Source organism: Abramis brama (assembly GCF_963993115.1).
Source record: "Abramis brama genome assembly, chromosome: 19".
Classification (NCBI taxonomy): Eukaryota; Metazoa; Chordata; class Actinopteri; order Cypriniformes; family Leuciscidae; genus Abramis; species Abramis brama.
Window position 1 is genome coordinate 16482798 of NC_139981.1, and position 144179 is coordinate 16626976.

The following is a 144179-nucleotide window of genomic DNA, read 5'->3' on the forward strand; positions in this document are numbered from 1 at the left end:
GGTCGCTTTCCTTCAGTGACATTATTGCACAGATGAGTAATTTATTAAAATGTCATGCCATTTACAACTTGGCCCCCTTTTTGGGGAACCTAACCCTAAATCAACTCTAAAATCCTTCTGTAAGCAAAACTGTGCAAAGATCATGTCTGCCAGTATTGCTGCATGCATTGTTTAATGCCTTCAGCGAAGATTAATTGAGCCACTTTAAAGATTATGCTGTGTGCTTCTGAGAAAGAGAATGCTGCTGACATTTTGAGTGCAGATTTATACTGGTGAGGAAGCATGAAGAAAATAACACCTTGCAATGCAGAAGTGAGGATTAAAGCTTTAAAGGTGGAGCAAAAAAAATAAAAATAAAAATAAAAAAATAAAATCCAGAAAGAATGGATTATCAGATCTTATTATAACAGCTTTTTGGAATACTCAATTCTGATAGGTCAAAAGTGCCATCCAACGATTATTTTCTAATATTCACGTCATGCATGAAAACGCTGTATATAGCGCTAAAAGGGAAAGTTCACAGAACTTTAGATAACATTGTGGCAAATGTTAATGTTATCTATTCTCTCAAATTTATATGAACAAAATGTATCAGTAACATTAATAGAACATTCGTTCAAAGTTAACTGGTCTTTAATAATGTTCTCCAAACGTTTGCACAAAAATAATCTATAGCCTACATCACACACGTGTTTTTTTTTTCTCTGAAATGTTTTAGTTGATGTTCGTCTAACGTTTTTTTTTCTAACGTTTTTTCTAACGTTTCAGAATGCTTAGAGAACATTCAAAAGTAACAATCCCATAATGTTTGAAAAATGGATTGTTCCCTTTTTACCAAGAAAAAATGTTTTTAAAACATTTAAAAAACTGGAACTCGTTCAGTCTTGAATGTTTAGAGAACATTCAGAAATACATTTTCATAGCTTAATGGGAAGCTTTAAGCTTCTGGGCAACAATATACTTTAGTTTTTCTCTTGTGAAAATGACCTCAAAGAACATTATTGTAACATTGTTGCAGTCTTTTTTTTTTTCTTTATTGAAATAGGCTTTGCTTTCTATAACTTCATAAAAAAAATCAATATTCATATCAATATTTCATGTCAATTGTCCTGTCAGTCAGTGCTTTCTATGTCTTATGTCGTTTTGGTGTCAATATCAGGATGCACGTTTCTAGGCACTTCAAGTTTATTTGATTAGCAGACAGGATAGTGTATATATATATATATATATATATATATATATATATATACATATATATACATATATATATATACATATATATACATATATATATATATATATATATATATATATATATATATATATATATATATATATATATATACATATATATATATATATATATATACATATATATATATATATACATATATACATATATATATATATATATACATATATACACATACATACAGTATATATATATATATATATATATATTTGCATCTGAAAAAACTGCCACCTTGTATCAGCAAAGCCAAAATGAGACCAAAAGTGAAAAAAACATATCAGTATTATTAAAAATCACTAAAGGCAATCATAGAAGAGTGTGAGAAATCTGGGACTTTTCAGACTCATTGCAGATGAAAGACTGAAATGAGGCAGGGTAAGTGCAGGATTTGCCTTCACTGCAGCATATCAGTTGCAGAAGTGACACTGTGCTGCAGAGCTGCATGGGATATGCTGAGAGGGGGGAAAAACTGCACCCGTCCTGATCCGTGCCGTACAACATCACCTCTAAACATTGATGTTTCTTTCTTAGAGCATGTGAGAGGGGGAGTAATCCAGAGTCAATGTGTCTCTTATGTCTTTTCCTATCTAGCTCATAGAGTACAGTAATGTATTACAATTTGTATACAAAAAAAAAAAAATATATATATATATATATACCCCTGCATGTTGTATGTCAAGTATGTTGAGGTTTGCATTGCTTGCCTGCAGCATATGTTCTTTCATATAAATCAGGTGTCACATGTATGAATTGAAACTACAGCTAGTGACAACCATAGCCATGGTAAAAAATGAGCACTTGAAACCCCCTGTGGGGCTTTCAGGGTTGAGTTACGCTATATGCTGACATATTCACACAGATAAACAATGTCATGTGTGCTCTGTCAATTGTCCTGTCAGTCAGTGCTTTTTATGTCACATCGTTTTGGTGTCAATATCAGGGTGCATGTTTCTTGGCACGTCAAGTTTCTTTCCGATAAAACATTGGATTTGGTCTATAATGATGCACTATATCAAACCTAAGGTGTATTAAATATCACAATACACAATTATAAATGGTTTCAATCCAAGGTCCTTGTTAATGTGAACTGGTTGCTTGCATTTGGTTAACAGATTCCATTACTTAATATTCTGCCATTAGCAAGAAATAATACGATTTTCCCTAAAACTGAATCTCTGCTGCAAATGAAGGTGTAGCGAACCATTTTATATTTCAGGTGAAGCCAAAACAAGCTATATATATATTTTTTTCAGTCTATTTAAAACAAAATGCAATAAACAAAAAGTAGGAGGTATCTAAATAATTGTGTCTAAATAAAATGTAAATCAAAATATAATTGAAAAGTTTTCATAAATGTTTCATTTACAGCATTTTATGGTATATGCCAGGTCTACTTAAAGAAAAAAACATTATAGTGTTGGCTAGATATCACTTGTTACTGGGGAAGAGGCAATTTAGGTTTTTATAAAGAAATATTTATTAATTTTAACATTAAATTGGTTGTATGAATGATTCAATTATTCACTCATAAAGAGAGTGGCTAAATTTAAATTAGCATGCATAGGCTACTATTTCTGCAACATAATAAATATAATATAGTGTGCTGGTCCAAATTCAGCAAGTCACTTGTTTTGTTCATGAATGAATCGGCTTTTGAAACAAATCGGTTGAGTGAATGATTCAATAACTCAATCATAAAGACTTGGGCTGCGTCCGAAATCGCATAGTTTTCAACGTTCGTATTTACAAGTTGGGAAGTTCTAATTCATTGTTAAATTTAAATTGTAAATAAATTGTTTGAGATTTGCATCATTTTAACTAGATCCCATATGGAATAGATATAAAGAAGACTATGATATTATCTAGCCTATTTTTATAATTTCTTCAATGTTTTTTATTTTATTTTTTATTAATGTGATAAATATTCAAAGTCTTGAATTGTGGTCTGAGGATATTTGGTTTAAGGGATCATGTAAATTACAAGGGTAGCCTACCATTATTCCTTAGACACCATTAGTCCACCATAAGTTCTAGTTACATTCTTAACACAAATGTAGTGATTTAATGCCTTTTTAAAAAAAACAAATAATAAAATAAAAAAAACAAGATGAAACATAATGACCATATAGTAATCTTGCGTTAATTTTTAAAAGGAAGTATTTTTATTTTAATAACGATTGGCAGGGAAAAGTGTGGCATATTTTGTCTTATGGTTATTTTCACTTCTCAGTGGTTATGGGCTAACTGATATCCCGAATGAGTATTTAATGTGAAAATAACTGAATTTAATTAAATTCCGAACGTGCATTTACTGACAAGCTTGATAGCAGCAGCACTTCGCGTCTTCATCTCTCTCTCTCTCTCTCTCTCTCTCGCTCTCTCTCTCTCTATAGAGGGAAGACGCATCCTGTAATCAGGTCACACTTCACTGTAGTCTCAGCATCCGTCTCTCGTCCTTTAAAACAGAGGAATCGAGACATCAGACAAAATGGTGTGGATGAATGATCTGGGATGTGTTCTCGTCCCGTTGCTGATGCTCGTCCGGTTTTCCGTGCAGGTGGACGTTAAGAGCGGGAAAGAAGCTGAGAAAACGGGGAATTTCATGGAAGATGAACAGTGGCTGTCCACCATTTCCCAGTACAGTCGCAAGATCAAGCACTGGAACCGCTTCAGAGATGTGAGTTGTCTTTAAGACGATGAATGGTGACATTACATGCCTCTATCTGCTTTAGATGGTTTAGATTTGTTAGTAAGTGTTAGGAATGCGGGACAGTGTTTATCCTTAGACAACATTAGTCCTTCAACATTCCCTAAGAAATCGATCTTCTTTTGAAAGCAGTTGCATTTAAGATGATAAAAAGATCTTGGGAGACAATAGGTTGAACTGTTGGGTTCATGCTGTAAATGTAGTAAAATGCTTTAAATGAAGACTTTAGACAAATCTTTGGATGTATTTTGCATAGCCAGGTAAAATGCTCTGAAGATGCTCAAATCTTCAGTCAAACCCTAATTGGTAACAATGTACCATCTGTTGTTATTTGTTTAATTGACAATAGGTTTGATTACAGTATAAAGCAGATTGCATAGAGTGTCATTCATTGCCCAGCTGGTGGATGTGATGTAATAATAGGCAACTTTAATAATTGATTAGGACTTCACATGTATTCAGAGGGAGATTTATAGATTGCTCAATCTTGCAAAGGTTATGTTGTAGCATGTGTCACTGTACAGGTATGTTATTTGATCCTGTATTTAATGGTATTTCTTTATGAATATGCATAAAAATGGTCAAAAATCACTGATTATAATGAATGTGCTACACAAGCAGAATTAGGTAAAATGATGATTGATATTAGGACTTCATGTTTATTCAGTTATTTTCTGTTGAGTTCTGCTCCAAATGAAACATTAAACCGGCCAGCAAAAACTGTGATTTATCTCCATCAGTGTTTGGCTGGCAGCTATTTTTACCCTTCTAGAACTGGATTAAGTGTATAATTCCTTAAATGATTACGTAGAAAAACATCTAAGCGAACCAGGAATTTATCAAAATATGGAAATGAGAAGATTAAGTGTGAATTAGACCGAGATTATAAATAGATGGACACAGCATTTCTACATCAGTGGCTTACATTCAAACTAGGCCCTGCAGCAGACTCTGTATCCTCCAATCAATGGATATTGATCACACCATCTCACACATATGAATAGCAGCGGAGCGATGCTTGTCCGACACATGCCGCGGTTGTTTTGGTGGGAGAAAAGAAAACCAAAAGAGCTTTTAGGGGAGACAACTCTCAAGCCCTTTTACTGTCTCTGGCTTAACCATCAAATTGAAATCCAGGTTGTTCTTGAACTGTACTTGAGGTGACACTTCAGTTGCACTGAATAGAACTGGCCCATGACATGCTGTCAGCTGTTTTGTTTGGGTTGTCATGTCATTGCACAGATGGGGAGTCCCTTATAGTGAATGTTTAATACAAATGAGTATTTTTTCCCTTTAACTTTCAATGTGTGCAATATATGACAGAAACAGGACCCATTGAACAAGAAGATCAGAAGATGCACATAGCACTGGTGCTACAGAGGTTGAAGGTTTTGTAGCACAGGTCACACAATTGTAGCACAAGTATAAAACATTACAATCTCTGAAAACAACCACCCGTAGTGCAGTTACATCACTTAAACAGGCATGTGACTGACAAAGGACATTAGTGTTTCATAAAGGGCAAACAAAATACAAACCTTAACAAGAAATGCTTTCCAGACAAACATTTTATTTATGTGGAAATATTATGGCAGACTGCAGGGACATAACACCTCTGGATTAACATTAAAGGGATACTCCACTTTTTTTGTAAATAGGCTCATTTTACAACTCCCCCAGAGTTAAACAGTTGAGTTTTACTGTTTTCGAATCCATTCAGCCGAACTCCGGGTCTGGCGGTACCACTTTTAGCATAGCTTAGCATAGATCATTGAATCGGACAAGACCATTAGCATCTCTCTCAAAAAAATGACCAAAGAGTTTCGATATTTTTCCTATTTAAAACTTGACTAGTTACATCGTGTACTAAGACCGACGGAAAATGAAAAGTTGCGATTTTCTAGGCTGATATGGCTAGGAACTATACTCTCATTCCTGCGTAATAATCAATAAACTTTGCTGCCTGAAAAGAGTAACTTCGTCGGTAACTTCCAACGTGACCGGGACTAAGTTTGTCTAACTTATTAGACCTATTTTCAGGCGCTGCGTCATATCATTACGCCTGCTGCACTCATGGTACGGCAGCAAAGTTTATTGATTATTACGCAGGAATGAGAGTATAGTTCCTAGCCATATCAGCCTAGAAAATCGCAACTTTTCATTTTCCGTCGGTCTTAGTACAAGATGTAACTACAGAAGAGTCAAGTTTTAAATAGGAAAAATATCGAAACTCTTTGGTCATTTTTTTGAGAGAGATGCTAATGGTCCTGTCCGATTCAATGATCTATGCTAAGCTATGCTAAAAGTGGTACCGCCAGACCCGGAGATCGGCTGAATGGATTCGAAAACGGTAAAACTCAACTGTTAAACTCTGGGGGAGTTGTAAAATGAGCCTATTTCCAAAAAAAGTGGAGTATCCCTTTAAGTAAATTTTGTTAATATATACCAATATCACTAATCCAAATCACAATCCAAACAACATCCATCCGTTTTGGTTGAGCACTTGAAAATACTGCTTAATTTTCGCCGGAAGACGAAAATACGCAAATTTTACTACTTGCTAAGATGAGGAAATGGCAGAGGCAACTGCATAGGAATATATTTGTTGTGCTTGCTTGTTGGGCTGCACAATTCAGCCCAAAATTTTGTTTTTATATATCGATAATATGACTCATAATAATTATGATTTTTATTACTAAATACATTTTTTAAACAAAATAAGAAATATTACTACTGTAATAACACAGACAACAAACTATCACTTCACACAAACAAGCAGCTCTGTTTCACACATGCAAAAATGTATGGCACACATGCTACTGTGGTAACGATTTTTTTGTACCACGTTTGACATATCGAACTGTACAGCCCTGATTAGAATCAATATCAAAATGCATTTATGAATGGTTTTATATGATGGTAAACACATGCTAGTGCTTGAAAACATATATTTTTTTGAGATAGCAAGGATTCGCACCAGAGACAGCGACAGGCCCTCTGACACAGTTCAATACCTTTTTAACAGTCACCTGTTATCTTTGATCAGAGACAGAGATGGAACTGATGTAGATCCTGAAAGTTAATCTCTTTCTGAACTCGGCTTATTTCATTTTTAAAGTGTTGCTTGTGACAAAGGCAAATAATCCAAATTGATGTTGGCTTTCAAAGTCCTTTGAGGTTCTCACAGCAGAATAATGCTATAACTCATGCGAACACTGATGAAAGCAGCAGAACATGAAAAGCCCATGACATTAATATTTCATATACATTTTGCATTCCATTTTTGGTTGATTCTATCATTTGTATTTTTTAGATAAATGAGTTCTTTGTAATGAGATTTTATTGAGCGTTTCCTCCCCTTTAAAAAAATTTATACAATTTTGCATGCCATTGCAACCAACACAGGCCTATGGTGAGAAAGTACCAGACTATGATATAGCTGTATATTTAGTTCCCTTTCAGTCGTTCACGTTCGACGTAGTCCCAATCAGTCGACACGTCGACTACGTCTCCGTTCCCTCCTTCAGGGAACAAGGGTTACATACGTAACCGAGACGTTCCCTTTCAGTCGTTCACGTTCAACGTACTTGACGTGTTGACTGATTGGGACTACATCTCCGTTCCCTCCTTCAGGGAAGTAAAGCTAAAAGTATAAAGCCGAGTTAAACAGTTATTATTGACCTTAATTACCCTGTCAAAGTTCACTTGTCACAAATTAAATCACTCATTTGACTTATATTTGAGGGCTTGGGCTAGGGGTATAGGAAGTCTTATTTCATGATATGAGTAATTTTATTTCACGATTACAATAAATGTCATAATATAGTTATTTTTGTTATTGTTATTGATAAGAAGAACAAAGATGCAATTAACAAACAATAGGACAAATACAATAAAACAAAGATACAAATTAAATAAACCGTTTTTTAAGTTTTTAGGTAGAGTAGGTCTATTTAATGATAGCATTCAAGTAAGAAATAATACAGAAATTGTATTAGAAATTGTTACTAAAGTAATCAAAATTCAAATCAAAAGTCTTCACTGTATGAATTAAATACACACTGATTCTTATTAAAGCTACTAAAGTTATTCAGTCAAGAGCAGTGAGTGATTTTTTTTCTTTTGTTGTTTGGTTAACATTAATGGCAGCAACAGGTAATGCACAGATTGACACACATTGATCCTATTGACACACATCCGATTTCACTTACATTCAAGTTATAACTGACTGTGCTTACGTGAATATTCGCCAATACGGGCTTTTTGACATAATTGTGTGTGTATTTGACCGTTGAAGTCTAATAAGTTGCAAAAGAGATCTGAATTCGAGATCACATGCTGTCTGAGAGGCAGCTTTCTGTGCGCGCTCTTCGGGGTCGGGTGTGTGATAGCGCATGAGTACTGCATTGAGACATTGGTTGACATTGACATCTAATTTCCTCCCAGGGAATCTTAGTGAAGTATGTCAGATTCTCATTTTAGCAAACTGAGTGAGGTCCATTTGAAAAGTCATTCAAACATAAACGTTTTCATTTGGTTGATTGATTTATAATGCTTGGTACTTTTGAGACTTCCAAAGTATAATACTTCAAGTTCTTTTCACATTGAGTTATTCACTTTATTTTTTAATAACAGTAGCTGCATTAGATATGATTACATTACAATCTGATAAATTCTGACTGCTGACATAGACTAGAATCAGTACCACTTTTGTCATGCTCTCTTATCTATTTCCATACAAGTGGAAAATTAAATCTTATTTCATGCTTAGTGTTTAAGACCAAATATACTGCAAGAACGTCATAGACTGGGCAGTTTAAAATGACAAATCCCCGTTGGACACAATTATATTCACCATTGCCTTTGCCACATTAATTTTGAAGTGAGCTATATATCAGATTTCCCCAACATTATGGTCTTCATATAAATGAGATATGATAAAGAATAATTCAAGAGAGTAAAAAAATGATATAATGGATCAATTCAGTGCACATTTACTCGCTTGACTTTTTTTTGCTAATAAACATCTTGTGGAATGATATGTTCACATTCATTATCTGTAAAGACTATTCGAGTTGCTGAGAGTAAATGGCTCTGATTGCACCCCACACACACCAACAGTTAAAGAGAGAATCCAGGAGTGAGTCTGTTATCTATTCTACTGAAAGTAAACAACAAAATACAGTGGCTGGCAAACCCACTCTTACTCTCCCCCCCTTCACAATGTAGAAGAAGCTCATTAAAAATCAGTGCTTTCCCTCATTCCAGAACGCTGTGTCGGCTTGCACCTGTTATTCCGCCAATACATTTTTAATGAGGAAAAATGTTTCGAGCCTACACTGAAAATGGTTTTCCATTTAACCATTCATTGCCATTTCATTTAGAGTGCTTTTTTTAAATTCAGGGTGGGTGGAGGAAGCCTGTTCTTTGTGATTGCTTTAGATGTGTCTTTTTCTTAATTTATGAAATTTTCTCTGTGGATTAAATGTTGAATGCATTAGTCTCTTTTTTAGACAGAACTCTGTCGAAGGCTTCGTTTGGCACCGCTAAGCAAGTTTGTGTTTGTCGCTGATGAACGTAGTTTAAAATAGCCTGGCAGTATGCAGATGCATCGTTATTTGGCTGTCAAATTGTCAGTGAGTGATCTCAACTGACAAGCCGAATGGATGTGCATCTGCAGAGAACCTCAGCGCTGGCCCGTCACAGCTCCAGTCCATCAAGATTACTCTTGGAGGTGGGAATGTCCTCACAACTGCCAGAGATAGCATATGGTCCATAATTACGGATAATGCGGTTTAAGATGATACACCCAAATACCCCATTAAGCTCTCAGCCATGATAAATCAGCATTCAGTGCTCTCAAATGCAAAACATTACGCTTTTTTTTGGAACTCTGTAACCCTGGACCACAAAACCAGTCACATGGGTAAATTTTTTGAAATTGAGATTCATACATCATCTGAAAGCTGAATAAATACGCTTTCCATTGATGTATGATTTGTTATGGTATGACCGAGATACACCTATTTGAAAATCTGGAATCTGAGGGTGCAAAAGAATCGAAACATTGAGAAAATCGCCTTTAAAGTTGTCCATTTATGTACGTGATTGTGCTGCATTCACTCACAAAAATAAATGTTTTATATATTTACGGTAGGAAATTTACAAAATATCTTCATGGAACATGATCTTTACTTAATATCTTAGAAAAATCGATAATTTTGACCCATACAATGTATTGTTGGCTATTGCCACAAATGTACCCATGCGACATGTAACTGGTTTTGTGATCCAGGGTCACAGTTTGTCACTCTCAGCCCGAACTGTGACTCAACAGGCTGGATTGTCTGAGGAGGAGGTTGCGGGCGTGCGGGACAGGGGAAATTGAGTGCGGTAGAATGGCTGTTGAGAAAAGCGAGTGAGGGCATTGCAGCAGAGTGTCTTGGCTATAGGCCAGGAGTGTAGGTGGGCTTTAATTGAGTGGTGAGAAACTGGCCTTTCATCATTCTGCTCTTGGGTCTGGGCCTTTCTTGCTGAATTAGACTTTTTATCTGGAAAGTGCAGGTGCCGTGAGTGGCATACCCAGGCAAATTTTCGGAGGCTTTGGTCCAGTTTGAGGCATGAAATTGGTCTTACAGCTCTTAACATGTCTTTTTCCTTCCAATATGTGCAAAGGAATGAGTGCTATCTTACATTTCTGTCACCCTTTTGGCTGTTTCCTGCAGCCCCTGGGAGTTTGGGTACCAAACACTGTGTTCTCTGAAGATCAAGCTGACTTACTAAAACCACAGAATTATAAAAGGCTTTTGCTCTGGGCATCCAGTTACAAATACAGCAATGACAGTGTTATTTTTGCCCCCTAAGACTGCTCATCATTGATGAAGGTGGCATTTATTTGAAATGTACTTAAAATAAGTTTTAAACCCCATTTAAGTTAATTTTGCCTCCAGCGGTAATGAGGAAGGATTAAGGCTAAAGAGCTCCATAAATGTATGGAGGTAATATGAACTGTCAAGCCTGTATTCCCCTATAACCCCCAGCATTCGAGTCCTTCGTTTCTTCCGTTCTCAAGCAGAGGAAGCCTTATTGACTGCTTCTAGTGTCAGGTTTGCTCATTTAAAGGCAGCGCTTGCCTGCGCTGTTTTGTTCTCCCTCACTTTCAGAGCTGTCAGTTGGTTCCTTACAATCGGTTGGAGTGTTATTGACGCTGAAGAGGCCAGAAGATTGAACATTACTGACTGAAGCAGTTTTGCTGGGCACATTGGAGATAATTTGACACTCTAATTTGCATTGAGAAAAATCTAAATTTTCGTCTAATGTGTGTTATATCATTTCTGCACTGCCTATCTGCTATTGGTCTTACTACCATAGTTCTGCCCCAAACTATTAAAAAATGCAATTTAATATATACAACAGCTAGTTCCAGTCCTCAATTTTGATTTTCCGAGTGCCGTTACAAAAGTACTAATACAGACCAACATCTTATGAGTGAATCTATTCACAAAATAAGGTTAATAGATTCACTCATAGTGAACTAGCTGTTGTATATATTAAATTACATTCACCTCAATAGAACACCAAGGATGATAACTATAACTATATAACTATTCACCCTATTTTGCAAAGCGAAGTTAGCTGTTTGCTGTGAATGTGCAAGACTTTTGATTCATTAGCCGCTGTAAGTTAATAACTAGAAGAACAACAAAGTGAAGTAAATGGTAAAACTATTTATGCTATATTAATGTTATGTTAATACATTAAAATATTATGGAAAGAAATGCCATTTTGCAATATCAAGCAGTATAAAGAGCTGTTTTGTACAGCTAAAAATAACTGGAAGTGGATGACACCGGAAGTCTTGCACACACAAGTTATAATATTAATCTGATGTTAAAAATAAGGTGAATAGGGTCATGCGCTCAACTGATTTGTTCAAAATTACAGATAATTCATTTAGGAATGAAACAGGTGACTGTCCTTATTAAGTCAATGAATCATTCACTCAACCGATTCGTTCAAACACTCTGAAATGAATGTATGTTCACTCATAACTACAACAGTTAATTTGACTGTGGCTTAAATTGGAATTGTGTCTAAATTAAGGCCCGTTCACACCAAGGATGATCACTATAACTATATATTTTTAATAATCGTTCTAATCAGAATCCCCCCCATCTTTATAAGAGCTTAAGCTTTTAATGCGTCAGACAACATAACTGAAGAGTGTGTTTATATAATAAACAGAATGTTATCATAAGTCAATGTGAACACTAATATAGTTATCGTTGTAGTTATCTTAATAGCTACCGTTGCCTTTACTCCAGTAGTGTAGAGTACCTGAAAACCATACTTAAGTAAAAGTAGAGATACTTACAGCAAAAATGACTCAATTACAAGTTACCAATTCCAGTACCACATGATTAAAAGTCTGCACCGGCTAAACATTTCTAAAATATCTACACCAGATGCAAGTGGCGCGATGTGACAAAAGACAATAGAACCCATTATAATCAGTGGTGTTGTATATACTGGATGCAGCGCAGTGCGACGCGACACACCAACGCTCGCTTTGTCGGGCCAAGTGTAGACAGGTTCTAGCGTCAACGGTCGCGTACAGTGTAGACATAGGACCCTATTTTAACGGCGTAAATGCACTTAGGGCGTGTCCGAATCCACTTTTGCTAGTTTAACGACGGGACAAATGGTCGGCGCGCCCGGCGCATGGTCTAAAAGAGTTGTCCCTATTCTCTTAAAGCTGCAATATGTAATTTTTCAGCGCCACACATGAGTCCTACGGATATAAAGGAATGAGGACATTTCATTCTACTGAACTACCCGCAAGTGCTACTCAAACTGGTCAGTTTATGTAACAAATTAAAATTGTGAGGTAATGTTACGCTGTTTCACTTGGTCTACACTATCATACTAAACTGCATTTGAGTGTGTTGAAAATTATAATGTTATTCTATGTGTTAGTTTGTTGGCTGTATGAGATTAGCAGTAAGCTAGATCAACATTAGAAAAACATACTGATCAAATTCTAACATTTCATCATTTTGAGCTATATAAAATTCATTCATTTTATGTACATTTGCTCACCTGTCTAATAAGTATGCAAGAGCGGTGTCTCTGTCAAGTCGTGAAGCTCTGTCAATATCGAAGTTTGTCACGGACCTGGAGCTCTCGGCATCTCGAAAACGCCACACCGATATTGATCCTCGTTTTATTTCTCCTTTTGTCCCAAAGTCTGCTTGCCATGATCCATAATGTTTGAACGAATACATTACTCATTGAACTAATTGCATTACATTAATTGAAATACTCATTACAAATGTATATCTGAGTAAAGAGTACATATACTTATTTAAAAATGTAGTCAAGTAGAGACCAAAAATATTCTGTACAGCAGCTAATTACATTTTTTCAAATACTTTACACCACACTTTGCTCAATATTATCTTCTTGTTTATTGAACTGTTGTTTAATTCTTGAGCACTTCATTTTGTTCCAACCTTGGGCACAAGTTGGCAAACTATGATTTATCATGATAAGTAAATTGCTGAAATTGATCAAATTATAATGTGATCTCATTGTCCATCTGTGTGTTATCCATTATAGACTATTACAGTGCTGCAGATCTGCTGGGCATTTGTGCTAGATGGATCACTTCATCTGTTTACAATGAGTCAGGCGTCACAAAGTCAAATTGTTAAATGTCTCGTGCATCAAAGTGCACATGGTAACCTCTTATGTGTCTCAATAAAGATAACTGCAATAAAAGTCATCATGAAGCATTCACCCTCAGTTATATGTTTTCACTTAAATGCATGAGTCAATGACAAATACTCTTACGGCATTCTCACTGAGAAATCAGCACTCTCTTTGGAGTTCTTTCCTGGAGGATCTGCCTGCCGCTCTTGGCTCTACAAAAACCCTTGCAGAATGGCAGGCCAGAGTTTTTTCTACACGTGGAAAGCAAGGATGTTCACAGTCAAGGGAGGGGGGGGGCAGCGATGGGCTGTTAGTGAAGCTTTTGATGTTCCTGTGTGCGGTTAATCTGAAAAGCCCAGTCGGAAAAGGCCCTATGCATAAATCAAGTGGGAGGCTTGTACTTGCCTGTCAGCTATAGCCATGTTGTGACAGTGAAAACATAGTTTGGAAGCTTCCGATATAATACAGTATCTGTTTTTCCCTTGATTTTTTTAGCTTGTGGAACACGACCGATTAGATTCAGAGTCAAAGGAATAGATGTGTGGGCCCTCAGCTTCATGCACTGCCTGGGGTGTTTATGAACTGTAAGGAGCCTGCGTGATTGCCAGCAACACTGGGATGTGATGAATATGTGGGTGTGAGGCCATTGTGAGGTCCATCCGGCTTTAATCAATTAAGGAGGGCTGCTTCTCTGTGCGCCTCCAACAAGGAGTCGTTTTGAGCATTCCAAACTTGTCTAAGCAAATCTCTAGTATGTGTGGAAACAGAAAAGGCAAAATAGAGACAGCCAAACTTGAATCCCCTTAAGGTTACAAGGCATGACATGAAATTAAAGAGACAACAAGGTGAGAGGTCACACACTGAAAGCAGGTTGCCAGGCAAAATAATGACAAGGGCTGGCTCCTAAAATGAAATATAGTAGAATGACTTTTTTAATCACATGATGAAGATTGTTGTTCAGAAGTGCTTCAGCTCATTGAGTGTATAATTTATTACTTATTGTATCATGTAATATTTATTCTGTTTGCCATGGGACTCAAAAGACATTTTCTCAGGATAGTCCTATGCTATGACTAACAACAGAACCATAAAATACACCAAAAATGCAACATAAATTCACAAAAGTAATACATTTTATTTGTGCGCTGTAATCCAGATCTTTAGAATCCATACGATTGTGAGGAACAGACCCAAATTCGAGCCTTTATTCTGCGATCTTCATCTCTATTCTCAGCAGCGACATTAAACGCCAAATCCCACACTCCTTATAAATAAATAAAAAATGCTGCCTCAATAAGCTTTACGGTATGTTTTATGGCAGTTAAACGTTTATGGGCTCCCCTCTGCTTCGTCACAGATTGCAAAATGCCGTGTTTTGGAAGATATGTGTTTGAATATGAAATGTGCGCTTTTTCATAATGGATCGGGGTTTTCGGCGAATAATAACGCTATGTTAACATAGCTTAATGTATTAAGACAGCGTGATTAAAACATAAAATTCAGCAAACTTATTGATGATGCATAATTATTATTATTATTATATAGGCCTATAGACAATCAGATGAGCCCATAACATGAATGTAACCCACTAAATTGCATGCAAAGGGGTTTCTTTATAATAGTTTCTGTGGTAAAATACTTAACTTTAAACTGTTGCATTCAGATTCTGGGTTAATTTTCTTGCCATATAGCATGCTTCATTATAAGGTGTATACTGAATTTGGTCCTCCATTATCATTGTTTTAATAAATTACGCATTTATAATGGTTTCACTTAACGTGCATAATATCAAATGCATCATCAATAAGGTGCATACTGAATTTGGTCTTTTAACATCATCACTATATTAGTACTTAGTAAAAAGCTGATTAAAATAACAGTCGGACAGTGGAGGAAGGCATTGTTTTGCCTTCCAGGTGGGCGTTCATATAAGGTTGACATCACGTGAAAAATATGAATTGAAAGGTAAAAATGTTGGATTTGTGTTCCCTGATGCCTTTATGCCATGTTTCTGTCGCAGATGTTTTCATAGCAGCAGCAACAGAGGAGCACAATAGTGCATATGGCATGTAACTGTCAAGTATGAGTGAAAAAGACAGATCCAGTTCACCCGCCAACTGCTGCTTGAACACGCACGCCCACGCATGTGTGTATCACTTTTTATCCTCTTCTCATGTGCCAATCAAATGCTTGTATGTCATACAAACAAACAAGCACAGGTGTTATCAGGGCCTCCAAATCGAAGATGAATTTACAGAGTGCATTTTCAGACATGCCCGATAACATTTCAGACATATGAGGAATAAAAGAGCTGTCAGTCAACACAGGAGGGGTTGATGCGTTCAGTGGTGTTTTTGATGAGACCAAGATCCTCTGAGGGATGGTCCTGGCAGCCTTCACTCAAGGCAGGCCAAATATGAGCTGACTCGGATGCAGGAGAGGCTCATCTGTGGATGACTGCTTCCTAGATTGTCTCAAGTGCTGCTCACTCTAAAATGTATTTATGCTTTCAAAGACAACAAATTGTTGGGTTTACGCATCCACATGTAGTCAAATTTTGGATGACATATGAGCTGTTAATATAATGATTCATAATATTAACATGTCCTTCGTTAAGGAAAGTATGTAATTTCCCCCTCTGTATACTCTTCCCTTCTTCCATTCGATAGTGAGACAGATAGCCTCGCCCCAAGCGCAAACCATCGGTTGAGCCACTGTTACTTATTGTTTCTGCATATAGAATGCAAGAGTCGGGTTCTGGAATGAAAAATCCCATTCATTTTCTCTACAGGGGAATTCATTTTGAACAACAATTTATGTAAGGGATAATGTAGAGCGAGGCGGTTGTTATAGCGAATACAACCCCGACAGGCTGATCAGGACCCCGACGTGAAGCGGAGCCGCTTATTACATGGCTACCTACCAAATAAATCAATAATTTGACACAAAATATTGATTTAATAAGGAGTTTATTGATTTAAAAACGATTGTATTGCTTCCGCTAAAGAGAATAGTCCGTTCCGTCTCTACGGTTAGAATCCTGCGTCCATAGCAACGCTCTGTTTTTCATGGCAACGGTGTGTTATACTTAGCAGCGGTCTGTTATCAAGAAATAACAGACCACATTCTACTTTAGAATTCAACCAAGCCATGTAATAAAATCCTTTAAAGACAGACTTACTGTCAGCTACGAAGTTGGTATATGGTTTTGTTGAAGCTATCAGTCCTCAGTATTTCAACTTATTTTTTAAATAATCGCATTCAAGAGTGGAATTCCTGATGAAAAACTACATTATGACTCTACAGATAAATTAAAGTACTTAAATATTTGTATGCATATTGTTAGGAGAGATACAGTTAAAGACCCAAGGACCCAGCAAACACATTTACGTTGTGGCAACGTCTGTGGCACGTTGCATTTCTTCTGTGGCAACGTCGCTGTCTACGTGCTCGCAACATTGTAACAACGTAGAATTGTAAGACTCGACAGGGCTGTAGCAACGTTGTTGCGCGACATTCAGCAGCTGAGAGATGACGTTCTGACAATTTTTTTTTTATGCTAGATGTTTTGAGGTTAATTTTAATTAGTCAGATGTTAGATAATTATATCGTTTTTTAATCAACACCTGCAAGTGTACACTTCGAAGAGTAAAAATTACAGAAGGTTACGTTAATTCAACTTTATTAAAACTAACCGGTTCTGTACATGGCTGACAGTAGTCGAAAGCCGGACGATAATGTTCGGTAACGTTAAACGGAATCAGTCCAGGAAACATCCACAAATCCAGAGGAGCAAAGAAACGAATGAGACTAAATAGCAGACAAATTAAATGAAAAACTAAACAATGCAAGCGAGGCTACATTAGTCACATTAGAAAATGAAGTTGTAGGTTGTGTTTGAATAATTATGTATCTTATTTAGCTGAGGTAAATAAAACGCAATACTCACATATCCTTGCTCGATGAAGAACGAGACAACACAATGAGCCCAACGGGCGGTTGAAATTTAAAAGTCTGATTTTCGCGCTTCAGGGCAGTGACGAGTACAAATAGTCCAGTGGTTGTCAAGACACCGTTGGCACAACCTTAAGCAATGGCCCTGAACGGTGGTTTAATGTCAACATTGTGACAACGCTGTAACAACCTTTCACCACACAACGTATTTAGCAACCTTTTGGCCATGTTGATAAAACGTTGTTAGAAGGTTGGCTATGTTGTGCCAACGTTCTGTGTTTGCTGGGGACCAGATATGATTAATTAAGACCAGGAGTTAGAAGTGCAGTCAATTTAAGACAAGAGTCAGAATTATAATAAATTAAAGAATTGTTTTACTGAAGATAGTTTGCAGTTTCATCAGGCAGAAGTCAGCTTCAAGACTCACAAGGAGTTCGCAGGCCATGCTCTGCATTTACAAAGATCACAGCAGTTCTACCCTTCACCAAGGTCTAAGCTACGTCATTACTTCAGGTTTAATGATTCTGATTGGCTAAGAAATAGATAAACATAGTACATTTTCCACACATGGACTGATAGGCAGTAGCACATCTCCATAATCTGTATGGCTGTCACCAGGACCCTGAGTTAGGAACGAGTGGCCCTCCGAGGTCACAAATGTGTGTCTAGGCGCCAGCATGTCGAAGAAAACAAGTCAGTCAATCTCCAATAATGCCACTTGTTCCTTAACCTGTAACCAAGAATACTAACACACACACACAGCTTCTTCAAGGTTGGATTTGGTCGGGCTCTAACTATAAACAGGAGACTCTTCCCAAATCATCCAGATAACATGTTCTTTCTCTCAGTGAGAGGACACTCTAATATAGAACAGTAAAGTAAATCTTTTAACTAAGAAATGGCCACTTAAACTATTGGTTCCAATGACCCTTGTGACCTTTAGTTGTCATGGTGAGCTATAAGAACAGATATATGTTTAAACACATGTTGAAGACCTTTCTCAAACAAAACGTGTCCATTTTTTTTATCTCTGGAAGCCGGAAAAAAAACTTTTGGAACCAAGGCTGCTGAAAAGTGGCACACTGTTGCACTCTATAAGCTAAAAGAATTCTCAATTTTTTTAAGCTTTTAAGAAATTTCGATGATGGTGATGTGTTGTGATGATGGTTACATAAAATTAGATGACGATGATATGTTGTGGCAATATTTATGTTCGCCGTGGCAATATTTCTCTGCTCTGATTCATCCTTGCATCTTTTCAGCGAGGGGGAACACATTGATGTGACACAGAATTTTCCACATACTTCACGCTCACTGAGTGTACAACTCTCTTCTCTCAAAAGTGCATATCTAAAGAATTTAGGGTTGTGTTTGAATGGGTGGTGCCTTCAATTTGCATAAACTAAAGATAAAAAAAGAGGTTTTACCACTCTGTTCATTAGATGTTTATTGATTATGGACATCTAATGTCTCAGTACACCACACAGTATTTCCTTTGCCTAGGCAGCATAAACAGACTTAAATTATTAAATAGATTTAGCCATAATGTATTTCATCAAAAACCCTATTAAATAATTGTGTAACTTCTATTTAATGAAAATGCAATTTTTTTTAATAGTCTACACTTCAGGAGTGATAAATTGTATGTATTGCCACTTGACATATGAACATTTGCTACAGTACAGAAAAGTTATTTATTGCGATGTTTTAGCTGACAAAATCAAATTTCTCCTCCTGTTTACACCTACAACTGCAAAGATAAATGACTGCTGATGACACTAATAAGCTTGTGAGCTTTACAAAAAAGGTTGTTATTATTATTAGTCAGGGTGTTGAAAGTGTTATGAGCACCATGAGTATAATTATCTTAAAGCAACTGCCTCTTTTAAAAGGACACATGTGGGAATATCATGGAATATCACAGCAAAGATGTTTTTTTAGCAGTTGGATCCTGTCTTTTTTTCTTGATAGCTGCTCCTTAGAGATGCATCGCTCTCCTCTAACTGTCTCCTTCTCTTTTGTCTTTGATTCATCCTTCTCACATTTCACCAGGAAGTGGAGGTCAGTAGTGCTGTATCATGACTTTGCTTGTGTTTGATGTCTCTTTTAAATTGCTTAATCTAATATTCTCCATCAAAGCCGTAACCTACTTTTTATGCAGTCTAAGTTGCTTATGCTTATGTTGCTTGACAATTCATTCAAGCTTTCACCTTTTTTTTGTCTTGTTTATCTTCAAGTTCCATCCCTCCTTTTTCCATTAGTGCTTTTCCACTGCTTTTCACAATTAAACATCTTAGTATTGTACGTTTAAGTTTGGTTAATGATAGATACACAGTGATAGAAGTATTATTTTTGACTAAAGGCTTAAAGTTCATTCTATGCAGCATATTTGACTGTTTGATTTCTTTGTTTCTGTCAGGATGATTACATCAGATCATGGGATGAAAATCAAAGCTCAAATGAAAGTAAGTCATATTTAATATTACTAATAGCATCACATTATCACATTTTATGAAGCGGTCTTTTAGCCATTCAATTTAAGTGCCCAAATCACATGACGTGCCAAACAATGGCCTAGTTTATTTTTAAATGGAGCTTCATTTTACATTAGGTTTAATGTTCAGACTAGATTCATAGCATTTATTGAGGAATTAATGCTAGTTTTATGTTTTGTTTCTGTGTAAATAAAGTATGCATTTTCATGATGCTCTGCATTCAGAATGCGTATAATTTGAGGAGAGAAGAAAGAGTATTCAGTATGCAAATATTACATTGATGTCATCGCTGTTAGATTTTGACTAGATTAGAACACTTCGTAAATTTCAAACTTTAGATTTTCAAAGTTTATTTAACATTTGTTTTGTTTGAAAAAATCTAAATTGTCTCGAATTGTCTTGTTTGATTTCAGACTGCATTCTTTGGTCTGAATTAATTCAGTCAGAAATGTAATATTTAGTGTTTTAAAACAAATCCCTAACAGTTTCGTGCAACCATTGTAATTATTATTCAATGGTGCGGTTAGTCTTGACTGTAGTCTGCGTATGTTTGTCACAGCAGACAGCCCTACTTTTCTTCCCGGCTGCCAAACACTAATTGCTTACACAAGAGATGAGGTCATCTCCTCGTTGTGCTGGTGTAGAGAGACTGCCCGGACACATTTGAACATTATGTCTTGATTTTTCAGTTGAAGCGAAGTCCTCAGAATGAAGGAGTCCATTAGCAAATATCTCAGGATGTAATTAATGGATAATTGCTAGTTCCACAGAAGACCCAGTAAGAGCCCCGGAGGCTTGATTTAGCACTGACTGACACTGGCTTTGTTCCTTCAAAGCACAAATCCACTTAAGCTTCATATGTCCAAGAACAGAGGTCCATGAACCCGATGGTCCATTTTTTGAGTTGGAACTAAAGCTACTTGTGCAGCCGTCTCTAAACCCACTTCACATCTTTTGTTTGAAACTCATTAATTGTACTCATTCTCTGTGACAATTTGGGAATTATTGTCAGATTCATTTGTCAAAGGTTAGAGAGCAACATAAAATGCTAAATAATATTTAACAGTTTGTATTTGTGATAATATTGATTTGACACTTTCAAACCAAACCCAACTAAATGTATTAATCACATATATAAGGGTCCGTACGCTGTAATAATAAAAAAATTCTGTAGAAAAATGGAACTACGGTATTAATTATCCTATTAAGTTTACAGAGATTTCCTTTAAACTCTAAAAATTCAAAATACGGATAAAACCTGTGAAAAATCAATATGAAAAATAAATTTTTCAGACTTTTCTTAGAATGTACACACATTAAGTATATGCACTCATAATCATATTTTTTTTTAAATGGACTAAATAGAACCTATTCATCTTGCCGCATTGAACGCATTTTGTCTCCTTTATGAGATAATTAATGAGGCAGTGGTAAAAGAGATTTGTCCCAGCCCTCAACGCCCCAAGAAATATGATGTTTCCACTTAAAAAGCATTCAATGCATACACCAGTCCAATATAGAGAAAAACAAGGAACAGCTCACTCATCTTATAGTGTCACAATCACTTTTATTTAGTAAAGAACTGCTATTTGAAAGGGTTTTTAAAAGTAAAAAGAAATCCATTTAAAATATTTTAAAGAGATTTTTCTGGCCAACCAGTTTTAAGAGTGTTAAAATACACCCTTTTTGCGGAATGATAGGAATTATATTAGATAAATCTGCAGTGTAGAAGAAATGTCGAATAGTAACAATTATTTACTTTACGTTTGCATTTAATTGGCCTTGTAAGATTTTATTTATAGTCTGGTATTTCACGAGCATCTGCTCTCCATGTTTCGATTTTCAGGCAGCAGACAGCTAACAGATACCAAAGCAACCGAAATTCCCATAGAGCCTTATTTACACTGGCTTATTTGAAGGTGGCGGTGGTCCTTACCTTTTTAATGAGGAACAAATTTGCATTTTTCAACACAGCGGTTGTCACACAACTTTCAGGATAAATCTATGATATGTTTCTATTGTGATTGTTGTTTTTTCTCAAAACACCATGTGATGATGTCAGTCGTGTCTTTTTACTATGCAGATTGCAGACCAAAAAAAATTCAAATTATTGTGGGATAAAAAATAAAGTCATTGTGAGATATAAAGTCACATTGTGAGATAAACAAGCTCAGTTGGGAGATATATATTTAAAACTATCTTTTTTACATTCTTTTTTTTACTCCAATGTGGATACAGGCTTCCATATTTTACATACATAATACACTGCACATTCAAAAGTCTGGGGTCGGTAAGATTTTTTTAATGTTTTTGAAAGAAGTCTCTTATGCTCACCAAAACTACACTAAAACTGTAATATTGTGATGGCAAAGTTGAATCTTCAGCATCATTACTCCAATCTTCAGTGTCATATGATCTTTCAGAAATCATTCTAATATGCTGATTTGCTGCTCAAGAAACCTTTCTTATTATCTATGTTGTAAAACAGTTTTATATTTTCATGAAAACCATTTTCCCCCCCAGAATTATTTAGAAGTTTGAAAGAACAGCATTTATTTGAAATAGAAATCTTTTGTAACATCATAAATGCCGTTACTGTCCTTGCTAAATAAAGGTATTCATTTCTTGAGAAATTTTTTTTTTTACGAACCTCAAAATTTTGAACGGTAGGCTAGTTTACGTATTTCGTTTTGCATCCTGATTTTTATCTCAAGGTGAAACTTTCACAGCATCACATCTTATCTATGTCTGATACATAATGTTATGATCTCATATGAGCTGCCCACATCCTGTACAATGCATGTGCATTAATAGGTCAACAAAGTGTTGCCGGTATATGTGGACAGATTTATCACAAGCAGATGTTTTTTTTTTTAGTTCAGTTCATGTTCCCAGTGTGTGTGTACCTGTGAAAAGAGCATCTCAGCAGTCTGTTGAGTCATCCTGTATGTGAATTAATAGACCGTCGAGTGGATACAACGCTTTAGTTCATTAAAAAGAGATGGAGGTGTCTTTATTTAATCTGCGTGTGTGTTTTATTTATCAGCGTGATTGCATTTTCCCTTTCCTGTGTTCACTGTGTATCGCGTCCTTATCTCCGTGAACCTTTCCTCGCGAGTTGATCTGATATACTCAGCGTTAAGTGTCTCTGGCTGCTGATGTATATTAGCTGCATTAGCTCAGGCACTGGCTGGGCTTGATATTGAGTCACTAGCTCCTTACTTCTACTCTGCGATTGTAATGATCACATTAAATGCGGCCCAGTGTAATGACGGATGAGAGAGACGATGCGGCGGTGACTGGACTCTCTAAGCCGGATTTGGCATTGCTTACACATGGAGGCCTTCATAGTTTGTTTTAAAGGGACAAGCTCACTGGGCCACTGCTCATAAGAAATATTTACGAAGAGAGGGTTGATAATGGATAGACATAGAGAGTTCTTCGTTTTTTTTTTACTGATATGAGCAGCTAATAATCAGTCCTCGCTCTGGAGTTGGACTGTTGCTATAGCAACATTATCGTTCTTGTGTTCTCTTTAATCTGCTTGAGCCTTTTGAGATAAATTGAGGCTTACTGATCAACCTTGTGCCTTTGTGTATAGATTGCAATAATCTATCAGTCTTGAAATATTGTTTCTCAGGCAGTCGGGGTTTTATATGTAGTATGGTGAGATAAGGTATAGGATGTAATTATGATGGCTTACGGAAGAACATAAAATAAAATTCTCTGTCTAAGGTAATGCTGCTGTAGCGTAGAGAGTTATTGCTATTTTTTGATTCACTGTTTTTCTTTTGCATCATTCTCCATCATACATCAAAGGATGCTTGTCATGGTATGTTTCCTTTAGTGTAAATAAGGGCTTGACTAGGGATTCATGGTGGAATTGCAGAGGGTTTTTAGTTGCGATAGAGATGAAAATGACAAATTAAATTAATAAAATGAAATAAAAATAAGCATTTAAAAAAAATAATCTATCATCTTTTTCCTGCTGCTTATTTATGTTCAGGTTGTGGTGGCAGCATTTAATAAAATGTGTAAAATAATTTTTCAAAACACTAAACTTATATGCAAAAGTAAATTAAATAATTCTTAAATAGTATATGTATTATTGAAATTAAATATATAATTAATAATTGAAACAATTCAATATATAAATTCAATAATATTGAAACAATGCAATATTAAAATCTCAAGAAGGATTGGACTACATAGTAGATTATTGGGGTACATCTCTCGCCCTTGCAGATGTGGACACCACTAAAGATCCCTGCCAGAAGGTGAAATGCAGCCGACATAAGGTGTGTGTTGCCCAGGGCTACCAGCGTGCCGTGTGTGTCAACCGCAAGAAGCTGGAGCACAGGTGAGCCTTTCAGATATACAGGACTCTCTCTTCATGCGCATTAACTATAATACAGGATAGTGTTTGTTTTTTGAGGGTATGAATCAAAGAAGCTTGGTGCCATGCTAAGGCACTGTGCAGAATGCAACTATCCAGTCTAGCTTTTCATTACTCAGACTCAGAACTTCAAATCATGAAGAATCAAATTTTATCAAACCTTTAGGGTACATATGATTGGCTCAAAACAACCAGATCTGAGTGCTTATGAGCAAATATGGCTGTTCAGAAAGAAGTCTTAAAGGAACAGCAGCAAAGAAGGAGAAAGGGTTGAAAATGGTCATTTTAAGTGCCCCAAAAAACAAAACAAAATCCACAAAATTTCCACAACAAGTGTTCACACAAAATGTTCACTCGCTTGTTAGGAGAAAGTCATATTTTGACACAGGTGAAATAATAGCAATTTAATAAAGAATCCATGACTGTTTTGGTGCAAAAAAGAAAGAAAAAGAAAACTTGATTTTAACTTAACTTAACCCTAGGGAAAATTAAATAATTACAGATGCTTTAAAAAATATGTTCACTCATATTGAGAAAATCATATTCTGGTGGAGGTGAAATAAGAGCAGTTTAATAAAGCAGCCATGTGTTGTCTGATGGCACATGTGAGGTATACAGATTTAGTCCTTAGGTGTTTTTTTTATTTTTATTTTTACAAACTAAACATGTTCCTGAGGCCATTCCTTAGCGGTTGGTTCTCATTGTTCCATACATCTAACTACAGATAACATTCTTGTAACCTTAAATTAAAAACGTGCCACTGATGCAATGTCCCTCTGCGTTAAAGGGGTCATGACATGAAAAATGTAATTTGCCTTGTTCTTTTGACATATATGTGGTCTTTGTACCATTCAAACATCCTGCATCCAGCTTAAAAATCTTCCTCATTATAAACAAAGCATTTAACTAATCAAGCTCGTTTTGATATTGTTGCGGGATCTGTGACGTCACGGCAAATACATTTGCATAATAGTTACTAACATCAACAAATTATATATATCATCACACCATAGGGGGGCGCCCACTGGCATTCAGTCACTTAATGGCTGTCATTTGCTTACACTGGATGTGAGCGTCACATCAGTATCCCGTTGATACCGTTTCCTATGCAATGACGTCACGCCCATGGACAATGACAATGAGTGCTTATTAGGATCAACTAAATGCTGTATAATCAAAAGTCTCTTTAAAATACGTCTAATAATTTTACACACCAGTCTGTTATTGTAGGGACATCGACGTTACATTTTCATGCCCCTAAACAAGATGTGAAACAAAACGGACTGTTATTGGCTGTTTTACATGTCAGTCAGACGGCCTCTGGGCGGTCCTTGGCCAATGAAAGCTGCGATAGAGTCCAGACCTTCTGCCGTCAGTCTGGCTACGCGAGACTAGCCGTTTACTGACAATCCTTAAAGGATCCCTAAAAACGGATAAGGGTCAGTAGGGTCAGAATGAGGGTTGAAAATAAACTTTTTCCGCAAATTTGTTTTTTTGTGCAAAAAACTTTAACATTATAAGTGAACCTCAAGGAACATATTTAAATAATAAAAAAATCCATGTCATGACCCCTTTAAAGTGACAAATACCCAAGCCCAAGTTTCTATTTCATATTGATGATTGATGTTAATATTGATTCTATGTTCTTTTTGACCAATGTGTTATAGGTTGAAGCAGCAGGTCATAAGACAGGAGGAGAGTAACTGTAAGGCTTGCCCAGTGTCCTCCTCTAGTCCTGTTTGTGGCTCTGATGGACACAACTATGCCTCTCAGGTATTTCACACTACATTCAATTTCCTTTAATTGTATTCAAATAAACTGTACTGCAGAGAAATTGATCATATAGATATGATATATTTCTCTAGTTCAGCTTATTTTAATACAATTAGATTTGTTGCAGTTTTTTGCTTGTTCAGTCATTTCTAGCCAGGGATCAGTTTTGCTTTGTTAAATCTTTAAAAGAGAAACAAACTATTGTGGCTGACAATAGATTAAAACAATTAATCATGATTAATGTTTTTTAATTCCATTTAATTCCTTCCAATCCAGCATTTTCATAAATTATTATATATTTCTGTTACAGTTGATATTTCATACTTGTTGAGCTTGTAAATTTCATCACACAAGACCACATATATCTTTCTTTAATTTTGTTAAACGTTCCATCTGAATTCATTTATAAAGCAATATGCCGCTAGGTCTTTCCTGGAGAAAGTTTCCTCATGAATGCCCCAAAAGAGCACACAATAACTTTCCCGAGAGCACACAATAACTTGTGAAAGACAAACATTTTTAGTGAATCGTTGTAATAATGGGCTCTTTAATGTTTTTTAATTATAATGATAAATAATATCCAATATAAAATAATATCAATATAATGCAAAATATTGGTCACAAATATTTTTTCATTTGACTGAATTACTGCATTTTTACGATCACTTTGACACATTTCTCTGTACTTAGGTCACTTTTTCAACACTCTTTACACTTTTCAGCTTGGCACAGCATTAAATATCATATCCAAAATGCACTAATACTACCAAATCACTTCATACATGACCCAAATCAAGTCATTCTTCAATACCACTAGCTAAGTTGTCACCCATCATTATTTTTTAATTAATATGACCTCATAATCTTTACAGTTACAATCGCTAGGACACATTTCTAAATACCTAAGTCACTTTTTCAAAACTCTTCGAACAGTTCCCCTAACCAACTTTCATCTTGGCAGTCGGCACAGCAGTTAATTTCACATCCAAAATAAGTTTAACAGTGTTGAAAAGATGTGTTGCAAATTGGCCTGTATGTACATAGAGTTTTGATACAGAGTGGATACATTTATGTAGTTGTTGTGGAGTTACATTGATTCATCTCATCGATTTGCATGTACCTATGTCATGTTTAACTTTTACACAATTTGACACCGTTCCCTGAGGTCTTTAAGACAACTGTGACGTTTTTTGGTCAAATAGTGTTCTGTGCTCGTCTGTGCAGCCAATGACAGAACAGTTTGCATGCTTTGCTCTAACTTTTGCTATTGCGTCAGAACTTGTTACACTGTTGTCGCTTGCGAAAACCAAATGGTGGCGCCGTGGGTGGAAATTGTGCAGATTAAGGGGCGGTATTATAAGGGGCTTATTTTTTGACAGGGAAAGGCTTAGTTACTGGGTTGTCACTTGTCACGTTTTCTGGGTTGGTAGATGCACCAGGGACCCGATTATAGCACTTAAACACGGAAAAAGTCAGATTTTCATGATATGTTCCCTTTAAGTTTAACAGTTTTGAAAAACGTATGTAATTGGCAAATTGGCCTGTAGGTACAAAGAATTTTGGTGGTGGTTGTGTTTGAGTGAGAAAAGAATTTATGTAATTTGAAAGATGTAGTCAACGAATGCATTTTGTACCAAAGCAATGGAAAAATATCCACAGTTTAGTCCACTTAAATTGCTGTTGTGCTCACTATGTGAAGGGCTTTGAAAAAGTGACCTAAGTACTGATAAATGTGTGCTACCGATTGTTAAAAAAAAAGTTTTAATAAAGGGTTGTAATTCTATAATCCATTCATTACCCTGCATCTTATGTTTTCACGGTTTTAAACAATGAATGCCTATGACGTTATTTCTATTCTTGTTATTCTGTGCAAGTCAAAAATCATTTTTTTTTTTTTTCATATTATATTCTGTGTGACTCATAGATCAATCTGCTTGCACAATATGGATAATAGTCTCTATTATACATTGTACAGTGGCCCTTGGCATCCTTAAAAATCAAAGAAGAATTGTCAGAAGGGATTCTGGGTAGGCCTACTTGGGGATGAAAGAACCGTTCTGTTGAATTATGTATTATCTCTATTATCTATTTCTGACCTTGTGAGGGAATAAATGAAGGTTGACATCATCTTATTTTAATGGAGATGTCTAGCTGAACCAGCGATTTTTAGTCGTCTGTAGATAGAATTGTTCTCCATCTGGGCTTACGATTCATGCCACTGAACTTGAGCAAGTGTTTTGGTTATAATGCTTATTCTTTGTGTTTTGTGTGTGTGAATCAGTGCAAACTGGAGCAGCAGGCTTGTCTCACTGGAAAGGAGTTGAAAGTAAGATGTGCTGGTCTCTGCCCCTGCACCACCACCGTGGCTCCTGCTACAGACGTGGACAGCAAACACGGTATCTGCCCTCAACACACTTCCAAAAGCTGCAGTTTGTTCTTGCAAAAGGGATAATTCAGACAAAAATCATTTACCCAGCCTCATGTCGTTCCAATCCTGTATGACTTTACGTCTTCTGTGAAACATAAAAAAATACATTTTAAAAATGTATCAGTGTTTTAGTGCATACAATGAAAGTTAATGGGACCACTTTCAGTTTCACTAAAACAGTTGAAATATTCTTCAAAATATCTGTTTTTTGTGTGTTCCACAAAAGAAAATCACACAGGTTTGGATAAAATTGAGTAAATGATGCCATTATTTTTTGGATGAACTATCCCTTTAAGATGCTCTTATGAAGAAACACCTTCTGAAGTTCAATGAAGCACAATTTCAGTGTCAGCTTTTAAGTTTTTTATGATAATTTTTTTTTTGTTGTTGATAATAATGAATGATTTTATGCTGAGAGCGCTTCAGATGCTATTTGTCTCTTTCACATCCCTTGATTCTGCAGCTCTCGCTCTAACAAAGGCTTTATTGATTTATCAACAGACTATGCTGTTCTCTTTCTTTGCTGCTTGCTTTTGTGAATTTCTGCTGACTTTGATTATGTCGGATTTATGCCTGCAGTCTCCGGAGGCTTTTCTCGTCAAATTCAGAAGGGCAAAAGCAGGACGATTGGTTCTTTACTCTTCAATACCGGCGTCTGCCAACACTCCCTTATCTCCTTTCACTGTCTCAATCTCTCTTCTTCTCTGTCCACAGAGAGTTGCACAGGACAGGACCTGGCAGATCTGGGAGATCGCCTGCGGGACTGGTTCCAACTGCTCCAAGGCAACGGCAAGCAGAACAGCACAGGGAATCCTGTAGCCAGCTCTGCATCAAGTGAGGCTCTAACGTCCATTTATATCACAGAAAGCAGCTTCCTATGCACACACAATACCACAAATGCTGTACATTTACATTTATATATTATGTTTTCTCTAGTACTTTTAAACATGGACCTATGTGTCACATTCACCGTCTGTCATCGTTCTGTCTTCGTCTTCACTACAGTTCCCAGAATCCTCCTTGTTTCCACACCTGAACTCACTCCCTTCATTACCCACCTGTTCATCATCATTATCTGCATCACCTGTCTTGTGTTCATCTGTGTGTGTATTTAAGTTCCTGGTTTTCACTCTTCACTTGTCGGTCAATGTTTATATTAGTGTTATCGTCAGTATTCTGAGCACACGCTCCCTGTTTCTTGTAGTCGCTATATTTGAGAATTGATTCATCATCTTCGTGTTCGCCTCCTACATCATCCACCCAAAGCCTGACAGATTGACCGACCAAAGAATATTATGGAGGAGGACGCGTTTGATGTGTTTCTGTTTAATCAGAATGGGAGTTCATTGGAGGAATTTGTTGAAGTTTACCTGCATCTGCATCAGGATGTGTATATTGGGAGGAGGAATTTTTGAAGCAACGGTTCTGGAGAGGACTTGAAGATCCACTAGCCCAGGTACTGCTGCTCAAAGATTTAAATCTAACTTTTATTGAGTTTATGGACAGAGCTCTTTGGGTTTGTGGTTCCTCTCTCACCGTAACACCCGCTGATCCAGAGTCAGCCGATCCCGATCAAGCTGAGCCTGCACTTCACGCCAGTCCAGCCGAGCCCACACTTCACGCCAAATCTGCTGAGACCAAAGTAGTATGCGTCATGCCCGCCGCCCCTGAGACTGTGAGTGTCATGCCCGCCGCGTCTGGGACAGCAAGCGTCATGCCTGCCAGGTCTGGGTCTCTTCACATCAGGCCTGACACCAGATCGGTTTTTCACAGACTGCTATCGAGCCTGGCAGATCCTCCGCTGATGTCCGTGCGATCTGCCAAGATGGCAGCTCCTCCAGAGTTTCGTCCAGCCGTCGCCTGCCCGCCAGAGCCTTCACCGCTGTCCCGCCCAGCACCGAGCCCTCTTCACCGCTGGTCCCGCCCAGCACCGAGCCCTCTTCACCGCTGGTCCCGCCCAGCACCGAGCCCTCTTCACCGCTGGTCCCGCCCAGCACCGAGCCCTCACCGCTGCCCAGCACCGAGCCCTCTTCACGGTCCCTATCAGCCCAATCAGAGACTGTTTTTAGCCATCCTTCTCCTGTACCCAGGACTTTCCCCAAGTATTTTTTTGGGGGGGGCCATATGCCTCCGTCCTGGCCACTCGAGGGACCACGGCCACCCGAAGGGTCCTCACCGCCGTGGTCGCCTGAGGGGACATCACCGCCATGGCCACCCGAAGGGTCCGCACCGCCATGGCCACCCGAAGGGTCTGCACCGCCAGGGCCTTATCCTCAACCTGCACCGCCTTGGTCCTGTCTTCAACCTGCACCGTCGTGATTACCTCCTCTGTCTGTCCTGCCACCATCCTGGAGTCCGTCCTTCTGAACCTGTTCCACCTTCCCGTCACGGACTCCAGGATGCCCACCCCCCCTCCCGTATGCTGCCTCCTTCGGCGCGGGACGCGCCTTGCTGGAGGGGGGGAGTAATGTCACATTCACCGTCTGTCATCCTTCTGTCTTCGTCTTCACTACAGTTCCCAGAATCCTCCTTGTTTCCACACCTGAACTCACTCCCTTCATTACCCACCTGTTCATCATCATTATCTGCATCACCTGTCTTGTGTTCATCTGTGTGTATTTAAGTTCCTGGTTTTCACTCTTCACTTGTCGGTCAATGTTTATGTTAGTGTTATCGTCAGTACTCTGAGCACACGCTCCCTGTTTCTTGTATTCGCTATATTTGAGAATTAAAACCTTTTCATCTTCGTGTTCGCTTCCTACATCATCCACCCAAAGCCTGACACTATGATGATTGGCACTAACAAAACTGCTGCATTAAGTTTTCATAAGGACCAGCAGGTTCAGAGCTATTATGTGTTGAAATGTGTCCTATCCTGATGGCAAAATAACACCAGCAGCATTTTATCCTCTTGGAAAGCAGTTTTGCTGAATTGTGAAATGGTGACCATTTGCACCTACTTCACTTTAAAATGTACATTTAATGGCAGAAAAATGACCAGATCCACCATACGCCTCATCAGTTCTCCAACTAGCTATGCCTCTTTTGTTTGCAACATTTTTCATTTATTTGTGAGAAAAAAAAACAGTTTATGCCCATGGCTTCCATTAGAGTGATTTACAATCTTATCAGCAACATTTGAACAGCAATTTTGCTTTTAGAAGACGTTGATTGAATTTTTACAGCTAATCTGATGCAATCAGGTGTTCTGGGAGAGACGGCAAAGTGAGGAAGTATTACAGTCTATAAGCTAATATTTCTGTGTTCAAATATACTGTGTGATTGTTTGTGCACAGTTGTGGACCGGACTCTTGTTGCAACCTGTAAGGACTCTATTGGCTGGATGTTCTCTAAGCTGGACACGAATAATGACCTGTATTTGGACCAAGCTGAGCTGGCTGCCATTAATCTGGACAAGTATGAAGTGTGCATACGGCCCTTCTTCAACTCCTGTGATTCCTACCACGATGGCAAAGTCTCCACGGCTGAGTGGTGCCTCTGCTTTTGGAGAGAAAGTGAGTTTTCAGTATCTCTACATGATTGAACCTGGCCTCAATAACGTTTTTAAAAAACATAATGAAATATTCTATATGTATTTATATACACTATACACTACCAAAAAAATATTTGGGAATATTTTTTTATGTTTTTGAAGAACGTCTCTTATGCAAAAATACTGTACAGAGAGTAATATTCTGAAATATTATTACAATTTAAAATAAACATATTTTAAAACGTAACTTATTCCTGTGATGACAAAGCAGAATTTTCAGCATCATTACTCCAGTCTTCAGTCAGTGTCACATGATCCTTCAGAAATCATTTTACAGTTTTTACCAACTGCTTACACACAAAATCTTTTCATGTCACACGATTTTTGAAACCTCTCACTCAAAGTGCAAAACTACATGCCAAATCTTCAAAACCATAAGCTATTTCTCAGCCTTTGACTCAGTTTTCAATTGCATAAAACACTTTTTTCAAAACACTACACACAATTCTCTACCTAAAACACAAAGATCTATCAGGAAGTGACTTGCTTTCCTTTTCAAAACACAACCAATCAAAATGCTACACTTATTCACCAGGTCACACACACACACTCCTCATATGTGCAAACACTAATTGCTTAACTGATCACTAACCAATCACTGCTTTACTGTAGTATAGGCCTAAATAGGTCAAAGGTCAGATGATCTGTTTTGAACAATGGATTCCTGGGACCCCCCGGATATATATATATATATATATATATTATATATAATTTTTTTTTTTTTTTTTTTCCAAATGTCCTTACTTTCACTTTTGCATCCTTGCTGAATAAAAGTATTAATTTCTTTAAAAAAAAAAAAAATCTTACTTTTGAACACTAGTGTTTGTCCTTTTAAAAATATGCATTGTGGTGATAATCAAACAATTTAATTAAATCATATTGTTGATAAAAAGAAAAGAAAAAGATCACCATAAAATATTATCAGTGCAATAATTATAAAAAGTCAAAAAAAAAAAAAAATATTCAAATCCTAATCAACAGTGTCGACCCCAACTAAAATTAGATAACATTTTATAAAAACTTATATTAATGAATGTGATATGATAACTGTAAAACTATTTTCATCCAAAGGCAAGAACTCTTACTAAACCAAAACACTGTAAAAAGTAACACTGAAAAAAATATATATATATGTTTTGTAACTTACACATTACAGCATTACACATTCAACTTTTAAAATCAGCTCTAACTGGGATTGGAGCCTTGGCATTGCACATGTGTGACCTGCATCCCGCTGGTCAATGCCACGGTCCACAGTTTGCTCTGCTCGGTTATATCAGCGTGACAGAAGGGGGACACATGGCCGAACATCAGTGCCAGCACTAGTCAGTGTTTCAGCGTGTTCAACACTGCTTCAGAGAGTTGGGGTTTCAAATCTGTAATGGTGTTTAAATTGGATTTGAGGGCCATATTTGGTTTCCATTACAAAAGACCAGAAGAGATATTGCATACAAAGACTGGACTGGTCGCAGAGAGCGTTTATTTGACATCAGCACGCACTGGTCTGGCATTAAAGATAAAGAAAACACTAGTCGGTGGAGGCAGGGATTTGGGAAAATCCGTCTATCTGTTTGCCGAGAGTTTTGCAGACTCATGCCACTAACTCATTCAGTTTGCACTGGATTAAGTTTAATTGGTTTTCTAAATATAATCAAACATTAAAAGGGGGAGGGGTGACCATATGTTTGGATTATTGAAATCCAAATCTTTCATTTCCTCTACAAACAGCCCTTTTGGATAGAAAAGGAGAGAGCTGGAGAGGGCGAAAATTGACCTTTAGTTGTTTATGGCATGCGGGGAGAGTGATTTGGAGTATACATTTGATGAGATGCATAAGTCTGGAGGAATTGCTATTCAGTGTTTGTTGCTAGGGTGACTGACAGTCAGTGTGTGTGTGTGTGTGTATTAGCAGGGGAGAGTGTAGGTCTGTTTGCATGCGCATGTGTTTATCTGCAACATGTTCTACATATTAATGAGACTCGTCAGTGTGTGTGTTTGTGTGTTCTTTTGTTTTCGGAATGCGTGTGTGCGTGCGTGTGTGCGTGCGTGCGTGCGTGTGTGCGTGCGTGTGTGCGTGCGTATATGTGTGTGTGTGTGTGTGTGTGTGTGTGTGTGTGTGTGTGTGTGTGTGTTTGCTTAAGCCATGGAGCATGGCAAGCTTCTTGACACAAACAGACATATGCTCCACAATGCATCTCACTGGAGGGGCAGAGAGCTGTATCTTAGCAGTATCTTAACACACAAACACACTAGACCAACCTGGCTCTTATTTGATGTGATTCTGCTCACGATATGTGGCTGGGCACTCTCATCTCTCCTGGGGAGGGCATAGTTGCTTTTGGCCTGTCATACTTTGTCTTCCCCTTGTATTTCCCCCGGTGGATAGGGAATGGCTATTGCAGAGGGAAAAAACAACATCAGTGTTGGTTGTTGACAACCTGCTCAGCCTCAAACTCTCTGGGACTAAAATCAGACAGGCAGTCAGACGAAAACCCGCTGCATTTTTTAGACTTGACCGGCATGGCCTTCACATACAGCTGTGAAACATGATAGCTCTGAAGCATTGGGAAATATTCCAATATGTAATGCACTGATTTATTTATTAAAGGAAACGTTCTGTCATTGTTTAGTCACCCTCATGTCATTCCAGAACCTGTTTGACTTTTTTTCTTATGTGGAACACAAAAGAAGATGTTTGGCAGAATGTCTAAGCTGCATGCAATGGACGTGAATGGGGACTGGATCTGTCAGGCTCAAAAAATGATAAAAAAGCACCATAAAAGTGATTCGTACAACTCAATCGCTACTTTCCAAGTTTTCTGGATCGATACAATGCTCCATACAATGTAATATTGTAATTGTTGTTTTAAACAATACATTTGTTTTTTTTTTAAACACTCTAGTGTCTTATTATTCTATTTGGATTGGATTTAACTGAAAATCAATTTAGCGGGGCAAATATCACCTCTTGATGTAAAAGTTAATTTTAATAAAAGTATCTGCTGTGAACTAAACACCACAGAGAAAATGAAAATCTTCTAGAGTCGGCTGTTCACGACAGGCCTAAAGCATCTAATGTAACAGCACAAAACGCATTCAGCAAAATATCATCTAATTATCAGCAAAATCCCAGAAAATATCAAGATATGATTTTTTGTCAAATCGCATATCCCTACTTGATAACCGTGGTCATCATTTACTTTCATTGAATGGAATACAGCAGCTTGGACGTTATGCCAAATAACTCCTTTTGTGTTCCTCAGAAGAATGTAATTGTAGTTTTGAATGACCTGAAGGTGAGTAAATTATGGCAGAATTTTCAATTTTTAGGAAAACGTTTCTCTAATTTATTCTAAGAAGGTTGCACATTTCACCTCAAGGCATTAAGGAGAAAATTACAATATAGAAATATTCTATAACAAGAGTTCATTTTGTTCAGAACACACTCAAAGCAAGTTCTGTTACTCAAAAATTCAGATACTCTTTCTTTCATGAATTACATTGCCAAAACTACAGATTAGAACTATCTATTGTGCCACTTCTAAAATGCGGGTGTGTTTGGGTGCGATTTGATTGTGCGTCTGCATTGAGAACAGCCCTGGTGTGATGCCTCCTCATTTGGGAGTTGGTGAGGGAGCTTGTGTGAAGCGTTTGTCTGGAGGAGATTAGCGCCGGCTCTTCCCTAAAGGCACTGATTGTTTTTCTTCCACAGAGCCTCCCTGCCTGGCTGAGCTAGAGCGAATCCAAGTGCAAGAAGGAGCCAAGAAGAAACCGGGTAAGAATGAACGTTCCGCTGAGACTCTCTGTACTATCTTGGGAAGAACAAATTAAGGTGTGAAGGAAAGCAACAAAGGGAGAACCAGAGAACGAGGTTATATAGAATGTGTACAACTGGAAGAAAAAAGAATGGAAGAGAGAAGTAAAAAGCGAGGTAGTGGTGACTCTAGAGGAGTTTCATTTAACAGATGACAAGCACAAGGCTAGGATTAGCCCCTAATCAGGTGTGCGGATTAGAGCGGAGCTCATGGCTATGGGCAGTGCTGCATGTTTGGCTGCAGAGCTTTCAGGACTCTCCAAGGACGTGCTGCAGATGCTACAGCCAATCAGATGCAGTCAAAATGCAAATGTCCCCTGATGCCAGAGAACAAACAGCTATGTATACTATACGACCAAAGAGTTTCGACATTATTCTGAAAACTTAACACGTTTAACTCATTCATCATCATTACATTCATAATTAAATATGACCCTGGACCACAAAACCAGTCACGTGGGCAAATTTTTTGAGATTGAGATTCATACATCATCTGAAAGCTGAATAAATATGCTTTCCATTGATTTATGTTTTTTTATGATATGACAATATTTGGTTGAGATACAACTATTTGAAAATCTGGAATCTGAGGGTGCTAAAGAATCAAAACATTGAGAAAATCGCCTTTAAAGTTCTCCATTTATGTTCGTTATTGTGCTGCATTCACTCACAAAAATAAATGTTTTATATATTTACAGTAAGAAATGTACAAAATATCTTCATGGAACATGATCTTTACTTAATATCCTAATGATTTTTGGCATAAAAGAAAAATCAATCATTTTGACCCATACAATTTATTGTTGGCTATTGCCACAAATATACCCGTGCTACTGGTTTTGTCATCCAGGGTCACAAATAACAAAATGGACTTTTTAAGTCAAAACAAGACTATAATCAGTATGTATGCATCAACACTTTTTTTCATAAATTGAAAACACAATTGCATATAACGATGGCAGTCATAGAATTTACTTAATATGTTGGATTAATTAAAAAATCCTTTTGAAATCATTGGTGAATCATTTTCTTCCTCTTTAAATTGCATATTTTGAGAGAACTATACATGTGTCCATTGTGATGCAAGACATTGGTAAATATTCCAGAGGTTCATGGCACCACTTTCGCCAGCCTCGTTGTCATAAATATAAAACACAATGACATAAAAAGAGGGCAGTCATGCAGAATTATGGGTGAGCGTCAAAGGAAAAGCTTAACCTAGAAAGCTCAACCTCTGTTTAACCCTCTAATGCATTGATTATTACATCACAAAGAAAAATCCAATTAATGTTTTTAACTAAAACAATATATACACAATATATATACAATAAACTATATATACACATTCTGAAGTACATGGTCATGACTTTCTACAGCCAAATTTAATGTTCTCATAAATAAATATCACAAAGACATAAAAGAGGACAGTCAAGTTGAATTATGGGTAAGGGTCAGTCGAATCCCCCGTGGGGTTTAGGATGTAGCGTCACTCCCAGAATGGTTAAAACTGGCTTTTATAGATTTATCCCCTAGTACACACAGTGCATCAGAGGGATAAATCCTGCATTTGATTGCTAAATAGATCATGATGATTATGTGGACATAGTTGTTTATTACTCCATGCAGCTGGTTTTTATCGTGCATCATGATTCGAGACACTGCAGACAGAAACTCAGCCCTCAACCCTCGCCAAGGTTACAGTTTATGCATTACAATGAGCAGTGTCACTTGAGTCTGTCACATGATTTACAGCAATATGCAAACTAGTTTGCAATGTCACTCGTGATGCAACGCTTATTTTATACTCAATTCATGTAGGATATGAAAATGAATGTTAAACACGACCGTTGCTTCTCAAAATGTGCGTGTTTGTGTGTTTCTCTCCCTTTTTGTCATTTCAGATACATACATTCCCAGCTGTGACGAGGACGGCTTTTACAGGAGACTGCAGTGTGACAAGAGCAGAGGGGAGTGCTGGTGTGTGGACCAGCATGGAGGAGAGTTAATGGGCTCCAGAATCCATGGCAACCCCGACTGTGGTGAGCACGAGCACAACACACACACACACACACACACAAACACACAAACACACACACACACAAACACACAGAGGACAATGCTCCTTCTGTAGCTACAGGGCTTAGGACTTAGATCCACCAAAATCATCAGTCACCCATCTGACAGGAGACCAAGTGCTACATTCATTAGGCCAGGTTCATTTCCATTCCAAAAGAGCAGTTGTCTCGCCGAAATAAAGGTCCGTAAGATTAATTACTACTGGCTGCGACAGACCTGCAGGTGATAAGAACAAATCCCCTGACTGGACATAAAATAGCGATTAAAAAGCCCAACGTCAAAGTCACACCTCCTGTTTGTTTATTGTCCTCGCGCCAAGCCTGTATTGTTTAGCCTCTGTCGTGCATAAATCGCTCAGTTTGCCTCGCAATATGATATAGGCAGTTTTTTTATATAACATTTTCATTTTCCAGACGAGGTGGCCACGTACTCGGGCGATTTTGGCAGCGGGCTCGGATGGGAGGATGAAGAGGAAAAGGAGGCTGAGGAGAACGGCGAGGAGGCTGAGGAGGAGGAAGGGGAGGTGGGGGAGGTTGATGACGGCGGATACATTTGGTAGAACGAAACGCGATTCTCGCCTTGTTCGACATAGCTTTCTGTGGCCCATTTCTACAGAGGCAGCTCTATCTTCTGACATTAAATGGTGGACACTGGAGGGTCGGTCATCTTTATACTGCACTCCAAACAGCTTTGACTTGGGGAGGGAGGGGGAGGGGTGTCTTGGTTAGTGTTAGCTGTAGTGAGATTACGGTATTGGGAACGAGTTTTCAATTATTGGGCTTATGAATACTTGTGAAACATCATATTTTTGTTGTAAGTGCAAGAGTTTTCTCCTGAATCAGTCTCTAGCATCTGCAAACACGAGCTCAGAATTAGGCGCTTGATAGGTGTGATGTGATGCGTTCTTATGCAAGTCTAATAAATACATACTTTCATCACTATACGTTCGGAAATGATACCTGTTAAGTCTAAAGCGTTTAAGGTACGACTTTATAAAGTATGTATATAAAGATAAACAGGCTTCAGGGTCTAACCTGCTTCATTAGATCTTCTGTCGACCATCAGCAACTGCTTTCCTTGAACACTCCTTGAGATTGCTGCTAATGTTTTCGCTGTTAGAGTTTATGTAAATTGTTTCAAATATGTCCTCCAACTGGTTTAGAGCATATAAACACAGATTACCATAAAGACAAAGAGACGAAAACACCAAAAAACTCAGTTAGCTTAGCTCAAAAAGCTAAGACTGTTACTCTCTTCTGGCTCAAACAGTCTGTATTATTTTTATGCTACCTTGAAGTAGATAAATAGTCGTAATGTCTTTTAAAATAAAGTAGCATTCGTCAATGTATTTGAAGAGCTATTTCTCTACACTCACAAACTAAAACCGATTTTAGGCTACTTGCCAGAAATACACAATGCACTTCTACAAGACGATCCTTGTCCTAAAGGCACTTTTTTTTTCTCTCTGTCTTTTGTGTCATAATCCACCGAAACCAGAGATGGCAAAGCATTATATTTTCATATAAATTACATCTCAATGCAGTAGCTTTATCTCTCACCCCGACGTCAAATCATTGTTTTCTTTTAAATGGACAGTAATAAATCCTGAGATATGTGCGTTCTGGTTTCATATGTCTGTCATAATAGAATTTGCTTATACTCCACTAGGTCAGGCTGTAATACAGTACTTCTGATGCAACACGGCTATTATAACAAGGCAGTGTATGGATGAGCAGGAGAGGCAGGAATGAATTTTCAAAATTGCAATCTGACATATTCTCTCTCATACACCCAAAGGGACCAATCTGTCTTTGCAGATGTCTTCTAATCAGATCTTCCCGTCATTTGCAGTGAAAGATGTGTTGGCTGTAATGTTCCTAGGTGTAAATCTGGTGCTGCAGGGATTTATAATCAAGGTCTGAATCTTATAATATACGACTAAAGTTAAAATACATGAGTCTGGCAGTAAAAAATTCCTAAAGCATCAGTTTTTAGGGTGAAAATGCTGTGGAATCAAAGCAGCTAGCTGGAATTGCAAAATGTGTATGAATTACAGGCTTGATCTGGTATGATAATTCACCCAGATGTGATCTCTGAGCTCCGCATAGCCACAGAAAATGCATTTGATATGGTAACATCCCCGACGTAAACACATTCATCAGTGTACCGCGGCGTCTACAGAAGAATATAAATCCTCCGAATGTCATCGAGACGAATCTTGGCGATATTTAAATTACTTGTGGATTATCATAGCATAGGCAATACCACCTTGCTGGTGTGATGGAGTGGTGGACGGCCAGCTCATTAAAAGTCAATAGTGAATGTCCTGATGTCTTACTCAGCAGTGTACAGGAGTCTGCTAACAGTGATGTTATACCACTTGCACTAGTGTATGATTGTATTGTACTGTACATGCCATTATTATTGTAAATACTTGGATTTTACTGATTAGAAAACATATTTACGCTGAGTTGCAGTATATTTGCATTTAGTTGCATGTTTCTTTGTCCAAGTGTGTCATCTTTCTTGCCTGAATATGATTAAAGGCACTGGGCCCAAAGTGCTGTTCCTTTGTTCTCCTAATTACTCCCAAGACTCTGCAACGTGCTAATTTTCATGTGATACTGGAGACACAAGAAAACAAATCTTTTCAACCCACTTTTAAACACATTTTTTTGACAAGTACAATTTATTATAACTATCCCAAAAATACCCAACAAAAGCTGGTTCCCAAGACACCAGGGGGTTCAAAAAAGGAATATAAACTTTAATAGAAGGCATGGTGTAAACATGTCTAACAAATATTAATTAATTTGTCATTAAGAGAATCAAACCTCCTAATAACTTCTAATCTCTACTACAATAATTAATTTTTCTGTGTTGACACACATTTTATATATGATCCAGTGCAGCATCCTGCTTAAATCAGCCTAAAATGGTTAGAAAGCCCTGGTTTCTAACTATTTTACTGGGAAAAATGTGCATGATGAAACTCTAATTCTATAATAATTATTTTTAATAACTCATTGTTATTAGTGATCTAGTGCAGCACCCTTTTTGGTATCAACCTAAAATGGTTTAAAACCAGTTCTCATTTTATTTTTTGACAGTATTTCTTCTACTTCTATTGATCAGTCATTAAGTTCACTTGCAAGTATCTAAAAAAGGGATTAAAAAATAAATTAAGGGGTGCAGGAATTTTTGTGTGATCTTAAAGAAATCGATCGTTTTATAAATTGTTTCATATTAAAAGGTCAAATAAGAACCTGAGAAATACACCCTTTTAATGTGTCAATCAATACACAGGTTTGTCATATTATCGCTTTAGAAATTTTCCAATTTTCAGCAACTTTACAACACACAAAGGTTCATTTTAGTGATTCTCAAGCATCTTGTACATTTGCAAAAATCTGACTGATCAAAGCTTGCTTTGAATGCTCTGTAGTCTCCATATCTTTCTGACACCATCCTCTGCACTGTCCAAGACCTTAAAAACAGCAGCATCTCCAGTTTGATCAAAACGTCTCAGCAGAGGTTCTAGAACGGTCACTGGGATGCTGAAGTTCAGGTGGGGATACGTCACTTTCGCTGTGAAGTCTCTTGTGTTGCTGGACACGATACCTAATATTTAGAAGGGTACGATAAAATAAAACAAATGAGATTGAATCTGCCTGTGAAAGCTTGATTTAGTCAGACAGTGTCACGGTCAGCAGATGAAGAGATGGAATGCTCTGCCTCTGACTTTATGGTGAAAAAAATAAAGCTTAATTGGTCTTATGCTGCCCCCTTCTGGTTAGAGAAGGCATAGTATATTTAATATATATCCACTGAAGACTGGATTTGTTCTGAACAACAACTGGTTGATGTACTGAGATTTTCCATGAATTCCTAACCACTTAAAATTATATGTATGATATAAGTATTACCTAACAATTCCCCAGTGGCAGACCGAACCACGGCGCCACCACTGGCTCCAGACTGCACTGCGCATGTCGTCTGCAGCATCACAGGCTGTGACTTATGGGTAATGACTCTGGATAAGATCCCTGAGGTCAACGAGGGGCCACAGCAGCTCCCTAAAGCTCCATAACCCACGACAACGACATCCTCACCTGAATAAACACAGAACATGGAAATGTCAGGTGCTGCACTGGGACAAAGTATGCAAATGTAAACAATGTTTTTGTTGTAGTAGCTGTTATAAGATATATAACAAATGTATATTCATAATACTATAAACTTAATTGTAATATTATAATACATTTAAATGTATTTTACTTATGAGGACGACAAATTTATCTCAAACAATTTGAGATTTTAATTTATCTTAAAGTCATTTTAGTTCACCATGCAATAAATCATAATTATAACATAAAAAGGCATAATTTGTCACAATTTTGACTGTTTATGGTAACACTTTACAATAAGGTTTCATTAGTTAACGTATTAACTAACAATGAACAAAACATTTGTTACAGTATTTATTAATCTTTGTTAATGTTAGTTAATAAAAATATATTGATTCATTGTTTGATCATGTTGGTTCACAGTGCATTAACTAATATTAACAAACACAACTTTTGATTTTTATAATGTATTAGTAAATGTTGAAATTAACATTAATTTAGATTAATAAATGCTGTGGAAGTATTGCTCATTATTAATTCATCTTAACTAAAGTAGTTAACTAATGTTGTAAAAAATTGTAAAGTGTTACCATTGTTATTATGCCATACTTTATACTTTTTATGTCAAGTTCAATGTTTTATCTCTTGTATTCCATATGTATGTCACTTATGACTTAGTATGTCATAATTATGATTATCAAAGCATGATTTTTTTCTAGTGTGGTGGAAATTGGCTTCCATAGTTATGATTGTTGTTGCATGAAAAAGACTGGGATTAAATATAAAATGTACTTATAGTGTCAAATTTCACATTGATTGTTTTTGTATGTAAAATACTGGGGTTAAATATAAAATATACATGTACTGTCAAATCAAATCACATTGATACAAATGGAACACATTTTTTCTTACGTTGGTGGCATCCACAAAAAATAATAAAAAATAAACAAACTAATTCTGGCTAAATATGATTTTCAATAAAACGGGTATGCACAGCAGCATTACCTGGGTGAAAGTATGTGGTAAACTGTGGTTTTACTGAGTCAGCGAGGGATTCCTGAAGCTCCACTAGAGCGATATCATAGGGAGATAATGGTGCTGATGAATACAGCACCTTACCACTTACTGCATGAAATCTGAGGTGGAAAGTAAATCACTTGGTTATTACAAATATGACAATACCAATAACGTGTAGCTTATTTAACAAAGATCAACAAACAAAATATCACTTCTTTAGGCCTCATAACAATGAATATGCATGAATTCTAAGGCCATTACCTTCCTCCAAAGTTGACTCTGACTGTAAGAACAGACTTTTCATTCACCACATGTCTGCAGGTCAGAACCAGATTCTGGTTTAGCAGAACACCAGAACCCCACAGAAGGCCGGACTCAATCAGTGCCACTCCAGGGTAAAATTCAGAACCTGACCGCCGGGTTGCAGCTTGAATAGCTTGAATAGAGCCAGTTGTTAACTGTGATGACTTTTCTGTCAACGACTCCTGCATGGCACCAGCCTGTATGATGTTTTTCAGAATGAGGTGAACAGAGCACACAAGTGTCAGTCCAATCCATTCATCGGATTTCCAGCACAGTGGTGAAACGATCAAACCCATGAGGTAAGATCTGCCTCCTTTGCTAATAAACACACCGCCTCCTTCGGTGCCAGGCAAGCAGCGGGCATCGGTCAGGATCAGTGCATTCTCCTCTCCTGCCAGATTGCTAACTATACCTTTACTAATTGAGTTCATAAAGAGGTCTGGACAGAGACCACCAAATGGGGACCCACATGCGATAACATGACATCCCTTTTTAAGAGTGTCACTCTTCACCCATGGAATAATTTCTTTACAGGTGCATGTGGATGAACTGGGCACTTTTAGGAGTGCAAACCATGTTAAAAATCTGGAGTCTTCAAGGACTTCTTTATCTAGGCTACCGCTATAAAAGCCCCACTTTTCAGCCCCCTTGAAGATTTTGTTAAATGCATCTTGAAACTCCACGCAATTGATCATCATTAACAATTGGGCTTCTTGACGGCTCGTGTTGCGTCTCTCCATTGCACACGATTGGTTGGCGCAAAAGTGAATGTAATCTACATACACTTTTGTCTCTTTAGTGAAACTTTCAGAATGCAATATCTTCGTGTCTTTCTTCGTGGATTGTCTGTCGGTTATAAAGCGTGAAAACAGCATGCCACTACAGACTACAAATCCAGACTGGTAATTTAGAAATACTCCACTACAGCTCATTGCTTCATTCTGAGATCCAGATGTGAGGTCGAGGGGCGTCTCGGATACTGTGACAACACAACATGCCTCTTCCACAGTCTTCATTTTCAAAAGCTAGATATTTAAAACAGTATTAAACTGCCACAATATAAAAGGTCAGAGTTTTATGCTAATAGTAGATGGGTTTTTGCATCTTACAATGAGTTCAAGATACAATGACAACCACGGTGCTGGCAGTTAGATTACAAAAAAACAAAAACATTCTAACAAACACAGTTTGCAACAAAAGCAACTGGTTAGTGTTGCAACGTTAAAGTCTAGGGGGCTGATAATGTAATAATTGTTATATTATCTTATCGCCGACTTGATATTGTTGCATGAGCCCTCCATCTGCAACGCTTCCTGGTATGATTCACTGGCGTGATCACGTGGTGGATAGCGTGCCCTCCTATTGGTTTATCCACGTCCAACTCTTTCGAACAATTCGTTTCATAGAACCGGTTCAGTGGTTCTTTTACGTCGTCGTGTCCGAAAGAGACGTTTATGGTCAAGCCATTCGTTGAATGAATCGTTCAGTCCGACCTGTGAACCGGTTTATAAAATATTTTTTTATTTATTATAATAATTATAATGCATCAAACACTAAACAGAAAAGACAGGACAGATAGAACCTCTAGCCTACAGGATGAAATTACATCAAATCTTCATGTAAAGTTTCACAAACAAAAATATAACATACCTAACCCTAACCCTAACCCTAACCCTGTAACAGAGGAAAACATTAAGCATCAGTGGAATTACCAAAACAAGTATCAATATTTCAAGAATCTGTCACTTTTCTTGATTTGAATCAAACTAAGAGATTTAAGAAATGCGTCAATTTCAATTAAGAAATGTGAGAAACTAGGCTTCGAGTTAGATATTTTTTTCTTATGAATAAAAAATATTCCAAACAAAACAAACAAAAAATTAACAATGTCATTCATTGGAGTAGGCTACCTGTATAGTAACGGATTATATCTTTTAACTGAAAGGATTTGGAAGAATAAAAGTGCTTATATAAACTATAACTATTTTTTAATATTGAAACATTGGGATGAGGAAACAGCCATGCTTCTTTCCAGTCTATAAGCTAAATAAGAGACGCCCAGTAAAATTTGCCTTTAGAAACATTATATTTTTTATTCTGAAGAATTTGTTGTATATGCTTATTATTAATTTTTTGTTGTTAAATATACTGATTCCATCTAAGATCAAAACAGGTTATTTGGTGTCACTCTTACTAAAACTTAGATGTCATTTTCAGAGGTGGACAGTAACAAAGTACATTTACTTGAGAGGCTACTGTACTTAAGGACACTTTTTGAGTATCTGTACTTTACTTGAGTATTATTTTTTCTGGAAACGTTTTACTTTAACTTCACTACATTTGAAAGACAAATATCGTACTTTTTACTCCACTACATTTCTGTCAAGGTCCTTGAGTAGAAAGTAGTAACGTCAGTCAGGGGATGATTTCGGTTGCAGGGGTTGCATTTTGGTTGGAAATAAAAGTAGGGTTGACGTCATAACCCGATTGATGTTGGATTATGACATAAACCTGATTTTCATTTTCAGTGTTGGGTTTGGTCTTCTAAATGCGAATTTTGTCATTGTTTTGGAGCACACTAGCTTATAGATAACAGTAAGGCTAACATATTCATACTAAAAGCCAATACACTTTTCATAGAAACTTTAAATAGTGCACTATTTGAGGGAACAGCCATTTGGGTGTCCGAAACCATTGTGGACGTTATTGAGTGCACTTATTCAATCTCACATTCAATCCCACTACTGGAAATGTGTTCTAGAAATAAATTTGATATTGATATGAGGGTATAGGGGCGATTTCGGACACAAACAATATGTGATTAACGTGAATATTACTACTAGTCTTCTCAACTAGATGTCATCCTTTTTTTTTTTACCTCATAGGATGTTACAACGGGGTCCCTGTCTTTAGAGGTGGACCGTAACAAAGTACATTTACTTGAGTACTGTACTTAAGTACACTTTTGAGTATCTGTACTTTACTTTTACTTTAACTAACTACATTTGAAAGACAAATATCGTACTTTTTACTCCACTACATTTATGTCAAGGTCCTTGAGTAGAAAGTAGTAACGTCAGTCAGGGGATGATTTTTTTTTTCATCTCTAAAACGTGATTGAATTTTTGCAGGTGACAAACAGCCTATCAGTAATCACTCTTGTAGGGTCACGTGCCGTGAAGTTCAGCGATTTCCCATAATTTTCTTTGAACACTAATCAACTGCATGCAGTGCGTGCATCCATGGCAAATAAGTCTTTCTGTTTTGCTGTTTGTTAAAGCAGTATTGCTGTTGGGTAGTTATGCAGCTATGGTTGTGTAGCTGGATTTTAAACCAGGTTGGATTTTTATAGACCACTTGATTTAAATGTGCATGAATGGATACACATAGATGTGTACTTCTTTTGTTGGGGTGGTAGGAGTGTTAAAAATTTTTTTTTTAAAATAAGATGATTATGGCTGTGTTTTTTTGTCGATTCAGTTGTTTAATTTCTATAGGTTTTATAACATTCTAAAAGCTCTTAATTCCACAGATACTACTAACTGGTAGGTATATTCACTAGGTTGCTTCAGAGGCATAAGGTACCGTATTACATACAACAATGCAAAAATAATAAAACAATGCATTGACATTTACTTTTGATACTTAAGTACTTTTAAAAACGAGTAGGCTACTTCTGTACATTTACTTGAGTAAAAATCGGTCTTTACAACTTTTACTTGTAATGATTAACATTTGACCAGTAGTATCTGTACTTTCACTCAAGTAAGGAAGTTGTGTACTTTGTCCACCTTTACAAGTTGAGTTAGACAGAAAGTTTCATTGACAAATTTGTTGAGTTTACATTATGGATAATGTTTGTATGCATTCTGAGGCTCACACATCAACAAAGGTATAGATTCAGTATTGCTAAATAGCTTTTTTTGATTTGACTCGACTAGGATGTCACACATGTTTTATTCTTTAAAATGTTTATTCAAATTGCTTTCTACGATTTATATACATATCTATATGTTTTTGGAAAAGAGCAAAGTACAGATGGAAAATTCAAAATATTTTATTTGTGTTGCCTACTTTAGTGCATAAATGCTACAAGGTGATACAAGTGGCACGCACATAATTAGCCATTTCAAAAGATAAGCAGCATTGAAAATCCCAATCCTTTCACATAAGCCTATTTACAAATAGGGGTAAATGTGACCTAGTAATATGATAGATTTTTCTATTGCTCAGGCAATATGAACTTAAAAAGCCTTTGTACTCTCATGCCATAACTGCAAATAAATCACAGCTGACAGTCAACAAGTACTCATTGCACAATTATTCAGGTAGTTTAGTGTTGAAACAGGCTAATGTAGAACATCACTGAAAATGAAGAGTAATACATCAGCACGTACCAAAATGCTACATACAAATCAAACCTTTATATAAATATGTCATTGTAAATCTCTGCCAAATTTGATAAGCAAGCATGTATACATTGGCAGTCCACACCTTCAGAAGTATTTCCTTTGAACAGGTGGGAAATACAGCTCTAGGAAAAGCCACCAGCATTTTAAGGCACTGAGGTAATGTGACATGAAAACAAAAACACTGATTCTGTATCATCTAATGAACGTGGCATCAGAAATTCACAGCACAAATTATATTCACCTGATTATAAGTGATTCAAACGTACAAAGGTATGTTTAACTTTTTGGCAGGGTATAAAACTGACACCCATGTGAAAAACGTGTTTTGTTACAGGATGCCAATCCTTAAAATAACCCAGCTCAGTCAACTGTTTAAGGATTCTGTATGTCTAACCCTTTTAGAAAAGTAAACAGCATAAATTATGTCTTTAAGAAATAAAAGTGTAAGTAATTGCTACTGTAGCTTATTATTAAATGCATATCTCAGATACTGATCTGACCTATCACCACACTAGATTTCATAGGCTCAGATAATATTTATATATACTGTGCATAACACCCCTGGTTACTTAGTTTCATTACAAGATAAATAATCAATTAATAAATAAGGATACATGAGTTATGAATTAATAACCACATTAAATATGTTAATCAATATACTGAGATAGCCATCGAAAACCTTCACCATATCCTTGTCTCTTCAACACACTGCACATAAAGACTTCCATTGGCCTCAGGTTGAGTTCTTTCAGTGATGCATTCCCCTGTGTGGACACATAGACAAAATAAGACCTTGTATTGCTTCAGAAAACTTGAAACATTTGATTGAACATTACATACCAAACTGTGCAACACATGTTTTAAATATTATTCCCTCATTGACCTACCTTTCCAGTGGTGTGTCCATAAAGACCAAACATTCCTCTCAGCGCATCCTCACTAATTGCTTCTGGCCGGTCAATTTTATTCCCCAAAATAAGGATTGGCACATTGGAGATGGTTTCATCGGTTAAGAGGGCCTATGATATATAGAGCAATCATTATTATTCAAATATATGGCTGTTTTGAATGGTGTAATAGGGAAGAAATTTAAATAAGTGCTTTGAAGTCAGTGCTGTGACATTCCTTTTGATGTGTTCAGGGTTAAACTTTCATATGTAACAATGGCCCTGTTTACACCTGGTATTAAGACATGTTTTGGTCGATCGGATAAGTGGGCGACGCTAAATCAAGGTGTAAACGGGGTCTAAATGTTTTGAGCTTGTCCACTTTCGACCACTTCCAGAGGTAGTCGAAAACGCATTAGACCGGTTTGCTTTCATAGTGTAAATGCTCATGTGGTTGAATGTGTTCGAATCTACCTACTGACTTCATGCGTAAACATTATGGGAAGTCTGGTAGCTAGACAGACGGGATTTAAACTTTAAACCCAATTTGGTTTGAAAAACATACCAACCAGAATGTTCTTTCACCATCCCTGATTTCTAACACTCACTCACGGCATTCGGCCCGGTCTTGCGGCTGTCAGAGCAGAAACGAAAGCTTCTGCTTTCCGTATGTTTTTCCGTCATATCCTTTCGCATTCATATGTAAATTGCATGCTCTTATTTCATCCAGTAGATCAAAAGATCTGAAAAAGGCCATACATTTATCCGCTCATAGACCCTTCCCTCAAAGAAATCAGGACAGAAGTGGTTGAAAGTGAACAGAAGAGACGGATTAAAACAACAGGTGTAAACAGGACTGTGCCTCCCTTGTCTACTTGGGATCCGGTCGACCAAAACACACCCTAAATGTAAACAGGGCCTATCTTGTCTTAATAAAACCCTTGATTATATATATATATATATATATATATATATATATATATATATATATATATATATATATATATATAAAGGAAAAGTAGACTTACATCTAACTCAATTTTGGCTTCTAGTAGTCGTTCATGGTCAGCACAGTCAACAAGATACACTATCCCATTTATTGCTGGAAGATAATTCTTCCAAACTCTTCTTGCTGAGAATTAAGAATAGACAAGATCCATTTGCATTATGTTCGGTTGTTCTAAAATTTCAACAACAAAAAAAATCTATTTTGTTTTATAAATCTGCTTTTGTTTAATTATAGCATACATTTTTTAACTCTTAAATTTAAACTCCAGATGTATTAATCATTTATTATTAAATTCTATATTTACCTTGAGCATGACCACCCAGGTCAAATGTTGTGAAAGTCATCCCAGCAATAGACAGTTCTTCAGATGCTATAGCAGATAGGACAAGATACAGTACATTGTGCACAATGTTTGCTCCAACAAATGTAGAATTCAGCTTGTAAGAATAAGAAATCCTGTTTTTTTTTGTTTGTTTTTTTTCACTTTCCTTTCTAAATGTATACACCTCATATTAAAACAGTAAACTATGTGGCACTTTACTACTTACTAGGGTGAAGTGTTGGAACATGCTGCCCAAGTCGATCATCTTTAAGCATGTGCAATAATGTTGTTTTTCCGGCATTGTCTAATCCAAGAAAAACTAATTTCCCAGACTTTTTATAGAGTCCTAAAAGGAAATATGAGAATGAAAACACAAAAAACAGTTGCATGATGATTTGTGCTCATCTGTATTTCAATATCTGGCTAATACTTTACCTAATAATTGTAACACACTGTTGAATCCTCTGTACAGCCAATCAAATATGAAAGACATTTTCGTGGCCTGATCCCTGAAATGAAATAGCAACAAAATGAGAGATTTGTTTCAATGGACTAGCCTACTGCAAGATCCAAGACTTTTCAATGGGCTCTGCTAACTCCAAAATAAGCTCTTTACCTAAATCTACTGTAAGCATGTGAAAACCAACCGGTACTACGTTACTAAAATGACCTAAGTTAACATTTTGCCTTCAAGAGAGCATTTAAGAAAAGAGACACAAAACCCCTCGTATAACAACCAATATCCCGCACACAACTTGAGCAAGAAACTATTTCTAGTTGTGAGACCTTGTCACTTGACGCCATGGATATAGCACACAGACATAGCTGTCACTCAAGTGACGGCAACTAAAGCTCAACTCCAAGAACATTTCTATACATTCAAAATGTTGGTAATTAAGTTGAATACACATGCAACCAAATATTATTGTTCCCAAACTGTACCTTAACTGTAACCGCAGTATACACACAGCCCAAATGTTTAGCGCGTGTTTTCTAGAAAAGCGCCGTCAATACAGTGGAGGCGCTTTATAACACACCGAAAACAACAGCCAGAAAGGTTGATGCTGGTTAAATGAGCAAAACAGAGCACTGTGAAGGTAAACATGCTTAGGATGACGTTATAAATAAAACCTCAAAACCTGGCTTTTGGTGTTGAAATTTGTCTATTAAACATCCAGTCACAAATATTTTAACAATTGCGTCATTTGTAAATAAAACAGAAGACAGTGCATATTCGTGTCAGTACCTGAAAGGGTACGTCCGCTTGTAGACCAGTCAGTCCGGTCTGTGTTCTTCTGCTAAACACCAGCCCGAATTTGACGTTTAACCGGAACTGCGTAGCTGCACAGGGTGGTCTCAGATCGATTGTAGGTTAATGCGTTGTCATTTGCTTGCTAAATGTTGACTGACCCGCAGATGTGGGGTCTGACAGCTAAGGTTTACATTTAAAAGTTTGGGGTTGGTAAGAATTTTTGCAGTGTTTTTTTTTTTTTTTTTTTTTTTTTTTTAAAGGTCCTATGCTCATTGATCAGAAATACAGTAAAAACAGTAATATTGTGAAATATGATTACAATTTAAAAGAACTGAAACATGGCATATCCAGTCACCATTGACTTTCACTGTATGGAAAAAAAAGTGAATGATGACTGAGGCTGTCAGTCCCTAATAGTTTGACTAACATCTGTTGTTGCACAGAAAAAAGAAAGTCATATGGATTTGGAACAACATGAGTGATTTGACAGAAGTTTCACTTTTGGTGAACTATCCCTTTAAAAGTGATGCGTTTTGGATGTAGCAGCTCTAAAGGACCAGCATTTGTTTTGTTTTTTTTTGCCCACACTGGCATTATGGATCCGTATACATCAGCTCACTCTTATTTGTGACAATTATATTTAAATATCGCAATTATTACTGTTAAAATTCAATTTCTGTAAAGGCAATCTAATACAGAACAAAATCCATTAACAAAGAAGCAGCAGTGTCATATCTTCCTGGGACCCAGGAGGAATAGACTTTTGTCCACTGTAGTGGACATTATATTTTAGTGAATTTCTCTGACACCATACATGTCACATGTCACAACCTGGGTGTCCTGTAAAGAGCACATTCAGGGCTTTTCAGAGACACCAAATGTTTGGAGGCATTCATTTAGTGATCAAATGTAGCACTCTTATGGAAATCTGATAATATATTGTAATTATATATCTAATATATATTATATAATTTACTATATAAAGTAAAATGGTGCATCAGTTCATTCATAACATAGTTGAGAATCATCTTTATACAAATTTTGGTTAAAAAAAATCCTGAAACCTCAAAATGTATTGGTGATTAAAAAAAAAATCCCATTGTTTTTGCCAATACATATAATTTCATGTCATTTTATTTTTTAAACAACTGAGTCCTGGTGTCCACTACAGAGGACATGCCATTACATATGAATAAAATATAATTTATCAAAAATGTTTTGTTTTTTTTACCATTTGTTTCTTATGCTCTAAACAATGTGATGACATAAAAAAATAAATAATAATTCTGGGTCTCAGGAGGATATGAGAAAAAGGTTTATTAAGCATTTGTTCAACAGCATACAGTACCTGAGTTTGACCAGACTGTTAAATATCTTTAGACTGTTTAGTATTTCTACCTTTAGTATCATTAATACCATTATCAAGTTTAACATAATTTAGCAAGCAATTGGTTAGCTCCTCTAACTGTTAATTTGAGATTCAATCTCCAGATAAGGTGTTAAGTGCCCATGTTTTCATTTAATATCCATTATTCTAAACCGAAACTGACATACAAATTCTAAACATGATCAGACTGGTCCATTAACAGTGTTCTGTTCTTTAGTTCTTCGCATAGTAGAACCACTTGTCAACTGAAAAAGAAAATGAAACAATTTATATATATGATGGCATATCTTAAAAGAAAAACTGTTATTCATTTGTAAACTCAAATTGAATGGATACACAACAGTAAAAAAATAAATAAAATAATAATAATATAGAACTAAAATGACAGATTTTAAGAGATCTGATTTGTTAATAAAAAAAAATAAAAAAAATCAAACCTGAGCTTGGAACTTGACTGGCATCTCCACATGGGCATGACTGATAATAGAAAGAAAAATTTGTTTCAGTTACCACATTATTGTTTGACAAGGCACCACTATAAAAGTAATACATCTGTATATACAATTTATTCAATAGTGAATAAAGTCCTGTGAATTCAAATAAAAAAAAAATAGTTCATACTTCATTAACAACTGCTTTGGCTTCATCTGCCGAACAGCAGAATGGACTGTCTCCATCTGAGACACACGTGTTTTTGCTGCACAGTGAAAGAGAAAAAAGCAATGATTTGAGGTAAAAAGAATACAAAGCACAGAAAAATTCTCTTTATTTTTATATTACATTTATTTTTTTCCATGTCTACATCTTAATATGTTATCTGAATTGATTGTGAATGAAAGCGCAAACAGTCAGAGCTGAAATAAAATACTATGCAAATGAGCAAACAAATGCAGCCTGCTGAAGAAAGATTCCCATACCAGTTTAGTTCTCCAGCATTAGTTTGTTGTGAGATAAGTGCCTTCCAGAAGCCATGGGTGGTTTTGATTGTCTCAATGGCAAAGTCCTGGAATAAAATGTAGCATATTTTTAGTGCTGTAAAGGCTTATGACCAATCACAAATGAAAGCTTGTGCACAGCACTTTTTCTGAGCAACATACCTTGTCTTTGAACTCTCCGTTGAATGCAAACTTGTTTTCAGGTTTCCCATCAGGTACCTTGTACCTCCTGAACCAGTCAACTGTGGCCTCAAGGTAACCTGGCTTGAGTCTCCTCACATCACTAATGCCTATATTTCACATCAGATGAATGAAAACAATCACATGTCTGCCTCTCTCTCTTCTGAGTCAACAGGAAAGCAACGAGTGTTATTTACTGTTCAAGTCCTTTGCTTCAGGGTCATCAACGTTGATTGCAATGACTTTCCAGTCAGTTTCACCTTCATCAATCATTGCTAAGACACCCAGGGCTTTCACTTTGATAACATCGCCACGATTGCACACCTGCAGATCAAGCATTGTGGAGTTTGTTCATCTAATCCAACTTTAACTGAACAACGACAACTTGCTTCATTATAAATATGGCTTAATTTCATTCAATACTTCAAATGACAAACACCAATATCAATACCTTGCTACCAATTTCACAGACATCGATCGGGTCATTGTCACCACAACATCCTGTGTCATTGTCTTTGTGCCCGGGGTCTTCCCAAGTCTGTCAAAAAATATTTAAAGAAAGTTGTTGTAAAATCTACCAATAAAAAGTGTATCATGGTTTCCACAAAATTATTAAGCAGCACAACTGTTTTTAACATTGATAATAATAAGAAATGTTTCTTGAGCACCAAATCAGTATATTAGAATGATTTCGGAAGGATCATGTGACCCTGAAGACAGGAGTAATGATGCTGAAATTCAGCTTCACCATCACAGGAATAAATTACACTTTAAAATATTAAAATTAAAAGGTCTGTTTTATTCTATTTAATGTATGATCAGTGCTGATTTAAAAGGCTTACTTGAGGGATTGCTCCATAATTCCAAATATACCCTTTGTGTGGGAAAACATTGGCCACATAGCGCAAATTGCCCTTCTTCACATCTTGCTTTATGGGGTTCAGAGGGTCTTTTGTAGCAATCTGAAAAGTAAAGCATAATGTTGACTTGCACAATATTCATATTGCAGACACCAACTGGTTGATGATTTTGTCTGAATGTAATACACTTCAAATGTAGGTTACCACTTAGTCCTTGTAAATGTATTGTATCCATTAATGTTTTAGGTGTGTAAATATATGGCCTTACAAAATATAAGGCCTGTTGCAAAGTCCTCCATTCTATTGTTTTATTGTGTTATATTGCAAGTGGTGTAGTTTTGTACTGTTACTGTTGCTCATACCTCCATTTTTGCATTTGTCCATCTTGGTACTTCAACAACCACGTGGAAAATGTTCTACAGAGTAAATAAAAATGATTTATTAAGAAAAAAGAAGCAAGTAAGTAAAAATTCATATTAACAGTCATATTTCTAAAAAGAATACAAAAAATGTAAAGCCATGAGAATGATTAATCATAAAGTTTGACACACATAAGATATCAGAACAGTCCAAAGTATTGAACAATTTAAAATGACACTGTCAACAGGGTAAAGGTCACTCCTCTCACAGACTAAGTCCCTTCACCCGATAAAGAGCTGATATACACTGCGCTGTGCTGGATTGTGAAATGACCATACATTGCCAAAGGGCACCCCCAAGAGAGGTGGGTATCAACACTGTGACCCTGACAAGAGAAACTAGGAACATTAAAATTCTGTACCTGAGCTTCATCTGCACACATGGGTATGTCATGGAATGGTGAAATATACTTTCCATCTGAGTTCTCTGTTAAAAAAAGAAAGTTATATATGTTACATAATACTTCTATACAAATAAATATTTCAAAAGCATCTGTGTGCTTCAATTACTTGTACATCTGATCACTTAAAACCTTGCAGAGCAACAGTTTTCCATATTAAGGCACAAATAAAAATAATAATATTGCCTAGCTCTTATTCGCACACAATGTCCATCATGAATAACATGTAATGAGTTGAAATCTTTAAAGCCTTCACTCTTAAAGAGAAAGTTTACCCTTCCCCAAATCTGCATCGTTTACTTGAGTAGAATGTCAAAACTGCTCTTTTCCACTCACACAAAAGTGACCACAGCTGTCAAGCAAGAATTTCATGGCAATATTTTTAGTAATTATAAAGGTACACAGAAATAAACTCATTTTAAACAGATTATAGGCACTGTTATGCAGTACCTTTTGGCTACTGTAGGTAACCATTAAAAATGAATATGCCTGCGTGATAATTTAGGAAAATATTTCTATAAAAGTGTATACCAGACTTTAATAAATATGTTCTGGTCAAGCCCAGGCATTCAAACTTTATTAAATTAGTTTGTTTTATGCATTTTTTTAAGCAAGACAAGTCAGAACATCAAAGAACTGAAAACATAGGCTAGAATTGATCACACCACTATTTATGTTAATTGTATGAAAGCAAGAAGCTCAGATATTCTGAACTCGGTGTTCTACAGAAGAAGGAAATTAATATGGGGTTGACTTTGAAACTTAAATTAGTAAGTTAATGATAATGATGCTAATGGTTTTCCCCAGTGTGCATATAATCTGTCAATCATGTTACTTGTCAAGAGAGAGGTGATGATGTCATGCTGCTGCTAAGGATGAGATGTCTAATGCACAGGTGGCAACTTAATAAACAAAGCACGTCCAATTTTGAGGAGACTCATTCAGTATATCTGGTTAATATACTTGATATTTTATTTATCTGAGGTAATTTTTAAACAGAGCAGACAAAATAACAGGGCCAAAAATTATATTCTGTGATATGATGCAATAAGCGACCCTGTATTTTCCCGTCCTTCATTTACACATTTTAAATGGACGTAAGTTAAAAAAAAAGTTGGCGATGTTTCTCTGTTTGGTAATAATACTACATTGTCGTCCATTTGGTACTTTCAGCTTTTACTATGTAACCGGTAACGTTACACAGGTTTAGTTAATTTGAACGAAGAATAACTTAAACAAACCCACAAATAATTAGCCATTAAAATAAAGTTTTTGGGCTGAATATCAATTTAATATCGTAAATTCATCACATTTACTGTCAAGTTTAGGTCATAAATGACGCGAGGAAAAGCGACACGTGGGACTTGCGGCCCAACCCCTTTCATCTTAATTCAATTAACCTCCCAGACCGTACAAACTCATCATTAATCCCTCAAGAACAGAATTCATACTTACTAAAATAGAGCCTATAGCTCAAAGTGTTAGGGTTTCCTCTTTCTTCAACGGAGAAACTCATATTGTGCGCTATTGTGTATTGATTCCGGTAGGCTGTGTGTTAAAGGACAGCAGCTCAAGCTTAGGGAAACCGCGCATGCGCACTTGCGCAGAGGCTGAATTGCGCATAAGAGTGAAGTCTTTGTACATCTGATTTGTGAATCGATAATGATGGTCGGTGAAGAAAAGAAAAAAACCTTGTAAACAAATTTAAAATATAAACATTTTAACGCATTAAAGGGGCTGTTTTGTTGCTCTGGTTCACAGCCTGGTCAAGTTGATGTTCATCTGGTTTAGCTGGTCAGCAAAGTGATCTCCCAATCTGGCTCTATTATTTTTTATATTTTGCCGTTGGCGTTCATGCGATGTAATTCTCCCTTGACGTCATATCCTCCCAGCGCTCTTCGCTTCCTGCCTGGCGGAGGGAGGGGACGGTGCTGACGGCTGGGAGGACGAGCTGAACGTGAAGAAAGCCTTGGGAAAGCGATAAGAAACGAGGGGAAAGGGCCCGAGGTTTTTACCTTGCATCGGGAAAACTTATCGCTCGACTCTGATTAGCACCCGAAGCAAAGTGCAATGTCGTCCAGTCGTCAGTTTAGTGAGAGCAGGACCATCCCGACCAGGACGGTGCTCATCAACGACTCAACGCAGCTACCTCACGACTATTGCACCACTCCTGGAGGCACTTTATTCTCCACCACCCCTGGAGGTAATAACCCGCCTGAGACGTGTGCTTTATGTCCCGGCTGATATCTGCAGCCGTTTGCTTGTTGTTTACATGGAGACAGTCTAATGTTAGAGGGTGGCCTGTGTTGGCCAGGAAGCAGTAACCACATAAAAGGCTGTGACTCAAAACGTTCTGTTCTGCCTGCTGCTTAGACAGTAATTTTAAGGGCTCGTATGAAAGTTTAGTTATTTTGCATGTAGACAGTCTGGGAATGCTCAAAATGTTAAGACTTTTAAATCGGCGATGGCCAAAGATGTTGCCTAGGAAGGCAACTGACTGGGCTTTTGAGACACAGACATGTAGTTCAAAACAAAAACAGCGCCGCCTGTGATCGCTCTGATCAACCTGATTGGTTCGCAGTGACTGATGGACAGAATAGGACAGAACAAAGAAATGCATTCCATTAAATTAATTCAGAGAGCGCCACACATAGCATTATACATCCTACCAAGTGTGATCTTGATTGCTTTTGATCAAAAAAATATTGTTGTGCATCTGATTTGCATTGAGTTAATTATGCTCAAAGGACTATATTCTTATTTTTTGTGACCATTCATACTAAATTAGTCATATTAATCATCTTTGTGATTTCAAATGCACAACAATGTGTCATATAATTGTCTATCTCACCCTTTTTCAGGGATATGATCATCATTTATTCACCTTCATGTTTTCATTCCTATATGACTTGCTTACTTCTGAGTAACACAAAAGGAAAGATGTCATATTTCTTTAGGATTGTTGTGCCATGCTGGTAGTTATGCAATAAAACTTGATTATAACGGTATGTTTGTTGTGACAATGCAGGAACCCGAATAATCTATGATCGTAAGTTCCTATTAGACCGGCGCAACTCGCCCATCGCCCAGACCCCACCAGCACACCTGCCGGTTATCCCAGGAGTGACGGGCAAGAACATCCTCAATGAACTCAAGAGGAATGAAGCTAACAACATCAACAACCATGATGCCAAACCAGCGCAAGGTTTGTCTTTAAAACCGACCGAACTGGAACTGTTTTCACTGGAACCACCCTGCTTTGTGCTTGCTCATCTAATATATACACAAACAGTAATGTATCTGGTCGGAGGTTTAGACTATAGTGTTAACTCACACCCTTCTCTTTTACTTTACTAGTGGTCATGCATGATGCACATGAGTTTTTTCTTTTGTGTTGCAGCTGAAGATGCTCAGTTTGAGATGGACATCTAAAGAAGAGGAACCAACGTGAAGAACGATTAATTACCTGGTACCTGTGTGCCAGTGGCTTGGCTTGTAGAAACCAATGTTGTGAGCCCTCACCTTTAGCTCTCTCTAGCTGCTGGGTGCTGCATAATCATGGGGATAAATGACTTAAGTTTGCCCAGTGGAGCCCTGAAAGTTAACCTGTTAGCCTGATGAGCTCTTTTTGTTTAGGTTTCAGGGCTGCCATCAGCTGTGCTTGCTTAAGTCACAGAGCAAAGGAAAAATTCTTTATTGTAAGTGCCCGGATATATTACCAATTTACTGTAATAGACTCATAAACAAATCAGCCATCAGAGATTCACTGCTGATAGTTCAGAGTACACTGTTCCAGTTGATACCCTTAATGCAGTCTACTTTGTTCACATGTAAACTGATTTGCAGTCAAGTCAGGAAATGCAATTATCTGCATGTTCATGTCCTACCAAATGTAATATATATTTTTTTTCCATCCAAAAAAAGTTACTGGTTACAGTTACCATTTTAATTTTAAGGGACAGCAGGATTATCATAATAATTTTGATTAAAAAATGTTAAAACATTTAACTTTTTTTCAGTTCAAAACTATAGTTTTATAGAATTGTACAAAAGCATTGAAACCACAGTCCTTAATCACTCATTTAATTTTTACATGATTATGATCCCAAACAAATGTATACAGATTTTCAAATCTTATTTAGAACTACCCCAAAACGAGCATGAGCAAATTCTTCAGATTTCCTTAAGGTAAATAACATCTGATCACAATTTTGAAAGACCAAACTGTTACTTTATTTCAGAGAGAATGTCTCCGTTTAGATTTGTCCTGCTAACAGTATGGTTTGTACTCACCTTTGCATGGCGAGATATGTGTAGCGTCAACATCAGCTCTGTTGTAACGTCCTCTGGTAAAAGGTAGACAATACCCAGTACTGTTGGACTGGATGAAGGGTTTAATATACTTTATGAAATGACGACAAAAAGAGAGCTGGTCTCAGGAAGCACCTGCTTTATGTACCTTACAAGTACACATCATCTTATGGCTCCTTTCATGGGAGAAATCGCTCGGTGAATATTTAACATTAATATCAGCTGTGACATCTGCTGTCACTTTCCGATTACTACAAACCTTGATAATCAAATCAAAGGTAGGAAAGCACTGAAGTGTTGTTTTGGTCATTTTACTATTGTCTGTCTCACAGCCACACAATGTGAACGATTCTTCAAAAGATGGATAGTTTTGTAGTGACCAGACATTCATATTTTGATTCAGATCAAACATCTTGAAAACTTGAATTGAATCTTTCCAATGCTCTTCTATGCATGTTCTTTTGGTCTGCTTCTTGGTCTTTAGTTCACATGTCACATCATTTAATCTGTTTTTTTGGGTGGAGGGGGTGGGGACAAGAAGATTTGATTAATATTGAAAGAGAATTAAGCAAAGAGATTATCCAAACAAAGTGACTTAAAGAGGATAAGACTTATTCTCCTGACTTTAATTGTATCTTTCTGTGCTCCAGTCATTCTCTGAAGCACAATGTTTTTTTTTCTCTCTCTCACGGTGATCTTTTGTGCTTAGCCTCTGTATCCATGCCTTACTTTACTAAGCTGAGCAACTGTGTCAAATACAGTTCTCTTTCATACCTTAAAACAGGATCAGTTCCTTTGTTTAATTTCTTTCCAACTTTCAAGTTGAAGATACGATCAAGATATTGCTATGTTTTACTAGAAAACATTTATATTTTTGGAAACATGTTTGTTACCATTTACTTTCTTACAGAGAAGGGAATATTTGCACATACAGCAGTGTAATGTTTGTAATAGTAACGGATTGGTTAAAAAAAGAAATGTAGTTTAGGTTCCACTTTGATCAGTCGCAGTTAAACTTTCTATCATGTATTCAATACTGGTGAAATCCTTGACAATTCAATGCAGTTTTTACGGTTTAAATCATAGAGTTTTGTAAAAGTCACATTCAAGTAATGATTTACAGTTAAGAAAACGTATGCTATACTGTCTTTCTGTAATCTATTTGAGTTGTCAAATCCCAGCTTGTTTCAACTCTGCAATATGGAATTTAAGATTCTTTTTTTTTTTATAAGATCATTGCTTAATTTTCCCAGCTCTCAGAAACTATCAGGAATGCATTTAGCTCTGTATAAGGGGATTTTGGATGGAAGTGTTTAATGTGGCGGAAATTTTCTTTCTGTATTTTCTTTCTTCTTTGAGACCCTGTTCAGTTGAATTTTAATGAAATGCCAATGCCAGTGGACACTGTTACAGCAAAATCAATAAAAGTTCCTTGATATCAACTGTCTGTCTTCTCTCCCAAATGCGTGAATGTAATTTTAACTTTCCATTGGGTTTGAAATAGTAGGTTTGCCACTAGATGGAGTACTGGGGTAAGTGGACTGCAAAATCGAGAAAAGAAAGAAAAAAGATTCTGGTCCTGTCCAAGTTAGTCGTGAGTGGGAATGTTTTCTAAGTATAATAACCACAGTAATTGTCATTATCACCATATCTTCATGGCTTTTTACGAATAGCTTTGAAAGTGCTATACTGTTTACTCTAAAGGGAGTTTTCAACGTTTTTTCTTGTCTCTAGCTAGAAGCCCTTACATGAATGCCTCATGTGAAGAGAGCTTGGTTGCTTGGAAACTCGTGGCAACACAATGTGTCCACTCCACACCAGCAGTTTAAGCAGAGGCTGTTTTCAATGCAATGAAAGACATTAGTGTCAGGGAAATAAGAACTTGGCTAGATGTTTTTCCTGCAAACTGTGCACTTCTTAATTTACATACTGAATACATAGGCAACACTGTTTACAAAAAAAAACAAGTTTGGCTAATCCTGAATTTTGTTGAAACTGTACTGATTATGTTTATCAGTGTAAGCTTATATTAAATTAGTGTTGTCCCCCAAACCTCAGGCTTTTCTGCATTTCAGGCATGTGTGCAGCACCGTTGCTGGGAGATGGAGCTGTGCTGACTGGTGAAAAGATGAGAATCCACCCACCATCCTCCTCTCCCATAACATTTATTGCCAGTGAAAGAGGCGGCTGAAGGAGGTGGCCATTCTTTCCTCCCCCTGAGTTATTCATCCGCACTGCTGTAAGATGTTGAGACTCGCTCTGCTGGAATCACACCTATGACTGCATGTATTTGGACCTGTGAGGGGCATTAATTGACAGGACTCAAGATGAGTGTGACATGGACTTGGTCTTCTTCATTTAGGCTAATTGTCTCTGTCAAATACTGACAGGTGTCTGAGAAAACGGGTAGCCAGGTGAGGAAACTTTTAATGATATTTTTACTTTCCCTATTACCTTGTCTTGGCTTCTGGACAGTTGCTCTGTTAAGTGTATAATTATGTCTTTTTGAGTCGAATAAACTCTCAGAACAGTGTTAAACAAAAATATCTAGTGAGTGGGACATTGTTTTTACAGTCGAATAAACATTTTAGACACTATATTGGTATATATACTATATATTCAATTCAATTCAGTTTATTTGCCAGACTCATGTCCAAAAGCCACGCAAGACAGGACAGATAAAAACAAACAAAACAAACAAGCAAAGAAAAAGCAAATACAATAAGTAAAATACATACAGACATTTCAGCCAATGCACTCTCAGTCTGGATGTGTACCTGGAGCAACTCACTAATGGATTTGAGAGTGCCACTATGATACTGTTGGTAGACTCATCCAGACGTTGCATAAACTTAAACATCAAATTTCTTAAAAGTGCTTTCAGTGTGGTTACTCCTACAGATACAAACATCTGACTAGCACTCCCTCCTCTGGGAACCTTGAGTAAAATTCTCATTGCATCATTGTAGGCAACTTGTAACTTCTGCATGCTGGATTTTTTGTAAGAAGACCACAGATGGGCAGTATAGAGTGGTGTACAGTAAGCTTTAAACAGAGCCACTTTAATTTGAGTAGAACAGTAACTAAACTTACGTGCTATGGTGTTTGCCTGTGCATATAACTTATAACACTGTCTGTATATGTCATCATCATCATTCATATCATCTGCAATACAATGACCAAGGTATTTATATACTTCCTCCGAAACGAACAACAACAATAATTGCAAACGAAGCCACAGAAGAAGAATATTGGCGTGCCTGAACGAATCGGTTGAGTGAATGATTCCATGCATGACTCACCTTGTCACTTCTCGCCGTCTACTGGCGTATCGATGTAACATGCAGAAAAAGTGAACAAATAAAATACCTAAATATTCTTTATTTCCACATTTTCTATAGTTTATTTTATTTAGGGCTAAAAAGAAACAAATGAAGACATCATATTTACAGTTGCCGCAAAAACAAAAACAAAACCTTAAATATATCACTAGGCCTAAACAAACTAATCTCTCGCTGTAGTGGCAATACTTTGTAAAGGTAGTGAATTGAAAAATATACGATAAGTTAACTCTTAGTTAGCCTAATTAAATGAAAAATTCTTATTGTTATTATCGAAGGTTACTAAGCATTGGTTCAGAGAATATATTGTTTTTTTTATATTAGCGGGTCCCTTGACTCGCCTGGATTATAAAACCTTTTATTGTTACATACAGTGTCTAATTATTACACAGCCTGAAAATTCTGTCATCATTTACTTACCCTCAAGTTGTTCCAAAACTGTATGAAGTTCTTTCTTATGCCAAACTCAAAGAAAGAATTCTGTATTTGGTAACCAGACAGTCAATGGGGCCCTTCAACTGTTTGGTTACTGGCATTCTTCAAAACATCTTCGTTTGTGTAAAGCTGAAGAAATAATTTCATACAGTGTTGGAACAACTTGAGTTGAGGGTGAGTAAATTATAACAATTTAAATTTTTGGGTGAACTATCCCTTTAATGTTTGTACCTGCATTGTTTCAGTATTTTCAAATTCAGAATGTGGATTGAAAGCTTAAATGAACAAATGTTGTCGTTTTCAAGCTCCTCATTTCTCAGCGTGAATGAGGATGTGCCAATCACTAGTCACTCCCACTCACTGAATATCTGCACTGATCTGTGCAGCCTTGTACAAATTCATCCCGGGGCCTTTCCCATCCATATTTAGAGATTTTTTTTGTTGTTGTTGTTTTTTGTTCTGTGACCGTGATACTCGGGCACAACTGGAATTTAAATCAAGCCCTGCTCTTGGTGCCAGCGACTCAGTATCCCAAACATTCAATAGACCAGCCAGTTATATAAACATTAAGCAGGAATGTCCTAATGACATTCACAGAACTATCATACATTTCCCAGTGATATCTCTCTGGCACAAACTTGATCTTATGAAGGAGTAGGGGGGGAAAACAGGATTTGTTTAATTAACTGTATTATCGCTGAAATCCATGGAGGAGATTCGTTTTGCTTCATGACTGACATCAAACACGTTCAACTGATTTCAGTAGATGCAAAGGCATCAGACATGTTTGATCTGGCACTCTCTTCTCACTTTTGGCTTTCTGTAATGTCTCCGTCATGGCCTTTGAATGGGCTGTCCCTGTGAATGTCTGGAGCCGCCCACACTGTCGTCTGGTTGCCAGATGTACTGTATTTCTCTGTGGCCCCCAAAAGGGTTGGAACTGTTATCCTGTCACTGTGAGAAGAGAACCAGAGAGGCACTGAGCGAGAAAGAGAAGAAAAGACACTAGCAAAACTTCAGTGGTGGTTTGTTTTGAAACAAAAGTTTATGCTGATATTCTGATAGCAGCAGGAAACTGAGTTTGTTTTGTGGGATTTACACTTAAAGAGAGACCTGAACCCTTGCTGAAAAATAAGATGCAAAAACCAAAGGATGTGAACACACGCGGCACAGCTGTGAGACCGTAAGCCATTCCTTTAACAATCAAATAACATGACAGAGATGCTGTGCACATGCAATTTAATAGTCTGACTTACTTTTAGGTGTGTGGAACATATTCAAAGAGATTATAAAGCTTCAATAATGTGTTTTATTAGGGTTTTTTGTTGTGGACAATGGATCGTTATGGTCTCACTGCACAAAGTGCATCTGGCCCTTTAAAATGTGCCAATGTTAGAAATAACCCCATGTAAAATGACTAACATGTCTACCTGTTTACTTTATATTAGTCACAGTATAAATCCTCATTCCAGCTCTGTGCAGATTATGGGTACGAGCGCCAGTGCAACTTCCCAGGCGGCTCCGCTTGCACCTACACACCAGGCTGATCACCAAGGGAACAGCATGGCCGAGCACAGGCGCTCACTACAGTCGGTGAACATTCGCAACAGCAAGGCTAAGTCCATCATCACAAACAAGGTGGCCCCTGTTGTCATCACGTAAGTGACAAGTGCAACGTGATGCTTTTTAAAACTGACCGTAAGTGCCCACTTATGCACAAAATGTCACGCCTGTGTGTTACTCTTTGAGTGAAAACAGTTGTGGATGTCCTCAACAACTTCCCCTTGAATTAAAAGATAAGACCAACATGTATTATCAGTTGTATGCCATTTCAAAAACGTTGAGTTTTGTCTCTATACAGAAATAACTGCAGGGAAGAGTTTCAGATTCATGACAAGATCCAATCTTCCAACTACTCGATGGGAAGGATATCTGACCTGCTGCCCGAGCACTACCTAGTGTTGGTACGTTTGTCTTTTTGAGATTTAAACGAAATATTTAGTGCTTATTGTTTGAAAAGCCTCAAGCCAAAATGCAGTAATGACCAGGAGATGTAGATAAGTGCATGGAAAATTGTCGTTTACGATGAAATATGTTTTATGACTTGCTTTTATGTTTTCCAGGGGGAGTTTTTTATGATACAGGATGTATGCAATAGAGCTGATGTCTTAAATACTACAAAAAGCCACGGGGCCCCCAACTTCCGCAAGGTCAAGGGAAACTACCCCCTTTTTGGAATGGGCCAACCTAGCCTGAATGGTTTCAAACAGGTCCTCCAGAGACTGCAGATTGACGGCTGTGAGGTCAGTGAGAGGTCTTATGAGTAGGATGTAAGCAGAGGTGGACAAAGTACACAACTTCCTTACTTGAGTGAAAGTACAGATACTACTGGTCAAATATTACTCCGATACAAGTAAAAGTTATAAAGACCGATTTTTACTTAAGTAAAAGTACAGAAGTAGCCTACTCGTTTTTAAAAGTACTTAAGTATCAAAAGTAAAAAGTAAATGTCAATGCATTGTTTTATTATTGTTACATGTAATACTTACAGTACCTTATGCCTCTGAATCTATGCCTGCCTGCCTACCCTCATATCAATATCAAATTTATTTCTAGAACACAGTTCCAGTAGTGGGATTGAATAAGTGCGCTCAATAACGTCCACAATGGTTTCGGACACCCAAATGGTTGTTTCCTCAAATAGTGCCCTATTTAAAGTTTTTTGTCTTTTAGTATGAATATGTTAGCCTTACTGTTATCTATAAGCTAGTGTGCTCCAAAACAATGGCAAAATTCGCATTTAGAAGACCAAACCCAACGTTGAAAATGAAAAGCAGAATGTCAGAATCCAACGTCAGATTGACGTTAATCTCCAATGTCGTATTGTGGTTGAAAATGAAAATCGGTTTGACGTCAGAAACCAACACCAGCCGGGTTCTGACGTCAACCCGACTTTCATTTCCAACCAAAATGCAACCCCTGCAACCAAAATCATCCCCTGACTGACGTTAGGCTACTACTTTCTACTCAAGGACCTTGACAGAAATGTAGTGGAGTAAAAAGTACGATATTTGTCTTTCAAATGTAGTTAGTTAAAGTAAAAAGTTTCCAGAAAAAATAATACTCAAGTAAAGTACAGATACTCAAAAAGCGTACTTAAGTACACTACTCAAGTAAATGTACTTTGTTACTGTCCACCTCTGGATGTAAGGCAATGAGGCATGGATACAGTACACTTTAGGGTCCCAAAGTGTTTTTTGCTGTAAGAACCATTATATTTGTTAGATATTAAGTAGCATAAACCTACATCAAATGTCTGTATTCCCCTATAAAATGGTGATTTTGTTCTGTCCCAACTCCCAAACTTGACTACCATATGTTCAGCAAATAGGCTTTCAAATAACAATTGCTGTTTATCTCACAAAATATGTGAACAGGAGGTGATTTTCATCTGCGTGAGGGAGGAGCCAGTGGTGTTCTTCCGCTCAGATGGAGACTTTATTCCGTACACTCCCAGAAGAAGAGAAAACCTCCATGAGAACCTGCATGACCTGGACAGAGAGCTCAGTGCAGAGCAAATAGAGCTCTCCATCCGAAAAGAGGTCAGCTATAGAGCAGAACTAGTTGTGTGAGGAGGATTGATTGCCATCCTTTTATGGTGAAATGTGTCATGGTGTCTGTTCCATGTCAGTTTTTAATTCTCTGATATTTTCTCCAGTTGTGTGACTTTGCCAAGCTGAGTGAAAACATGTTCTATGTCTATAATGACATCGAGCATTTTAAAGATGAACCTCAGCATGTTCAGATTATGTCAGAGGAGGACATTCATGTCACTGAGGAGGTCTACAAAAGACCACTTTTCAGTCAACTGTTACACAGGTATTTCCTCATATTTTATTACATAATAAATGTGTTCAAACTTTTAAAGGTTTGGCTCGCTAAGATTTTAAATGTTTTTTAAAGAAGTCTTTGTTGCTCACCCTGGCTGTGTTTATTTGATATTTGATCAAAAAACGTAATTTTGTGAAATATTATTTTAATATATTTAAAATGTAATTTATACCTGTGATGGATGGTAAAGCTGAATTTTCAGCAGACATTATTACGGTCTTTAGTGTCTCATTAAGAAACTTCTTATTACTATTTTGAATACAGTTGTGCTTTTGTGAAAATCATGATACATTTGATTTCAGGATTCACTGATGAATAGAAAGTTCAGAAGAACAACATTTATTTGAAATAAATTATCTTATTGACTGCAAACCTTTGAACAATACTGTACACAAAAGGCATTTGAAAAGTATCAAAAATAAACAATGATGGCATAAGAAAAACTTTCCAAGACACTTTTAATAAGATATTCATATAAAAAATAAATAAAAGAAATCTGTTGTAAATTTGACAAAATGTATGCTGATATATGAATAAAAATGAATCTTACCTTTTAGATTTTTTTTATTCTATATATTGTTTGATTATACATTTTTATGAATTTAGATATTACAGATTACCGCTTCCCATGGAAGGAGCACCGCTGGAGGAGACATTTGATTCCTTTGTTAATATACTCAGGGTAAGACCTCTATGAATATTATATATCCTTTTTCTCCCTCTTCTTTCTAAGTTTAAAATAACTCCATGTGAGCTCTGGTTTATTTATATCTGATGATTTGTGTCACTGAACCAATAATTCATCCCAAGAACCCAGCACTAGCCAGCAAACTTTATTTATATTTCACTGTCACCAATCATCAATCTTTGAAAACCATATAAACGCTGACAAAAGTTATAAATGTTAACTTAACACCATGAAAAATGTCTTCAGGTATCCGCTCATGATCAGGAAATGGCAAGATTTTCCATCTTTTCCATCTTAATTTTATGTTCCTTTTATCAGAGTTGGACTGACACAGCCAAGAATGAATATGTATTCTCTTTTGAGGTTACAGAAATGTATACAGAATTGTAACTTATTTACCCAGTTTCACAGACAAGGCCTAAGCCTAGTCCCAGACTAAAATGCACGTTTGAGCTGTTTTAACTGAAAGCAGCTTGCACTGACATACAGTGAGGAAAATAAGTATTTGAACACCCTGCTATTTTGCAAGTTCTCCCACTTGGAAATCATGGAGGGGTCTGAAATTGTCATCGTAGGTGCATGTCCACTGTGAGAGACATAATCTAAAAAAAAAAATCCAGAAATCACAATATATGATTTTTTAACTATTTATTTGTATGATACAGCTGCAAATAAGTATTTGAACACCTGTCTATCAGCTAGAATTCTGACCCTCAAAGACCTGTTAGTCTGCCTTTAAAATGTCCACCTCCACTCCATTTATTATCCTAAATTAGATGCACCTGTTTGAGGTCGTTAGCTGCATAAAGACACCTGTCCACCCCATACAATCAGTAAGAATCCAACTACTAACATGGCCAAGACCAAAGAGCTGTCCAAAGACACTAGAGACAAAATTGTACACCTCCACAAGGCTGGAAAGGGCTACGGGGAAATTGCCAAGCAGCTTGGTGAAAAAAGGTCCACTGTTGGAGCAATCATTAGAAAATGGAAGAAGCTAAACATGACTGTCAATTTCCCTCGGACTGGGGCTCCATGCAAGATCTCACCTCGTGGGGTCTCAATGATCCTAAGAAAGGTGAGAAATCAGCCCAGAACTACACGGGAGGAGCTGGTCAATGACCTGAAAAGAGCTGGGACCACCGTTTCCAAGGTTACTGTTGGTAATACACTAAGACGTCATGGTTTGAAATCATGCATGGCACGGAAGGTTCCCCTGCTTAAACCAGCACATGTCAAGGCCCGTCTTAAGTTTGCCAATGACCATTTGGATGATCCAGAGGAGTCATGGCAGAAAGTCATGTGGTCAGATGAGACCAAAATAGAACTTTTTGGTCATAATTCCACTAAACGTGTTTGGAGGAAGAAGAATGATGAGTACCATCCCAAGAACACCATCCCTACTGTGAAGCATGGGGGTGGTAGCATCATGCTTTGGGGGTGTTTTTCTGCACATGGGACGGGGCGACTGCACTGTATTAAGGAGAGGATGACCGGGGCCATGTATTGCGAGATTTTGGGGAACAACCTCCTTCCCTCAGTTAGAGCATTGAAGATGGGTCGAGGCTGGGTCTTCCAACATGACAATGAGCCGAAGCACACAGCCAGGATAACCAAGGAGTGGCTCTGTAAGAAGCATATCAAGGTTCTGGCGTGGCCTAGCCAGTCTCCAGAACTAAACCCAATAGATAGAGAATCTTTGGAGGGAGCTCAAACTCCGTGTTTCTCAGCGACAGCCCAGAAACCTGACTGATCTAGAGAAGATCTGTGTGGAGGAGTGGGCCAAAATCCCTCCTGCAGTGTGTGCAAACCTGGTGAAAAACTACAGGAAACGTTTGACCTCTGTAATTGCAAACAAAGGCTACTGTACCAAATATTAACATTGATTTTCTCAGGTGTTCAAATACTTATTTGCAGCTGTATCATACAAATAAATAGTTAAAAAATCATACATTGTGATTTCTGGATTTTTTTTTTAGATTATGTCTCTCACAGTGGACATGCACCTACGATGACAATTTCAGACCCCTCCATGATTTCTAAGTGGGAGAACTTGCAAAATAGCAGGGTGTTCAAATACTTATTTTCCTCACTGTATCTTAAACCATGACAGTTCCATTGTTTTGTCTCAAGAAGAACTCCAGTAAGGTTTTTTTCTAAGGCACGTTTATAAAAGCTACTTAAATGTCTTAATTCAACTAAGGCCTAATTCTGGCTTAATCTTAACCCTGTCTGTGAAATATAAAACTATGTCATAGTATGCAATATATGTATCACAAATACAGTATATGTGAGTATATGTACATTGTACGGGTCAAAATTATTGATTTTTCTTTTATGCCAAAAAACATTAGGATATTAAGTAAAGATCATGATCCATGAAGATATTTTTTTAATTTCCTACCGTAAATATATAAAGAATTTATTTTTGTGAGTGAATGCAGCACAATCGCGAACATAAATGGACAACTTAAAAGGCGATTTTCTCAATGTTTCGATTTTTTTGCACCCCAAGATTCCAGATTTTCAAATAGTTGTATCTCGGCCAAATACTGACCTAATATTGACCTATTGCCCTATCCTAACAAACAAACCATACATCAATGGGAAGCTTATTTATTCAGCTTTCATATGCTTTATAAATCTCAATTTCAGAAAATTTACCCATGTGACTGGTTTTGTGGTCCAGGGTCACATATTATGTATTTGTGGTATGCATGACATAGTTTTATGCTATTCACTTGTATTTTAGTTTGGCCAATGTTCTTCACCCACCTTTGTGCCCTCCAGGAGACCCCAAACCTCTCTGTGATGCGGGACAGCTCCAGACCTCTGCCTGCACTGCTCTTCAGCTGCCAGGTGGGGGTGGGACGCACCAATCTTGGCTTAATTCTGGGAGCCTTAGTCTTACATCACCTGCAGGGGGCATCAAAGAGCCCCAGGTACCTATAGTAAACTGTTAGTGCCATTTCATTTACTGTTTACCAAAGAAGAGCATTACTTATGAACTAATAACACTTTTCTGTAATTAAATTGTTTTAAGGTCATTTCTCTGTTTTAGTTCTACTTAGTCTCCATTTCTTTCACAGGCAGGAAATACAGAAGAGTGAACACAAATTGGATTTCCAAGTGATTCAGTTGCTAATCAGTCGCCTACCTAAAGGTCAACAACTCCTTGATGAGGTTAGAGCGTATTAATGATGTTTATATAACTCATGGTTCATGAAGTGGTCCAATTGCTTTCAAGGGTGTATTCATTTGCAAAAGTAATATAAGTAAACAGAAACCATGCCTTTTACTTCTTACAAAACATACCACTTTAGGATTTAATGAATGGTTTTATGTAAATCATATTAAGTGCTTTTTTATGTATACACCATAGGTTGATGATGCTATTGCTATGTGTTCAGAGATGCATAACATACAAGATGCTGTGTATGAAAACAAACTAAAGCTGGAAGGCATTGGAAAAAACTTCCAGTTTCAAGTGAGTCTCGACTAAAACATTAATGTGCCTGTTTTGTTTAACTGCTATTAAACTTGCTTTAATGTAAAAATGAAAGTGTTAAATGAAGGTCACATATTTGTGTCATTCACACGTTTTTGTTTTCAGGGAAGCAGCACAAAAGGCTATTTCCTGCAAAGAACACTGCAGAGTCTCGAGCGCTATGTGTACCTACTAGTGTTCAATGCGTATCTTCATGATCAGGTATTGCTAACTAAATTCGACATATCATATTTAAAAGCAGTAATGTCTGCCAGAATATGCCATAATTTGAATAATCTCTGCATTATCAGCTGTCTTTTTCCATCTCTGTAGTATCCACAGGCGTTTCCCCAGAGCTTCAGTCAGTGGATGTGTATGAACGCTTGGATCTACAGACTTCTGGCCAGCATGGACAGCTCAGAACTCTCAGCACCAGCAAACCTTATAACCAATGGGATTCGAGTTCTGGTAAGGGCTCAACCGCAAACACAATGAACAATTTTTGGTTCCCAGAACATTAGTTTATGGTTAAAGAAAGCCTAAACTTTAAAAAAAGAAAAAGTTTTTTAAGAAAAAGTTCCTAGAAAGTTAGGAAGTGGTTTCCCTAAAACATAACCGAAGGGGAACCATACACTAATGTTAGGGGTATGTTCTGCGTCTGTGGTGATGACATAGATCAAATATTATAACAGATAAAATGTTCATAGTTATACTAGAGTTTGTTCACTTGCATAATGTTATAGTTTTTTTCTTGCTTGAGTTGATCTGATATGTCAGTCTTTCTAAAAGCCTAGACTGAATCTCATTATCATGAGATTTTCTAGCCCGGGTCTTATCAGATGCGAACTGTGACCTCCTTCTCCTTCTCCTGTAGCACAGCAGATTCTCCTAAAACATAGGCATGCACTTATGCACATAATAACTTTTTTTAAAAGGTGTCCAGTGAGTTTTTAGCAACGGATCTGCTCAGTACAGCCAAGGAGATGAAAGTGGCCAATTTCAGACGTGTTTCAAAAATGGCCCTGTATGGAATGGGCCAGCCAAACTCTGAGGTAAATCCTTTCTGAAGCTCATTTCCGCTGCTCAGTCTTCTAAATGGCATCTGTCTGTACAATAATCAAAGCTTGTTTGTGCCCATTTCAGGCTCTTGCTGTTGTGATGTCCTACCTGACAGACCAGAGGCGAGGGCACTCCACAATTCTCTGGCTGAATCTGCAGGAGGAGCTTGCGCTGGAGGCAAATGGACTAATGTTCACCCCACGAGAGCCAGACTGTCTGGAACAGCCTATTCCCATCTGTGTTCAACATCCGCGGCAGCTCCAGGTTCGTTTCTGCTCAGGGAAGATCTGTAGTAGTAGTAGTATGTTTTATTAAATGGAATTAAAGAGGATAGTCTTTATTTCTGTGGCTTTATATGACTGGACTGGACAAAGTTGTTGTAGGTAATACAACACAGTACAATGAAATACAACACAGTACAATTTACAGTTCAATACAATGTGCAGTATACAGGGGCTAAACCTGCTAAAGCTTGCAACAACAAATCATGTGTGTTTAAAATGTATAGTGGTGGGGATTCTGATTCATCCAAGTGACTTGAATCGGTTCACCAAAAAGATTTGTAACATGTTACGCCCATAGATATACACTACTGTTAAAAAGTTTGGGGTTGGTAAGATTTTTTAAATGATTTTAAAAGAAGTATCTTATTCTCAGCAAGGCTGCATTTTTATTTATACAATAAAAACAGTAATTTTGTTGTGAAGTATTATTACTATTTAAATAATTATTTTCTGTTTTAATATATTTTAAAATGTAATGTATTCCTGTTATGGCAAAGCTGTATTTTCAGCATCATTACACCAGTCTTCAGTGTCACATGATCCTTCAGAAATCATTCTAATATGCTGATTTGGTGCTCAAGCAACATTTATTATGATCAATGTTGAAAACAGTTATGCTGCTTAATTTGTTTTTCATATTTTTTTATTGAATAAAAAGTTCATAGAAACATCATTTGAAATAGAAATCATTATGAATTTCTTTAGTCACTTTTGATCTACTTAATTCATACTTGCTTAATAAAAATATTAAATTCTTTCAAAATAAAGTCTTACTGACCCCAAACTTTTTAAATCTAAATCAAAAGTGATGACACACAAAAGGATACTTGTTGCTACCTACTGGTGTAAGCATTTACACAAGTAGGTGAGTCACTCAATCAATTAATATTGTTGTTATCCCTTATTAACATTGAATACCTTCGTGTGCAAAATGATTGGGGTTTCATTTGAGAAGATACTCCCCATTAAAAATTAGGCAAGTACGTAGTGTAAGTACACATTGTGGCTTATTTTAGGCCATATTTTATTACACAAGTAATTAAATATTTGGTCCACATACTGTCTTGTTAAATATTTTTTCTTTGTTTACATGTACAATAGCTTTGTCTGAAATGTGATATGAGCAATTTTTTAAATTTTCACCTACAAGATTTGTTGCTGTGATCTAAGAACCTGAGAAGTTTTAGCAATGGTAAATGGCCGTCTCTACAGGAAATGGAGCTGGTACTGAAGCAGGATGTCCTGAGGTGTGAGAAGTGGCTGGAGGTGATTACAGAGCAGGATAAACAGATGAGGATGTTTAGGAGTTGTCACACCATAGAGGAGCTCTTCGTCCATCAGAAGAGCATTCATCCAGGTCTCAGCTACCACCGGATTCCCCTGTCTGACTGCTGTGCACCTAAAGAAGAGGTAAGACAGTACACTATAAAGCAAGGTATAGATCTGACACTTTAATTGAAATGCTGTTGCTCTTTCTCAGGATTTTGACCAGTTGTTGGAGGCCATGAAGTGTAGTCTGGCTGAAGACCCTACCTGCGCTTTCATCTTCAACTGCCATGATGGGAAAGACCGAACTACTGCAGCTATGGTCATTGCCACTCTCACCCTGTGGCACATTAATGTAAGTCATTTTCTGCTATCGGCTTTTGAAGTGGAGAGAGGAAGCGAGTTCAAGTATTCACCTCCAGGGTATTCACCTCACCTCACATCACCTCCACTGATTAGATGAATGAAAAATGTCTGAACTGAGCTCAAATCAGTTTCATAAACCTCACCCTGTTTCCTGCAGGGCTTTCCTGAGTGTGAAGAAGATGAGATTGTAAGTGTTCCAGACGCCAAGTACACCAAAGGAGAGTTTGAGGTACAATTTCAGGTCATGTATCTTTAAACAGCTGCCACTGCCAATCTTAAAACAAACATTTTGTAATATTTGAACATTTTAAATGAATAATTAATAAACTTAAACCCACCTGTGATCTGTAAATGCAAATTGAATGATATATATATATATACCGTATTTATATGATGAAGTTTGACCCACGTGTATGTGTTCAGGTGGTGATGCAGGTGGTAAGGGTGTTACCTGATGGCCATTGTGTGAAGAGAGAAGTGGATGCTGCTCTAGATGTTGTTAGTGAGACAATGACCCCAATGCATTTCCATTTACGGGAAATCATTATATCCACTTACAGACAGGTAAAGTGATTAATATATATATTTTTTATGTGTTTGCTTGCATAAACTTCAACATGAAAAGTCGACTGTAAAAAAGGTCAGTCAGTGCTCCTTAAAGGGGTCATATAATGTCATTTTTGTACAAGCTAATATGATTCTTTAGGGTCTAAATTAAAAGTTTGTAATATACTTTAATTAAAAATTCTCATTAGTATTGTAAGAAAACACTAATTTTACCTGGTCAAAAACAGCTCTGTTTTCAGCACGCCGTTTCAGTGCATGTGTCTTTAAATGATAATGAGCTTTGCTCACCCCGCCCCTCTGTTCTGTGCGTACACCGTTTAAAATAATAATACAAAAACCATAACGCGTTGTTCATTATAAACGTGGGATTATGAATTATATTGAGAACGTCGTACATAGAAAACATGCCATAATGTACCCTGAGTGTAAAAATAGCCACATTCATCGTGAAGCGTGCAAGCTATTTGCAAAGATTAATATAAAGATTAATATAAAGGTCAATAAAACGTTACACTCACTTGTTCTTCTGGAGGTTCAGCAGGAACACGAATAGTTGGTACTGATCCTTTTTTCTGGAGCAGCTTCTTAGCAAAACAGCTTTATACTGACCCTCGTTTGTAACGTTAAAGCAGTCTCGAGTCTGGTGAAATGATTCGTGCAAACATGACAGCATTGACGTTGATCGTGGGGAATATTCCCTTCGAAAACAAACTCAGCCACTGCGTCTTCAGCTGTACGGATTTAGAAACATCATCAATATGACTGCTGTGTTCGTTATTACACCCAAGAACAGAACACCACAATCGTTAGACGCCATTCTGCTCAGCACTCCAGCTATCAACAATGAATTGCTATGATTGACAGCTCGCTCACGAGGGCGCGAGGGCGGGTCTGTGTTTGAAACGCTGCCGTCAATCAGCCATCGTGGGAGGGGCGTCGATATTGTGACATCACAATATCGAACAGCTTGATTTGAGACAGGAGGAAACATATAAGAAGATAAAAAAAAAAACACTGGATGGATTTTTATCATTTTATGATGGTTGTGTACAGGCACTGCCAACACACATTTCAGTACAATCAACTTGTAAAAGTGCATGTACCATTATATGACCCCTTTAAGAGTCATGTTGAATAATAGATTGCTTCCATAGCTCGTGTCTTTGTAGCTAACATATAGTAGCCTTGAGATGTTCATAGAGGTACAATTTTCTCATTTTTACTGATGCACTCAGAGCCAAAGAGAGTATTAATGCCCATTGCAGTGCCTCTGAAAGTATGCATTAGGCGAAAGCACACTGAATGTGTTTAATCTGAGGCTGAATTACTCAAAGGCCTTGAAAACAGTGACGTAAATGAGCAGAGAGCTTTCAAAAAGACTGCTTTGAAAAACCCTGCAGATATGGCCTGATGTACTGATGTAACTCATTTGGATCACCTATATAATGACAGTTATGTAACAATTGTACATTGCATGAACCGCATTTCTGCAAGGCCTGTTATAGAGATTTTATGTACAGGCTAGTTTAGAGGCACCGCTACCTTATTCTAAATGATATACATCATCTGAAGGTCTTGATTAATTCTGTGAAAGTGTGTGAATTGCTTGTCAATTTGCACCTGTTTTTGTACAGTGAGTTCCAAAAACCTGAAGACCTCATGCTGAAAGTCTGTTTTTTTTTTTAAACTTTAACCTGTGGATTTATATTCATGTACATTTTTAATTAATCAGTAATCATTTATTTGTAATGAATTTTTTTTTTTTTTTTTTTTTACTAGTGGTCTCAGACTTTTGGAACCCATTGTAGAATATTAAAGTCAAAAGAAAACTACCAACTGTGAAAGATACTTGGCTTTAAACATATTCCAACTGGTCTCAGACATGGTCTGGCAGGTAGTGCACTTGCGATAACAGGTCAAAAGTGACTTGATTTAAATTACTTAGTCAAACGATGTCCCTTGATGCTCATGCAGGTGACTCAAATCCCCAATCCTGTTCTCTCCTCTTCTCCTGTCCTTTCCTGTCATCTCCCTTACTTTCACTGCTGATAAAACATGGAAAAGGTGAAAAAAGTTGATAAATTCTCTGCTGGGTGAATCATTTACATGTAACATTAACCAACCTTATTCAACCTTATTTTTTGTAAATGATCTAATTTGAAAACGGTAGAGGCTGTTTGTTATAATCTATTTTAAATGAGTCTAGTGGAAATGTCTACATGAGATTATATTCAATAGATTACTAAGGAACTAACTTTCTAGAGCAGAAGTAGTTGAATATGGATATCACTCAGTCCACCAATATGCACCTCATTTTAAACACTGGTGTGATCACTTGTTTAGGCTCTGTTTGTGTAGATCTCAGGCGCTGTTTTATAACACCCACAAAACAAACTTACCAAAGTGAACAGATATTGAAGATTATAACTGAACTGATAATCTTCATTGATAAACTATGTCATGCCATAAGGATTTTGTCACAAATAAGAGGGCAACTAGAGGAATAACAATAGACATTTCTCCCTCCTCAGATTAAGATGGCTAAATCGGAGGCTGATGCTCAGTGGTTGCGGTTAAGGAGCCTACAGTACCTCGAGCGCTACATTTATCTCATCCTGTTTAACTGCTACCTCCACCTGGAGAAGAAAGACTCCTGGAGGCGATCCTTCAGCCAGTGGATGTACCAGGTGAAGCCAGACTCGCTTGCTTTCTTTCTTCACAGACCTAGCAAACTCTTGCTGGTTTCTAGACGGCAGTTTGACGAACCCTGCTCTAACAGATATAGTTGAGCTTGAGTTACACAAGAGGTTATCATCACCTTATTTGCCCTCTGAACAATCTTTCCTCAGATTTACACAGAAAAAATCCTGTGTTCTTAAGGTAGATTCAGCTAGTGCAGCACTATATGTGTTTTCTTATTTGTGAAGTAAATTAAGCATTCTGTCAAGGCCTCAGAAGTGTTTTACCATCATCCTGCCATCCTTTAAGAACAAGTGAACGGCTACGAGACTTATGAAAATTACTTGTGTAAAGCTTGCTCGTTTTGTGCAATGGAAAGGTTCAATGGATGTTGAAGGTACTTCATGGAACCATCAATCCCAATGAAGAACCTATAGCATAATTTATTACTCCTTTTAATGTTTAAGTGTTTGAAATGCACTCATGAGTTTTGCTGGTTTGCAGGTGGCAGCTAAAGCTGGCATCTATACCATCCTCAACCATCTGGGCTTTTCTGAGTTTGAGAACCCTGACGACTCTCCGATGACCAGGCTCCGTTTCCGCTGGCTCCCACACAGTGTCCAGTCTATTCCCATGCGAGGGGAACTTATTTAGAAATGCACAGAATGTCGAACTGACTCACATTTTATAAATGTTTTTTTTTATTACAATTTCTGTCAGACTCATTAAATCAAGAAGGGATTTAATGTATCCTGTTATCTTACATTTTTGACCATCTTTGGCTTTGCAGTGTTATGTTTTACCCTTAAAAAACACAAGACAACAAACACAGAAGATTGATAGCTTAAAATAAACAATACATGAATATGAATAAAAGTTATAATGCTGACCTTTAAAAGGTACATTTGCACACCGCATTATATAAAACATTGAAGTGATTTGCATTGAAGTATGTGGTTTTTAAATTACCCTTTTTATATATATTTATAGAACAATTAGCTTCATTATATCATTACATAAAAGTAGTGTTTTTGTCCATTAGAGCCCATTAAGGATCATTTCATAATGTCATTCAGTTAAATGAGCTAATATGGAAGAAAAGAGCACAGCTCTTTTTTCATTTTTTTAATAGCCTGAAGTTTTAGACTGAACAAACTGATGTCATTTATTTCCTCCTTCTGCTGCCCCTCGACCATATATCAGTCTAAAAAAAAAAATGTTACAATTAAAATAAGGCCAATACACTTTCTGAGTTTCGATAGGTTTTATTTAGCAATAATGACCAACTGACCATTACCTGGATGACGCTATTGACCAATCAAAGTCAAGTATACCATGTATTATTAATAATAATACTAATAATAATTAACCTAATCGATGTCAGCTGAGTCGGACGACTTCTCGTCCTCTATGAACACTATCACTTGGGAATAAGGTCTCTTGTGTTCCACTAACCTGCTGGCAAAGCAACTTTTTGTTTTGTTTTTTTGATTACTTCAGCTTGTTACTCAGGTCATTATATTTAGACAGCCGTCTAGCCTCCAACTTCCACTAAACTGTTAGTAAAGTGTTAGTCTCAAAAGCATACAAATGTCAAGCCTGCAAGAAAAAGAAATGTTAGTTATGATTAATTTAAAAATTCTTCTTTTCACAACAGGGAGAAACAACTCCTATAGTCTTTAAGGCACAGAACGCGTCTTGTTTCTTTTCCCTTATTTCCAAGCTCATATTGCTGATGTCTGTGTGCAAAGCATTGTGGACAAGTCGAAATGAACCCTGCTTGGCTCTCAGGAACAGTGAAGACTTTTGAGAAACTGTATCTCATACATATTGTAATTTACCATCTGCAGTGTCCTCCCAGCATTCTCTTGTTATTTTTGTGTCTCATGTCATGATTATAAACAACCCTGCATGTGTCAGGAGACCAGTGCTTCACTGTTGGGGACTGAAAACTTTGTCTGTTTCATTCTTTGATTATTTTACTTCCTTCAATCCTCAGTTTTTTATTTTGGCATAAAGATATTTTAAGAATTCTTTTTTTGCTGATATTACAAATTCCATCTTAGCTAAATAATACATCAGCCCCATGCATTTTTATATTTGGATGTGAGTCAGTGACAGCTGTTGTGAAATATTCCCAGATATATCCTGTCTATGTAATAAAATACGGCCAACATCACCGTTCCAAATCTACAAGAACCTTGCCACTCATGAGTCAGTGCGATTGTGGCTGTAAATCATTACACAGATGAATACAAACTGATTTTTTATTGACATTTCTTGTCATTTATAGTCATCAAACTACTCAAAATGATGTTGTTGTTCCAGGGCATCATAGTTGTTAGTTTTCCCAATGTTTCGTCATGACACAATTATAGCTGTTCATACATTCCAGTGACCTGTCCTGTACTTTCAGTTCACATATAATAATAGAGAATATTGACAGTCGAAATGCTTAGCTCTGAATTCAGAGTTAATTCATTGCATGAGGAAACAACTGGAGCTGAGGTTGCATTCGGGTTTAGACTGTATAATGAGGAAAGGGCTGTCAGGAGCATTGAACAGAATGATGCTAAAGGACTTTTTATTTTATTTTTACTACCACTGCCATACCAGCAAGATGATGGAGAGGTAATTATTTAATCTTATGCATTTTAATAAGAATGTTTGGAAATAATAGAGCGTCTCATAAAAGAAAAACGCTTTTCACTGAAATGGCTTAAAGGTATAGCGGAGGATTTTTTACTTCCGGGTGGATCACCTATACTATTGGTCCTCCTAATTGTCAATCATTCTGGTGAATCAATCAAACTTATTCAAAAAGTGGAGAGGGCGGGTCTTATCTAAAATTCGGAAAGATCCTCCACTATACCTTTAAATATTGCTCAAGGTGAAATTGTTAGTTGCTTTATTTTAATTAAATTGTTCAAAAATGAATAGTGTTTTTTTTAAATGTTGTTGAGTAAAATGCAAATATTCATTTTTGTAATGTGACATTTTAAGTAAAACCATTTATTTATTCATTTCTATCACTGTAGTCATTAGTCACTGAATCCTTAATTAACTGAAGATATAATTGGGTTTGATAGTTTGTATAATGTGGACATTGCACATTAATCATATTTATATATACAGAAAAACAAGTTACCTAAATTCTCAGTCACACAAATTGATGAAATGTAAATTCAAATTGTTCAGACATGGAAATGTGTCAATAATATTTTATATATTATGTATTATGTCTGTTGATATTTTTTTGTTTTGCCTGGGAAATGCCTATTGTGTTTAGATTGAAACTAATGAGGGAGAATTTCATCAAATTAATGGGTTCTTCAAGTGTTCACTCTTTTGTAGTAAGCTAATTGAAAACTGTGGTTTGATGTAAAGATGCTGATTATACTCACGCAGTAATAATCCTCATCCGTGTTCGACAATGAGAAGCACTTTGATCCTAAATTTATTCGAACCCCTAGAAGGCTCATCATAATATCATGGCACTATTAATACAAGTACAAATACTGTATGCTGCAACCTCTAATTAAATGAATCTGGGAAATTAATGCATAAAAAGAACATTGCTCCATATAAAAAATAAAGTGATTTAATGATCTTCTCTATAGCTTACAATTGAGGTTTAGCCACCTTGCAGCTGACATGGATCTCATGCTCCCATGATCCCTTTAGACAGTGGAGCAGGACCTGCAGTTCAGCAGATCAACAGTCTTCTCATTAGTGCTAAGGTTTGTTGATGCCCCAAAACTGCTCTGTGGCAATTTACAACTGAGAGAGGCTTTCAGTCATAATGCAATGTTGTGCTCTGATGTCAAGTGGTAATTGGCAATTAATGTTACAAAAGATAATATGTATAAATATCGGTTATTTGAACATCATGAAATGTCATGATTAAGAATGTGTAATTTCATTATCAGCTATTGTGTGGAAAAAAAATGTGGAAATATACATAGCGTTACAAAGTTTGGGGTTGGTAAGTTTTTTTAAATGCATTGGATTTATTTGATCAAATATATGGAATACAGTAAAAACAGTAATGTTGTGTATTATTTTTACAATTTAAATGGTAGTTTTCTATTTTAATATATTTAATAAACTACTATTTATTCCCATGTTGGTAAAGCTGATTTTTCAGTAGTCATTATAATTATATTCAGTGTCACATGATCCTTCAGAGATCATTCTGATATGCTAATGTGGTGCACAAGAAACATTTCTTATTATTATCAATGTTGAAAACAGTTGTTCTGCTTAATATCTTCTGAAATAAAATTTGAAAAAATCTTTTGAACAGAAGTAGCTGCCTGCTATGCCATATTTCAATCTGAATGCAATTCTTTTATGTTAGTGATCATGTGTTATGTCTCTCATAAGAGAGTGTATTGTGGTTGATGTCAACAACATGCAGCACAGCTGCCACTGAGTTCAGCAGTAACTTTTCATTTTGTTTTTGAATGGAGTACACCTATAGAAATGGCTTTTCACACTTTTGAAGTGCTCCTCAAAGGATACAACCTATTTTCTTGAAATCTCTAAGAGTAATAATACAAAGAGCCACTATTGATGCACTAATGACGTACAAGCTGCTCCTGGTGGTTGTCAATATTCTATTGTGAAGGTTTGAAATGACTGACTGGTTCCATGTTAATACTTACCTCATAACAGACCCCAGTGATGAAAGCCAATGGAAAACCTCCACCTCCATGGGTTCAAGGAGGGCTAATAGCATGAAGACGTTAACCTTGATATGTTTATAATGGATTCATTCTTTCTCATTTGTACCTAAAACCTAAAAAAGACATCTAATGCACTAGATAATTAAAGAAATAGTTCACTTTAAAATGTAAATTACCCCATGATTTAATCACCCTCAAGCCATCCTAGGTGTATATGACTTTCTTCTTTCAGACGAATACAATCAGAGTTATATTAATAAACATCCTGACGCTTCCAAGATTTATAATGGCAGTAGATTGAAACCATCAGTATGAATGGGGGGTTAATAAAGGCCTTCTGAAGCAAAACGATGAGTTTGTGTAAGAAAAATTTTCATATTTAAAGAGGCTACATGCAACTTTTTCCCCAAAATAAATGTAACAATAGCCTTTTTATTGGACCATTTATGACTCAAACATCTCCTGATGAGCATACTGACACCTTGTCAGCTCACAGTGGGTGCACCTATAAGCCTGTATCCTATTTTTCCTATTTTCTGTCGGGTCGGATTTTTCGCACGCTGTCTGCGGATGTGACGTCAAGCGCGTTCATGTTAAACGTTTCAGATCACTCTGCCACCACCGCTAGTCAGCAAACAAACTTAGTTTCTCAAACAATGTATTTGACTGTTCTTACCTCTGTAAACATGACTTCTTTGCAGCGGATGACTTGTGAAGTGTGCACGTACGAGAGCGAGCAGAAAGGAAGAGCAGTTCCGTTTTTTGGCCACAGGTGTCAGTCGCGAGTTTAAATTTCAGAAAATCGCATGTAGCCTCTTTAAAAATGTATAAAGTAAAATAACTAGCTTCCGGCCAAACAAACATACGCAGTCTACTTGTGCCTAAAATGCAACTTGTGACGTCGGAAGTAACGTAGTGCGTCATGGCATAGCATATATCAGCAGTAGGCCTACGTTGCATTGCTCGCATAAGTTGCGCTTTAGGCGCAAGTAGACTGCGTTTGGCCGGAAGCTAGAATTTTACTTTGTAACATGTTAAATATAATATTTTTCTTACACAAACTCATCGCTTTGCTTCAGAAGGCCTGTATTAACCAAGGGGGTAATCTATCAGCCGGAAACTGAAGCTTACCCCGGGGGCCGCCATTGATTAGCAGACCCTCACCTGCTGTTAGCAATCCATTGACTCCCATTCATTTTGGCGTCACTTTGACAGCGAATAACTTTACATCTGAGGCGTTTAAAGACTCCATTTGTCCATTATTTATTTCTAAAGAAACACGAAAATGTATAAAAGGCTCCATTACCTTGTATCTTACACGTTATGGCCCCGTAGAAGCAGTTTTTGTAAAAATAGGCTAACGATTGCGTCATAACCACGCAACTCTACCGTATAGAGTTTTATTAATTACCGTATAGACAGGAGGAGAAGCTCATGTGCAATCGGGGGGACGTGGAGGCAAAATGACAAAATAATTAATCAGAATACTTAGCAAAAGTTTCTCCTGCTCCTAGCTCATGGACACCTCCTACTCACACTCTCCGTCTTCTCTGCAAGATTCGGAAGGGAATGATTCAGATTTCTCTTGGCACAGCTACTAGAAGACAGACGGGTTGCTCACGTCACATCTACGTCGTCAAGCTCAGTTTGAGTCTGCGCAGTACGCTCAGCCATCAGGAAGTGAGTGCTTCTAATTGACTTCACTTTTCTTCATTGAATCCAATGGGGTCGCTGTGTCCATTTCGTTTACTGTCTATGGTATTAACCCCCCGGAGCCGTGTGGAGTTCTTTTATGATAGATGCACTTTTTTGAGCTTCATACTGATAGTTCCAATCCACAGCCAATATAAACCTCGGAAGCATCAGGATGCTTATTAATATACCGGTAACTCCGATTATATTCGTCTGAAAGAAGAAAGTCATATACACCTAGGATGGCTTGAGGGTGAGTATGGGGTAATTTTCATTTTAAAGTGAACTACTCCAATCACAAATACTCAGGAATAAATACACATTACACTTTCGTTCTTACTACTTTGAGTAATGAAAAAGGATAGAGCTTTAATGTTACATCAGTCATTCATGTTAGTGCTCGGCTAATGTATGCGCTGTTATTGATACAGTTAAGGATACAGTTCTATGTGCACCTAAATAAATAAGAAATATACACATCGGTTTGTTGATGGACATACACTTGTTAATGCTGATGGTGAGGACTTACAGTTGAAACATCTCATTATGTACTACAAACTGAGTAGTGCATCACTGAGAAACGCCCTGCTCAAGTCATCCTTGTAATGGAGGTTCGGGTTGAATAACTAGTTCTTCTAATGTTTCATCATTGGACTCGGTCCTAGATTGATATAAAATCGACGCCATCCTTACTGTCTTTACAGTGCATGCAATTGCTGAGCTTTAGGAAACCTCCGGAGCTGAAATTCAGTTTTTGACCTTTGATGCATGTAACCCTGTAGGAGAACTCTAAAACAAAATTAAGAACCTTAATAGGAGCACTTTAATAAAAAACAAAGAGAAAATAAATTAAATACTACAACATTCTTGAGATAATCCCTCACTGATTAAACAGTATAAATTAGTTTTGCTATTTTAATTCTAAGCAAAGTTCTGTCCCATGTCTCAAGAATCTGTATTTGGATTTACAAGGTGTTTAACGAAACTATCACATCCAGGGGCGTCATGCAAGCCAAAATTCTGGGGGGGCACAATCTGAGACGTTGCAATTGTTTTCTGACAGGTGATATGGATCATAGGAGGGGTCAGGGGGTTTCTCCTCCTGAAAATTTTCAAATTCTGGCTGCTAAACATACCATTTCAATGCAGTTTGGGAGGGACAGAAATACCTTAACAGAGCTAGCAGCAACCCTCCTCTATCTGAGGACTAAGTTAAAGTATCTATTTTGTAAGTTTATGTAAAAGACAGGTTGATGAAAGAACTGTAAGCTCAAATTCAAAAGCTTTTGAAGTCTACTTCATTAAAGCATGTTTACACACACACTTACTGTACACTTAGGCCTACTACACATGATTTTAAAAACAGTACCATTGCAGTTTTTATGTTATGATTTTAAATTGGTATGTGACCTAAGAACGATCTTACATTAAAGGTACATAAAGGTGCTGAGGTCTGACTTTGTGGTGCTCTGAAATTAAATTATTTTAATATTAATATGTGAAGGACTTTGAAAGAAGTTTGACAGATTTCAGTGCTGAATAAGGTTAACACTACCCCGTTTATTTGAAAATGGTTAATATTTGACAGAAATGTAAAAAAGTAATCAAATGAAATATAATATGTAACATTACTTTAGTAGAATCATTGAAATACTGTAGTTACACTGCTCATTATTATATTTTAAATAAGGAACAGATGTTTCAAAACCGATCAGATAACGTTACTATGGCTTTGTATGGCAGTAACGTTAGCCAACTAGTTTACGGTTAGACTAGGCTAGCTATCGATAACGTTACACTGACACAACTTAAGTTAATGCTCTGAATTCGCAGCTAATATCAAATCCATAACTTTTTGATCAAGTTAAAATTTCCAAATAATCCCAGTACCTTTTAATATCATCCGATAACTAATTCAATGCCGATTTGTTGCTTTGCCCACTTACCACTTCAAGACCATCTGTAAATCATTGCCAGCTCAACGTGCGAGACGAGTGAGTTGCTTGAACATACACAGCAAAGATTCTAGAGCGCTACGCGCGTAGCGTTGATATACACAGACACCATATTAGGAAAAAGGGGCGGGCTGATGCTGACCGATTTATTACACATCCAGAAGAATACATTTGTGTCGTTATAGGCTCTGGTATATTATGGAGCATAATAGGAATAAAGTTGTGACAAGCACGTGCCCCCTCACTTTGAATGGGCATGACGCCACTGATCACATCTAGGCTAATAATAATAATAATATTCTAATATTCTAATCTAATATTCTCACATCTAATATTTATTCGTTCTTTTAATTGTAATAGCTAAATCTGCCTTCTGCAAAGGTGAAACACGTAAAAAAAGAGGGGGGAAAAGTAAAAGTATGTGATGTCCTTCGGATTCCACTGAGCAAATGACTGTCTCACTCTCCACACTCAGTGAGCTTACCTATAGAAAGTCTATGACGCTCATAAATCAACTCACTATGTTTTGAGACTCACAGCCGGCGTGTCGCATGAAATAAACCACACCAAGGGATTTGGGAGCTGCTACTTATGTCCTAGTCCTAGTGAAGAGACACGAAATAGAAGCAGAGCAGAACTGACTAACAGTCTGCTCTTTGTAGAACTTTGATTTCTTTCGGCCCATTTAAAAAAAAAGAAAAAAAGAAAAAAAAGCTTAATGGGGGATATGAATATTACTCCCGAAGTGTTGGAGCAACTACTACAATTATACAATCTTACTCGTCGGGAGTTTATTGATACGTACCAGATTCAGCCGTTGGTTTACATCCCTGAGTTACCGGCCAGCGCCAAAACAACGTTTGTTATTGTTTACACGATGATTTTTCTCCTGGCTCTCATTGGCAATAGTCTGGTTGTCTATATTGTCTTAATAAAGCGCGGGATCCAGACTGCCACAAATATTTTCATCTGCTCTCTAGCCGTCAGCGACCTTCTGATATCTTTCTTCTGCATCCCGTTCACTCTGCTGCAGAACATCTCCTCTGAGTGGTTTGGGGGTGAGTGTCATTTCGAAATAATTTGTATTAGTCTATAAAACAAAGTTTGTAAGGATGTATGCAGATGTGAATTTGTAGCCTAGTATGTTGTTTTGCTCGCTGTTGACAATATCTGTTTCATTCCAGCGAATTGGGTTACTGTAAGCTTTAGCTGATTATAAGGGTTCAATTCGTCTTAAATGACAAAAATGAGAAAATTTCTAAACCTCATTTAAAACACACATGCCAAGTTCTTCCAAATAATCTTTGATTAAATGTTGTTTCATCATTTAGAAAAAAATAAAATTTTCTACAAATGTTTTGATTGAAGGTAATAAAAGATTTTTGCCTAAGCTAAAGATTGTTTTAGGAATTTAACTCTTTAAACATGTACATGTTTGTAGGTGTGTTGGTGTGCAAAACAGTCCCCTTCGTTCAGACCACTGCTATTGTGACTGGGATTCTCACTATGACCTGCATCGCTGCGGAGAGGTACCAGGGGATTGTACACCCTCTGAAAATCAAAAGACAGTGCACCCCACAAAGAGCATACCGAATGCTTGGTATGTAGATTTGTTTTTGCAGTATTTGAATGCATACATTGCATTACAAATCTAATAAAGCATCTCAATGGTGTTTTCTTTCTGTGTTAGTGGTTGTCTGGATTGCAGCCATGGTGATTGGATCCCCAATGCTCTTTGTTCAACAACTAGAGGTAGCCTACTGCTCAGATTTTTTTTTTTTTTTGGGGGCTAAAAAAATCCATTCCATTACCTTCAACATCCCAGCCAGCTTGTTCAAACATTAGCATTCAGGCACTGCATAGATGTACTGTGATTTCTGATGGTGTATTACCATTACAAACTTGAGGATTTCCCCAGGGTTTAGCTTGTTAAAGGTTCTCAGATGCCTTCTGGTCCAATTAAGGAAAAAAGTATATACAATGGTGGTCAAGAGTTTGGAATAATTAACATATTTTTAATTTGTAGGTGTGTTTACCTTCTTTTAAGGTTCTTTTAAGTTCTTTTAACTTTAATTAAAAAAGTTAGTCATAACTTTTAATTCAACAAGGACTCATAAAGTGACAGTAAATACATTTATAATGTTACAAAAAAATATATTTCAAATACCAAAAGTCATAAAAAAATATATAACAGTTTCCACAAAATATTAATCAGCAAAAACAACATTGATAATAATAAGAACCACTATTATTAATATGGCACCTACAGTATAATAATTGATATTAATTGAGCACCAAATCAGCATATTAGAATGTTTTCTGAAGGATCATGTGACACTAAAGACTGATGCTGAAAATACAGCTTTGCCATCACAGGAATAAATTAAAATATATAATAATAGTTCACAGTATTATTTGTTCAAATAAATTCAGCTTGGTGAGCATAAGAAACTTTAATAAGAAACATTATTTCAAAAACAGATCTTAATTATTCCAAACTTTTGACCACCACTGTATATTGTAGACTATTCACATAATAACATCAGTCCATTTCATATGTCACGGCTACATTTATAATGGTTTTCATAGTCTACTTTGTTATTTCAAATCCCTCTGTGTACAGGTGAAATATGACTTTCTGTATGATCTCCATCATGTATGCTGTCAGGAGCGCTGGAGCTCGAGCGCCCACAGGAAGGAGTATGCCACCTTCATTCTAGTGTTCCTCTTCCTCCTGCCACTTGCGGCCATGCTGATACTCTACACCAGAATTGGTATTGAGCTTTGGATTCGCAAACAAGTTGGGGACTCCTCAGTTCTCAATGCCATGAACCAAAGGGAGGTTAGCAAAATGTCCAGGTAATCTTTTTTACCTTATCAGCACATGCTGTATATGACTGCCTCTGATCTAAATGACTATTGCTTGTTTTATAATGTTTTCTTTTTATAATTGACTAAATATTTAAGTGCTGCTAATGATTACGATCAGACACTCATTATGCAATCCTCCCTCTTAATGCAACAGAAAGAAGCGAAGGGCCATCAAGATGATGGTCACCATTGTTGTGCTGTTTACTGTCTGCTGGGCACCTTTCCATACAGTTCATATGCTGTATGAGTACAGTAAGAACATCAAAGTGTCTAGCAAAATATCTGGTAACACTTTATTTTATAGTGTCCTTGTTACATATGTACTTACAATAGTGATAAGAGTAAATTATGCATAATTACATGCAACTAACCCTCAACCAAATCCTAATCCTATAGTAAGTACATGCACTTAATTAATATTACTCAGTACTTAAATCTATAATTACACTGTAACAATGACACCATAAAATAAAGTGTAACCAAATATCTGTGCACATTACAGTCTCAAAGTGTGTCTTCTTTCAAATTTCAGCTTCGCTTTCTTGTTTCCAGGTTACCTGAACAAGAAGTATGATGACATCACAATCAATATGATTATTGCTGTCACACAGGCCATAGGCTTTTCAAATTCTTTCAACAATCCTATTATCTACGCTTTCATGAATGAGAACTTCCAGAAGAACTGCATGTCCACTCTGTCCCTTTGCATTAGGAGGTCCAGTCACCGTGTAGATGTGAAGGACAAATCGAAAGTAACTTATTGTAAGTCTGCCAGACAGGATGAAGACATCTCTGTCATGCCCAGAAATGAATATATATTTGAGCAGGTGCAATCTGCAAGATCAAACATGCGAACATCTTTGTCATCTCTGGAGGAGAGAATTTATGTTGAGAGCAATAGAATGCATGCAAGATGTGTTAGAGACTGATATATAATCTAACGGTTATCTATTATTTTGTAATATAAATTCATTCCTCTGATTTTCTGCTCAAGAATATTTTCTTTTTATTATCAATGTTGAAAATGGTTGTGCAGCTTCATATTTTTGTTGAAATTGATCAAATGTTTTCAGGATTATTTGATGAATAGAAAGATCAAAAGAACAGCATTTATTTGAAAAATAAAAATCTTTGGAAACAATATAAATGTATTTACTGTTACTTTTGATCAATTTAATGTGTCCTTGCTGAATAAAAGTATTCATTTCTAAAAAAAATCTAATTAAAAAAACTTTTCAAAAAGTCCAAACCTTTGAAAGGTAGTGTATAAGCATAATATAATATAACAGAGGCATAATATAACAATGTTTCCAACACAATAACAGACTCTTTGAAAATGACTCAGACATTTGAAAATGTTTTGTCTTTGCTGTGTAATAAAATGTAGTGTCTGCAAGTCCACTCATAAGATTTCTGCTTATGGCAAGGGCAGATGGCCAGTCCATCACAGGGCTCTCTCACACACACAGGTCATTTTAACTCTCCAATTCACCTAACTGTATGTCCTTGAACTGTGGGGGACTGTAGGCTACCTGGAGGAAACATGCAAAAACTTCACACAGAAAGGCCTTGTGGCCTAATTAATAATTATATATTATTAATTATTATATAATTATATAAAATAATTATATATTATTATTATATAATTATTATTAATATATATGTAATTATTAAATTATTAATAATAAATAATATGCTAATTATTATCTCAGATACACCGTATTGATCTCCTTGTGTCAGCTTGGTTTGTCAGTCATTGTCAACTTGAGTAATTGTTATAGTGAGTAACAAAATTAAATTAATCCTTTATCTTGAGGTCCGATGTCATTTAATGGTGAGCGACTGACACCTAGCTGTTGAAAATCGAAAATTCATAATATCAATGAATTAGATTACTAGTGATTACTACTCGTTGTTTAATAAAACGTTTAGAAATTTTAACATCTTATTTGTCAGTTAGTAATGTGACAACTTAGTTCAGATAACTAGAACAATTTCATTTAAAGCAGTCGTGAAATGATAACTATGAATTTGTTGGTGTGATGTTAATTAAATATCCCAAAAAGAACACTTTTTTTCACTTTCACATATCACTTTCAGTCTTATATTTATTAGAAAAATTATTTAAACATTTTTTGAATACAAATTTGATTTGGTATCGCTTTTCAGTCAGGCAGTACCTCATTATACTATTCCACCGCTCCGGCATAATCTCGGGCACCTACAGGTCCTTCTTCCTTTTCCTCGTCCCTGAGCGAGCCGACGCCAAGATGGTGAGTCGACTGTGAACAAATGATTAGGAAATCTGACTTAATCTTCTCCATCCAACAATATTATAATGTCACTGCGAGCGTGAAGCACACTACGGATATATAATAATAAATTGACAGTTTCATTTAACAGATATAATGTGTACAGATATGTATTTGGTAGACCGTAAGATGATGGTGTCTCGGTTCTTACCATCGTGCTACTGTTAAACAGTGGCTAGCAGCGTTAAAATGTTACATTGTTGTCATAAACCTGTATCCGTAAACCTGAAATTAGATAGATTTCAGTTGGGCTCAAAACTAAATACTGGGTCCAGACAAGCTAATGAAGCTAAAGCGCTAACCATGGTTTCACGCTAATAAATTGCAAGTGTCTTGTACTGCACAGCGTTAGTCTAACGTACATCTATACAAGATGCTCACGTTTAATTTTTAATAATACTAATAGATGCTATTGGTTTTTTAACTATAAATTACTGTTAAGTAACTCTTCTGAGTAAGATAAGCGGCTAACATGTAGTATTAATTCTGCTCTTTGAAAAGTGCTTTCCTGCTAGTTTATCATCAAGCCACCTCAATATTTCAACAGAAAGTATCTAGATAGAATTTTAATCGAGTTCTAACAAATGTCTCTCTTTGCAGAACGACACAGTCACTGTCAGGACCAGAAAGTTTATGACAAACCGGCTGCTTCAGAGAAAGCAAATGGTAAATTAGTGGCAAATTTTGTATGCTGGCTTATTGTGATTTAGTGTGGATTTTTAGAATGCGTTTGCTCATTCATTCTTTACTCTTATTGTTTCAGGTTGTCGATGTCCTGCATCCAGGCAAAGCAACAGTCCCTAAAACCGAGATCAGGGAGAAGCTTGCAAAAATGTACAAAACCACCCCAGATGTGGTCTTCGTCTTCGGCTTCAAAACTCAGTTTGGTGGTGGCAAGACAACAGGTTTTGGCATGATCTACGACTCTTTGGACTACGCCAAGAAAAATGAGCCCAAATACAGGCTGCAAAGGGTACGCCACTGACTGGTTCTTGTAGGGCTGCACGATTAATCAAAATAAAATCTTAGTGTGATTATTAAGCCGTAAAGGCTGCAATTTAATTCAATGTATGCACTACCTCTACTTTGAGTTTGGGTCTCATATAATGTGCATTTGGGAATATATCTTCCCAAACTTGTAATGAGAAGCGCTTTGTAACCTAGCTGATTTCAAGGACTTTTTGCGTGTCTTTGCGAAAATAATAGCTTGATTTTTATTTTAAAAATTTAAGACCGATAAATATTGTAACTTTGACTCTTGTACTGATTATTTTATTTTTCTTAAACTTATTTTAGTGAATATAAGAGTAATATTTCATGTGCTTTAATTTAATAGTAATTTTGTAGTTATGTAGTAACAATGTTTGGCCAAAAATTAAGTCCTTTCAAACAAGCACAGCAAACTTTTTAAAAATTGCATTTTAAATTGATTATTTTCCTCACATCATGCAACCCTTGATGCTTGCTTGCTTGCAACAAGTGGATGGAGTTTCTTACAGCACTGGTAGTTAGTCTACTTTGCTGCTTTATTTAGAGTTAGCTTGAAAATCAAACATTTAAGGTTGTTTTATCTTTTCTACTCAGCATGGCCTTTATGAGAAGAAAAAGACATCCAGAAAACAGCGCAAGGAACGCAAGAACAGAATGAAGAAAGTTAGAGGAATCAAGAAAGCCTCTGTTGGTGCTTCTGGCAAGAAGGTAAGGTTCAGTTTTGCTTTATCAGTTCCTGTTTAGGCTTCCGAGCACTTTTGTTTCTTCTGCCCGTGATAGATGTTTTTGTCGTCACTGTCTCGGTCATAATATGTAACTTGTCATCTTTCCTCCATTATCAAATCTACATCTGGACTGTAGAAGGTAAACACTTTCACAAGTAGACTAACTGTCGTGGAAGGAGAGTCTGGAGTGATCTGAAAAGTTGACTCCAGACATTTAGCTACTATGTTGATGGCTAATGCTATTGACCAGTATGTGGTAGAAAACAATAGGCCATAGTCCCCCATAAGTAGTGAAAGTAGTGTAGTCACTAATAGTGAAGTGCTGGAATATTTAGTAATCTGTAGAACAAGCTATATTGTAATTGCTCTCTGAAAACTATTTGCAAATTCATGCGACAATCTGTTTTCTGGGGCGTAGCATGAAAGTCTGCATTTCAGAGAACATTTCTAGACATTTCTAGTGTTAGTTGAAAGTTCTGACTTTTGTCCGATCTTTTGCTCTCTTTTGCCTCCCTCGGATGTTTACAGAAGTGAAAGACTTGAGGTTTCAGGAGAAGGAAGGTAGAGTGGCAATCGGCATGGTGTGCTGATGTGATCCACTTTTACCAGTTACTTGAAGTGCTCTGCATGTTCAATCCTAATGCCTCACCCCACTTGCAGATATTTAAAAGATCCTGTGTCTCTAACCTGGATACAAATATCTATTTTAATTTATGTACTTTGAATTGTTCCAGTCAGCCTATTTGGCTATAAGTCGCTACTAATTTGTAGCATGCTGTGTGTGGTTAGCATTCACTCATTTGAGGTTAACTAGCCACTTGACTGCATGTCTGCAAGTGTGACCGTATCCCCTGGAGTATTCAGAAACAACCTGTCCCTGTTATACTCGCCCTTGAAGTGAGCATTTGTCATTGATAGATGTGATATTTAGGGATTTTGTATAGGTATTTTGTGTGTAGTAGTTTAAGACTGGAATGTTTTATATAAATCTCACTGTAATGCCTTTTCTCTCCTCTTACAGTAAGACCTTCAGGGAAGACCATCTGCCTGAAAATGTTCTTGTACATTGTCAACAAATAAATTCTTTAAAAAAAGTGAATCCTGATGTCTTTGAGTGCTGGATTTTGGTGTTTTGGCTTAAAGAGACCCCCTGTGTTGAAAATCAAGTTTAATGTTTTTTTGTCTGTGGTGTTTTTAATGTGCTTTAAGAAAACCATGTGGAAATTCATGAGTCAACACCTGAGTATTTTCTCCTTAAAACTGCAGTGAAAAAAGTAAAAAAAATATGGTTTGAAATCACTGGCGTTTTTTGCGTCACAAACTACCTTGTAACCAATCACGTCAACGTGCCGGTGGGCTTTAGCATATCATTAACTGCTGTGAATCAGGGGAGTCTCAAGAGAAGCCAGGTTATCCCGGAATATTTTTCTGTCGGGTGAATTATGTATTATGTATATGTTGTGATGAACTACCTTTCTCCACTGACACTGGTTGATGTTCAAAGTGTTTCTGTGCAGATTTTTACAAGGCAGCTGTCTGACTGAGATTGCGAAAGGTAACATGGTTTGTGTAACATTAGAATTAGCACATTATTAGCTGTTTGATAAAGTAGTTAAGCGAAAGGATAATCATTATCTGTCTGACGTAAGGAGCGATACCATTGTGCAGCATTTATTACAGTAACTTGAGTAAAGATGACAGTGGATCTCTGAGCTGGTGAAGGTGGGGTTAATTTGCATATTAATGGGTCTGTGTATACTAAATGAACCATGCAGGCATGAAAACTCCTCACCTTTCGGCGAAATTCGCCGTTTTAAAACCTAAAAGGGTCACCTACGTGATTTGTGCAGATCCGATGAGAAAATATTTATATGGGGGGGGGGGGGGGGGGGTGTCGAGGTCGAGGCCAGCATTTATCCCCTATAAAGTTACCATAAACTTCGCAGCTTTAAAAAACAATCATCATTCCTAATGCTGAAACATGACAGCCAATACGAGTCAAGAGTAACGTTAGGGCAGAAATGTTTTCAAAGTCTTTTACACCGCGAGTCTGACAACTGGACACACTGCCGAACAAAGAACCGCACGTCGGAAAGCAAGCCTGAGGTAAGTTAGCTTACAATGTTAACTGTCCTGTCAGATACAGACAGCGATGTTGCCAATGTCATTATTTTTAATTTTGACATAGAAGTGGGCGAGATAATATCGCGAGCGGGCGCGGGCGCCGTGAACGCTGAGCGAGCAGGAACAGTGCAGTGTTATTCATTGCGCGGCTCGCGAGCCTCATGTGGCTCGCCAAGCTTTAATTTGTGGCTCGCATGGCGATAAATAATACGGTGATATGATGCATTCACTAGAGATATTTCATAAAAACATTAATAACAAGTAGGGCTTTAACATAACCCGTTAAAAACTCAAAATGTCAGCTCTATTACAAATAATTTCGATCGGATTGAAAGGGGTGGTTTATCGAGAGAACATGAAAAAACTTGATCGATTGAAAACCGAAACTGAAAGGACGACGTATGACGCGCTGAACGAGCTGTTCTCCTGATGAATAACATGTCATATAAATGAGTATCCTTTCATTCTATAATTCTCCTTTCACTCAGCATCTGTGAAGTGAAGCAGGACAACGGCCCACCAGTCCTTGTTTCAGATTATCATTCAGACGACTGGTTTGGGGCATTTTTAATGCGTGATAAATAGTAGTAGTAAATAGTTTTTTTTCTCTGACACCCGATGAAACACGTAGATCAGCGGCCCATTGGTTCTTTTCTTGATTGACACTGGGCTAGCCCAATCAAATCTTTAATGTGAAGTATAGAAATATACTCTTTCAAGTATAGAAATTAGTACAAAACTAATTATGAAAGTTTCCTTTATTTTTCAGTGCATTTACAATATATGGCTATTACTATCATGGGATTAATATTATAACTATTATTGTAGTAGTAATGTAGACAGACACTGTAACTAAAAGAGTTTTGAATTTTTCTTTGTTTAATTTGCACCAGATTGATGAATTTAACATTAAAAAGCACAAAATTTTCTTACGGGGGAGCATGCCCCCGAACCCCCCTAGAGTGGTGGGGTGGGGGGGGGGGGGGGGGGGATTCATCACTGTGGGGTATAGTTAAATTCTATTAATAAATGAGAATTTTGTACTTATTTCAGCTGTCCGTGTTAACTCTCACGCGTTCCTACTCACTCATTACATTTATTTATTTATTTATGTATTTATTTATTTTTATTTTTATTTATATGCCGCATCCTTCTCACCTTTTTTACCCCTGACCTGTTTTCATGCCTGACCATGGGTGTAGTTTAAATGTCATTTTGGTGATCAAAGATGAGTTTTAAGGGATACTATTGACTACAGGGGGACTTTAAATGTTAAATAGCATAGGACTCCAATGTCAGCAATATACAAAGTAAACCTAGCAATTGTTGTCACCTGAGCTCATAGTCTCCTGATTGCTGTCCTATTTAATTTGGACTATTAGTACTTGTAGATATTTTGGTTCTGAGGCTTTTAGCTCTTGTTGAAGTTCAAGTTGTATGTGGAGACATACAAAAGAGTGAAATGTCTTAACTCTCAAGACCACTGTATTGCATAATGTAAATGTTTGATTAAACAAAACAGAAACTATACACAGCCTATAAAACCATCCACATAGCTAACCTGTTGAGAGAGTAATCAAACTATACACATACAGTGAGGAAAATAAGTTGAACACCCTGCTATTTTGCAAGTTCTCCCACTTGGAAATCATGGAGGGGTCTGAAATTGTCATCGTAGGTGCATGTCCACTGTGAGAGACAATCTAAAAAAAAAAATCCAGAAATCACAATGTATGATTTTTTAACTATTTATTTGTATGATACAGCTGCAAATAAGTATTTGAACACCTGAGAAAATCAATGTTAATATTTGGTACAGTAGCCTTTGTTTGCAATTACAGAGGTCAAACGTTTCCTGTAGTTTTTCACCAGGATTTTGGCCCACTCCTCCACACAGATCTTCTCTAGATCAGTCAGGTTTCTGGGCTGTCGCTGAGAAACACAGAGTTTGAGCTCCCTCCAAAGATTCTCTATTGGGTTTAGGTCTGGAGACTGGCTAGGCCACGCCAGAACCTTGATATGCTTCTTGCAGAGCCACTCCTTGGTTATCCTGGCTGTGTGCTTCGGGTCATTGTCATGTTGGAAGACCCAGCCTCGACCCATCTTCAATGCTCTAACTGAGGGAAGGAGGTTGTTCCCAAAAATCTCGCAATACATGGCCCCGGTCATCCTCTCCTTAATACAGTGCAGTCGCCCTGTCCCATGTGCAGAAACCCCCCCCCAAAGCATGATGCTACCACCCCCATGCTTCACAGTAGGGATGGTGTTCTTGGGATGGTACTCATCATTCTTCTTCCTCCAAACACGTTTAGTGGAATTATGACCAAAAAGTTCTATTTTGGTCTCATCTGACCACATGACTTTCTCCCATGACTCCTCTGGATCATCCAAATGGTCATTGGCAAACTTAAGACGGGCCTTGACATGTGCTGGTTTAAGCAGGGGAACCTTCCATGCCATGCATGATTTCAAACCATGACGTCTTAGTGTATTACCAACAGTAACCTTGGAAACGGTGGTCCCAGCTCTTTTCAGGTCATTGACCAGCTCCTCCCGTGTAGTTCTGGGCTGATTTCTCACCTTTCTTAGGATCATTGAGACCCCACGAGGTGAGATCTTGCATGGAGCCCCAGTCCGAGGGAGATTGACAGTCATGTTTAGCTTCTTCCATTTTCTAATGATTGCTCCAACAGTGGACCTTTTTTCACCAAGCTGCTTGGCAATTTCCCCGTAGCCCTTTCCAGCCTTGTGGAGGTGTACAATTTTGTCTCTAGTGTCTTTGGACAGCTCTTTGGTCTTGGCCATGTTAGTAGTTGGATTCTTACTGATTGTATGGGGTGGACAGGTGTCTTTATGCAGCTAACGACCTCAAACAGGTGCATCTAATTTAGGATAATAAATGGAGTGGAGGTGGACATTTTAAAGGCAGACTAACAGGTCTTTGAGGGTCAGAATTCTACCTGATAGACAGGTGTTCAAATACTTATTTGCAGCTGTATCATACAAATAAATAGTTAAAAAATCATATATTGTGATTTCTGGATTTTTTTTTTAGATTGTGTCTCACAGTGGACATGCACCTGCGATGACAATTTCAGACCCCTCCATGATTTCCAAGTGGGAGAACTTGCAAAATAGCAGGAGATGTTCAAATACTTATTTTCCTCACTGTACAACATACACTTGGATTTACACATGGAACAGTGCAGTGGTAGAGAAGATAGTGAGAGTGCTTAAACTTACACTAGACCCAAGTTATGGACAGCTTTACAATTGTTCACATTCTCTGCTCCCTTTCTGTATAGTTTATTCCAGTTAATATAACTTAACATCATGATGATAAGATTAGCCTATGTGAAATCTTCAATTTCTAAAGCATAAAAAGCATTAAAATAATTCAATAAATGGTTCTTAGATTGTTATATCTGTGTAGCCAGAATATAAATGCAGTTTCTCTAAACAAAAACATTTTATAGCCTATTCTATTAATAGACATTAATAATCATTATTACAATATCAAGAGCATTAATCGACAATAATGATCCTGTAATGAGCACCTTCAGATGCAGCTTCATGTTCCATTTTTGTAGTGTAAAGATGGCTTTTGATAATGATAACATTTTATTGGTAACACAGTCTAGTATTCTGATTGATTTTTAAGTAATTGGTTAAATTTAAGTATTTGACATAAAAGACAAGACAGGTAATCATAAAAATGCCCCTGGGAATCAATTGGAAGGGGCCGCTTAATGGAAAAGTTAATTTCTGACCCTGGTATGGGGTGGCAGTTGCAGTTTGTAATTAGGTGTACATTGCATTGTTTTTGGAGAATTCAAATAGGGTTATCTTGTTGATGATTGATTGGTTATATTCAATTAGATTAATGGTAAATATGATGTTTTAAAATCTTCTTAATTACCAAATTTTGTATTCCAAAAGTTTGTCTCTGGCACTGCCACCTTGTAAAGTTACTGTCAGTGTTACTGGACACTTTGTCTACATATTGTAAGTAAATGATGTTAATCCGTTGCTACACCATGGAGTTCCGAGGGTCAGACACAGTATTTTATCTAACCATCTTATTTTGTATTAAACCTAGCTTGTCATTAATTAGTTAAGATATGCTGTAATTTGAAATTTGAAAATTGTTTTTTTATTCTTATTTTACATTCATGGAATGTTAGGTCATGAATATTTGCCTCAAAATTCATGGAAATTTATTGATAGAAATGTATACTATGAACTCTGGTTAAAATTTAACGTTAGGGGAACGTTAGAGAGAAAAAAAAAAATATATATATATGTGTGTGTGTGTGTGTGTATATGTATGTATATAATGTTTGCACTGTTATGATGAAAGCAAGCATTCCTGAGAGTGCAGAAATCGAGTAGCAATGACAAGATCAATGCACTCATGCACTCAACAGATGCTGTTATCTACAATGCTCATTACTGCAACCTTTCATGCAACAGGATCTATGCGACTATGGTCAACACTTTTCATGATTAGTTAACCTCGACAGCTGTAAAAACGTAGAAAAAGATTGGGAGAGTTCCTTAAGTAATACTTATTTAATATGAACAGATATTAGCCAATCATAGCAGTGGGTAGGCTATTTAACATTAAAATCTCACAGCAGACACGCCCCTTCCAACAGGGCTAAAATTAGGTTAGGAAATGGCATCAAGTGTTCACTGCGCACTAAATATGATGCAATAGTATAATATATAATTAAAGATGGGGTAGGCAATTTGTTTTATTTTTGCTATACTGCTTGAAACTCTCTTCACATCCTGATGGCAATATTAGAAGTGGTCTAAATAATAAAAAAAATTACTGTATATCTTATGTGGAATTCTCAGGACCAAAAAATGTTTGTCCAATCATTGCATTCGGGTGCTTGTCAACATATGTATTTTCATAGTTGTAGAGTTGTAGACACAGACAGCCACTGAGCACCAAAAACAAACAGCAGCTGCCTTTTACAGTTCCTCCTGAACCAAAACAACGATCTTATGCTGCGTTCACGCCGTCATAACTGTAAATATGAGATGGCAACCCGTGACGTTCTACCCGGAGCTGTTCACTCAGACTCGGATTTATGCGTTACTGTCAACACTATCAACGCTGAAATGAATTTGCAGCAGTCAGGTGGTACTAGTAAGAGCTCTGTAAGGGTGGGCGTACACGGTGCGAGTTCGGACACTTGGGAGGTCGTGAGATATTGCACACATTGCGAGTCAGTTTAACTGAAAATCGCGTCAAAGCAGCTGGTTCACGGCACGACTGTCCTGCACAAATTTTATCCCGAGCCGGCAGCAATCACGTGTGCTTTCGCGCTAAACACAGAGACCGTCAATGTTGCATGCGGGCAAAGCTTCAGATAGAAAAATGACAGAAACGTGTGTGCAAATGATTTGTTGAAAAAGAAAAACAGCAAAAATCGCACCGTGTACGCCCGCCTTAAGTCGTTTACGTTTATTATTATTGCAATGTTATGTGATTTGAGGCATGAGGTAATTTAAAGTCATCTCGCGTGATGCTTTGCAGAATCTGCTCTGTCTCTGTGCGTTCATGTGTTTTGGAGGAGGCGTGGCTTTAGATACACTCTGAAGGGAGGGTGGGAGGCTAGCTTGCTATTCGGTGCCTCTCTGAAATTGCCTACCCTTCCTTTAAATGTTTGGATACGACAAACTGAGCAAGAAAACGCTAAACCAATTTTACCAAAGTCAACCTGAACTAAAAAAGATTCCAGTGCAGAGTAATTGTCAGCTCATATCGATTTACTATTGCATTGCAGCCTGTTGTTGGTCTACGAAAGAACTCAAACCATTGGGCTGTGGACCCTCGATCCGGCAGAATTATGATAGACATGAATGGGGTTGTGTACTTCTATACAATGTAGTTAATTTAAAAAAAAAATCTGTGTAGACAGCTCAAGTCTTCTTAAATATGTGTCCTTGCAATTAATTAGCAGCACTGACCTGTTCAAGGTCTCCTGATGTGGGGTGGGGTGTTAACAGTCTCTGACAGTCTTGTGCAAATGATGTCTGCAGGGTTCCCATGTAACCACAGTAACCCCAGGCCCCTGTCTGCAGAGAGCTTGTGTTGGCCTAGTGATTAGTGATTCATAAAAACAGTGAACCGGAGGGGGAAATCTGAAGATTTTATGCCTCTTTGTGTTCCTTCCTCAGGGCATTGCATTTCTCAAAGGAATATTTTAATGACAACACGCACAGGTGCATTGCAAAGCACATACTAAGCATGCACTGTGTTCTGAGACAATACTTTGTATTATTACTTTGTAATAGCATATTTCTTGCACTAATTGGTTTCATGTATGTAGATCAAACAATAAACGATCTGCTGTTGCTTTCAAGGTTTCTTTGGCATTTAGACTAAACTGACTCCCCTCCAAACAGTTGATCTGGGGCTGGAATGCCAAAATTGATTTATTCAACTTTATGGATATTATGCAACGTGCGTGCAAGACCTGTTCGACATCTTTTTTGAAGAATATTTCATTAGAATGCCTGTAAAAAAGCTATTAAATGTGCACATAATCACAGCTTGTGGATAACAATAGTGTTTCCCCAAGGATCTCAGACGTTTGCATTGCATTATAACATTTATTTGCCTGGCAGATGTCCTTACCTTGGGCAATATGATTATAATTATATTGTGACGCTGCTTATGGCGGCGTTCTTTCCGCGCAATATGATTTCTGTACGAGGCAGATAATCTGTTACACCAGAACCTGATTGATTTCAAACCTCTAAGTCAGTCAAGATGTAACGTCAATCACTGGACTATAATAATAATAATAAAGTAATAATAGCTAATAATATGAGTTAGCATTTGCAACGACATGAAGGTGATTAAACGGTGACTGAATGTTCATGTTTTGTGTTCCAGAACTGCCCACTTCGCGGCACTGTTTGCCTGGTTTTGCGCATTGACTCGTTGTAATAGTAATCAGTCACACATACCACACACAAAAACACATTCCCTGCGGTGAGGCTGATTCAATATTCCATCAGCTGATTTATGCAGAACAATTCTCCACAGGAATGGCTGGAGCCAGGGAGAGGAGGGGGTAAAAACATCTCAAAAAAGACTGGTAAAAAATAATTATCTCTGGTGTCACTGTAGCAACAATCTTTGAGGCTGATGTCAATGAAATATTGAACAGCACAATCACTTTGAATGTGATCTGAGGAGGGCTGGCGGTGGGTCAGGCAGAGCCACAGGAGCGCGCGCTCAGAATGTTCCGGAAACGTGGGCTGAATGCAGAGCGGGGAGAGAACCACAGTGTCTGCAGTCATTTAATATGTCAAAACACTCCTGCTTCTACACGTCTGCGAACCTGGCGTCTGCCAGTTTGGGTTTTCTAAATGAATGTCACGTATGAGAAAGATATATCATTAATATCACAGTGAATTATCACATTTTGCTGCTCTATCGCGTGTTCTTCCATGCGTCTTTGTGAGTGGCGATAGTAGTACAGCGGTTTTTCCTTCTGCTCTGTGTTCTACACACACTTGAGTTTGTCGTGGTCTTTTTGCCAAGTGCGTAGCTGTTCGAAAACCACTGTTCACCAAATTAATATGTTCATTGACATTTTCTATTAATTATCACAATTTCCGACTTTCAACTTTTTCAGCTCTTTTAATAAGAAATTTTAGCCAACTTGAGCACCAAATCAGAATATTAGAATGATTTCTGAAAGTGACTGGTTGCTATAAAGCCTATATATTTTTCTTCTTCTTTTTTTCTGTATTTTTGTTCAAATAAATGCAGCATTGGTGAGCATTTGAGACTTATTTTAAAAAACGTTAAAAACCCCAAACTTTTGAACTGTAGATGTATATAGGCATATGTTATAGGCATCTCAATTTAATGGTCCCAGTTTACCTGAATTCTTAAACCTTGTACAAGTAGGCATATCAGTTGAAATTTTGGTCTTAAAAGGTTCAAATGGTGAAAAGTTTTTGAGTTCACCTATGACTTATTGTGCCCTTGAGAATGGAGTCCATAATGACTGTTAAAATATTAAGAAAATAACCAGTGTCCTGATACCGGTTGATATGTAGGCCTACCTGGCTGAGCGCTAACAGATAATTTTCACAGATGCATTGAGGGTGGTGAATAGAAAATATTTCTGACTGAAAATACAGTATGGGAAAGTCAAGGAGACCTCGTGTTTTGTTCTTCATAGCGCACTGAGACAGACACCAAGGACGTCTCAACTCGTTCGACCTACTTAAGAGTTGGTCAAAGTAAAGTGTGTCATAAGCTCAGTTTCACAGAGAGAGAGAGAGAGAGAGAGAGAGAGAGAGAGAGAGAGAGAGAGAGAGAGAGAGAGAGGCGATAAAGATCTGCTGTCAAGTCATATTGCAATGGTCACATCACTACATCCAATTAAGTTTTTCTCAGGTTGTGAGCCATCGCCGAACCTCTTTAAATTTGTAACCTCGAAGACAGTCATCTGCATGCATCTTTTGTCATCAAGGACCTCTGTTTCTATGCAAATTTCTTCTTTAAAAGGTCATAGTCAATGTGATGACGATGCTAAAATTCAACTTTTTGCTGACAATTTGCTTTGAGCGGTTAAGCAAGTTAAACGCCAGCCTGAGGAATCAGACTTCTACCGATGCATGAGAATGACTGGTTTTGTAACAATGTAAAAATATTTACTGTCACTTTTAATAAATTGAATGCGATACATTGAAGTATTCATTTCTTTCAAAATGTCTGGAAGGGAATCCTTAATTGATGATATATATATTATTATATGACATATAGATATTTGTGTTTAGTCAACATATTTTTGACACAGAATGTACAAATGCAAGTGATAACCTGATGATCTGACATCTACTTCATTTTATTTTATTTTTTTACAATCATATTGTATTTACATAACTATTATGCACGGAAACACAGAGTTTTTCTATGTTGTTAGGTTACCAGGTTAGGCTAACCAGACATCTTTTCAATACAGGTTTAGTGTGGGCGCCCTTACGTTCGATATCTCCTGACCACCCTGCATCTCGCTGCAAAGGTTACAGCGTGATCTCCCCACAAATTGATTTAAGGAGTGTCTCACTCAGTCACAGTATAGTGCAAACAATCCAGCACCCATCAATAGAAAAGAGTCAGCCAGGTAAACTACAGTGTTCAGGCAGTGCTTTGAACACAGCATGCATGGCCTTTTCCATTTTCCGTGCCTATTTCTTAACCCCCTGCAGTGTTTCGTCTCTACTTATGTTGCCTTCGCTACACTTCAGACTTACCCCCAGTTTCACAGACAAGTTTTAAGCCTGGTCCTAGACTAAAATGCATGCTTAAGCTGTTTTGACTGAAAGAAACTTAATATCTTAAACTATGTCAGTGCCATTGTTTTGTCTCAAGATGCACACCAGTAATGTGTTTTTTTTTTTTTTTTTTTTATAAGACATGCTTATAAAAGCTATTTAAATGTTCAAATTGAACTAAAGCCTAATCCTGGTTTAATCTAAGCCCTGTCTGTGAAACCAGGCCATTATGTAAAAATGTACAGTTCTGGCAGCTGTTGATTTGAATATTTTATGCTTTATATCAGAGATAACAGAGCAGAGCAATAAAACAGTTTTACATCTGCATCAAGATGCATGTACATTCTGACATTATTAATCATGCTGTGGTATTTTTGGAAAAAGTCAACTTTTTAAAGATTTTATTTATTTATTTTTATTAGCTTCAATCCAACAGCGCTGGAACTTTTCACCATTTGGATCACTCCACTTTTGTGTTTGTGAGTTTCAGAAGAACTGTCAAAAGTTTTGCGTTTCCCAAAAGCATTGTAAGCCCTTATTTTCCCCACACACTACATGATTTTAGCCCTTTTTTTAAATGATTTTTTTCCTTGCCAACAGTAAATGGAGATTGCAGACAAAAGCCAGTGACAGTTCGTCCCGTCCTCGTGAGTACCGGTAAGTCAGTGAATCATTCATTCATCCAATTTGTTAAAACAACACTGATTCATGAATAAACCGAGGCTGCATCCGAAATCGCATACTTCCCTACTATATCGTAGGCGAGAAAAAGATTCTGAAGTGTGCATATGATGGACACTTACTATCCCATGAGGCCACGGGAGAAGTTTTATGAATGACAGTGAAGCGACGCAACTGACGCTGGTTGGTCACGTGATAATGACAACATGGCGAATGTAGTACGTCCGGATTACATTCATACACACACTCATACTATATAGAACATATTTTTATATATTTAAGTCGTTACTTATTCAAAATAAGTGCCTACGCAGCAGCCCAAGTCTTTCAGACTGCTGATTAATTCAGAAACAAATTCTTAACAAAAACGAAAAAATCTTATGAGCGAGCCATTGAATCATTCACTCAACTGATTCATTGAATAAAAAAAACTGTGTGTTGCTTATAGACACACTGCTCAATTTAGTGCTGGTTTCATTAGTTCATAATTTTCCTTGGTGAAGCAGAAGTAGGCAACTGTTGGCAATTGTGTGTAAAATGTAAGTTACTCCATAATTACTTCCAGCTTATTGAAGTGTTGTATAAAAGCAACATCATCCATGACAATACCTACAGCCGAATTACAGCAGTATTCAGAACAACTGCACTCTAGTGTGATATTGCTTAAATATTGTTTTATGTTTAGGCTATAAATCTGCCATATGATTGTTAGAATGACAGTGCGTTGCTGATTAAAGAGTCAGAGTTGTGGTGCATGCAGCAGTAGAGAGGACACTTTGCTTGTGTGGCAGTGGTAAGAATGACATAAATGGAGCTTTCAGCTCAGGGACTGGTAACAGATGGTCTTGGAAAATGAGGTTCTTCTCAGCAGCGCTGACGTGCACTCCCAGGCCCCCACCATTTCTCTCTTTTCCTCTCATTCTCTCTTTATTGTTTCTCCTTCATCTTTCTCTTTGCGATCTCTCATTCTTTCCCCTTTCCTCCCTTATGATTTTGCAAAGGTGCAAAATAAAGTGAACTCATAGGAGTAGTCCCACATTAGTTTGCCTTATCCATGCCAAAAGAGGTGAAAAGAGGTGCACAGAGAATGAAGAGAAGACAGAAAGAAAAGAAAGGATATAAGGGGAAAATAGAGAGCAACAAGAGGAGAGATGCTCCTAATTGCTTAGAACGTCTGCAAAGATCTGCTGTCTGCTTTCTTAAAAAAGGCTCTCTTTTGATTTGTTGCCATCATGTCATGCCACATCAGCCCAACAAAACAAGACTTGCTCAACCAATAGAGTGCAACAGTCTGGTTCTGGATGTAAAAACCTTTTTTTTATAGGCCAACTGATTTGGAACTAACTAATAAACCTTTAAATACATGCCTACTGTGAGCTACAAGGTTGTTAATCGATGGTATAAGCTTTTGTTGAAGCGCTTTTTTTTTTTTAATTATTATTATTATTATTATTTTTTATAATCACTTTTAACAGCAGAATTCCTGGTGAAAAACTACACCGATTCTGCAGAGAAATCTCAACCAATCAGAGAATTGTGACATGTAAATTGCCCTAAAAGAACTATTTAGCCCCAGCCCTCTCTTCTTAAGCACTGCAAATGTCCAATGACTTAAATACAGGTATGCAATACATTTTTGCTTCAAAACTAGTGTTGTAATTAACCTCGTAGCTGGCTTGTTTGCTTCATTGCTTATAACTCTTAAACTAACTCTATAGTGTTAGTTTGGGGAAGGACTATCTGTTTTCTAGCCAATGGAAGATGGGGCGTGTCCTACCGCTTTAAAAGCCATCCCTTGGTGACTGATATTTGAATATGAGATCCACATTTGGTATCATCCAAAACTGTGTCATCTATTATGCATTAAGCAAACAGTTTCTCTCTTAAGTAGACTAGGGAAACTGACTAATTTATAGACTGGACTATAATGCTCTCCTGTCTGGTATTCTCATAAAAACCCTTGGTAGATGTCTATAAATGAGAATACACATTTCACATGTTACAGCCCTTTCCTGTTGGACCAAGGTTGTTCACGTCTGTATCCAGTTTGCATCCAGCTGGTTCAAGTGAATATATATCTGACATCCTATTGATGTACGTACCAATTAGAGCCTCATGGTCTTCTGACACTATTCTCCTTGCTCCAAGCATCACAAATTGAATAGTGTGGAAGAGGTAATAGGTACAGTTGCAGGTTTATCATGCATGGATTTTTTTGCTGGCTAGTTCTGTCATCTGGGTCCTGGCAGCCATTCTGGCTCTTCCAGACGCAGTTAGCAGATGGTGGGGCAGTGCCTACCCTTCTCCAGGGGCTTATGTGGATAGAAAGAGAAACTGAGACTAATGTTTTACCGCTGTACCTTTGTTACAGACCAGGGACATCCCCTAGCCAAGGAGTGTGTCAATGTCAATGTGTCCAGATTTGTTGAAGTGCGTCAAACTGTGTGTTGGTATTTGTCCAGAAATTCCAATGAGATGTCATCCTTAATTCAGCACCACCTCTTCAAGCAGGACACAAAGTCAGTTCCAGGTTTTGATGCTTCAGTACATGGGTTAGCTTGTAATGGTCTCTCACTGTTGAGGATTGGCAGTGGTGATTACCGTGCTACCGCATGTCAAACAATGCCTTGACAAAGATCTTCCTGATACAACTTGAGGTTTATGAAATTCATGTGAGAAAAGAGATTTATATTCACATGTGCAGTACCTAAAATGAGATTAAGTGGATTTGATGGAAATATCAGCACTGCATTAATTAATGGTATCCTTTGATCTGTTTTGTAAAGCCATTCAATTGATGACCTGTTGAATTCAATGAATGATTTACATTTATCAGAAACAATTTATGCTGTGAGCCAGACATCTCTCTTTCATAATGCATGGGTACATCTTTTTGTTCTTTATCGTATTTTTTCCTCAGAATGAATCAGTCTTTAGTCAATTTGTTAAAGGAATAATTTGCCAAAAAAATAAATACATTTTGTCATTATTTTCTCGTTCTCATGTCATCCCAAATCCATAAAAAAAAAATGTCTTCTGTTAAACACAAAAATGGACATTTTTGAACAATCATTAAACATAAGCTCTAAAAAACACGTGCACCATATTCCAACCATGCATATGAATTTACATACTAAGTAGGTTCCACATTTGAATAAAGATATTTGTGACTATTAAAAAACTATGCTCTAAATGGTGTCTATATGAAATCCGTATATACATCCACCATAGTGTCATTGTCATGTGACTGTCAGTGTCAGTTGTCTCATTTTACTGCCATTCACAACTCCTCTCCCGTGGTGTAGTGAAGTGTCCATCAGATGCTCACTTAAGTCAAGTAGTAGTCCAAGTGTGGTAGTAGTGGGTCATCCAAGTACTTTTTGCCTACTCTTTTATAAATGCTTTGCATTCATATAATGACTTTTCACGTACTGTTTTCCACCTATATAGTAGGGAAGTAGGCATATACGGTTAGTCATGATCCACTAATTTTCACAGATGAGTTTCGATTTCAAAATCCGTGTACTGATGCTGTTAACGCCAAGATGCAATTGGTTTTCACATTTGTTTTAACCAAACATGACACATCTAACCTAGTCTCATGAGAAGTTGGAAAAAATGATGGATTGGGTCAAATAAAAACACACCACCAAAATTAAACCTAACTATAACGTCCAACCGCTAACCTAACCATGATTTTAATAGGAAAAAAACCCCCCATAAAAGTCAAAACCTTTTTTCTACAAACTGAGATGTAGGGTACAACGGGGCTAAAGGCATACCCTAAGAAAAATGTGATTTTCACTACTCCCATAGTGTATGATTGAAGAAAAAATATATATGTTTTTATTGAACATTCATGGAGCAACAGATTTCTTTGTGAAAATGAATCATAAAAGTGGTTTGTTTGTTTAAAAATCTTATAAATGTATGAGGTGAAAAGGTGGGCCTATACCCCACACAGGCTCACTAGCATGAGGCAAAAGGCACACATTATTTATACATACTTTAGCTAAAATAATATGTTTTGCATAATGTCTAAGTTAATACTTGTTCAAACTAATCACTTTCGCTAAATTTGTACTATTTTCGGTTTATTTTGATAAATAAAAGATTTAATGTTCATAAAATATGTCCATTTTAAAAAGACAGAAACAAAATTATTTTAAAAAGTAAAGATTATGAAAGCATTGAATGAGATCCCATAATAATTTAATAGCTCTACAGTAGAATTTTATTATATGATTAATCTAATATTTTGTTAAATAATATTGTATCATTATAAATATGGTGATTATCTCTGAAGTGGACACCCAGCTTAATATATGATATTTACCATCTGAATCTAACCATGTCATGTCAACAAATGGAAAAGTCAGCCGACTGTTTATTGTCATGTTAATTATTGTGCCTTTAGCCCAAATACCAAATACTACACAAAAATGAAAATTCACATCCTTTCACAAAAATGAAATCCATTCACAAAAACAAAAATTCTGTCGTACTTATGTAACTCATGTAACTTATGTCCCACAGTAAAAACAAAACAAAACATAAATCGCAATTTTTTTAAGAATCATTGGCTCCAACTATAGAACAGTTCACCTGGTTTTACCCCAAATACTATACTTTTGCATATTCTTCTGTTATTGAAAAACTGTTGCTTTAATTACCTTGAACAAAACTGAAAATCATTAATAAGACCTCTGTCTCAAAATTTAGAAATGTATCAATTCTCATTTGCTTCATAAATCTACAACATTTTAAAAAACATGAAATATTAATTTTTTTCTGTCCATGATCACGTCAAGGATCAGGCAAATTTCCACGTGCATCATAAAAAGTGCTGAGCTGAATTTTTGTACCATCTAGTGGTTTAAAAGAGAATAAAGTCAAATGCACCTTTTACCCCAGTGCACCTTTAGCCCCGTTGAAGCCTTACAATATACAATTTAGTCACCTCGTACGAATTTAGTCGTGAGAGCATGTTGGACATTTTTAAATTCTGGACATGAACATAGGCTAAACATGAGTTCTATGGGAAGGCAAGATTATCTGTAAATAATCACCTAAATGTCAGCCTGTCCATCACACAAAGCTTTTTTGTAATGGGCACTATGAACTGTTCTATAGTTAGAGCCAATGATTCTTCAAAAACGTGCAATTTATGTTTTTAAAAAAACTGTGAAAAAGGTTTGGAACAACATGAGGATATGTACAACAGAATTTTTGTATTTGTGAATGGATTTCATTTTTGTGAAAGGATGTGAATTAAAAATTTTGAGTGAACTGTGCCTTTAAGGGCTAAGGATGTGTTATTTCATGTGGACAACATTTAGCGACTTGTGTTTTATGTGGGCTGCTGCTGTTTCAAGCAGCAGTCTGTTGTATCGGCATCACTACCCTTGCATTGTGTCAGCTGATAGATACTAATATTTAAAATGTGTTGCCTTTAACCCCCTCAGGACCTGGCAAATGATTTGCTTCAGAGGCCAAGCAGGGTTGGTAGAATTCTAATCATGTGTGCTGAATCCCAAGCTCGGCTCAGGCTGCGATTCTTCCCAATCACAAAGGAAAAAAAGCATGAGGCATGAAGAAAACAACCCGAATATCCCCCAAAGACTCTGTCACGTCTCTCATTCCAAGTAGATACATATGCTAGTATTGCTACATAGGGGCTCCAATGCTTCTGGTCAACAGATCATTTCACTGTCCATCTTTCTCTCTCTCTCTGTTTTGAAATGAATGTCTGAGTGGATGTCTTTCAATCATGCATCTTGTTTTGTTCTTTTCTTCTCACAGACATTTTCCCAATCCAAGCCTCTCCTGGTGCAGTGTTGAAAAGAGATGTGTGTTTGTGTGTGCATCTCACCCACTTGATTGTGCAGGAAAACAGTGTGAATGAGAACGCAGCATGCGGCGGACCGGCAGCATCTGCACTGTAAAGGACTCTCCTGGCTCCCTCCGCTCACACGTCCCTCTGTTGTTTTCATGCGGAGAGAGGGAGTGACTGAGGAGTCGTGGCTTCAGCAGGCCAGCAGATGTTCAGTTCACTAAAGGAGGCAGGGATGGACTGAGAAACAGGCTCTGGTGGTCCAACCAGAATGACAAATTTGATTCCCTGGTCGAGGGCCCACAATTTGTTGAACAGATTGCCGAGCGGTGGCGTGATTGGACGCTGTGCGGACTGATTTTGTAACGGACTGATCTAAGAGCAAGTTTTGTGTTCTCCGTCATGAATGGAAAGTCTGCTGATTGGCTCACAGGAGGACAAACTCAAACCAGAGCTTTAGCTCAATTGCATCAGTCTGTTCTCTTATCTGATCTGAGGCTGTTGTTATCACACAGGCTGCCACCTCCGGTCATCTGTCACTTACCTGCGTCCGATTATCTTCAGGCTAATCAGAGAAAATGATTCAATCAGCTGTCAGGAATTAAGCCATCTTCATTCAAGCAGGTCAGGACTGTGTCAAGCTCTGTTTTGTACCAAGTGAAATACAAAACAAGACAATACCAAGTGAGCACACAGAGGAACTTAAATACACAGTGATAATGAGATGTCTAAAAGAAATTAAAAGTCCATAAGAGAGAAACTAAATATACAGATTGTGACAGAACTCCCCCTTTCTGGAAGGCGCGGCCTAACGCCATGATGGATGGCTCAAATGGAAGAAGGGTGGATGTTCAGGAGGTGGACGAATGACTGGTGAAGCGCTAAAAACCCATAGGGTGGTAGATGGGAGGAACCAGGGTGGAGAAGACGGCGGAAGAAGCCATGGAGGAGCTGATGGGAGGAACTATGGAGTTGTTGACAGTAGGAGGAGCCATGGAGAAGACGATGGTGGAAGGGCTCATGGAGGAGTGGATGGCCGATGAGATCCCAGAGCAACCGAGGAGACGCCATGATGGAGGCGACCCATGGCGGTAGTGATGGAGGGAGTAGCCAGGGTGGTCTTTTGAGCCCGACCGACAGAGGTAACGCAGACTCTTTAAACATCGACAGACTGGGAGACCAGGGCTGAGTCCCGGTGATGAGTGGCAGAGGTGGATCCAAGGGGCTGAAGGATTAAGGTGACGTCGGTGTGAGTGAGGACCCCGGTGGAGCCTGAGGGATGAAGGAGCCTGACGGAGTCGTAGAGGTGGATGGATGGAGCACAGCAGACAGCTCAGAAGTCCGTGGTGATGGTGCAGCGACAACTGACCAAGATGGAGACGTGGGGGCCCGGCGAAGCTGGAGGGACGGCGGTCCCGGGTGTAGCTGATGAGGTGAGGTGGAACTGAGGGATCAGAGGGACAAGGCGAAGCTCGGGACTCCTCATGCCAGGGCATCGCTGGGGACCGGAAGCCCGAAGGTGGATTAAGGCCGCATGGCAGGATTGATGGTGGAGCTGAGGAGTTGAAGGTAGCAAGTGGAGGCGGAAGCAAGGGAATGGAATGGCTGGCTTCAGTTGAGTATGTAGGAGAGGTAGACTGTAATGAAGCAGGCTTGGTGATGGACTGGGCTGGTGGCGATGGAGAACACTATGTGAAGGACAGGGCTGGACAGGAGCAGTGGCAATGATGAAGAAAGAGATGATGAACATTCATTAGTGCAGGTGGGGACCAGTGACAGAGAAGGTTTGTGGGTGGGCAGGGTGGGAAGCACTACCTCCTTCTCCCTGTCTATCAGCCATTCCTTAGAGTCCAGGTCCATAAAAACCCCTACTGTCACGGATGTCATGGCCAGCTCACACACCTGGTCAGCCGGGACCTCAGGCTTTGCTTTTGGGACGGACTTGGCAACTGGCTCCGTTGAGGGCTTTGGCTCAGGCTCCATGTCCATGGCGGGTAATGGCTGGGTCTCTCGGTCTGCCGTTTCTGCTTATCAGCTCAGGAAGATGCAATAATCTGTTAATAATGGCTTTTATGGAGGAGTCTGCATGTAATTTAACATAAAAAAAATCACATAATATATGGTTTGAACAATTTAAATTCTGTTATTGTTCAATCATTGTGCAATTCAAATGATTCAGATTCAAATAATGACAAAATTTCCATATTTGAGAGAGTATTGTTCCTTTAAGTTTTCCTTGAAGCTTTCTTTAATGCATTTTAGTGAACTCAGAATGTGAAAGTGCCTCACCTCAAACAAAAAACCAAGTGTTTTATTTTTGAAGAGCTTCTGTATTTGTATGCCAACTGATTTTTAATCAAATATAGATGAAATAATTCCATTAATGTGTGAACAAAATCTAATTCATTAAATTTGGAGATAAAAGGGCTTCAGAATTGGCTTTCAGATCCAATTAAATGTTTCGCTTTTCGTGCCATGTTTAATTCATAGGTATGGGGGTTGCTTCTTTGTTGCATGGTAAACTATAATTTGCAAAATTCAAGTCATATGTCAGTAGCCCTTTTGGTCATAAATTTCACATGCATGATATGAGGTGCATGTTCATGCAAATTCAGTAATGGACCTTTCATTTAGTAATTTTAGCACATTAATATGTGTTAGCAAATATTATTTATCAGTAATGGGTGTCATTATTTTTGCTGGGCAATAAATCACTGGCTCATAAATGATTTATTTGTCAAGTGATGCATTTCTGCACTTACCAACAACTTACAGGAAACTAACAAGAGGGGGCGCCAGTAAAACAAATGGGTTGCTACTTGAACATCAAAAACACTATATATGGTCATTTGTTTAGAGTAACTGAATAAGCTTGAATTATATCTTCGATTCAGTAATATATATGACATGTGAGTGAGTATGCATTTACATTTGTAGTTTTCTCTGTCTATGTTATGAATGTACAAAAAAGACTCTTGCAAATGGCACTGATGTGTGTTACTGTACATGGCTGACTTTGCAGGTCTAGGTCCCTGCGTTCCTGGATCCATTTCAACATTAGGCTGTATTACGGAGAGTAAAGCCTGTATTCTGACCGTCAGGCAGGTGTTATTACTGCACTTCATTTGCAAGGTAAGTGACTATGGGCTGTGACAGTGGTGGAATTAGTAATGCGCTCCCGCTGTCATTTTTATCATCAGGGCCTGCTGGGAGGACGTGATAAAATGGATATTCCACCATCTGCATTAATACCCTCTGCCCCACTTTCAATTCCATTTACTTACCCGAGCACAGAATGAGGAATTTTACTATCGATTGCCAAGAGCAGTGGCAGATTCTTGCGCTAACGTGTTGATTTTAGTGCTGGAAAACCTCACATCCACTGGATTAGAGAATGTTTATGGAAAATAATATCTCTCTTTTTTATTGCAATTTTTTTTCTTTTTGTTATTAGGAACAATGGAGACTTAGTGCAGAGTAGTAAGATGTGGTACCATCACTTGAATGTGCAATTAAATGTGAAGGAATCTTACAATAAGTCAGTGATTCCATTGTCTCATATTATAGGATTGACCGGGGCTAGTTGTCACACCTTCGTGAATATTTCTTAGGTTAGGTTTATTTTTGAAAGTAAGTCAAAAGTTAATTTGGGACATACTCTAAGACAACAACAACAACAAAAAAAAAGGTGTTGAACACCACTGTTGTTGTCCAGGGAAAATGTGCAATTCAATTACACTATATGAGGTAAGTTGTCACAATTGAACCTTTAATTAAATGGTATCAGTAAAGACATATATAATGTTACATTATACATTTCAAATAAAAGCTGTGCTTTTGAAATTTCTGTTCATCAAAGAATTATGATTTCCAAAAAGATTATGGTTTCCACAAAAAAAAAAAAAAAATTGCAGAACAACTTTTTTAAACATTGATGAAGTTTCTTGAGTAGCAAATCAGCATATAATGATTTCTGAAGGACCATTTGACATTGAAGAATTGCTGCTGAATGACTAAATTACAAACTACATGAAATTTAAAAGTTATTTAAAATTGTTATGTTTCACAATATTATGTTTTTACACACCTTTTTAATCAAATAAATCCAGCCTTGGAGAGCATAAGTGAACATATTAAATCTTACCAACCCTAAACTTCTGAATAGTCGTGTATTTTACAAATTCCTATAATTGTGTAAATTTATAACAGTTTAAACATGATAACTGGACCTTTATGAAAAACACCCATGTTTTTGTTACACATTTGTGCAATTGAATTAACAATCTCCCCATGTGACAACTAGCCCCGGTCTCCCCCGTGTGTTTGGTGATTGTTATCACAGAGTGATGCTACTGGTTCAGCGTTAGAGGCCAGTGATGCTTAGTAACAGACACAGCTGCAGCTTACGAGCTGGGTGGGGGAAGCAAATCAATGGCCATTGACCTAACGGTTCCCTTTCTGCTGAAGTGACTGACCACAGAACAAGCTGTTCTGTACTGCCCTTGTGTTTAATACAGTTACGCTTCTCACAACAGAAAACACAAAAAACTCACAACAGGGAATAACCATTTATGAATCAAAATAGGGAATTAAAAGGGTTTATTTTATCCAAATAATGTGCACTCAAATGTACACTCATGAAACATGTTTGTAACATGATTAATCCTTAACAAGTGGAGGTCAGTGATGTGCATTGTGCCAGGTTCACATCAGAGTAGTTATAAATGAATTAAATGGTGAAAAGCACTGTTTAAATATGCATGTGATGTGGAGATAGATTGATGGTGGGTCAAACTCTTAACTACTTACCATTCAATTATTAATGACAAAATGTTAAAATACATCGCCGCCCATGTTTACCTGCACTTGGATTAGGTAGTGTCCGTGAACACTGTCCACAAATTCTGGGACGAGCATCAGCTGTGGATGAAACGCTTTAGGGATTTGAACTGGAGACCCTGGTCTCATAACTCTCTGCCATAAGCATTGCAATATTCAACATTTATGAGGTTCTGATTTATGAGCTGGCAACCACATAGGTCACTCTTGTTTCTTGAAAAGCATCAGAGGAGCGTGACGTCTTCACGTTGTGAGTCTAGAGGCCTCACATTATCTGCATCATTTTGAACCCACGTTGATATTTATAGATTTACCCAAAATGAAACGTGACGTTCTAAACACATATGACTTTCTGTTTTCTATGGAATGTTACAAGTGAATTTTTGAAGAATATCCTGGCCATTCTTATCTATATAATGAAAGAACATGAAAATAGCTGTCAACCTCCAAAATAAAAAAATAAAGAAAGATAGATGCAATTAAAAGTGTTTTTCCAAGTCTTCTGAACTACCACCTTTTGAGATAGCTTTGTGTGAGGAAAAGAGGTCACTACTGAAAATCTTGACATCAATATTATCTCTCCATTCATCAACAGTTGCTATGATGTCTGATTTGTGACTGAATCTTTTTCAGAATGATCCGGTTTAAATTCTACTCTGTGATTTGGGGATTTTAATAACTGTTTTCCATTTTATATTTTAAAATGTAATTTATAACAAACCTGGATTTTCAGCAGTCATCCCTCCAGTCTTCAGTGTCACATTATCCTTCAGAAATCATTATAATTGAAACGAGGAGCAGGGAATGCATGCGAAAAAACTGATCTATAAGTGCATGTGTTTATTAGAAACAAAACAACAACCAAGAACACAGAGAGCACAGAAATCCACATGACACACCAAACAACGCCTGACAAAGAACAAAGGAAACACAATGGCTATTTATACACAAGTGCTAACAATGGTAACAAGACACACCTGGGAACAATCAGGGAACTGCTCAACATGAAAAACTACAAAAGGACTACAAAGATGGCAGACAGAACAGGAAACAGGAATAATAACAGGTATAATAAAAGTCCAGGGACAAACACAGAGAACAAAATGCAATAATATGCTGATTTGATGCTCAAGAAACATTTCTTATTATTATCAATATTGGAAACTGTTGTGCTGCTTAATATTTTTGTTGAAACCGTGATATGTTTTTTTCAGGGTACTTTGATGAATAGAAAGTTCAAAGAAACAGCATTTATTTAAAAAAAGCCCATTATTCCATCCTTGTTTAATACAATTCCTTTCTTTCAATAAACGTAAATAAAAGAAATAAAAATGTACTGACCCCAAACTTTTGAAAGGTAATGTGTATCACACAGATCTTCTGGACCACTTTTATTGGGCTTTTTGGAGCTTGACACCCCTGTTCCTCATTAACTTTCACCATAAGAAAAAAACTAACCAGGATATTTTTGCCTTTCTCAAAATATCCACAGAACAAAAAATACAGTTTTAAACTAAATAAGAGTTAGTAGGCTAAATGATAAAATAATTTAAAATTTTGAGTGAACTGTCCCTTTAATTGGCCACTGTAAGGTTGCTAATTGGTATACAAACAACATCTAAGAGAAATCTTCAACTTGTCTGAGTTTTGAAAGAAGTCCAAGGGAACTGAATTGTGACAAAAGTGCACCTTGTACATTCTTAATGGATCTGAAATGTATGCATGATTTAGTGACTGCAGGCATTACTATTTCAGGCACAACAACTGACGCTTAGACTCCCTGTGGAGAGCCTGTTCATCCTGCATGAGATTCTTCCGGAAAGAAAAAAAAGAAAAAATTCTTGAGCCTTTGCAGAAATCAGATCAACCAAAACCAGTGTTCAACAATTAGTGGTATTATGATGCGAGCGGTGTGACAGTCGCCAGAGAGAACTGTAGGTGTCACTCCTGACATGGAATGGGGGCTGAGGCCGTTCAGTAGGAGCTGTCATTCCGAGTCAGTGAGCTCTGTCTTGCTGAAGTGGGCCCCAGTCAGATGTTCACTATGCATGCTGCATTGTCTGCTTGCCTGTTCGATAGGGCTGGCAGCAAAAGGTGACATCTGGTGACTAATGTGCTCCCATGTTCCCTCTCTTCTCTGGGCGGCAGATGCTCTGCACAGGCAGATAGGAAGAGGGGGGGGTGGGGGGGGGTGAGCTTGAGATGGACAGGCAGTGTAACGCGTGTGTGTAATAAATGCAGTCTTTTGTAGTGCTTTTTTTGTTTTTTTGCAGCTGATCTGTTGGTGGCTGGTGAAGAAAGAGAGGATACAAACAATTAGCACGTTGAACACTGGTAGATCTCACACTGGTTCAGATATTTTGGATGACAAGTTATTTATAGCCGGAGCCAAAACACTAATAATAAACAGACATTTAAAAAACAGGATTTGATGAAAATGTCTTGCTTTGACATATCTGCCATAACAAAAAAAGTTTTTTTTAATATTGTTAATTAATATTCAGTATTTTTATCCTTTCCCCCCATCTAAATATATAAATATCCTTAAAACAAGATCCATGTGAGAAGCAAAATTGCTTGTTTTCAGAGTAGATCTGAATGATCTTGATGTATAAGAAAATGAAAGTTCAAGATATAATTATAATTGTCTTATTGCTTAATGTTATCTTAATATTGCTGCCTAAATAAATTGTCTTATTTTAAAGATGTTAAGTGTTTTACTAGATTTTTGTTTGTTTGTTTGCAGTTCTTATATTTCATGGCTCTAATTAAAAAGTGTTCTGATGAAAAAAAATCTGCAAAAGGCAGATCAACCCAAAACAATAATTAGAAATAGTGTGACAAATAGTGTCACAGTGATTAAACATAATGCACGGCCTCAGCTTAGTGGATATCCAGAGATAACTGTTTCACTTATGACATTACTTTTACTAGATATTTTCTTTTTTATGTAGAAAATGTATTATATTTGTTCTTATTTATACATTTATTTAGATTTAAGACTAGATTTTTTTTGTATTTAATTTAGTGAGCTTCCTGGATTTGTATGTGTCTTGACTTTTCTGTGGTCATTCTATGGCTTAGCCTTTGGGTTTAATGGTGTCTGGAGAGTTTGATTCAACAGATCTTAAAGATAACACTTTCAGGGAGCTTCTTCAGACCGCTTTCCACACTACCACATATTCCCATCATGCCATGTTACCCAGACAGCTGTGCTTAACCTCCCTCTGGCCTTTTCGTACAGCTGCAAGTGGGCTCTTTTACCCCTGTCTCACCCATGAGTGGGCCTGCGAACACGAGTACATGTGACAGAGGAGTGGACAGCTCCCATTCCGGTTCCTAACAGCCCTCGTTGTTTATTAGCCACACAGAGACTTACAGCAGAAGTTCACACAATGCCACGCTGTGTCAGACCGCCGGTGCAAGGCTGTGCTGTTTCTAGACAGCCTCCAGCATAAAACAAAGATGAAATGCCTCCGTCGTGACATTATATTTTCTTGGAAAACCATTGTTTCTTAAGATATGCTTGTGCAAAATTAGCATGTGTTCCACTCCGTACAATAGTCTCTCTTGTTGTCTGCACTGGGGGTGATTGAACTGCCTTTATGCTGATATGGCGATTTACACATTCCACAGGAAGAAGTTATTAAAACCCTTTTCATTTTAAGCTATATTGCCCTGTCTTTCCTGAGAAAATACCTGTCCTCTTTGAGATGAAAAATCTGCAGAGAGAAAATGAATTGGCAGGTTGCTTCCCCCGGGGTCTCCTCTATCAGCTAGTGCAGTGGGTGACAAAATGCAGCGCATGTGTTCCCAATACAAACCTTATTCCATCTGTGGCCCTATCAGCCAGGAAATGACATATTTATCAGAGCAGTGTGTCCTCGCAGGCAGCAGAAAGCATAGAGGCTGCTGACTGTGAAATCTCCCAGAATTAACTGGGGCTGTCCTTTTCTCCCTCCACATTACTGTTCCCTGAGGGCCATGGTGGTTCAAAGTATCCTGCATCAAAATTGCTTTCCTATTTGTTGGGCTGCACACAATTAATAACATTTGTTTTGACCGAATAAATGCTCTATAAATGCTTTAGCAAAATATAGAGAATTCACAGGACCAACTTTTATCTTTTGCAATCTGAATTATTTAATCAAACAAATGTGTAAGTAAGACATGGAATGAAAAGACGTGCAAAGTGTTGGAGGAATTGGCAAGATGAAAGATCTACCAGAGACTGAATATACCATTACTTGTCCTCAGTGCCAGGGACAAAGCTGCACGCTATCAGTGCTCAAGCGTTTCAGAACAGCCTGAGGAAATGGCTTCTAATATTGTTTTTTCAGGAGGGCCTAAAATGGAAAACATGTATTTTTGGAGCATGAGGTTGTTAGACTACAGCTAAGTGGTTTCATTTGAAATTGTTGAGTAACATTGTGTTGCATGATGAAGCTTGATGCGATTGTTTTTAGTTAATGGACTAAAAAAACACTAAATACTGACCCCCCAAAAAAGACAGACGCTTTTTTATTTTATTTTATTTTATTTTATTTTATTTTATTTTATTTTATTTTATTTTATTTTATTTTATTTTATTTTATTTTATTTTATTTTATTTTATTTTATTTTATTTTATTTTATTTTATTTTATTCTGTAATTTTTTTATTTCAGTTAAATACTTTTAACTTACAGATCAGTTGTGCATTATTTCTCCTGCATTGAATTGTGAATAATTTATATAGCTCCTCAGTTAAAGCATATCTGAAATAATTCACAATTGTACAGTTCAATACAGACAAAACCACCAATGACAAATAATTAGGCTTTACTTGGTTGTTTTTAACATCCACGCACACACACACACGTACACACACACACTGTAAGCAGTATGAGGTGTAGGTGTGTAAACAGATGTGGTATCAGTGTGGGGCCCTTGTGTCAGGGATGTGTGCATGTGGCTTTCCTGTGTGAACAACAACAAACCGACCAGATCTTACACAGAGTCACACGTGCTACAATGTCAATCCAAGTTCATTCCAGTCGGGCTACTATGTCAGTCTATCCCTGGTTTATTTCGGTCTGTGATGTTGCAGGAAAAAAATACACACAGCCAAACGCATTCTGTGCGCATTCTGTGCGCATTCTGTGGTTCCTAACCTGTGGTACCTTTGAAAATATGTGTATTACCAAACAGTCGCCATTGCTTGGGTGACTGTGCTTGTGGTCTGTATAGCATTTTTTAATCAGTCAGGAGTACATGTAACCGGTGGCTCGCGATGCTGTGCGTGATGCGCGGCCAGCGACCCCAGTTAGATGACTTGTCTGCGTTGTGTAGCATTGTAGAAGACTCATTATGACATCACAGCAATTAAAGAGGAAAACGCTCGTTCTTCAGGCAGGTATACCAGATTTAAGTAAATGAACGATTTTGTGTGAATTATAATAAACAATACATCCATTTAACAGTACACTTTCTGTACCTGTTCCATACACAATGTACAGAATAACCATTGAATATGACCAATTTCCTTTGGCTAATAGAGGGAACCTGATTGAATAAATGTTAACGCAAAAAAAGCTGTATTTGTGTGTAGCTGGCTGAATAAATCACATCTTTTCTCCTCTGTGCTATTAATCCATCAGTTTCCTTTAAGAATAAATGGCTAAAATGGGCAGTTTTAGGTGTTTTTCTCCAATCAATCTTCTATATGTGTCCCACAGGACTGTAAACAGAACCACCCACCCTTTAGTCACCGTATTACAGCTGTAAAGTGCAGGTAGCAAGAAAATGCTTGCGATCACTTTTAGCTGGGTAAAATCTTCTCCTGTGTAATTGCAATGTTCCACTTCAAAGACTCTGACAGGAAGGCTGGTGTAGGAGTGAGATATCCTTAAAATAGCAATTAAAGAAGCTGAGGAATAATATGACCTCCGCTTCCTTGGGTCACAACACTGAAGAGACTGAGTATATTGAGATTCTCAGCCATACCTTTCAGCCACTGTTCAGAGCTTTTATATCAACATCGCTGCTTCGCCGATTAACATTCACTCGCTTAAAGGATTATTATGTCACAGCACGTCTCTATTTAGGCTCTTCATCATATGTATGGTAATGCAACGGTGAGTTCATTTAATAGGTCCAGTACTCTGTTTCAAGTTGAATGTCACTTTATTTAAATTGATGTGGTAAGGACATGATTATTAAATGCAAACTTTTCTGGCAAGGCTGTTTTTATATCAGTTCTACAGTAAATGTGAATCATGTCCCTGCTAGAAATTTCTAAAGGATCATGAAGTGGAGTTCTTTAAAGGGTTGGGGGACGTTATTTCAGGACGTTCTCAGAACGTTTAGGGGACAATATTTATTTGGAAATTTGATGTTCCCAGAACGTCCTCGCTGATGGTGTCAAGGACATCGCCTGGTTACGTTCCCAGAGCGTTCCGAGACGGTCATGATGTGGAGTTAGTTTAAGGGTTGGGGGACGTTATTTGGCGGACCTTCAGGAAACATTCTGGGAATGTTTAAGGGACCATTACTATAGGATTTCCCCTGACCCTAACCCTAACCCTAGCCCTAACCCTAACCCTAACCCTAACCCTAACCCATAACGTTTGCAGGACCTTTAGGGGACCAACCTAGAATGTTATTTTTTGGTCCTATTTAGGTCCTTCCATCACGTTTATTGAATGTTTTCAGAACCTTTAATAACATTACAGGAACCTTTAGGGGACCAAACTAGAATGTTAATGCAGCGCTTCTTTCACGGTTCTTGATCTACAGAAACTTAATCAGGCATAAGCACTGTGTGTTCACGCTTAACACATTCAATAAAATACAAAGCAGGAATCTGTCATTTATCATTTATATTGTGAACAAAAACAGATTATAAATGAATATTAAATGTGGTCATGCAAAGGGAGAGAGAGAGAAATTGTGTTTGCATTTTACCTATAGGTGACATGGGTGCTTCTTAACCAACGTTTCCAAATGGGTCAGGAAGATATGTTGCAGCGCAGTCTGAATGAAACGTCCCTATCTGACAAACAGTGAACCGTATGGGAACGTTCCGTTAACGTCCCAAAAGTCCTCTTTGTAACGTTCTTATGTGACCATAAAATAACCAAAATGGAACATCCGCCTAAAGTCATATCGGGAACCTTGAACTGCAGCACTTTCATAACCAAAAGAGGATGTTTTGTAATGTTCTGTAAAGGTTCGGGGTTTTTGTCACCTTTAGAGAACTTTTAGGGAACGTTGTGCAAGGTCGCAAGAACGTCTCCTCCTATGCATGTAGGCTACTTGCAGTCATGAATATTAACACAGACACGGGTGGACAGGAAGTAGTTAAACTCACTCAGTCCTTGCCACATTTGTCACAGTAGCATGTATGATGCTCTCTGGGTTGGTGGCCTGATTTCCATTTCAGGATGATTCTCTGTTTGCCTGTGCTGCCTAGTAACGGTCAGATCTGGAGTGTGATTTATGTAAATCGGCTGGCAGGGGCTCACGGGTCAGAAGCGATCTGTTGTGAGACCACTGCTGGGCAACTGCACGGCATAAACAGTAGGATAAGACTCTACTATCAGAGTCTCCTGTAATAGTACATTTGGATAGACCAGCACCTTCTGATTTTAAATCACCATTAATTTGCATTCATTGCATTCATCTACAATGGGTTTTTTGTGTGTCTTTGGATCCAGCTTAAGAATTACAGTATTTTTGTGTGTGTGTGTGTGTGTGTGTGTGTGTGTGTGTGTGTGTGTGTGTGTCCCAAAATGTCCTAACAAAGATGGCAACATCCGAAATCCTTGTTGGGACATTTTTGGTCCCCATTAGGAAAACAGCTTTTTAAATCATACTAAGTGATGTTTAGAAAGTGTTCTGTGATGGGTAGGTTTAGGGGTAGGGTTAATGTAAGGGGATAGAGCATACAGTTTATACAGTATAAAAATCATGACTATGGAAAGTCCCCATAAAACAGGAAAACACAACGTGTTTATTGGAATAAGCATAGTTTGGAATAAGCATATTTTGAAAAATTATATACAAAAACATATTTTGGAACTTATATACAAATGTTTCAAAATATGGTAATTCCAGTAATAAATTTATAGATTTATAGATCATGTGTCACTGAAGACTGGAGTAATGGCTGCAGAAAATTCAGCTATGCTATCACAAGAATAAATTACATTTTGAAATGTATTAAAAAAAGAAAACAGTTCTTTAAAATTGTAATAATATTTCACAATATTACTGTTTACATGCTTTCAAAAACATTAAAAAAAATCTTAATTATTCCAAACTTACCAGTGACTTAACCACTGGAAATATCATTGAATTTGTGAGTTGAACTTGAGAAGTAGATCCATCCGATTTATAAGCAAATCATTCAGCTATATTAAACTGAGTCGAACTTCAAGAATGAATCATTCAAACCAGTTTTGTGTTCATTCAACAGTTCATTCAAAAGATCAGACTCAAAAGAATGATTCATCCAAAAATCAGACCTGGCTGTTAGACAATGATCAGCATTGAGGACCAAAACTATCCATTGTATAATAAATTATGCATCGTTTTGATCTGATTGCTTATAGTCAAGATGATAACGTCTATGATAATGGTTAAATCTGAATCACAATCGTCTTACACAACCGCAAAAAAAGCCAAACTAATTTATGCCTGCTTTGACCCATCTCAGCCCCTATTATCAAAGTATACAATAATAAGTGCATTTACGCCAGATCAGCATTAAGCAGTCTGTGTAAAGACACCTTTAGTCAAATCTGAAATCATTCTGCACATGTATTATGTATTATGTTACCTTCCCCAGGTATTCTGTTGTAAAACAACCAAGATTATCATTTGTATTACTTCTACCTGCACAAGGCAAAGAGTTAATTATTATATTCATTACCTCAATATGATTGTTCTGCCACCGTTGAGGAATAGACCATTCCTCGAGACGTTCAATGTACACCAGGGATGCAGCTCTGTGCTTATGTCAGTGTCTTCAAAGAAGTCACATACTATCTGAATGCATGTGGGTTTTGCCTTTGACTCCAAATGTGTTTGCAGTTGGGTCTGAATTAGAGGAGTGCATTGTAGTGTTGATCAGAGTGCTGCTGTCATAAGCTTCAAGCCATTCTTATCTCCTTTTTGCAGCATGGCTTACAGTGCCTTCATTTGGATCACCAGCAAAACAAAACTGGGCAAAACAGAAGCAGGAATTAGTCAGTTTTCTTTTTATCCCCCTGTGTTCAAAAATGCTAACATTTGACACAGCGAATAATTCCGAGAGGTTCAAGAGAAGCTTGCCAGTCGCTAGCTTTCTGGCCGGTGTGCATCTTTGAGCATTACCTTATTACTGTAGATTAATGATATCCAGATGATGCATTCGAGGGGGAGCTCGCTGCCAGTACAATAAAGAAAACCCACGCAGACGTTTCTTTAAACAGAGGCAAAGTGTCACGAAATAATTAGAGCGGTGTTTGTAGGTCCGCCGCGACTGCAGTGTGGTGCGGCGCTCGCCTTGTTTTCGGAGAACGCGATCTGAAATGACTCTTGTGAGGGTGAGCGCTTCGGCACGGGTGCAGATGGTCTCGGGGCCATGTGTGTGCCAATGGGAAATTTAATTGCGCTGCATTTAAAAGTATCTGTTTTAATAGCAGGGTTCTGGAGTTTCCCGCTGGCTCGTTTTAATTAGTTTGAATACATTATGCTCCTGTTGGAGCTCTACCTGCCAGGATTGATCACCGGACTGGGAGTACACAGGGGCCATTTGCATTCACATCTGTTGGCCCCGTAGATTGAAGCAGTTACGCACCCTGCGATTCAGTGCTTCTCTTTATCAGCAGCAGGGAAAAATGGAAACCTATCGCCTGATGGATTACTCCATTTTTAAGGGTGTGAAAGTGTCTGAAAGCAGGAAAATCACACACTGAGTGGTTTTCAGGAAACGTGTGAAAAGGTTAAATCCATGGATCGCACTGCACATTTTTTTCTCTTTTTTTCTCTTTTATTTCTCACTATCCGGTCAGATTTATTGTTGTGATGATGTACCTTTTGTTCTAAATTAATCTTTAACAACTGTTCTGTGATTTTGTGCTTACAGCAATGACAAAAAGATTCAGTTTCATTTAAGGCTGGTTGATTTCTTTCAGCACACGCATATGCTGTTGATCATCGAGGTTACCTAATACAGATGTTCCCTAAAACAGCTTTTTCCCCTTACACAATCATAACTTGGGCGTGGAATACAATTCGATATAAGCAGAACAGTTTTGCCCCGATGGAGAACCTCAGCACGGCACTACCGCTCAGAATCCTCCGGTTTCTTGTCTCCTCCAGTTAAAAAAAGTGCACTCCCAGCTCCTCAGGACCCTGACTAAGGCTGTATCAGTCAGCAAACACAAGCTGACTAAGGTTTAATTTGTGTTATGAAAGAGAAAGTGAGAAAATCTCAATTTAATAAGTCCTGCATCATGAGCCCGTAGGCTCACGTTGGCGCAGGCTTCATAGCCATCGGGACTGCAGAGGCTGAAATGGTGTGTTTTTCCCTGCTGCTTCAATATCATGATTCTCTGTGTGCCTACTGTAAGGCTACTTTCAAGAAAGGGCTTCCATGCAGTAGAAAATGTTTACAGTGATTACACCAGGGATCAGGCATTATCGACTTCTTGAGCAGAAGTAGAAGTTGCTATAGTGTTTAAAAGTTATTAAAGTTGCTGTAAGCGATGTCTGATGCTCTGGAACCAAACTTAGCCACTGAAGCGGACAAGTAGTAACCCTATCTGATTATCTGATGGCACCATGACCCTCCTAAGCCCCTGCTGGCAGAAGTTGTAGGCTAACAAAAAAAGAAAATGTTCAGCAGGCAACATTTAAAGTCCCACTGTGGTGAAAATAAAAGCTTTTAATGTTGTTTATATGTCTGTGTGGTATTTTGAATGTGCTTCAAGACAAACCATGTACAAATGCATAAGTCAACACCATTGCTGAGTATTTTCTCCTTAAAACTGAAGTGAACCAAAGACAGTCTTAAAAACACGGTTTGAAATCACTGGTGTTTCGCATGATCGCTGGTGTGATCGTCAGTGAGTGGATCTCTGAGCTCGACTACGTTCAGCCCCGACAAAAAGAAAAACGTTTTTTTTTTTTTTTTTTACAGAAACAGTAGTGCGTTGAACACCCTGTTCTGATGACTTAAGAGTTGCAACTATGGCAGCTGAGAAGGCCATTCTTTATGTTCTTTTTGAAGAACTTTCGAAGCCTGATGAAATCGGTATAAATACGTGTTTAATACTGCAAAATACGCTCGATGTTACAGTCACTGCCCTTGCCGTCCAGAATAAAAGAGATCATCCCAATCGAGTGAAGGGAATTGTGGAAACTGTGGTTCTTAATTATTGTGATCCAACATTTGCCTCGCATTTCAGGATGAAAAGACAAACATGTCTTCTAATATCTTCAGTTGTTGCGTATACCAAGCTGCAGCGGACACACTGTAAACGACTTTACTTGGACCCATTGTGCGAGCTGTCTCTTTAACACCGCGTGGTTTATATACATGTTGCTACTGATTGGGTTAACATTTTTGACACACCCACCAAACAAGAGAAAACGTATCTCAAACCCCATTGCACACCGTTGCACACCGTTTCCAGGAAACATGTAGTTCAACCCGGAAACCGTAGCAAAACGTTGCGCACCGGTTTGAGATTGAACGTGCCCCTGGTGTAAGGGAGTGGAGGCGGGGCTAATTTGCATATTCATAGAACCGCGTATACTAAATGAGGCAAGGGTGTATAGTTACATTCAAGCTATTTTAAGGCATGAAGAAATTGTTTTTCAAGGAAAAACGTGTAAATATGTCATTTTGGTGATCAAAGATGACTTTTAAGGGATACAATTATAGACTACAGAGGGACTTTAAATAGCAGATATTTAATTGTATATTAATATTTTATATTTATTATGTTAATTACAATATTATTTAATTGGAATTATACTAAATTAGTTAACAATTTGTTAAACTGGTGGAAATCAGCAGCACCTCATCTGAGTGTTGTCAAAGTTGACAAAAGCAACAATAGCGTTCTTGCATGACAAACTGACAACTGCTTATGAAGCTGAAACATGGCACCAACTTGAATGATTCGTTTCAACAACCACTTTCCTGTTCTGCCTGGTGAACATCCAAAATGACTGACAGAAAGAAAATGCATCAAAGTCTTCTCACTAGCTAAACAAAGAATCTGACCGGAGCCTGTCACATTTGTTTTTGCAATTTATTTATTTCAAGATATTTCAGGACACCTAATTCAGTGATAGCCTATCTGTCAGATAAAGGGTTATTGTTCAAGTAGCATACTATAAAAATCTTTTTTGACACCTTTAAGTCAAATTTGTATAAAAATTTGCCTTTTATCCCCCCGCCCAAACTATCAAACTAAACTGTGCAAGGGTTTAAACTCCATAGAAGTCATTTTTAGGATGGTTATTGTTATTTATCAGCTAGTAACTTGTTTTAGTTCTATAAAAACAAGTTTTGATTAGGCTGTTAGTGTATTTTCATTTTCTGGATGGGCATAAACTTTACTCTCATCAGTACAACAGGCAAGTCCAGATCATACAACATTAAACACCATTAACTTTCATTGTATGCAAGATAAAGAAATAAATTAAAAAAAACACTTAAAGGGACAGTTCACCCATAAATTCTGTCATAATTTAGTCACCCTCACGTTGTTCCAAACCTATTTGAATTTCTTACTTCTGCTAAACAAAAAATAAGATATTTTGAAGAACGTCGGGAACCGAACAGTTAATGGGCCCCATTGACTTCCATAGTATTTTTTTTCCCCTACTTTCGAAGTCAATGGGACCCCACAACTGTGCGGTTCCCGAAATTCTTTTTTTTTTTTTTTTTTCACAGAAGAAATAAAGTCATAAAGGTTTGGAATGACATTAGTGTGTGTAAATGATGATCATTTACAAAATGTTCATTTTTGGGTGAACTTATGCCTTTAAGTTCATCACTGAATTTACACTTAAAACGATCAAATGATTCTACCTTAATGCTACAGGTTGTAATTGTACATCGTGCTGAAAGATGTTTGCATTGCTTCCTGTCTGCTTTAACACATTGGCTTGCTGATGATGACATGATAAATTGTGATCTCCATTTAGAATTTGAAATAAAACATGCACATAAAACTGTTAGAAATACCTTAATTTATGTTCAGACATCAATCAGTGTGCAGTAATAGAAAACAGATGAGAAAATTGTGGCAGGAATATTATTATTAACCCGTTGCCAAGGAGAGAACTGAATGTGTGAGATACTGAGCGTGTGTCCTTTAACAACCACAGCCTTTCTGAGCTTAGTAAAAGCAGATGTTCACCTGAGACCTTGCCAAAGATATGTGATGTAACAGGTTGAGCTGTGAAGACCCTCCTTGAATCTCTTCCCACTGGTTCCCCAAAGGCTGAGTGCTGTTTAAGGGCTCCAAACCTGAACAGGCTGCAAGGAGGAGTTCTGACTACTTCATTCTAATACCGCCACATGACACACTGTTGCTGTGGAAACGTGTGTTTGGGAAGGGCGCCCTGTGCGCTTTTTTGGACCCATGTGCTCTCTTTAATGATGCTTTTCATTCCAGTTTCATTTTAGTAATTCATAATTTAGTAATTCTTTAAACTTATTCACAGTTCTTTTTTTTAAATCCTGAAAATGTTTAAACATTAACATTGTCATTCATAACATACCTTTCACCAATGGCGGGCAACAGCTAATACAACTCCTTATTTAGAGAAAAGCCAAGTTGTGTGATCATTATGTCTAACTAATCTCAATGTCATTCAGAGCCGAGGCATGTTTGTGAATGAACAATGAGGACGAGACCAGACCGGACGATACATGGCCGCTGGCAAAGCATTAATAAAACAATATGTTTTACAAATGCATGTATTAAAAAAACACCATCTCATGAATTATTACTTATTACCTAATAATTCAACATCACTGTGTTATTTTGAGGGAAATATACTTTACAAACTATTTGATCACTTTTGGACATTTAGAAATACACATTTTAGTTTTATTATTAATAAATACACTGCCGTTTTTTTTTTTTCTGTTTTTTTTTTTAATGTTCATTATCAATGTACATAATTTAAAATGTTGAGGTTAAAATGTAAAAAAAAAATGTCTCTTATGTTCAACAAGGCTGCATTTATTTGATCAAAAAATACAGTAAAAACAATAATATTGTGAAATATTCTTACAATTAAAAATAACTCTTTTTAATATATTTTAAAACTTTTTTAAAAGTGTATTTCTGTGTTGGCAAAGCTGATCTTTTTTCAGTCTTCGGAGTCACATGATCATTCAGAAATCATTCTAATATGCTGATTTGCTGCTCAAGAAACATTTCTTATTATCAATGCAAGTTGTGTTGCTTAATATTTTATGAATAGAAAAATGGAATAATAAATAGAAAATATAAATATTTGAATGCCTTTACTGTCACTGTCACTGATCATTTAATGCATCCTTGCTGAATAAAAGTATGATAAAAAACAGAACTTTTGCATTGTAGTGTACTTTTGTATTTAGTGTAACAACATACATACAGGCTATATATATATATAAACTAATTTAAATCTAAAAATGGATTAGTTTATATTATATTAACATTAACCAACAATAGCTTAAACAAAAAAACTCTAGGTTGTGTGTTTCTATTTTGCTAATGTATTTCTTTCTCTTGAAAGCCTCTCTGTTTCAGACCCTTGAAGTTATGGTAAAGGAACTGAAAGACTCGCAGAGCCCTGAGGGTGATTTGTTGTTAAGGAAACCAGGCAGGAGCGTGTTACAAGGCATCAGTTCACTCCGAGCGCCTGTCCTCTGCTGCGCGCTAGAAGAGCGGGTAATGGATCAGACCGGGGCCCAGGAGACCTCTGCCTGAATCAAACCGTTCAATACGTGCCAACACAGGCTCCTCTGCCTCCGAGCAGCAACCAGGAAAGAGCCGTATAGACAGACACCTGATTTAAAACTTCAGCTCTGCACATACACTCACCCTTCGATGTATTAGCATATAACATAGACATATTCTTTTACTCAGAAAAGAAAAACTCACCATTGGACTGGCCTGATTGATTCGCTGTGTTTGTGTGTAAGAGGTTGCTGTGCTAACATGGTTTTGTTCCTTAGCCACAGAGGTTTCGTATCCGTCACTGTCCCGTTAAGACTGCCTGCAAATTAGTCTCTGCCATGCTTTTCTTTCCAGGATGCAAAATAAAGGAGTTACAAATGATGAAGCGCAGATGTACACAGAAGTGTGTTTGCCCTCTTTAGGACTAATTTAAGTCCTCCCTGAATTTGATTACTACTAAGTAGATTGATAACCGTTGGAATATCAGTGTGGTTAACTAATTCACTCTTAGACTCAGAACTACATTGAAAACATTTTTTTGGGGGGGTACATTATGCTGAGAAGTTTTTCGCAAACATTATATCAAGGACAGATGATCGCACTCAAAAAGAAAAAAACAGTACTGTGAAATACAGTAATCTGGGTAATGTGGGACATATAAACTTCACAAGCTTTAAAATAAAATAACTGTATTCTAGCTGATTTGTCATGTAATGAAGTGTTGTAGAGTGAGTATCACAGTAAATCACTAACGTTGGTAGTGCAGAAAAAATGAACAGATTGCTCTGATTCACCCTATGTAGAAATAGTCAATGCATTCATTATGTTCTGGATTGTTATTTCCCAATCGATTTTTTGATATTGAATTGCTCGAGTGACAATAATAAAACGATTGAAATATGAACAAAAAGTCTTAAAATGTATCAATGCATTCTGTAATTAATATTTCACTTTAGAAACTATACATAACTCAAGCTAAATAATTAATTTTTCAATATTGTTCTTAAAAATCCAAGCTCATTCTTACTGATAGAGTCAAACTCTGAACACATGAAACATATCATTATTGTGCTACTAATGCATAAATACAATTATATTATTGTAAACACGTCCACTATTTAGAACAATTTCCAGTGAGGAAATGCAATTACAGTTGTTCCAATACAGATTGCCATATGGTAACATGGTTATTTTTCCTGTTGATACAATGTCCGTACTTTTCTGTAAAATTGTGTTAGAAAAAGTAGATCTATGAACATTATCTATTTACTTTTCAAAGATGCAGCAAAAAAATCCAGATGTAGAAGAAATGTGTATAATAGCTCAATTTGAATAGCACAGCAGCAAGTGTCTTGCGCAGGAAAGAGTCCTTAGAGAGAAAATGAAATGTCATGTGGCTTAAAGACAGCATATTATTGGTTACATTAAAGACTGGCCTTTATTACAATTTATTGTCAATTTATGAGCAAATGAAAAGTGACAGAAAAAAGCGTCATGTATGGCAACACTATTATAGAGGGTATCAGAGGCTCTAAATGCTCCTGATGAAGTTCTGTTAGTCATGCATTAATACATAAAGTGTATTATTGCTTATAATACATATTTCAGAATACTTAGAAAAAATAAGTATACTTAATCAAATACTTAAAGTACTTATAAAACTCACTTAAAATACTTATTAAAATACTTAAATACTTAACACTTACAACAGTTTTGAACTTTCTGCAGCTTAAACGTACCTGTGAATATGGATATTATCATCTGTTAGGAGACCGGGTCACTTCCTGAAGACCACTTTAAAAGTGGATAGAGCAGCTGACATTTATCAAAAGGGCAGGAGCATTTCATACCATTAGGGCCTCTGGTTGTTTCTAGAGGGATTCAGCTAAACCAATCTAGAAACCAAATGTCATAGCAGCGTGCTCAGTCTATTCAACCTGTTTTAAAATCAGAGTGGTGAATGTACTTTGCTTTATATTGATACTAGCTTCCAACATCTGAGCGGTGTGGGCCTCTCCCATGTGTTTCTCTGAGGAGAGCGTTCTTCCTTTGCCCTGAGGATGTCCTTGCCTGCTCTGTCGGGCCTCTGCAGCTGTAATTCGGGTGATGCATGTGCTACCCGTGACCTGCCTCGCATTCCTTCGTCTGCGCACCATTATTACTTGGAATCTTTAATTGCTCAAGACATTCATTTACCAAGTAAGGGTATCTTGTTCCCCATTAAAGTATTTGCTGTCTCAGTTCTTGTATGTGGATGGATTTAGCCTGGAACGGGGCCTGGTTTCATTGTTGCGTTTGCCACTGCAATCTACAAGGGTCAAAGGTCACAAGAATAGCAAATATTTTCTACTCACAAGCAGACAGCTTTGGCTGACTGTAAGTGTATTCTAATTGTCTCAAGTTCATATCTACTTGTGCTTTTGCTCAAATGTTTGGGGTCAATACGATTTTTTTTCCTCAAAAGAAATTAATACTTTTTGGCATGGACACATTAAACTGATCAAAGGTGACAGTAAATGCATATATAATGTTATAAAATAATTTTATTTAAAAAATTCTGCAAACCACAATTAAGGGGCCAAGCACAAGTCATGCCAGCTTGGCTGGGAGCATCCGAATAATGGCAGCAATGAGCAATTAAAGACATAGGCTATTAAGAGGATTTTAGGCAAAATTGCTGAAAAATCATAAATACAGTCACTAATGATATGATTTAATGGATTATCACTTTTTACCAACAGGTGGCGCTGTGACCAAATTGATGTGGTGTGATCAGAGCAAGGTGACAATGACACTTGCAAAGTTTGGTGTCAATATGCCAAAGCTTTGCAGAGATACAGCCTCATTGGTTTTGGCATCATGCCATTAAATTTGTTGCTGCGGTATATGAAAACGGTATATGAAACGGTATGTGCAGTATATGAAAACGGTGTTGTCTATCGACACGAAATCCATAATTTTTTGCCGGCATGGTGTGAAGATACTTTACAATTTTGGTGAAAATTGGATAAACGATTTAGGAGGATTTCGAAAAAGTAGGTTTTTATGCTGAAGACAAAGACCAAGTTTCTTAATGATACGCCAATGCGTTCGTAAAATACTCAAAAGTTTTGTGATTTTTGGCCAAACAGTTCAGAAGTTAAGCAAAAATAGCCATTTTTCATGACGGAAAATGACGTCATAGGCATGAGCTAAACACTGACCCAAAGCACAAAATTTAGGAGGGTGGCGGATCGAGGAGGTTCAGGGGGAGGAATGGAGGGCAGGGTGGTGGTACAGTGGTGGACCTGGGCAGTGGTGCAGTGGCAGTCCTTGGCCATGGAACACTGGATGAGACCATGGAGGATCAGGTGGCCATGGTAGAGTCAGTCAGCAGTGATGGGGGCTACCAGGGCAGAGCTGGCAGATGTGAGGACCACCAAAGCAGCACAGATGACCTTGAGGAATAAGGGGGCCATGGTGAAACACAGGCCTGGGCAGTACTTCTGGTCTTGAAATGGAGTGTGGCAAGTCCGTTAACAGCCTTCATGGCCAAAGCATGGGGCACAGTGAGTTTATTGACAGCCTCCGTGGCTGTAGCATGGGGCACAATGAGTTCAGGAAAAGATGCTGGCACCTCGGGAGGAGCTGTAGCGGTTGTCGCTTCCTCAGGAGGAGCTGGGAAAGTGTGTGTGGCCCAAACACACAATATGGTGGTTGCCATCACAGGCAGCACAGATGAAAGTGGCAGGAACTCTGGGACCACCAGACTTGGGAGCGTTGAGACCACTGGACTTGGAAACGCTCAGATCACCAAACTTTGAAGCACAGAGACCACCAGACATGGAACCACAATGGCTATGGCATATATGGCTTATAATTCCAGTGCTGCATCTGCTGGTGTAAGTCCTTTATGAAAAATGCCTTGCAGTGCCATGCAGAACTCCTCAACATAGTCCTCAATGGCCTGGTTGCTGGGTTCATGGTGAGGTCTAGCTTTCTGTAAAGATATTCTACTGAAGGCAAGTTGAATGCGATCTCATGTGCAGTTTATTGAAACAGAATACAAAACAAGCTAAACAAAACCATGACATGAACTAGAGCACTTAACTTAGACTTGAGCTTGAACAGAACATAAACATAACATTTGAAAACACTTGAACATATGCTTGACAAAACTAACCGAAAGAGGTTACACGAACAAAGGGGAACATGAGGGCTATAAACACAAAGACTAATGACTAATAAGAAACACCTGAACCTAATGAACACAGTGAACCAATCAAAATGTGACAAAGGACCCATAAGATAACATAACACAAAGAGCAAAGGAAGAACATGATATGATCACATACAAAAGGACATGAACAGTGTTCATGTTTTACAATATGTTTTACAATATTACTGTTTTTACTGTATTTTTTGATCAAATAAATACAGCCTTGCTGAGCATGAGATACTTTTTTCAAAAATATTAAATAATCTTGCTGACCCCAACATTTTTGAAGGGATTCATTCATTATTAGTGTATATTCTTGCTGATACTTTCTTATTGAATTTTTTAGACTTTTTAGAACTCTTTCAATTCTTACTTTTTTAGACTGTTTTAAGTGATAAAACTGAATGAACATACACAACACAAATAGAACATGTAAAACAAATTGCTTGATAACAAATTATATAATAATATAATATAATAATTATTATTATGTAATAATATAAATTACATTATATTTGCCTCCAAATTACATTTGCCTCTGCATCCTTTAAGCATAACTCTCAGGTTTAAAGTTCTCACAACCAATATTGAAAATAAAGGTTGAATGCAGTCAAAATATGTGAGGTATTAAAGTCTTTCTTTCATAATAAGCTAAAGTGTGAACCTGATCGACATCCTCAAAGAACCAAATCAATTCTTTATCAGATTAACAACTTTTAATAAGGACTTACAGCTCTTATGGGAGGTTGTCTATTAAACTCAAACTGGAGAAGGACAGGACATAAAACGATGGCACCGGTTGCTTCTTGAAGTACCTCTTGTGAGGTGACGAAATACTACCCGCTGCCTTGAGGATATTAAAAATGAAATACAGAGTCATTTGCCGCACAGGGTCAGCCTAAACTGATCTGTTTTTGATTAAAAACAAGGAGCTTAGAGGCTTTCCTGTTGCCATGATAAGGCATCATGTCATAAGTCTGATTTCAGCCATGGCCATGTGGACAGTAGTAGTGAGTTTTGGCCAAGCCTTAATAATCTTCCATCTAAATGTGTGAGAACTCTCTGAACCCTAAAGCATCAGGCACTGCTTTTAAGCTTACAGGTTTTGGCTTTGATGGATCTCTCTTACAAAGTTCCATTTGGAAAATCTGTGCTCCTTCCCTTCTTTCTCGCTGGCTGACTTTGTGGGTAGAAGAATCCACTTTGTTTCCTAATACTTTTTGTAAGCTTTTGGATACAATGATATTTTCATAGTACAAAGACAGAAAATAACTCTTGGCAAAATCCAATGAGGAAAAGCAGTAGACTAGGGATATATTACTCTCAAAATATACTGTGGTTATCAGGAATAGCTTAACTGAAACTGACCTATATTTTAGCACTGTAAATGTAGAATTTTCTGCATGGATGGCATCCACAATTGCTTGCATGGAGAAATCACTCTCCACTTTGATGAGCCTAAACCAACGTGGGCCATAGCAAAATAAAGTATGTTCGTGCTGAGGCCTTGCCTGACAATTGTTCAAGTACATGAACTAGCTGGGCTATTAAACCTTCTCCAGGTCAATAAACATTTATGATAAGAGCAGTCCCCTTTCAGAAAACCTTATTTTACAGTCCCGGTATGGCCCTGCTTTTCTCAGCTGCATTGTGGCAAACACATTAATCCATACAGGAGGGACTTATTCTGGGCTGTGGGGGCCACTCCGTCCCTCTCTTTCTTTTTGCAGAGGTTCAATGGCAGAAAATCCATAGCCTCTCTAAGAGGAGGAATTCCATTAGATAATAGATATGGAATCCATCTCGATTCCCCACCTTATCTTCTCTCGGCGTGAGAAATCAATACAGAAGCTTCAGCTCAACTGCCAACAATAACAATAAATTGATAGGCTTGTGAGAGAAGGATAGTGAGGAAGAGGACAAAAAGCCACACTCTTCATTGGCAATGATGCAAATCAAAGTGTTAATTGTGCAGATAGTCATCTGAATGAGGTAAGGCGGGACTAAACATGTATATGTAACCAATTCTTTAAAACCTTTGATTCATTCAGGAACTAAACAAGGGAATAGGTGTATTTGACTTGACGTGGCGCTGCACAGTGATCTGTGGATCGTCATCTGTGAATGACGTCAAAGTACTGCAAAGCTCCGTATGCTTTCGAATCGTTCTCGCGGTACTTTGACGTCATACACCGATTGGTCTGTGCATCGCCACTTCAAGTTCAAGTGTTCAGCAGATTTGTTCGCAGTATTAATGAGAGCCGCATTTAAATTCACAACGATGACTGAGGAATAAACATGGCATACCACATATGCTCTTTCTATTGACCCATTTGACAAAGAGTGTTTATTTATTCTTAATGTTGTTGGCTAGAGAAGCAAAGAGAGTTAATAATTTACATTGTAGATGTTTTTACATGCATCTGACACGTTGCTATAAATAGAATAACTAACTTTTTGGTCATGGGAAAATAGTGGAAAAGGCAGTTGCTTTAAAATTACCTCCTACTAGACATAATTTTCCCTATATTAAATGTAATGTCTCCTAAACACAATTATGCTATAAGAATAAAAGCAAACATTAGGTGACATTTTCTGGTAGATGATACTTAAAGGCATAGTTCACCCAAAAATCCAAATGGAACCCATTGACCATCCAGTATTTTATTTCATACTATGGAAGTCAGTGGGTGCCGTCAACTGTCTGGTTACCAACATTCTTGAAAATATCTTCTTTTGTGTTCAACAGAAGAAAAAAACTCATACAGGTTTGGAACAACTTGAGGGTATAATGACAAAATTTAAATTTTTGGGTGAACTATCCCTTTAACTGCCATTTCTTTATTGACGACCATTCAGAATTAGCTGTTTATTACTAACTTCTCAATTGACTAACTACATTTTTTTTTTCTTTTTTTTTTAATATTTCCAAACATATTGGTAAATGTTTTACCAGCACCCGATTTGAGGGATCTTACAAGTGTGAAATAGACATATTTTCTATTGTTAACAATGTTTGACTGTCTTCTGCCTTTTGTGTCACAGCTAGTTAATCACTAGTGAAGATAGTTCTGTGCACATTCTTTTGGTTCAATCAGCCAATCAGCATTGTCATGGCATAATTGTCATGCATCTCCAGAGTGACAAGTCACATGTCATCTAAGGCTCAGGTTATTGGCTCAAACAGTTATGTGATCCCATGAGCAAAGATGACAGATTTCCAATTGTGAACTTACTCCTTCAGGTCCTGCACCAGCTGAACAGCTACCATTAAGATGAATGGGACTGTTAACAGAGAGCTTTCTCCAGGTACATGACCTTCCTTTAAAAACACTGAACATCAACTGAATCTCACAACCATAAATCTGTAACTAAGAGCGATGTTTTCTCTTCTAACCCTCAACCTGCTTATTTTACTGACACTTAACCAGCAGATGTCAGTCTTTTCTGTAGTATCAATGGCACATTCCAAATGGCATTGCCCTGGAGGCAGATTTAAAGACTACAGGGGTGAAACTGTCAGGAGAACATGTAATGGTAAAGAGAAAATGTTAATTAGGATGGACTTAATGAGAATGGCAAGCTCTCAGCACCATTGACTCAGCATTAGATGCAAGCTCTAACTATTAATGATAACATTATTCAATTTAAACAGCACTTGAGGCCTAATCATTTCATTTACATGTATGAGCAATCAGTTTAATCAATGTGTAACCGTAGCATCATGTTTAGCTACAGAAAGAGTCACAGATACTTTATAAAGCAATCACAAGCCACTGCTGTACCATTTGGCTTGATAACTAGTGCTTTAGGAATAACACTTAAGAGTACATGATGATATAATGGCTCATCCTAGAAATTCCAGGTCAGTCATAACGAATGAATTAGCACCCAGACGTATTCTTCAGGAGAAAATCAAAATGGAACAATGGTACGGAGCTAATATATTTAAACCATGTCATATCTCTTGCGCCTTACACAACTTATCTATTACGGCTTGCGTGGGATCCGTTAGGCAGTTCCCTTTTTTATGTTGAGCCGTGTACTGAGGGAAGACCACCCTCATTGGGAATTGAGTGCAAGTTAATTTCAACCCACACAATGACACAATCTCGAAGACTGCAGAACAGTCTTTTGTGCAGCTTCTCTCCCCCAACCTAGTCAGTGGGAGGCATTAGCATCCCTGTCATCAGTGCCTGAGAGCCATCACTCCTTTGAAGGATTAACTTCATTAGCATGTTTTCATGCCACTCGTCTTCTAATTGCCCAATTGAAGCGCCCACTTGTTGTGCTTGTGAAACATGCCTGGACTCACAAGACCAAGTCCGGGACTTCTGTCTGAAGGTTGTCGCTTTTGTTTTATCATCGTAAAACAGCCATATCTATCTATCTATCTATCTATCTATCTATCTATCTATCTATCTATCTATCTATCTATCTATCTATCTATCTATCTATCTATCTATCTATCTATCTATCTATCTATCTATCTATCTATCTATCTATCTATCTATCTATCTACACTGTACAAAAAAGTTGCTACTTTAAATTTTTAAGTAAATCAACTTGGATGTTCAAGTCATTAGGTTTAATTAATTAAATTAGATTAAACTGCTTTAATAAATTAGTTGAATCTGTATAACTTATAAAAAAACATTCTGATGAGTTAAAGCAATGCAAAAACATGTCATAACTTATTGATCACATACTTTGTATTATCTATCTATCTATCTATCTATCTATCTATCTATCTATCTATCTATCTATCTATCTATCTATCTATCTATCTATCTATCTATCTATCTATCTATCTGTCTATCTGTCTGTCTGTCTGTCTGTCTGTCTGTCTGTCTGTCTATATCTATCTATCTATGTTTAATAAATTAACTTTTGTAAGAACACTTAATTTGTCATCTTTGAATTAGTGGTGAGGGTAAATTAATTCAAATACACACTCATGCATTAAAAGGTAGCCAATTCTTCAGTTGTACATTTTGTTCAATCCTTTTTTTTTTACAATTTATTGTGATCAGGGACATCAGGCATCCTTTTATGAATCAGTGGGAGACTGACTCACTTGGTGTCCTAGGCAAGATATTATATGATGAAAGGGAAAAGCACTTTAGCAGTTCTTTGAAAGTATCACAGTTCAATTTATTCAAATATTCATGGCCATTTTATTCAGATGTTTAAGAGAGAATAAAACAGTGAGAAATGGAGTGAGATCTATTGAGATCTATTGCTTCAAACATTCGTTTTATCCAGCCAAACAGAGAGAAGTGTCACCCTGCCTCAGTGACCACAGAGAGAGAGAGAGAGATGGAAATCCAAAATCAAAGTAGCATGTATACATAGCCTGTGGCCCTCCTCTCATTTCCCTTATGAATCACAAATACAGATACTGCATGCTTAAACTAAAGCCCTTGCCCTCTTAAGTTCTCTACATGATGTCATGTACAGGAAGGTATTTCTCAGTCTCAACCTGTCTGCTCATGCCAGTTCTCCAGTAATACGATACACATCTAAAGGCTCTGAGAAAATGCTGGTCATTCTTAGACAAGGGCTTCATTTATTTCCCAAGAAGGAGGCTGATTTTCCCGCAATGCAGCCTGCGGTGCGTTTTATGCAGCAAATGAAAGTCCTTATGCACTCATATTATGATTGCATGATGTAAGTGATGCTGTGTTTATGCAACATGCAAAGAACATAATTAAACACTAACTCCCTTTTTCTATTTTTACTGCTCTGTTGTTTGTTTAACATTCTGAAATCCAAAAATCTGATTATATTTTCCTCATTTTATGTAAAAACGGTTGGCAATATGTTTTAATATCTGTATGTTATCTTCTGATGCAACTGAAACTGATTCTGAAATCCTGACAGATTTGAAGCGTAGGTCAAAGGCTGTTAGAAAAGCTTTCAATATCAAAAAGCCGCTCATAGATGTGGTGTTTCTGAGAGATTAGAGAATGTCTTATTTAAGAACCGACAATCAATAGGCTTAAAAAGGTTATGTGGATCAATGTAAAATTGTTTAGTTCGCCAGCACTATCATTTGATTATTGCCATCTTGAAGAACAGAAAACATCTTCTGTTAAAGGTAAACAATAATGTTCCTTAACTGTACAGTTTGAGCAGACATTGCATTTTTATCATTTTTTTTGTTTTTTTTTGTTTGGAGGTCAGGGAGTGAGGCTGGGCATTTGCATTTTGTATGTCCAGCATTGAATCAAGAGGGAATTTCGCTGCCTCTTAATTTACTCTGAGAGCCACATTGATTCTAAAGCATCTTGTCTCATGTCATCTAATGGGCATAATTAACAATCAAACCGAATATGACAGTGAACTTTACTCTCACTGCTGCCCGTCTGCCGTTCCAAGTTCAAATGCTAAAATTAGCCTCTAGGGAGTGGCATAATTTCATTTTTTGTGGATTTGCAATTCAAACACACAGCTCCACACATAGTATGGTCTATTATAAACTGGCTAAATTAAAAATTAACATTGCGTGCGGGTATAAACTTTCAGGGTTGAAAATGCTGTAAGCATTACAGCGATCGATTACAGCCTGTACTGTCCAAACATCGTATGTCTTTTCGCAGAAGAGGGGAAAATAAACCATTGGCTCTTCATTAGGCTCCAAATAAACCTTAACTTAGTCTTTATGTCCATCCCCTACCTCTCCCCTCAATCCTTTTTCTCCTCCTTTCTCTTCCTTCCTACATGGCCTGAGGGAGCAGTTAGATCTCTGAATGCTCTCGCTCTATTGTGAGCTCACATTGATTGCCTCTACCCTCTCCAAAGCCAGTCGGGCCAGTCAGCATGGGGTACAGGCTGTCTGCTTTATCCACCATGGCTCACATTTTTCTGAGAAATAAAAGAGGGGGAGAGAGAGCCTCGGAGTGAGTTCCTCCTCCACTCCTGCAAACAGAGAACCAGATGCATCTGTTTTACTCCCCCCTCTCCCTCTCTTTTTCTCCCTCTCCCGCCTCTCCTCTCAGTGGCTGTACTCTAAAGGGAATCAATAGTGTACTTAAACGGATTTCTCTTGTGTCTTGTTGTCAAATACGTTGTGCACCTCTGCCTTTCTCCGTGTGGGCTGATCTTTGTGCGCTGCGGTAACGTCTCAGCAGCGCTCATTTATATGCCCTTGATCTGCATTTCCGCTCTTTGTCTGTTTTACACTTCTGTAATATCCTTTACACCTACCCAGTTAATGGTGCTTTGGCACAGTCGCTTGTGTTTCCTCTAAGGAGGTATGTGAGGGCGATAGAGCGCTGTGTAAAGGAGCTGTAAATAATCTGTGAACGCTCAGTCTGTGTGTGAAAGCTTATGTCAGCAGAACTGAAACTCTCTTTCCATCATGTAGCTATGAAGTCCCAGCAGCATCAATCATTTCCCCGGTGATTGTCAGGGAATTAGCTGAGCTGTGGCGCTCAGTGGCGAGCCGGTTCACGTCAGCTTGGGTCGAAAAGTGCAGCAAAATACGTGTCTCATTTTTTGGTATTTCATTTGAAAGTAGCAATTATTGACACCCGCAAGGTCATTTAGGACATTATCTTACACAACAACAGGGTTTAGCGCCATTCAGAATTGAATTGAGCATGCTTTTATTTATTCAATATTATTTTAAATAATATGATTACAATTTGATTGGAAGTAGTTTTAAATAAATTGAAATTCAGTAAATTGACAAACTTTTAATGTTGACCTTTGAATGTTTAAAAGTTTTGAGAACTCTAAGATAGATAGATAGATAGATAGATAGATAGATCAGCATATTATAATGATTTCTGAAGGATCAAAAATAAAAAATTCAGCATCATAAATCAATTATATTTGAAAGTATATTAAAATAGAAAGTCATTATTTTAAATTGTAATAATATTTCACAATATTGTTGTTTTTTTCTGTATTTTTGATCAAATAAATGCAGGCTTGATAAGCATAAGAGACTTCTTTCAAAAACATTAAAAATATTGTAAGTATTCTCCAAACTATTGATATATATTTCAAATGTATATTCCAAACTTTTGATATAATTCACTTTATATAATATAATGTAATATGTAAAAACATATATAATATTTTGATTTTGGAAGAACTTGATTTCTCTGGAAATTAATTTCTTTGAATTGTAATTCAGTAAATTTATCTTCCTGTCATTCCAATTCAAGTTTCTGTAGGGGGTGTGAATTGACACAAATTGAAAGAGAGTCAGATTTAAAATTTTTGAATTTTTGCATAACACGTTCTCAGACCTTCTAAATTCTATTGTGATTTCTTGCATCTGTGTGTGTATGAAATTATACCGAGGTTCAGTCAAGCTAAAGTCACTCCACCTAAAGTCCATCCATCTTCTTGGCAGCCATCTGGTCATATTGTCTCAGAATGTAAGAGTGGAGGGCTTATCCACCAACACTAAGAGCTCTTGCAACAACCAGCTTTGAACTGAAGTGTGCTGTTCATTGACTGCTCGTGATTTTGTTCGCATGAACCGTGGCATCTTTGAAGGACTTCACAAAAACATGATTAATGGCCCAGAACACAGGATATTACAAGCAGCTTAAAAGGTATAACACAATAGACACTGAGGTACTCAGCATTACTAACGCCATGCTTTGATACTGATGTTACACAGGGATATCCATCTTTGCAAAAGCCATCTGAGGCACCAGTCATCCTATCGACAAATTCAACAGCATCTGTTAAATCACTTTGAAAGTCAGACCTGGATGAAGTGTCTCGAGTCAAGACCTTGAGGAATAAGAGCATTTAAACAAAAACAAAAAACAACAACACATTCATTCAAACAAGATCGAAAAGGAAGTGTGTTTAAAACAGAAATTGGAAAACTAATGGACAATATTTGAAATTGAGGAAAAGGGTGCTTTGACATTGTCTGCAGCACTTAAATTGTCATTTGGCGGATCATGAACTCTCCTTCTAAGAACAGGACAGAAATAAATAT

The 144179-nt window shown here is 37.4% G+C and overlaps 8 protein-coding genes across 12 annotated transcripts; 5 read left to right on the forward strand and 3 right to left on the reverse strand.

The window, feature by feature from the left end:
* Positions 1 to 3558: 3558 nt before the first annotated feature.
* On the forward strand, positions 3559 to 40719 carry spock2 (SPARC (osteonectin), cwcv and kazal like domains proteoglycan 2). The gene is made up of 10 exons (XM_084093694.1): positions 3559 to 3929; positions 20044 to 20089; positions 24365 to 24479; positions 26183 to 26288; positions 28570 to 28684; positions 29431 to 29550; positions 32013 to 32231; positions 35982 to 36044; positions 37985 to 38122; positions 38573 to 40719. Exons 1-10 carry the CDS (start codon positions 3741 to 3743, stop codon positions 38716 to 38718), a joined length of 1257 nt encoding a protein of 418 aa, XP_083949820.1. The 5' UTR covers positions 3559 to 3740; the 3' UTR covers positions 38719 to 40719.
* Positions 40720 to 40818: 99 nt separating this feature from the next.
* On the reverse strand, positions 40819 to 44947 carry tysnd1 (trypsin like peroxisomal matrix peptidase 1). The gene is made up of 4 exons (XM_084093693.1): positions 43565 to 44947; positions 43292 to 43422; positions 42086 to 42271; positions 40819 to 41780 (listed from the first exon to the last, which is right to left on the reverse strand). Exons 1-4 carry the CDS (start codon positions 44620 to 44622, stop codon positions 41578 to 41580), a joined length of 1578 nt encoding a protein of 525 aa, XP_083949819.1. The 5' UTR covers positions 44623 to 44947; the 3' UTR covers positions 40819 to 41577.
* Positions 44948 to 47647: 2700 nt separating this feature from the next.
* Positions 47648 to 51656, reverse strand: sar1ab (secretion associated, Ras related GTPase 1Ab). 2 transcript variants are annotated; one of them, XM_084094029.1, is made up of 7 exons: positions 51483 to 51656; positions 50672 to 50745; positions 50463 to 50582; positions 50219 to 50284; positions 49934 to 50037; positions 48906 to 49037; positions 47648 to 48782 (listed from the first exon to the last, which is right to left on the reverse strand). In XM_084094029.1, exons 2-7 carry the CDS (start codon positions 50727 to 50729, stop codon positions 48666 to 48668), a joined length of 597 nt encoding a protein of 198 aa, XP_083950155.1. In that variant the 5' UTR covers positions 50730 to 50745; positions 51483 to 51656; the 3' UTR covers positions 47648 to 48665. The 2 variants fall into 2 exon arrangements, with proteins under 2 accessions (XP_083950155.1, XP_083950156.1); XM_084094030.1 differs by having other exon boundaries at positions 51179 to 51486.
* Positions 51657 to 52790: 1134 nt separating this feature from the next.
* On the reverse strand, positions 52791 to 57294 carry ppa1b (inorganic pyrophosphatase 1b). The gene is made up of 11 exons (XM_084094028.1): positions 57126 to 57294; positions 55632 to 55696; positions 55213 to 55266; positions 54833 to 54952; positions 54442 to 54528; positions 54188 to 54314; positions 53973 to 54100; positions 53793 to 53878; positions 53497 to 53572; positions 53313 to 53352; positions 52791 to 53120 (listed from the first exon to the last, which is right to left on the reverse strand). Exons 1-11 carry the CDS (start codon positions 57184 to 57186, stop codon positions 53089 to 53091), a joined length of 876 nt encoding a protein of 291 aa, XP_083950154.1. The 5' UTR covers positions 57187 to 57294; the 3' UTR covers positions 52791 to 53088.
* Positions 57295 to 57737: 443 nt separating this feature from the next.
* eif4ebp2 (eukaryotic translation initiation factor 4E binding protein 2) lies at positions 57738 to 61423 on the forward strand. Its single transcript, XM_084094031.1, has 3 exons — positions 57738 to 57873; positions 58699 to 58875; positions 59071 to 61423. Exons 1-3 carry the CDS (start codon positions 57741 to 57743, stop codon positions 59100 to 59102), a joined length of 342 nt encoding a protein of 113 aa, XP_083950157.1. The 5' UTR covers positions 57738 to 57740; the 3' UTR covers positions 59103 to 61423.
* An 860-nt stretch (positions 61424 to 62283) lies between these two features.
* pald1b (phosphatase domain containing paladin 1b) lies at positions 62284 to 79999 on the forward strand. Of its 3 annotated transcripts, none has more exons than XM_084094026.1 (20): positions 62284 to 62395; positions 65230 to 65415; positions 65619 to 65721; positions 65881 to 66060; positions 67195 to 67359; positions 67476 to 67636; positions 68255 to 68330; positions 71127 to 71278; positions 71426 to 71519; positions 71719 to 71823; positions 71950 to 72045; positions 72157 to 72291; positions 72759 to 72875; positions 72967 to 73146; positions 74379 to 74576; positions 74647 to 74787; positions 74956 to 75027; positions 75222 to 75362; positions 77897 to 78052; positions 78549 to 79999. In XM_084094026.1, exons 2-20 carry the CDS (start codon positions 65243 to 65245, stop codon positions 78696 to 78698), a joined length of 2595 nt encoding a protein of 864 aa, XP_083950152.1. In that variant the 5' UTR covers positions 62284 to 62395; positions 65230 to 65242; the 3' UTR covers positions 78699 to 79999. The 3 variants fall into 3 exon arrangements, with proteins under 3 accessions (XP_083950152.1, XP_083950151.1, XP_083950153.1); XM_084094025.1 differs by lacking the exon at positions 62284 to 62395 and adding an exon at positions 64759 to 64940; XM_084094027.1 differs by lacking the exon at positions 62284 to 62395 and adding an exon at positions 64816 to 64932.
* A 6918-nt stretch (positions 80000 to 86917) lies between these two features.
* qrfpra (pyroglutamylated RFamide peptide receptor a) lies at positions 86918 to 90179 on the forward strand (the record flags this gene model as incomplete). Its single annotated transcript, XM_084093649.1, has 6 exons — positions 86918 to 87437; positions 87821 to 87979; positions 88070 to 88131; positions 89003 to 89238; positions 89405 to 89502; positions 89803 to 90179. The coding sequence occupies exons 1-6, from the start codon at positions 87098 to 87100 to the stop codon at positions 90177 to 90179; spliced, it is 1272 nt and encodes a 423-aa protein (XP_083949775.1). The 5' UTR covers positions 86918 to 87097.
* Positions 90180 to 91461: 1282 nt separating this feature from the next.
* rps24 (ribosomal protein S24) lies at positions 91462 to 94376 on the forward strand. 2 transcript variants are annotated; one of them, XM_084092582.1, is made up of 6 exons: positions 91462 to 91523; positions 92163 to 92228; positions 92326 to 92535; positions 93147 to 93260; positions 93806 to 93838; positions 94299 to 94376. In XM_084092582.1, the coding sequence occupies exons 1-5, from the start codon at positions 91521 to 91523 to the stop codon at positions 93809 to 93811; spliced, it is 399 nt and encodes a 132-aa protein (XP_083948708.1). In that variant the 5' UTR covers positions 91462 to 91520; the 3' UTR covers positions 93812 to 93838; positions 94299 to 94376. The 2 variants fall into 2 exon arrangements, with proteins under 2 accessions (XP_083948708.1, XP_083948709.1); XM_084092583.1 differs by lacking the exon at positions 93806 to 93838.
* The last annotated feature ends 49803 nt before the right edge of the window (positions 94377 to 144179 follow it).

Excerpts from the sequence above, each read along its gene's own strand:
- rps24 (XM_084092582.1), top strand. Across the intron at positions 92,229-92,325 it reads TGCTTCAGAGAAAGCAAATG|GTTGTCGATGTCCTGCATCC; the intron begins GTAAATTAGTGG and ends TTATTGTTTCAG. Across the intron at positions 92,536-93,146 it reads CCAAATACAGGCTGCAAAGG|CATGGCCTTTATGAGAAGAA; the intron begins GTACGCCACTGA and ends TTTTCTACTCAG.
- ppa1b (XM_084094028.1), bottom strand. The coding sequence starts at position 57,186 with ATGAGTTTCTCCGTTGAAGAAAGAGGAAACCCTAACACTTTGAGCTAT. Across the intron at positions 55,267-55,631 it reads TGTGTGCAGATGAAGCTCAG|AACATTTTCCACGTGGTTGT; the intron begins GTACAGAATTTT and ends TTTACTCTGTAG. Across the intron at positions 53,879-53,972 it reads ACGGAGAGTTCAAAGACAAG|GACTTTGCCATTGAGACAAT; the intron begins GTATGTTGCTCA and ends ATTTTATTCCAG.
- pald1b (XM_084094025.1), top strand. The coding sequence starts at position 64,894 with ATGCAAAAACCAAAGGATGTGAACACACGCGGCACAGCTGTGAGACC. Across the intron at positions 72,876-72,966 it reads TGGGCCAGCCAAACTCTGAG|GCTCTTGCTGTTGTGATGTC; the intron begins GTAAATCCTTTC and ends TGCCCATTTCAG. Across the intron at positions 78,053-78,548 it reads TCAGCCAGTGGATGTACCAG|GTGGCAGCTAAAGCTGGCAT; the intron begins GTGAAGCCAGAC and ends GCTGGTTTGCAG.
- spock2 (XM_084093694.1), top strand. The coding sequence starts at position 3,741 with ATGGTGTGGATGAATGATCTGGGATGTGTTCTCGTCCCGTTGCTGATG. Across the intron at positions 29,551-32,012 it reads TGTAGCCAGCTCTGCATCAA|TTGTGGACCGGACTCTTGTT; the intron begins GTGAGGCTCTAA and ends GTTTGTGCACAG. Across the intron at positions 32,232-35,981 it reads CCTCTGCTTTTGGAGAGAAA|AGCCTCCCTGCCTGGCTGAG; the intron begins GTGAGTTTTCAG and ends TTTCTTCCACAG.
- eif4ebp2 (XM_084094031.1), top strand. The coding sequence starts at position 57,741 with ATGTCGTCCAGTCGTCAGTTTAGTGAGAGCAGGACCATCCCGACCAGG. Across the intron at positions 57,874-58,698 it reads ATTCTCCACCACCCCTGGAG|GAACCCGAATAATCTATGAT; the intron begins GTAATAACCCGC and ends GTGACAATGCAG. Across the intron at positions 58,876-59,070 it reads TGATGCCAAACCAGCGCAAG|CTGAAGATGCTCAGTTTGAG; the intron begins GTTTGTCTTTAA and ends TTTGTGTTGCAG.
- tysnd1 (XM_084093693.1), bottom strand. The coding sequence starts at position 44,622 with ATGAAGACTGTGGAAGAGGCATGTTGTGTTGTCACAGTATCCGAGACG. Across the intron at positions 43,423-43,564 it reads AGAGTCAACTTTGGAGGAAG|ATTTCATGCAGTAAGTGGTA; the intron begins GTAATGGCCTTA and ends TTTCCACCTCAG. Across the intron at positions 41,781-42,085 it reads TGCCACTGGGGAATTGTTAG|GTATCGTGTCCAGCAACACA; the intron begins GTAATACTTATA and ends TCTAAATATTAG.
- sar1ab (XM_084094029.1), bottom strand. The coding sequence starts at position 50,729 with ATGTCTTTCATATTTGATTGGCTGTACAGAGGATTCAACAGTGTGTTA. Across the intron at positions 50,583-50,671 it reads CAGTGTGTTACAATTATTAG|GACTCTATAAAAAGTCTGGG; the intron begins GTAAAGTATTAG and ends ATTTCCTTTTAG. Across the intron at positions 50,038-50,218 it reads CCTGGGTGGTCATGCTCAAG|CAAGAAGAGTTTGGAAGAAT; the intron begins GTAAATATAGAA and ends CTTAATTCTCAG.